Below are 144179 nucleotides of genomic sequence, written 5' to 3' on the forward strand. Positions count from 1 at the left end.
ACGAACATACGTGTGATGGGTACTTTCAAATGTATCCTCATCTGTCAATTTGTATTACAGTTTCACTCTTCTTCTTACATGACAAATTAAATTAATTCTACTGGTAATGTACAATCAACTTCTGGAGACTGTAATGTATTTTATTTATTTATTTTTTTCCTAACATTAAGGAGCTCCTGCTTTGAATACACCGGGTAAAAGGTACCTCATCCCATTAAGAAGAATCTTTAATATGGATCTGAATGCCATGTAAATCAATCTATCCCATAAACTCTGCCTCAATCTCTTTAAACATATCTCCATGTTAGCTTTGACATCATTATATCCCATTGTGATGAAAATGGACTTTCTGTATCTTGTGATAATGAAAATAGCCGCTTTATGCAGTTTCTGCCTTCAATTATCCAGTCTTTTCTCAGACTCTCGAGAAATCTAAGCTAATTGCTTTGGGACTTTTGCTACATTTCCATAAATTCTTTGTTAATTTTTCATGAGAAACTGTTATTGCGGCTGGCCTTAAAGTTCCCATTGTATTCAATAATGTAAAGAAGTCATTATGAAAACATAACCAATTCACTGGCGCTTCCATCAAAGCTACACTCTTTTTATCTGCATGTATTCTCAGGTGAGACTGAATGACTCATCCAAGCCCTTCAATAGCTCTTTTTATTATATTCTGATGCAAGCTTTTCTTCATCTGATCTTACTCAAAGAAACCCTAAAAGTGGCTCTACGCGGTGTATGACCTTGTCATTATAGGACATGAATCGAGTTTGCTTTATCTGACAGTCAGCTATGGAATTGCTTTTATACCTGCTTATGAAGACAAAGACAAAGAATTCTGTTTTAAGTGACATAGGAGTAAGAAAAATGGGCCACATTTCCAAGGGAATGTTTCACAACTTGTGATGTTGCATTTTATTTATTGATAAGTCTGAACTCAAAGCTATGATTTCTGTAGACTAGAAACACCAACAAAATATTAATCTGAATCCACCGCAGAGAACTTTGTGCAGATATCTGGTAATATAAGCACAGCCTCTATTTTGACAGGTGTTGAGCATTGCTTGTCAGAATCTTTTTTTTCCTTCTTCGACCCATTGGACTTCAGTACAGTGGTGCATATTCTCCTCTGCAACATTCTCCCCAGATGCAGTAGTTATGAATCTTGTCGTATGAGTGAGATGAAAGCCTACAACTGTGGAAAATCTAAGTTTGGATGAGGGGTTCTGGGGTAACTGTGGTTCACTCATGCAGACTTCTGAAATAGCAGTAGCTGCGTGCAGCTGGTTACAGCTAGCCAAATGTTTCATGAGAAGAACACTGCACACATTAGAAAACAAGAACCAAGAAGTGTGGTGAAAGCTGTGTTACTGACTGTGAAAATGCCACTATCTTCTTCTTGCAAGCTTCATGTGAAGGCTTTGACTACACTGGGTTTAAGCTTCTCAATAGAAAAATACGAATTGCATGAGTTTTTTCATGATTATTTTTTTTTTTGCCTCATGCCTGTTTACACTCACTGCAAACCACCACTGATGAGATCTATGCTTGAACAAAGGCACCAGAGCAGTCCACCAAGATGTCACTTTAAATGACCCTGAGCAATATGAAAACATCTTGGCTCCCATGGGGACCTGAAAAAGGCTAATAACAATGAAAGCATCTACTCCAGTTTTGGGCCTTGTTGCATTTTACAGATTTACTGTTTCATAAAATAGTGACATCTTTGTAATCAGTTACGTGCCCCTGCCAGCTCTGAAGCAGTTCATACAATTTGCATTTTGTAGCAGAAGAAAGCATGAACTTCTGAGAATCGAAAGGGAATGAAAAGAAGCAGGGTGGAAAATCACTCCACCATGGAAAAAAACAATAATAAGCTGGTACTCTTCTAGTTGGAGACTGCTGCTTAATGATCTGATAAATGGAAAGCACAGGTTTTGTTGGTATCAGTAACAACCATTGTTGGCCAGAACTGAATCATTTAATGGAGTGTATTTCTGCAAGGTACTTTATTGTCTGATTGCTGAAAAAGGCAAAGGATTGTAAGCAAACATCAAAAATCTCTACGGTTTGTCTCAAAAACATGCTCACAAATCCCATTGCTTATCCTAAGCTTTTCTAAACCTCTTTTGTGTGGTAATGAAGCAGAGGATCATTGTATGATTGAATCTCTTTTCCTCCTGTAGGTAGGTGGTCTAAAATTAAATAAAACCAATATTGCTTGGGATATTTATCTTAATCCAAAGTTAATAAAATGCAAAATCTTAAACAAGTAAAATGTTACCCTACTTTCTTGTTTTCTCAACAACAACAGCAACAACAACAACAAAAATCAATTAAAGGGTGCATTTGTCTTCAGTACACTGTACAGACTCTGTTTTTTCACATTTGTTTGTGGATTTCCTGTGCTTGGAGGCTGCTGATCCAAGAGCTGTGCCCTTCCCACACGGTTCAGGAGCTGAGGTGTTTTATTCTGTGAGGCACTGAATGACGTGAATGGGAATATTGGTAGCATATGGAACTGCTCAGGACGTCTGAAGTGGATGGTTCATTATGCCTGCAAGAGATTTATTCTGTTTCAACTCTCATTGCACATGCTTTTTGAAGCATATGCCTACTAACTCCCTGACACGGCAATTTTACTGCTCCTACTTTTCTAGGATTTGCTGCTAACAGAAGTAAAAGAGGCAACGCAGCATCTAGTAAATTGAGATTTCAATTATTATGCCTGTGTGTGTCTGTGTGATTTTTGTTGGCTTTTTTTTTTTTTTTTTTTCACTGAAGTGATACTGAAAATAATAAGTGTTACCAGGAAGTTCAGCCTACCACACATATATTACTTCAAATGTGTCTCAAGTGAGTGTATCATCTCTACTTTCTCTAGAGCATGGGATATATATTTTTCCCCAAGAGGGATAGCCATTCTCTTTGTATTGGTTGTTATCTCTATGAAATAGGATAAGCTCTGAAAGAGAGAAACAACTGGAAGGTCTGCCCAATCCAGCTGCTGGAAAAAACCTCCTGGAAGACTAACAGTCTTACCAGCTGATCTTCCTTTCCTTAATTACCTTCTCTCCAACACCTTCAAGAGGAAGAGAAAACAGTTTTGCTGGTGGGGTCTCCCAGTTCACATGGGATATGAGAACAAAGACTAATTATAATTTTACATTTGGATATGAGCAAAGTGGATTTAAGGAGAATGAGTGTTGCCTGGGATTGCACTAAGCATTAACTGAGAGGGGTGGGACAAGTATCTTTGGAAGAGATGTGGCAACTGAAATGCTGGAGACAGGAAATCCAGCTAAGAAAAGAATTCCTGCGGGGCAACTAGTGGGGCCAGCCCTGTTTCATACTGATGATCTAAACAAGGGGATTCGGTGCACCATCAGTAGTTTTGGAGACAACACCAAGTTGGGAGGGATCTGCCTAAGTGTAGAAAGGCCCTACAGAGGGATCTGGACTGGCTGTATTGCTGGGCTGAGGCCAATTGTACAGGCTTCAGCAAGACCAAATACTAAATCCTGCACTTCAGTAACAAATCTACACTCTGCTCAGGTCCTGGGGCAGAGTGGTTGGCTAGCTGCACAGAGGAAAAAGGACCTGGGGCTGTTAGTTGGACACCAGCTGCAATATGAGCCAGCAGTATGCCCAAGTGGCCAAGAGGGCCAATGACATCCTGGCTTGTATCAGAAGTTGTGTAGCCAGCAGGAGCGGGGAGATGACTGTGTTTGGCAACCGCATGGCTGCACCTCAAATACTGTGTTCAGTTCTGAGTTCCTCACTACAGGAAAGATACTGAGGCCCTGGAGAGGCAAAGAAAGGCAATGAAGCTGTAAATTTTCTGGAGAGCAAGTCTTATGAGGAACCAGGATTGTTCAGTCTGGAGAAGGTGAGGCTCAGGGCAGACCTTACTACTCTCTATGACTATGTGAGAGGAGGTTTTTTAATGAGGCCAGGGTTGACCTCTTCTCCCAGGTAACAGCGATAAGACGAGAAGTATGGCCTCAAGTTTTACCAGGGGAGGTTCAGTCTGCTTATTACTTCTCAGAAAGAGTGGTCAGGCACTGGAGCAGGCTGCCCATGGAAGTGGTCAACACATCACCCCTGGAGGTGTCCAGAAAACATGGAGATGGGGCACTGAGGGACATGGCTGTGTGGGCATGGTAGTGATGGCTAGTAGTTAGCTGGACTAGATGTTCTCGGGGATCTTTTCTGACCCTAATGATTCCATGATTCTCTTATTCTATTCAAACTCCTGCTCCTGCATGAATAGATAAGCACATCTGTGTGTTCACAGAGGACTGCAGCAGGAGCAGAAGAGAAGAAAGGAAAGTGGAGAAGTGTAAATGCAGGGGGGGTGCATCCAAACCCTCTTGCTTAGAAAAAAAAAAAAAAACAAAAAAACAAAACAAGAGTTGGTGTTTCTCGCACAAACACTGTTTTTGTCATGCAGGAAAAATGACCCTCAGCCTCTGGGAACTAGCTGAATATTTTGCTTGTGCTCCCCTGTGCAAGCTATTCTGCCTCATTTGTATGTGATACTTGACACAGGCTTATTGTTATAAGACATTTTGCTTGGACCAACTCAATCCAGCAGAGTGGGTTTATTGTGTCATGAATACGTTTGTATGTCCATGCTTGGTCTAGGTAAATTCCTTTTTGGTAGCTGAGTCAAAATGGTCTTTTCTTTTACATGCAAAGTTACTTCCTAGTTTTGAGTATGAAAACATTTTGTTTCTCTGATATTGCCTGAACCATGAAAACTAAGGAGGTCATTGCATTAGCTAGTGAATACAGCTCAGCTTAGTTGATTTTTCCTTGCTGGAGTACCTGTTGAGTGAGGGAGAGAAAGTCAGCTCCCTGGACTACTGGGAAGAAAAAAAAATACACACACACACACAAAAAAAAAACCCACAAGCAAGAGCAAGCAAGAGAAGGAAAGTAGCCTTGATTTTTAACAGACCCATTACTGTTTATTTTCAGTCCATCAGACAGTAATAAAGATTACTTAGAAAATGCATATAGAGGACAGGCCTAGATTTTTCCCAGAATCATTTGCTATGAGTAAGACTTCTTACCAAAACCAAACCAAACCAAACCAAAAAAAAAAACAACAAAACTTCTTTCAACAAACAATCTATTTTTGATCATCTGAGCATTTGAAAATTCCTCTTGACATACTCACATACTGTACTAAATTCTATATAAGTGCAGCCCAGCACTATCACATTGCCATTCCATTGCTGTGTTGCCGTGTGCCATGTTCTTTCCAACAGCTGGGAAGAAAAAGTTCACATTTTTAAGACAAAGCAAAACAAAATCAGCAAACTTTTTACTAAGTCCGCTTCATATTATGTTGTTCTTTTCTTCCATGAAGGATCTAAGAAAAGCTCTTACAACATCAAGGAAAAATGCATTGCTTTACCTGATGCCTTATTTGCAAATTTCATGTGGCAGGGCATTTATTTCTCGAACTGAAATGAATTGTCATGTATATCAGTTTGTTCTTCATTGCTCACTTTCCTCTTTGTGGTGACAAGAATTTTTCAGTACAAGAATGCAAGAATGAGACTGTATTTAAAGATACTCCATTACGTTAAGCAGACAGTGTTGTTATTGTCTAGCTGCTGTGGTAGACCGTGGATGCAGTCCTGTTGATTTTATTACAGAGATTGTCAGAATCTATAATTCACACATCATTAACCACTTCATTAAGACTACAGCAGCTGTGTGAGCCCTGAATATGTAGCAGTTTCAAGACACTGCAAGTAAATGTTCACTGGCTGAGATGTGGGTGTCTCCAGTGACTTGTTCACTGGATAACTAAAAGGCAGTGCTGTTTTTTAGAAAAGCTTTTCTTAGACTATAGGCATAAATGCATAAAATACATTCAGTTAGGATTGTTTTAAGTTAAAGGCATTGCTTTGCATGAGGTGTGTACTCTCACATTGTCAGTAACATACCACAACACACAGTAAATTAAGTTTTTTCATATGGTTAAGTTTTCTTCACTGGAATATGAAGCTGCCTGTGCACTGAAGCAATGCAAAGGAGAATTCTGATAGGCATGAGCAATGTGAATTTATTTAAGGACTCAGAATTAATGAAGCACTAATTATGTAGAGAGAATTTTTACTTCCCTGCTATTTTCCCCAAGTCCTTCTATTCTTAAGTTTTTTCTGTAGTCAGTCTTCTTCAGTCATTTTCACTTCATCTCTCCCCAGATACCAGCTTTCCTCTCTCCCTGCTTCCTTTCCTAGAGCTGATTGATGTTACCCTGAAAGTCCATTTTGTGTTTTGCTAACTTAAATCATAACGGCTTCTCTGAAATTTAAATAGCATATTTGTTGTCATAAAATAAATCTTTGTGTAAATGTACTCTCAGCAAACATATTGTACCTATCCTGGAGCCAGTGTGTGAGCCAGTGTGTCTATATCTCTATTGAAAATTTTTGTGTTGTAATAAGTCAGATATTTATTTTCAAAATACTTTTTTTTTTCTTCCCATCCCCATTTACTTAGAGAGATGTATGGATATACAGATAGATAGCTCTCTGCTCTGTCATGTCAGATTCTTTCAAGGTTAAATCCCAGGTCTCCAGGAGAATGTATTATTCTCTCTGTGAAACATCAATATTTCTAAGAATGGTCAAATCAGGAAAGAAAGAAAGAAAAAAAAAAAAAAATCTTTTCCAAACAGCTCATTGTTGGTAACCATGTTTACTGGAGAAGGATGGTTACAGAACAGTCACCAATCATAACATGCTCTCACATGCTCACAGTTTATGTCTGGGCTGTAAATCTGCATCTAGGGTTAAGATTATTCCTTCTATATTTTGGTATACTTGTGGTTGCTGACAAATAAAATCAGCTAGAGTTTTCCAGCCTTTGTCTTTAGCCCCATCCAATCATGTCAAATTAGACAAAGCTGGATTTTGTAAAAGGGCAGTGTATTAGGAGCTCCGTTCTTATCTCTTTCATTTATCACTGGTGATTACTTATGCTCTCAGAAGCTGGTTATGTTGGGAACTGGCAGATCTTGTACAAACCAGAAGGCTAGTCACTGTGTAAACATAGGCCAAGAGTTTTTTCCGTGACCTTGTACTGACCTTGGTCTTGAGGTAGGAATTTCTTTGCAAGAGATAAGACGTTAATGCCTTCCTGTCTGTCCAGGACAGATGGCCAAAGACACAGCAGTAAATTCAGTGTGCCCAAGGCCATGCTCTGTCAATGAAGTCAACTTACAGAGAATGGCACACATTCTTTCCTTAAAATTATCTTACTGCTCAAGATAGATTGGCCTAATCTGAGCCTACATGTTGTGGGAAGGTATGTCCCATGCCCAGTAGAAGCCTACTTGTTGGCACTGGCAAAATTTCACAATCATAGAAGGAGATCAGTTCCCAGTGGAATTAGCACACACTAAAATAATTACAGCCCAAGCTTAATCAATGCAAAAGTAAAAAGCACCCCAAAACAACCATTTTAATTAGGAATAATAATAATAATAATAATAATAATAATAATAATAATAATAATAATAATAATAATAATAATAATAAAAGAGTAGATACTAGATGTTGACCAGAGCTCAGCATGAAATATCAGGCTCCAGATCTTAGGTATTACTGCTGCTTTGAGAATCAATTATGCTTTACATGGCCAGTATTTTGGGTATCAGGAAATTCTGTTATGGCCTTGTATGAAAGTCCTTAATAGTCTGCCTTTCTGGTAGGTAATGTGTATCTTCCCTGGTCAGTCCTTCAGCTTCTCTGTCTGTCCATGATAAGCCGGGATCATAGATTTCTTTTCCATTTCTGCTTTTACACCATTTAAGACTTTCACTTCTGATCAGATTCTTATCTCAGCTGAAATCCCTTATTTCTGACCATTTTCAACCTCCTTCAGATTCTCTATGCTTGGATTGTATCTTGAAAAGTAGAATCATAAAAAATGGGCAGGGTAAGGAGCTACCTTCTTCCCATTCCTCAAGCATAAATGGAACATAATTTCATGTGCTACAAACTGCTACTTCCCATCTCAGCATAGTGTATTAATGCTTTCAAAATAGCATGACACTGTTGGCATCGTTCACTTTGATTCCTGATAAGACCCTATAGAGTGTTGTGCAGTTTATTTTTGTTCACTTTATGTACTTTGTACATAAAAAATGGGCAAGGGCAGTCTCAAGGACAGATGCAGTCTGGGTGAAAAGTAGACTGAAGGCAGCCCTACAGAAACAGACATCAGATATTGGTGGATGGAAAGCTGGGCATGAGTCAGCAGTGTGTGCTAGCAGCCCAGAAGGCCAATTGTATCCTGGGCTGCATCAATGGAGAGGAGCAGCAAAGCAGGGAGGGGACTGTCCCCCTCTGCCCTCGTGGGTCTTCATCTGGAATTCAGATCTAGGTAGCCAGCATAAAAGTATATGGAGCTTTGGAGTGTTTCCAGAAGAGGGTTGGAGCACTTCTCCCATGAAGGCAGGCTGAGAGTGTTGGTGTTGCTCAGCCTGGAGGACTGAAGGCTCTAGGGAGACCTTCTAGGAGTTAACAAAGCCTTGGATCCCATTTTCTCTCCTCAGAAAATATTTATGTCTGTATTGTGACATACAAAGACAACTTGTTCTACTGCTCAGGTAAAGAATCGCTATTTGCATACCTTCATATATTATAAAATCCCAAAGATTTTTTAGCCTCTTGTAACAATAAGCTTTTTCAAGCCAATGACTTCCATCATAAACAGTCTGTTCTTAGTAATCTCAGAGAAAAAAAGAAAAAGAAAAAACAAACAACAAAAGCCAAAAACTAGAACAAAAACCCACCAATTATCATTCAAGTCTGAAGCTTGATAAGAAAAAAGGAAAGTCATGATAAAAATAATGATTAAAAGCCTACCAAGCAATTAGAAAGAAGTTTACAGTTTAGTTTCATGCTTCCATGAAGCATTTCTCGCCCATGGTGATGGGCAAATATGACTCTCACAAGTCTGAACACTGTAGTGATCTTTCCTTGTAGGTTGGAGTCCTTTATCCTTCAAATCCTTGCTATCAGTTTTTGAAATAACATTAATCTTACTGAGCAAAACTGTGTCTACAGGTAAGTAGGTTTTAGAGAAATGAAAATTGATGTGGCTTTAAAAGTGCCTTTTCTGTCACAGATGTAACATAAGGATAACTAATTCAAGATGATATTGTTAATGGAATCTGATAAAGTGTTTGAGCAAAAAGTTGTATATATTTATCAACTGAAGCATGCATCCCAAATGTATCAGAAAATGATAATCTCACACTGATTGAGGATGTAACATTTATTTTCATCCAGACATGTCTTACATCTTGTGGACTACAACGTATTTTGCAGAAAGCTTCAGCATTTCATGGATGAATTATGTTTGTCACTTGTGTGTGTTCTGTCACTAAGTAAATGGAGACACTAGACCTAAAAAAAATTAAAATAAAATAAAAAAATAATAATGAAATCATTCACTGCTTTTCTGTCCCAATCATTATGAACCAGCCTTTTACCAAGGGCTCACCAAGGGCTCTAATAATTTTGAGGTGTTTCACTTGTGTTCCCTCAGCTAGCTATGACACAGCTAGACAGACATGAGGAAACTTCATCCCTGTGAACACTAGCCCATGAGAGACATGTAATCTCTGGCAAAAGTGTTTAACCACATTCCTCAGTCAGGTGTCAAACAGAGCAAAGGCGCAAGCACACAAGAAAGTTTTGTTTAGAGGACTTCAAAAAACAGCCACGAGGCAAATTTGGATGTCGGTGCTAGACTGTGGCTGACCTGTTTTTTCAGTCTAATCTGTCAAGATAACCATTTTCCCATTCTCTTAAACAAACACAGACTTCCTTGTTTAAACACTGCAAAAGTTCTAATAGAGCATGGGTTTTAATCATTCCCTGCTAAGTACACTAGCAAGAGACTACAAAAAGAAATAAAGCATCTTAAATGGAAGCTGCTGATTTTGCAGTGTGCAAGGTACACAACTCTCAGATTTCAGATGGGCTGTAAACAGTGGTTTTATAACAAAAAAATGCAGCATAAAAAGCGATGAGCTCTTTTTTCACCTTTCATTTAATGCAGCAGCTGAATTTAATTCTACTCCATTCTACTCCAAAAGACTAATTAGAATATGAAAGATGGTGTGAGGAGGAATGGAATTCTTTCTTTTTTTTCTTGCATGGGTTATCCTTTCCTACATGAATTCCTCTTCTGCTTAGACTACATAAATAGAGCATTAGTAAAGGGTTTTCCATCAGTAATACAATCATAAAATATGATAAATCATGGACTGTAGCAGTCTATAGTTAGTCCCTGCTTTTAATGCCAAAATCTAGGAAGATGTAATATATCTGTCACAGGAAGACTATTAAATACAGACACATAAATAAATCCAATTAAGATCAGTCATCTTTTTTCTCTGAGTATTGACTTATCTTTCTACCCTCTTGAGGCATTTTCCCTCTCTTTCCTTTTATATTTGTTCTGATTTATTCCATTCTCTACTCTGTTATTTATCTTAGATTTTTAATTATTTTGCAAATTGCCCCCTTGCTTTTCTATTCTGTAACTATTTGTTCTTTTTCACTCTGAAAGGAGAATTTCCATTCCATTTATTCTTCCCTGATTTTATGCCCAACACCCACGACTGACCCACATGCCTTTTCTCTCCTTTTCCTATGATTGTATGTTTATTTTAAATTCTTTTATCTGTTTCCTTTCATTGCATTATATTGACTCTTGCTCTCTCCTACAACATAATGTTATCCCGGAGATTTAATTATTCTTGTCATTGCATCCCTCCCTTTATCTCTGTGAGGATTTCCCCGCATCCTCATCTCCCACCTTTTCCTATCCAACACATGGTGCTCCTAAACTTGCATTCCTTATAGGTACTTTCTGCCTGCTCTGCTCCAGAGGATATCCTTCTACTGACAGAAATACTACTCTTCTATCCTACTCTTCTACCTCTCTCTTCATTTACATTACGTCACCAAGTGAGTCAGACAACTTGGTTGTCTTGCTTGGAAATCTGCCTCCTCTGCAGGTATGGATCTTGTGATTCAGATTGTTTTGCACCTGTGAGTCACTTCTGTGATGTCCAGGTGAATTCTCTGTTCAGATCTTCCTTCTTCCTCTTTCATAATAATCAGCCTGGAGAAGAGAAGGCTGTGGGGACACCTCATCATGGCCTTCCAATACTTGAAGGGAGCATGTAAAAAGGAGTGGGAACAGCTGTTTGTGAGGGTGGACAGTGATAGGACAAGGGAGAATGGTTTTAAACTGATACAGGGAAGGTTTAGGTGAGACATTAGGGGGAATTTTTTCCCCCAGAGGGTGGTGACTCACTGGAACAGGTTGCCCAAGGAGGTGTGGATGCCCCATCCCTGGATGCCATTCAAGGCCAGGATGGATGTGGCTCTGGGCAGCCTGGTCTGGTGGTTGGATACCCTGCACATAGCAGATGGTTGAAACTGGATGAGCACTGTGGTCCTTTTCAACCCAGGCTATTCTATGATTCTATAATTCTATGATGCTATGATACTATGACATTCTCCATCAGAAATAGTAATTTTAAAGATTTTGCAAAGATTTTTAGGAGTACATGCCTAGAAAATCTTTTGAATGCAGAAGACTGAGAATACTTAGAAAATTCTTGAATCCAGAATTTACTTAACGACATTTAAAAACTTTTGGAATTACCTTTGCATCATCTGTACAAATTATCACCTCATTATTGTGTAAAATAATTTGCAGCTTTCAAAATTATGTGGCCTGTTCCTGAAAATCCCTGGTAGATTTTGTATGTCTACTGTGTTGAGGTTTTCCACCGAAGAAACTCATCATGGCTGGGTTGAGTCTTTTGCCGAGCATTAGAAAGTTCTGTTCTTACATTTATGCAACACTATAGTGCCTTTCATCAGTTCTGCTAAGGAGACTAACAAATCCATGGCACGTTCATGAATCAGGAAACATAACATTCAGGTTTCCTTCTGAATTTTCCTTCAAATCCCAGCCAACAGTTATGCCAGAGCACACAGCTAGTTCACGATCACATTGCTGACCACTGGGAACTCCAAGACCTTTATCCAGTCATACCCCAACCCATGTTTTTACTTGAGATTACTGTGCCCCAGTGAAAGACTTACAGCTTAACTTTTTTAAACCTCTATAGCATTCTACACAATCAAATCTTCCAGTCTGTTGATGCCTCTCAATGCAGTTGCTCTTCCTCCCTGTGTAAATAAGAATCCTGTAGTTTTGATCATAGGATCACAGCTTTGTAGGAGCTGGAAGGAATCTGCAGAGATCATTGAGCCCAAACCCACAGTAAAGCGGGTTTCCCATAGCTGATCACAGCGGTAGGTGTCCAGATGGATGTCTCCAGAGACACCACAACCTCTCTGGGAAGTCTGTTCTAGTGCTTTTACTCTAACAGTAGAAGTTCTTGTGTTTGTATGGAAATTACTGCATTCCAGTTTCTGCCGGTTATCCCCTATTCTACTATTGCTAGCCACCAAAAAGAGTCTTCCCCTATCAATTTGGCACCAGCACTTTGGAAATTTATTAGCACTGATAAGATCCCCTCTCAGCCTTTTCTTTTTCAAATTGAAGAGACCAAGATCTCTCAGTCTTTCTTTGCATGGGAGATGCTCCAGGCCCATAAGCGTACTGCTTATAATCCACTCTGGTATCCACCTCTAGGATTTCTTCATGTGAATGTCTGTCATCTTGACTTTGAGCCATCGATTATTAGTCATTTCAGCCAGATTTCCACAAATATTCTGCCCAGTCCATAACAGCTTGTTAGCAGGGACTCTGTAGCAGGCTTGCCAAATACCATGCTAAGGTCAAGGGAGGTGATGTCCCCAGCTCTTTCTTCACTGCTGAGCAGGGAGTTTTACCATAGAAGATGATTTCACCAAACACTCTTTGCCCTTGGTAAATGTCTGTTGGCTTTTATCAGTTGCATTCCTGTGCTTCACGTGCTTGGAAGTAATTTAGAATAGAATCTCAGGAACTATAGAATGATTCACAGCATCCTGGATCTGTATTTACTTTGACCTGACTGTAATATCCCAGAACAGTTCTTTCCAATACACAGTAATATAGATGCCTCTGTGACTAATTTAGTCCTTAAGAAGCCACTTCATTTCAATGTTAAGAGCACCCTAGAGTGTAGCTTATGGAACAGTGGAAGGAAGGGATGTCATTCAGAGGGACCTCAGCATTCTTGAAAGGTGGGCCTGGGTGAGTCTAATGAAGTTCAACACAGGCCTGGAGAAATCCCAGGCACACATACAGACTGGAAGGAGCAGTCATTGAGAGCATCCCAGCGGAGAAGGATCTGGGGGTCCTGGCGGATGAATAACTGAACATGAGCCAGCAGTGTGCTCTTTCATCTTGGAATGCAAATGGTATTCGGGGTTCCATCAGAAGAGGGGTGGCCAGCAGGGACAGGGAGGTGATTGTCCCTCTCTACTCTGACCTTGTGAGGCCCCATCTGGAGTACTGTGTCCAGATCTAGACCTCCCAATACAAGAAAGACAGAGAGCTGCTGATGAGGGTCCAGAGGAGGGCACAAAGATGATCAGAGGGCTGCAGCACCTTTCCTACAACGACAGGCTGAGGGAGCTAGGCTTGTTCAGACTGGAGAAAAGAAGGCTGAAGGGTGACCTCACTGCAGCCTTCCAGTACCTGAAAGGAGCCTATAAACGGGAGGGGAGTCAAGTCTTTGAGAGGGTAGATAACAGCAGGACAGGGGGAAATGGTTTGAAGGTGAAGGAGGGAAGATTTAGGTTGGATGTCAGGAGGCAGTTCTGAGAGTGGAGCAGCTGCCCAGAGAGGGTGTGGATGCCCCATCCATCTCTGGAGGCGTTCAAGACCAGGTTGGATGGGGTCCTGTGCAGCCTGGTCTGTTATTAAATGTGGAGGTTGTTGGCCCTGCCAACAGGGAGGTGGAGATTCATGATCCTTGAGGTCCCTTCCAACCTGGGACATTCTGTGATCGTTTGAACAGTTTGTGATCCTGTGAACAGTTTTAGTATGCCATTTGAAGTACTGAGGGAGGAGAGAAGAATGTTTCCAGTACATGTGCCAGGTAGACCACCAGTAATGACACCTTTTCTTTTTCCCAGTGATCCACTATCTATTCAGTGCTACGCTGCCCACTCATGCATGCAACATTAACAGAGCATCCTCTGGTGAGGGCCTAAGTATCCATTCTGGCATCAGTACCTTCAATAGGCTGTCCTATAAGGAGAACAAAGCCATATATTTTGGGGGATTTGCCAATGTATATGTCAGGTTGTATGCCAGTGTTCTGACTTATGGAACACTCTGTAAAGCTGAGTGGTCAGAATGTTCTGACTTACACCATAAGATCTCTCTCCTGAGGAGCTGCATCTCTCGTGCAAACGCACCAATAACCACATATTCGAATGGACCCAAGCCTACAGGCTTGAATGAATATTTGTTTGAACTCAGTAGAATAGGTATTCGAATTCACTTCCCATTGGGCAATACAAAAGAGATATTACAAAATAATAAAGTTCTATTTTGAATATTTACAAGGAAAGGAAATAGGATTTGTAAAATAATTTAATAATAAGAGAGTTTAGGTATCACTAATATATCTCTGCCACAGCACATCTCTTTCTTTCAGGAAAGTAATTTAAGCCTTTACACCGTACTCATAACCTGTAAAGTTGCAGAAGGGTAGCATTCTTTTTTAGAAGAATGAGAATTTTATCTATTCAACAGCGAGGCAGATTCAAGAGCCATGGTGGCACAATCAGTATAGCTTTATAAATACTTACTTTATTAGCATTATAAATAATTAATTCAAGCCAGGTAGACTCTTTAAAAAGCAATTTACTAAGCTGTCAACCGGTAGAGCAACAAAATACTAGGAAAATAATTTGCTAAGAGGGATAACTTTAGAAAAGAATTAATTATTAGATTTAAAATACAATACTTTTCTCTTGAACTCTGTATTTCAATTGCAGCATTGTCTTCAGAAAAAAAAAAATGCAGTTATGAAAGATGAGAGGCAAACAAAAGATTTTATTTTAAATAAAAGAGTACTTTAAAAATGCAGCATACTACAAGAGATATCGCCCATCCAAAAGATGTAGTAGATGAACATATTTCTTGCTTCAAAATTATTTAAATATTGTTCAATAATTAATGTGCTGCTGCGCTAATGTGGCATTATAGAGAAGAACTAATTCAAAAGCAATTAGTAGTATTAGATGAAAGTTTTGCTTTGGGGACTTTTATTATTTAGAAGCTATTTTTTATCATTAATTTAAGCCTCGGTAGCTTGCATTCGAGGATGTGCAGCTGTTATGGCCTGGCTGCCTGCTGCATGTGTGACCTGGCAGGGTTGCTGCTCTCCAGCCATCAGCTCCTTGCAGCCTGCTCCAGGACAGCTTTCTGCTGCCAAGTCACCCCCATGGACATGCAAACACTTTTAACCCTGCCAGTTCCTCATTGTTGTAGCTAAGATAGAAAAGAAAAATGCAGCATCCCGGCTTTGTCTTGCTGCTCAGTCCCACGGACAGGCAAAAGTTAAGAAGGAAGAAAATTAAGCAAACAGCACAGTGTGGCCCATAGGAAGACATGCTCTGCTGCGGGGGCCAGCTCCCCTTACATAAATGGGAGAAAGCTCTATGAATGAGATCATTTTGACTTCCTCTGCTCACATGCTAATGCAGGCTTTCTTTCCTTTGGCTGAAGCAGGTCAGCCATGCAACAAGTTTCAGCAGTGCATTGTGAAGCATTTCCGAGCCCCTGGTGTCTGCAGTGTGACTCAGGCCAGAACAACGTGACATGAGGAGGCTTCCCCTTAGGGCTAGCATCCGTGGGGCACAGCCTACTGCTCCTGCTAAGGTGCTCAAAGTGAAGTCCTCAGTGGCTCAGGAGGCACCACTGGAAGTCAAATGGCAGCTGACCTACAGAGAGAGCTTATTAAAAGGGGATTTCTGTAGGCTTTGCTCTCACTGAGATGGGGGGCAGATCCATCACTGAGGAGTACCAGCTACCACAGATGAGTCACAGCACTATGATACCACACACTCTTTTTTCCTGGTGTTGGTGTGTGTCTTTTTCAGTCCTTGGTGGACTTTGTCCTCAAAATCTTTCAAGAAGTTTGCTCACCAAGTTGTTTATTCCAGAGGAGTGCATCCAACTTCTTCTGTTCCCACAGAAATCATCAATTCAAGCTAAAAGTGAGAGGGTCGAATTTGGAGGCAAGTTAATGATGGTGTAAATTTCTCACTAGCAAAACAGCCCAATTCTGTGAAATTTGGTGTCATTGCTCCAAAGATGGTCCTGCTTTAGGTGAAGACAAAGTCCGTTAATTTCTTTAGGAACTGCATGTTTTTATTCTCTACTTGATTACTTGATTCAGTGGGCCAAATTACTGTCATTGCCTTGATGTGACTGTGCATTTAGAGTAATTAAGAAAGTAGCTGCGATGTGAACACAGAACTGTAAAATTCTGAGAGGGAAACAGAGTCAAAGCAGCAAAAATAGAAGAGTAAGACCAGCAAAATGAACTTGGTCACCACAGCACTTTTACTGTCCCCTCGAACCCCCATGGCAGTGGTAGCTGATTCCTCAAAAAGCAAAAGCATGCTGCATGACAGAATCACACATCCAATGAGCCTCGTGAATGGGTGGCTGAGAGATAGGAGATGAAGTGCCCAAGAGGAGTCTGTCCTAAAGAAAATCCCATCCTTGCTTACCCTAGGCTCTTCTATGATTGGCACTGCCCCGGCTGAGTGATGCTGCAGGAGGGACTAAGGACCTGCCAAAAGGCAATATTACACATATTACAAATTTGTGAACAAATTAGAAATGGTGATGAAGAGGAGAACACAACCATCACTCAAACCCAAGTCTCTATCAACCACTATCTCTATGTCAGCCCATGCTGCTGTCTTCCCTCTTGGAACAGGAGGCAGGGTGGCTTTCCTTGCAGCTTGCTGGGGATTCTTGCTTTATATCTTCTGGCACCAGCTGCAGGCACTGGATAGTGATGGGCAGTGCTCTGGACCAGCTGCAATCAGCAGCTCCACTTCAGCATCAGCAGCCTTTGTCTATACTGAAAAGACTCCTTTATAACCCCTGGTTTATTTAAAAAATAGACTTTTGTCAGGCTTCCACGGTTACAGAAAGGTTAATGAATTATTTAATTCTGTCTGAACCCTTACTGTGAAATTACTTCCAACCATAAGTTGTTTTTTGTTTTGTTTTGTTTTGTTTTGTTTTGTTTTTAACTGAATGGCCATTCATGGAAACCTTGCATCACATAAAATTTTATGCTCTTTTTCAAAAGATGTTTTTGGAGATACATTATCATCTTACAAAACCACCGCGAGAGACCTAAATACTTGTGAAATGGATGTGCTATTCAAAGTGGGTCACTTTTAGCCAGTAATGTTGTCCAGGATGACCTCAGCTGTTTGTTTGTTTATATTATTCAATTTTCATGTTGTCCAGGTTTGCTTGATACTGTCCTGTGCTTTTAGCACATTTAACTCTAAAAACAGGGATGAAGTCTTATCCCAGAGTTGTACTATTGCTTCTGAAATATGTATGAACAAAGGAGTATTCAGAAGCTGGGAGGAAATGCTCAACATCAAAAACATTTAATGGATCAGATTCTACTCCATTGCTTAAGGCAGAATTGTTTCTTCCCCATGCATGCAGAAAATTCATTTATTTCTAAAGGAGATTTGTATGTACTTAGCTCTGTGTGCTTGCCTGCACAAGAATATTATAGAACTCCTATAATGGCTAGAATTAACCTATGACCTTGGAGAAACAGGCTACCAGCACCTACATGTGTGAAGGCTACTGCATGATGTGCCACATGTTGGAAGAGTTGCCCACATTTCCTGTACCTGAAGTCAACATGTGTTTGGGCTGACTTCATGCTCTGAACTAAGCATGGGAGACTGGATTACGGTCAAGAAAAGGCAGAGTTCAGTGCATTTTGCAACAGTACTTCTCAGCTGACACGCAATAAACACACATTTTTAAAATGGTAAAGAATTCTAATAAATTCCACAATTACAGAGGGGAGGACACATGGCCTGGCTTCAAATTCTTGGCTCTGAATGCTTTGGATTTCAGATCTGGATGATAATGTAAGCAGACAGTCAGTGTCAGATTTGCTATGGCCAGAGTCTCATGTGAGCAGTCAAGTTTATTTCCAATTGAGAGAGCAGGAACTTTATGAAAGTAGCAGTTCTGGAGAGATTTTTGCTATTCTCCAAGCTGATTACAACTTATTGGTCTTTATCTTCTTCAAACCATACTCAAAGTTTGGATAATGTACTTCAGTGTATTCCTTGGAGTGACTGAAAGAGGAATCTGTGTATAATCAGCAGACTGCAAAAACTCAGCTCACTTTCCTACTTCACTCCCTGGTGGGTTCATGTATATACAAAGAGTGGTAAGATGGCAGAGGAGATACGGGGTGTGGTACCTAGCATTCCATCAGACAGAGAAAAGTCAGACCCATGGGTGAAGAGAGCTCTGAAAGGGAAGGCTCTGCTCTTGATGTAGATTGCTGTCCCTTAGGCTGGACATCAAATCTGTGCACAGGAGGCTGTGGAGGGTGTAAGACCACAAGTATGCAAATAAACATTTAAAATCTTAGCTGGTCTTTGAAGTATGCAAATAAACATTTAAAATCTTAGCTGGTCTTTGCAGAGTTCATGTCATACACTCTGCAGTATCACAGTACTGAAATCACTTCATCCCAAGCTGGTGTAACCTGCTTTGCTTTAATTTTTAACTAGATTTTAATGGCCCCCTCAGAGGTCAGTACCCTGCTAGGAATGAACTTCTTTGCATTTACAGTGCACGCTGTACATACTACATCATTCAGTCAGTTCTTAACAAATTGTTTGCAATCTCCAGGGTGTTTTTTTTTCAGATTTAATCACCTAATCTGAAGAAATTTATTTAAAATATATATTATATATATATATATATGTTACATTAAATATTTATTCTAACTCCACGTGAATAACACTCACATCCCGGTCCTGCCCCATTCACTTGTAAAGATGGGATTTAAAACATGCTACTGCTGCTATTGAACCAATGCGTAACTTCCTTTTTATCTTGAAGGTATTTGTTTCATGCAGTGTTGGCAAAGGAAGGCTGAAGGCAGATATGACTGATGTCTGCAGCTACTTAGTGGGAGGATGTAGAGAACGTGGAGCAAGAACCTGCCCAAAACTGAAAAGGAGACAAAATGGACGTAGGTTGGTACATGGGAAACTTCAGCTAGATGAAATTAAGACACACAGCTTTCACCATAAAGGTGGTGAATCACTGGAAGAGAGATCTGGAGGGATGTGGGATTTGCATCCTTTAAATTACTTAAAACCCAAATGGACGCAGCCCTGAGCAACCTCCTCTGATCTGACCTGCCTCAGGTTGGGTGTTGTGTGATTCTAGGATGCCAGCACCAAGGAGGGTTTAAGAACATACAGCTGTGGGTGCATGATTCTCACCTTCCTACATTGTCTGTCTTCTGTAAAGTGTTCTAAGACAGTTGTGTCCCACCTGCTCTGTTCTAGCTTGTGGAATAACTGCTTAAGATATAGCATTATTCACTGGAAACCACGGTACAGATTGTCCACAGGAGCATGAGGCTGAACACAGTTTGGAGGCTATAAAATAGCAGAGCAAAGGTGGAGCAAATTGGAGACTGCAGACAGGTTCTGTGATCCATAGTAGCTCCCTAGGCAAACTCAGATGTTGTTAACATCAGGTGAACATGACACGCCAACTTTAAGAAAAACAACACCAGGATGGGGATTTAGTGGTTCCAAGGCACCAAAAAACTGTTACCTGCTACCTCTTGGCCAAGAGTCCTTCATTTCTTGACAAAGTAAGGTCCTTCAGGTAAACTTGGCTCATTATGTGCTTATTATACCATTACATTACATATGTGCTCATTACACACCAAAACATACCCCCATCTCAAAAGTTCTTGGCAATCTAAAAGAACCTTTAACTTGTTGATAACAAGCTGCCTATTCCATAAACTAGCAGTGTGAGTTCTACTTAGGTATGGGCAAAATTCTCTCATGGGTTTAGCTGTATGAATTCTGATTGAATGCAGCCACAACAGTAAAGAAGATGTCGTGTTAGCTCATTGAAGGCCACTAGATGAACTGGGCAGTGCGCTACTAGTGAGTCTGTAATCATGATAGTTTGAATACTGAACACAAAGGGACTTACAGTGCCAAATCAGATGCTACTCAAGCATTGCCTGTTAGCATGACACAGGCCTGTATAAAATCACTTAACAATTCACAGTACTAGATTAAAATGTTGAAGTGCTCATGACTTCTCTTTCATGCTGTACGCAGACACAAAATGCTCTTCTAGATTTGGCCTCTGTGTACAGTTTCTGGCAGGTGAAATTCTGCCTTAGTTTGTCTTGACAGTCTTTCAGGGGATAAAATGGAAAAACCAGCTCATACAAACAATATTGTTTAGTGGGCTTTCCAAAAGGCTTCTGTCATAGACTTTCACAGTGTTGTGACTTAACCCCAACTGGCAGCTGTTACACAGCTACTCTATGTGAAACGAGGGAGAAAAATAAGAAAGGTAAAAGTGCAAGACCTCATAGGTTGACATAAAGACAGTTTACTAGGTAAAGCAAAAGCAATGTGCACAAGCAAAGCAAAATAAGGAATTCATTCACTACTTCCCATTGGCAGGCAGATGTTCAGCCACTTCCAGGAAAGCAGGGTTCATCACACGTAATGATTTCTTGGGAATACAAACTCCATTACTCCAAACATCCCACCCTTCTTTTTATTTACTCCATATTTTATTGATGAGCATGACACTACATGGTATGGAATATCCCTTTGGTCAACTGGGGTGTCTCCTCTCAGCTTCTTGTGTACCTCCAGCTCCTCACTGCCATGGCGGAGTAAGAAGCTGAAAAGTCCTTGGCTCTGTCTAAGTACTGCTTTACAACAACTGAAATATTGTTGATTTATCCCCACTATTTTCATGAAAACGAACAAATGAACAAACAAAGCATAAAATAAGCCTTTACAAAACAAAACAAAACAAAAAACCCCTCTATTCCAGACAAAACTATGACAATATCCACCCCTTATTCCATATCATTCACGTCATGCTCACGTCCTACACTTTCCAATACATTCTCATTAATCACAACCTTTCAGTTGATACACAGATATCATTCCCTTAATCTGTGGGTCATCCCTGTGAAATGTCCATAAAATGTCCACTGAGTTCTTTTAGTCCACGACTTTGCTTCTGTCTGTTATGGTGGTTGCTCAGGACAGGAGAGGCAGTATGTTGCATGGAGATACTGGGTGCCAAAGACAATTCAGGTTGAGTCACTGCTGTACTTGCACTGATCCTTGTGAGGTTCATCTTCCATCAACTGAAGTGGTTCCTGCTACAGAATTTCCTTATAACACATGACTTAAATAAAGGGTTACAACAATTTAAAGATTTATTATTACTATTACAGTCTCCACTACGTGACCCTTTGGTCAGGCCAAAATGGTTAACATGGCAAAGAACTCCTCTCCTTGTCCCTCCCAGCTTGGAACTGTCTATTAACTACAGTCCTTTAGAAGTGTACCTGCTCTGGTATGGCCTTATCCATTGGCCACAGACCCTTCAGATACCTACTGTATCATGTCTTTATCCACTGCAACAGGTGCTTCAAAGTATTCTGGTATGGCCTTATCCACAGACACGAACACTGCAAGGTGCACCTGCTGTGCCACAGCCACAGACACACTGAGATGTACATGCTCCCAGGTGTACCCATCCACAGGTCACACTGGAATTGCAGCCTGTCCAATACAGCAGCACAGGAAAAGCAGTGATACCCCATCCATTTGACAGCCCTGGCACATACTGTTACCAAATGTTCCCAGACATAGCAAAGCAAGATGCTAAGAGAGTACAGCAAACGGCAGAAGCAAAAGCAGTCACTAACAAGCACTGAACTCTAACATACAATAAGGCAAGCAAGCCCCGTGACAAGCACAGGAGCCTGCCAATTAGCAGCTAAACAGCTATAACATCTCTACACTCCAATTAAATCTGTCATCACCTCAAACCTTTTGTGCCCCATACTGAGTTGGTTTAACCCAGCAAGAAGCTGCTACCCAGTCACTCCCTTGCTCACCCACGGTGGGATGAGGAAGAAAATCGGAAAGGTAGAAGTGCGAGAACTCGTGGACTGAGATAAAGACAGGTTACTAGGAAAAGCAAAAGCCACACAACACAGAATAAGGTATTCATTCACTACTTCCCACCAACAGGCAGATGTTCCAGGAAAGAAGGGGTCAACACACATTGTGGTTTCTTGGGAAGACGAATGCTTCACTTTGAACACCTCCCCCACGATGGTGTATGAGACATCCCTTCATCCAGTTTAGGTCAGTGGTTCTGGCTGTATCCCCTCCCCTTCTCCTTGTGCATCTCCAGCTCCTGGCTGGCAGGGCAGCATCAGAAGCAGAAAAGACCTCGGCTCTGTGCTATCACTGCTTTGCAATAACTGAAGCATTGTTGAGTTTGCAACATCGCTTTTCAGACAAATCCAAAATGCAGCATCACACGATCCCTTACAAAGAAAATTAATCCTCTCTCAACTGAAACCACAACATTATGGTTTTTAAGAAAACTTGCCAGAATAAAAGCACAAATAGAGACGCAACAGGCTAAAACCCAGGAGGTTAAAGGTGAAAATAAATGGGAAGTTCTCACAATGGAAAGATGGATATTTGCCTATTTGCCTCTACAACAGTAAATGATGTTCAGTGAAGGTTCAGAGAAGGATGATTTAAAAGCTCCATAAAAGGCTCCATACAGTGGAGAAAAGGAAAACAGAAACAAACAAACTAACAAAAGACAAACAAACAAGCAAAAAAAAAAAACAACAAACCAAACAATTTGGCTGTCTTCAGCGTGAAAAAGAAGATCGCTTATAAGAAAACACATTTAAGCCTAAAGATCACAAGAGACACAGAGGGAAGGTGATCAGAGAAATGGTATGCTGTGATTTCCAGTACAAGAATCCATGTTTGTCTAACAAAGGTAACAGGCATCACAGTCAGCAGATGTCCCTGCAATGTGCAGTACATGTGGAAAGTCCATGGCAAGGGACACTGTGAATTCAGTAAGTTCATATTGCATCCAACAGGAGAACCAGCTAGCACTCTGAATTCAAATTCTGTACGTACATTATTATGTAGAAAAAAATTAAAGAGGGTCAGAAAACACCCAGATGAAAAATGTCAGAAGTTGGGAGAGTGCTGGCATAGATGGGTTTCTTCTTCTTGCTCTTTCCCATGTATTTGCTTGTGGCCACCTCTGATGACCAAGCCAACCAGGAGATGGTTTGTCTAATGCTCTTTGGTTTTCACTTTGACTTCCTTCATCTGGCACGCAGCAAGGACTGCCAAGCAAACAGGTCCCCAGCACTCAGTGGACACGGTGCCACTCATCCTGGGACACTGGCCTCCCAGTGCCTTAGTCAGCAGGATGGCTCCCAGCTGTCCTCCCGCAGAGCATGCACCTGAAGGCTTCTGCACTTGATAGCTTTGCATCTTAGAGCTAGGGTGACATCTCAGCAGACCTGAGGCAGCGGGAGAGGGAGACAACAACATTGCCTGAACATTTCTGCTGCAAGTACAGCTGCATTTTCAAGAGTACTTTCAAGAGCATTCAAGCACAGCTGTCAGATGCCTAACTACCTCACTACCCTGGATTGCACTGTGATAGTACTCCTGGAAATCCATAAAATACCTACATCTACACCTTTTTTCATGCTCAAATGCCCCTCAGTGCACTGACAATCACATTCTCTGAATGTAAAAATAACTTTGCCCAGCTGGACTCCTACTTGATCTCGATTGGCTTGAGGTCCACTCTGCACAGTGACAGGACAAATGAAGACATATTAGTCAGAAGTGAAAAGCACTTATTGCAGATGGGAGCATGGTCCCTTGAAGAATGTTTCTGATCCCAAAGTTATGGACAGGCACAGCAATTTTAATATTAATACTACATTTTAAATAATTGAGAAGATGTGGGACTATCAATTCATAGCCTATGAATTGCACTGTTCTATGCCGGCTAAGGGACTATAGACTAGAACTTTTTATGGTTCTCTGATACAACAAAGCTAAAGTGTTAAATACCACTAAGTAGGAAACTGCTATCTATTTAGTTTTTGCCCTTAATGTACCAGAAGAGAAAGAAACAAATAAGAAAAAGTCTGGGACAGAGCTCTGTCTTTAAGTACATCTTTATAAGGTTGAGCAGAGACTGATGTAAGCTTTGGAGTGTGGGGTAAAATAACTCAAATGGCAATAGTAAATCCAGACACTAAGCAAAAAAGCTTGGAAACACAAAATACAGAGCAGGAGATATCATATCCATGGTTTGCTCACACTGAAGGTGACCAGATGATGACACGTATGTGTACATACGTGAACAGTTACACCATTATTCTGTTTTTCTCTCAGGGACCAGTTTGTTACCAGACATGGCCATGGCCATTCCCCTGCTTGGCACATCCAGGATTCACTCCAGCACCTTCAGATTTTTTTTTTATTTTATTTTATTTTTTTTTTATTTTATTTTTTTTGCATTGTTCGTATTCTCAGATGTCATGGGCTCTTGATCTGGTGGAGAGGTCTTGTTCAATGAACCTGCTCCAGTAGCTATGAGTTTCAGCTCTGGAGAAGCTTAAGGCATGGATAAAACATCCCCTTGTCCATCAGCTTTAGAGGAGGCAGTCCATAACAATTCTGGAGGGCATCTGTGGCATGCAGTGCTCAGTAGCTGTCTGCTTGGTGTATCACTGCAATTGAAAACTGTGTCTTCAGCAATATAGCAAAGGAGAGCATTTGGTTAGCCATATGGATGAGCCTGCACCAAACACTTGGATCTGTCTTCAGCCTTTGTGGCTGAAACCCTTCTCCACTCTGGATGTACTCTTCTTGGCTCTATTTAGATGAAACTCATACAACTCTCAATGCAGCAAGGTTTGGGCTTTTCCTATTTTCTCTCTTCCAAGAGAAGCACTGTTCTACAAAAAGAAACAGCTTGTGTCTAAACGTAAGTAGGCTAGCAAAATAGCTGGAGTCACCAAGCAACAGAAGCACTCTCCCTCTACAAAGCAGCTCATTTGCTTGGGTGGTTAAGTATGAAAATAGGTGTCTGCCCACATTTGGAATTTATGGCCTCTCATGTCCTTGTTCAACTCATATCAGCTTCTGTTGTAAACCAAAACAACAAAAAAAATCACTGCTGCAACTTCAATTATAGTTAGCTAAGCTCAGTAAAGTGATGCAGGTATATTCTTAGTGTTCCCTAACACAACACAGACATATGCATGAAAGGGAAAAAAGATCCCCAGAAGCCGTGCCAATCTCATTTTGAACATTAGGTTATTCACTTTCCCAGCTAATCAATAATTGTTATAATTAAAATTGATAGCTGCAAATAACATGACAGAGCACTGCTGCCAGCATACCATTGTGTATTTGGCTTGCAAAGATAGGCAGTAGCGTGGAACACTTATTTTCCAATTTGCTTTTAGCTGTGTGCAAATTGCTTTAGCTGTATCCAGCTGATTTAGACCTTGCCTAGAGGTACACTAGATTAATTGGGAGCCACACATTCATTGCTTACAGAATGGACTCTATAATTGGTGAAATTTGTTAGTGCCAGTTATAAAATAACTATATAGTTCTGCTTTTTAGTTGTCCTTTCATTACCCTTTCAGGAAAGGGGAAGAACAATTAGAACCTTTCAGAGGATCAAGATTGCTTTTAAGTCTTTATGTAAAACTGCCAGTGTGTCTACAGTCAATATTTTATGCAAGCAAACATTAGTGTGAATATGGTATTGATTTTTTTTTATTTTTCCCAGGACTGAAAAGCCCTTCAGCATACACAGGAGGGACTTTTTTTTTTTTGTCCTTGTTGTGAATGAAATTTAGATAATGAAACCATTATGTTGTTACTACTCCCAGCTTTCAAAAATAAACCTTTTTCCTTTTCTTGTGTTTTGAGCTAGCTTATTATGAAAGAGCGGAAGGATTTGTTGCTGTTTGTTGGCACCCAGAAGCATTAAAAATAATGACCATAGTTTTTCTTAAATCCAGACTCTGCTGTTCCTTGTGTCACGGTGATAAGGCAATGTTAAACCTACAGCTAAATATATAAATACTTCTAGAACAGACTAATTCAAAGTTATTCATTCTTGTGACTCCTGACAGATCTACGAGTCAAAGAGTCACTACCTAGGCTTATGTCACTTTCCCACATTATTCATGGCTTTACACTTATACGAGAAGAAATGAGAAGACAGCTGCTTCTCTGTACTTCAGCTGTGGTCCCTGGAGACATTCTGCACTGAACTTGTGCAGAGCATGGTGCAGTTTCACATACAGGGCCTGACAGAAGCCACAGTCACCCCACTGCTGTGAGTGGAAAAGATGTGGTTGCATTCACTGCTGCCTTTAGGCTGTTTTTGCCTTTTTGACTGCTTGGGACACACAAGAGGAGAGCCTGACACAACTCCATTTACAGTTCCTTTGATTAAACCACGTGTAGCCCTTCTCCTTGCACATAACATTTGAGTCTCTTGCAATTAAACTACAGACAGATGCTTCAAAGACCTATAATTTTACAAGAACTTGTAAACAGGCATAGGAGAAGCAGCCTATTAGTGGCCTTACATAGGGAAATACTAATAAGATCACTAATTAGTGAATATCTGAGAGTCCAAATAGGCAAGAAAGCCACTGAAAACTTGTCTTTACTAGCTGTACTTCTCCCAGAAATACTTGTCCTTCAAGTCTTTTTTCCTTGATGACTAGCTAGCAATTTACTCCTGATGGTGTTAGAACAGGGGAATTCAACTGTTGATTCAAGAACAGCATCCAACCTTGATGCTATCATTGGGGACTAATGGAGAGTAAACACAACAGGGGCAAACACAGTCTAGAAAGGGGTGTGGGTGTGTGAAAGGGAGATAGATGGCAAAGTGGCCCTGCACTGCTTTAAGCCGCCCTGATAAACCCCTCCCACTCTCTCCCTCCCCAGCTCCCTCCCTTAACGTGCCCCCCCCTCCCCAAACCAATGTCATGTGCTTGCTTTACACTTATCCATCATCCACTGCCACGTGGTCGCTGCCATCCAGACAGTAAAGCCTTTCATCCTGTGGCCTCTGTCCTGCCACTGGGCACCACTGGAAAGAGTCAGGTTCTGTCAGCGACTACGATAGGTAAGTAGTGTGATACTACTTTTGAAAACATGAAAAACTGCATCCTGAAGATTTCAGCTGAGATCCTCCTTATCTATGTTGCGTACTGAAGTGCTGCTTGAAAATACAACAGCCAAAATAAAAGATCTAGTGAGAGCAAAAGTATGATTTCCCATTGCAGAAATACCCTTTCCATAGAGAAAAATACTCAAGATGGATTCTTAAAATGTGTATTGGCCAATTAATGAGAAAAGATACAGGCCCTTCTTACTGATGGTTAGTAATCTAATAGTGCCATTTCGTGTGCCCCAAAAGAATATGAGAATTGATCTCCTCAACAAGAAAACAGAGAATCAAAGCTTTCAATTTACTGCCACAACTGGGAGTGCAAATGGAGAAATACACCTCTGACTTGATGGATAGTCTCCTGGCTGAAAATATTCCACTCTGCAATTATGTTCTCTTTCTCTACAGAACAGTAACTCCTGTCTTCACATGGCAGACAGAAGAGACCTGTCCTTGGTGAATAGCCATTCAAAAAATAACAGAAATCACATTCTTTTGGAGATAGGGGAATTGCATATTAGAGATGTGACAAGCATAGCTGTCTTCTATAGACTAAGTTGTCATGGCCATGCTTGGGCTTGCAGGCTACCTCATGCTTTATGCTGCTTCATCTTTTGTAAGGTGTTCGCACTCAGTAAGTTCCACCACTTGTGGGATAACAAACATTGTGTCTCTTGCTGCTGCAGACCCGTGCTACTGTAGAAATCAAACTGTTCCAAGATGGCAACTCATGACTCAGCAGCAGCATTCAAGCTTGCAGCAGCTGCCTGAGCACTCAGAACAGTCCGATTGGATATGACATACGCTCTATATTAGCTGTGGGAAGAATACTTGTATGCCAAGCAGCAGTGCTTTAATTACTAAGCAGCACTGCAATCCACAGTAAAAGTGTTTGCTAACTACACCCTTGTTTGGTTAGTGACTTTGGTAGTGCCACAGCTCTTAATTCTGCTTGGGCAATCTTGCCGGACCTGTAACTCTCCAAATCCACTTGTTTCAGTAGAGTTTAGCACTGGAGTCCTTAGGGAAGATTCTGCAGTTTTTGGTTTGGTGACTTCTATGTCAAAGTGTCCTATCCTGCATACCCACCACGACCAACCTTTTATCATTCCCTCTCTGTAAATAACTCAGATGGTCTACCTAGGTTTGCTAACAGCGATGTTGCAGGGGTTCTGTGAGCAGGGCCCAGCAATACCTGTGTCAGATCACAGCCAGCTCCAGCTGCTCTGGAAGAGACCCAGTGGTGCCAGAGCTGGGCCATGAGCATTGCTGAGTGCACTCTTGGAAAGCATGTTTAAGAAAGGAAAAACTGTCATTCAACAGCAGCTGGGAGAGAGGGGTGAGCTACATGAGAGAAGCAGCCCTGTGAGCCCTGAGGACAGAGCAGGAGGGTAGGACGTGCTCCAGACACAGAGCAGCAACTCCCTGTAGCCCATAGGCACTGTGTGGAGCACACCTCCACATCTGGACAGAGGAGCTCCTGATGCAGCAGTAGATGTGGCCTGGAGGAGGTACAGCTGTGGGTAGTAGCAGGAGTAGCCATTGGCTGGAGCTGCAGCCCGAGCAGAGCAGCCCATGGGGCAGGAGAAGGGCTGGGGGAGCAGCACCTGAAGGCTGTAACCATGCAGGAGCAGTGCTTGGAGAACTGCTGCCTGGGGAAGCTTATGTAGGATCAGATTGGGAAGGATGTCATCTATGGGAGGGACACATGTGCAGCAGGGGCAGTGGCCATGGAGAGGTGCAGGAGAGTGTCATGGGCTGACCACAGCAGCCACTGTTCCCCGTTCCTGTGTGGCATTTGTGGGGAGGTGATCAAAGAATATGGATGGGAAGATAGTAGTTCAATTTGTTTGCTTTTAGTTCTCATTGCTCTGGTCTGTTATTAGTAGGCAATAACTTACATCAGTGTATCTTATGCTTTGCCTCTTTTGCTCATGCCAGTAACTGGGGAGCGACCTCCCTGTCTTTATCCTTCAGGCTTTTTTTGCTATTTTCTCCCCCTGCCCTTCTGAGGAAAGGGAATGGGAAAATGTCATGTTGGTGCTGAGCTACCCATCAATATTAAATTTCCACAATACATAAAATGCAAAGTGGCCATCTGACATCAGTACGTCACAAGGCATCTACAGAGGCCGAGGATTTTGGCAGATTCTCTATAAAGGAAACCAGTTCATCTGAAAGTAGGAAGATCATTAAAGGGCTTAGCAGATACTTTAGGCAAAGCCTGGTATTAAATTGTTACATCCCAAAGCAGGGCATGGAAGACATATTGTGTCACTGACATTTTAATGACCTTTTCTGTCTGGAGCTCCGTTTAAAGATCACTGGCTTGATGGGGATTATCACTGCAAACACTTGAAACTGACCTGGTGACAGAGGTAGGGAAAGGTGCCGAGAAAAGGAATTACAAAAGCCTTGCTCTGGCATGCAGAAACAATAGAAAAGCACAACTGTCAGGCCATCCCTGCAGTCCATCTGGTCCTTGATCTGCTTCCTTCTGCTGTCACCCAGGAAACACAGAGACCCAAAGGAAGAAGGTAGGAAGATTTCTGAAGTGTCCAGCACAGCAGAATAAAGACTGATCAAGTAGAAACTGGTTCTGTTCAAGGAAGCTGCTCAATTTGAGCACACATGTTAAAGGTCAGCTCTTTTTAAAACTAAGTGCAAATTCTGCCCCTTTCAGTCATCCATGTTGTACGGGGGAGAGGGAAATTTTCCCTTCTTCCCTTAAGTTATTTCTAGTGTCACATGGACAAAAGTTTTATAAAAGTGAGAGAATGTAAATTGCAGCAGGTACTACTGAGGAGGTTTTCTGATCAGAAAACTCTGGGGCTATTTCTCCTGCATCTTATTTCCACTCCTCCAACTTCCATTAGGCTAATTAAGAAAATACTAACCATGGTTCGATTGAAGAACATTTCCTGCATACTCTTCTGTTAGAAACAGTCCCAAAACAAGTCTTGCAGCAGTAAACTGCACATCCTTTTTCCACCATATCTGAGGTGGGGCAGGAGCTCCTTGGGTCTGTCCTGGTCCTCTCCAGCTATGGACTGCAGTCATTTACTCTACCTGTCAAGATGTGAACTTGTGTTCAGGGTTTAAATAGGCTCTCAGAGAATCGTTGCTTCCTCAGTTCTTTTCATGAGGCGCTGCTATACTACCCAGCTTCACGAAGCAATCCTGAAGCATCATGCTGAAAACTACAAACAAGCACAGTTCCACATCAGCAAATTCAAACGATGGAAACCATGTAACTAACACACACCATTATACCACCTCGAAATACTTCACAAGGCTGCTGAAGATACTATGTAGCTATTGAAACAGAACTAGTTACCACCTCGATCTACAGCAGTTCATCTGCCTATAATAACATCTGCTTTCAAAGTCCCCAGAGCACTTCTCTACAATATTACAGTGGATAATAACAAGTTTTCTGTATGATAAATATTGTCAAGTGGCAAGTAATAATTACCTTTGCAAAATCCTTAAGTTTGCTCATTTATCAGCCTAGATAAGAGGTTTAAGAGCTGAGAACACTGTTTAGTTGGTTGCAATTACTAAGAGTCACTACAGAGATTTTAATGGCGTCCTACAGCCATCAAACTACCTTAAGATGGTTAATAAGGTGAAAACCAGTGTCCTTGAAAAGCTTTCCCCTCCCTCAGAATAAACAGACCAAACTGCTAAAAGACACTGGATAACGTCAGAAAGAATCTTCTGTGCACACTGATAGGGCAGAACAGTCTCTCAGATATCCTGGAGCTGAGCTGAAAAACACATACAGGTTATTAACACTTCTTTTGTTTTCCCATTTCTATGAAGAAGAGACTTTCTAAATCTCATGCTCTGAAGAAAGGGGTGAAGAACATAACCAAAATTACCTAGGGTTTAAATTGAAGTGGATAGCTTATGCTGCTTCCAAGAGTGAAATACAGATTCTCTTGAATGACATCCTCATACGTGTCTCAGTAAAAGTAACAAGTAGGATTTGCTCAAAAAACAAAAGAAAACAAAACAAAGCAAAACAAAAATACCTTAAGGAAAAGGCTAAAACTATGTGAACTTAGGAAATGCTGATGTAAGTAAAACCATCAAGGAAAATCATAGTTCATGGTGATTTTACAGAGCACTGATACAGAAAGCTACGTAAAAGACTAAAGCTGAAACAAATGAAGAAAACAGTTTTCTTTCCAAAGAAAAGCAAAGCTGGATCATTAAGTAATGACTGTATGCCTCCATCTCTCTCTGATTCAAAGAGTTACTCCACCAGATTGCTTCCATGGGCTTGACATTCCAGTTTTTGAGGCATGAGATAGTTTCAAAATTCCTTTTAAAACTGTGATGTGTTTTGTTAGTTATATTAAGCTCCTTGTTAATAATGATCAGCTCTGGCAACTCAGGACATCTCACGGTGTCATCTATGCTGTCTTAAAATCATTCGTTGCTATTAGAAGGAACTATAAATAAGACCTGTAGGAGGTTGGAGCAAGTCATGTTCTGTCCCCAACACTTCAGGCTGAAGAGAAACAGGATGCATTAACACAGAATAAGATGTATTTAAAAACACAGCTCAGAAAGGGAGGGTGATAAAAGGAAAGAGGCAGAGAAGCAATCAAGGGTTGAGTTCATACATCTATGTGGGTTTTTAGCCATACAAACAGCAGGAGTGAGTTTTTATGGTATTGAATGGACGAAAGCTGGAGAGCTTGTTAAGTGATCAAGTAGAGAGGAGAGTAGGAGAGGTGTGAAGGAGGGGCAAGAGAGCACGGCAAACCATTATTTAGTGTGATATTCCGAGGCAGAATGACAAGGACAGTACATTTGTTGTGATCAAACAGTGGCAAGATTGTGATGCCAGAAGGAAATTAGTACTAGATTTCTTGCATGATTCTTTCACTCTCCCTGATTACAGCCAGGCTGGGGAACTGGAAAAAGGCACTTCTGAAGCTCTTTTTTACGCTAGTTTTTGTACTATCAGCAGTACCTGGTGCATTCTAGTATGGATGCGTGTCTTCTCTCATCTCACATCTACTGAAGGCACATGCACTGCCAGCATTTGTCACAGACTTATGAGTCAATGATTACATCCAAGCAACACACCCTTCAGAAGCAAGGGATGGAGGAAACAGCACAAACTTAGCTCTGTGAGTTCTTAGGTGTCCCCTGAGGCCGCATACAAAACTGGAAATATGTTTCTCTTGTGCCCCATTTTCAACAGCCTAGGCAGGTCAACCATCCAATTGTCTTTTAGATCTCCTTCCCATTTCAGCCTTTAGAATTGCAAGACTGATCAAGAGCAATCACAGAACAAAACAACCTACCGCCTCTCGTTTCACATCTGTTTTTTCCCAGTGCATGTATCACGGGCAATAGCTCCCTGGCTGGGGCTTTTGGGTTGGTGTGGTGGGCTCCCACTGACGAGACGCTTCATTCCTCTAGCTGCATGGCATGAACAGATTAGAAACTCAGAGAAGTAAGTGTAATATCAAGGCCCTATTTCACCTCTAAGACATGTCTAGCAACATTCTGATGAAAGACAGAGTAGGTTCATTGATAGTAGCTGCTATAAGTGCAGAGTAGTAGGGCTGTTAGTTGCAAGTCACAAGGAGTGCAAGCCCTGCCTATGGACAACAAGGTACAGGTACATCTGCACCACACTGCTTCAGATGCTCCTTGCCACCTCTCAGCTCCTGCAGCCCTTAGTTCCCAGGTTTGTAAACTGCCTTTCTCATACTAGTGCTTCATTCTGCTCATTGTTTGGATATACAGGGATTAAATGATTACAGCAGTTGTATGTCAAGCTTGGACACACAGCTGATTAGCTTCTGGCTTTTAGGAGTACTGAACCAGTTGCATAGCCTTTAAGGAAGTGGCAAGTATTACATCAGAGGGAAAGTTATGAAGATAGAGGGAAAAGAATAACCATGACAACTTATGACAATGCCCAAAAGCCTCTCTTACAGATTTTAAGGATATAATAAAGCTATAACATTAAATACTATTTTAGCTGCTGCTTACTCTGTATCAATCAGAGTCATTCATTCCAGTTACCTACAACACGATATTAAACCACACTAAATCAACATCACAGACTGTGGGAATTTGTGAGATCTGTTTTGCTGCAGAAGCATTAGCAGTCTAGACGGAAAAGAAATCAATGGCATATCTCAATACAAAAGCCATCTAAGCTTTTAATATAGAAGTAATAAGGCACTTATTTTTCAGGAGTTCTGTATTCACAATATCCCCATCTCCAAAAAAAGCACCCTTTTCTGCCCATTTCTGATGAAGCTAACTTGTGGTATGTCAGCACTGTGAGCCTTATGAGCGTGTTCAGAACAAGATGCAAATAAGCCACAGACGAATAACGTGTGTTAAAAATCAACAAGCCTTACTACTAGTCACTAAGGGAACTGATTTTACACCTATAAAAATAAAACAATTATAGCAATATGAATGGCAGATTCATCACAGCAATATAAAAACTCCAAGTGTGCTTGTCTGCTGAGGACCTTCAATTCATCCTTCTGTATTAAGTATTCACAAGGCAGGAGAAAAGGAACTGACTTCACAAACAAGTTCTAACTTCCATTAATTCACCCTGCCAAAAAACAAAACAAAACAAAACCCAAAACAATATTAAACATTAAAAAAGTAGTTTCAACAGGTGAAACAACTGGGATATGTAAGAAAGGATAGAATTTAAAGCCTCAAAAACCTGACCAGTAAATCTGACTTTTTTTCAAGTTACAATTAGTGTCTTCATATTCCTGTGTACTGTGTTTAGTGCAATACAACAAAATAGGCGATACGGCCACAAAATACATTTATTTTGTGGCAATACAGGTACCAATGGTTAAGCACAGCAATGGGCTTTTTACGCTACATGTTCTCCATTTTTTTTGCGCACTTGCTTATTTTGGAGGGCAATTCAGACAGCACACAAAAATCACCGGTGTTTTACAGTAACACAGCTGTGCTAAAAAAAAAAAGGCAAACCTGTAGTGCCTTTTCAAGTACCACAAATGCCACCTGAGTCTACCATGGGCCTCTTCCAAGCCTGCTGGGATCAACAGAAAGAGGTCTGCTGCTTGGGTCCCACACTGTCCCTGGGAGAAGACAGAGCTGCAGGCACACTGGTAACTGAGTCCCAGGGAATGCTTCTGAGACACAGACTAGGAGTGGTGTGGCAACTTCGGGCTCTGCTACCTATGCCTACAACACATGTTATTTTGAAGTGGCCCATAGACACCAAGAAAGTACAAAAACAACTTTTTTTCTTTATTCTGATTGCCAAATTATTTAAGGCAGGTATAAAAATGAAAGCATTCAATATACATTTTACATAAAATAAACTAGATTACAGCATAAAACAAGTAACCAGGCAATGGCATTAAAGTCTCTCTTCTAAAACTGGATAATTGTAAACATTAAAAAAAAGACTGCAGGACTATTCAAGTAATAGAACAATCACAGATGTCTTCTGTTATGCAGGCTATTGGTTATCTGCCATTCAAGATTATCAAAAAAGACATTTCATTATTCACAGATGCTCATTATTTTCCATTTAAAAATTTTACATTATGTACAACACAGTTTTTGTGGTACTAAGATCCCCATGCCTTCCAAAGGTATATTTTTCACAATACACAATTACAATGAAACAGCGAATACAGGAACATTTTACACTGATGCATCTTAATAGAAGCCACCAAATAGACATCTACATTGTACCAAAGTGTCATCACAGTTAGCCTCTCTGAGAGCTTGTGGGAAATATCAGAAGGGTACGCAAGGTTCAGGCACACTGATACATAACATTATTTATTTACAATTTGAAAGAAAAAAAAAAAAAAAAAGAAAGAAAGAAAAAGAAAAAAAAAGAGAAAGGAAAGAAAAGAAAAAGGAAACAGAAAGAAGAAGAGAAAAGAAACAAACAACCTTTTGTGGTTAACACTTTCTAAACATGACAAATACATTTCTCCTTCTACTATGTGGTTTGCAACTTAGCAGCAGACCCTGTGTGTGAGCCTGGTTATTGATACAAAAAAAGTAAAGAATATATATATATTTTTATATATATATGTATATATATATACGCATATATATATATAAAAACAGAAGTCTAATTACAGCAACATTTGTTACTCTGTGATAAAATCTGCAATTTACAAAAATGAAATGACTGGTTTTTGCCTGCCATTAAGGCATTTCAAATTAACACCATGGAACTGATGTCTGTAATAAAGCGCTTCCTCATGTGATCCAGTCACATGACAATGTACATCTCCAAACTCATCATTCTCTGAAAAGAGAAAGAAGAACGTTTTAGTATGTGGTGTTCTTTTTTCCCTAACGTTTTCTGCACCTTGGATACACCGAGAAATGAAATCTGCACAGCACTCTCAAACCCAAGCAGGAAAGACATCCAAACCTCGTCCTCTTCCTTCCCCTGCCAGGAACATACCAGCAGGTAACAAGCATCAACATTTATCTTTTCTGTTTTGAAACCCTAGCGTGCATCAGATCTTTCTGACCTAGCAACCTTTCTTATTCAAATAATTCCAGCTGAGAGCTTTGCATGCCCATTTGTTTTCAGAGTCAGCTCTCGGAAAGACAACCTTAACCACAGAACTTTAGAATACTATGACTAATAAATTAAACTCGAAGACTTAACAGGGCAGCAAGAAGAGAGGCCCTGCTGTTTGTAGTGCTTTGTGTTTTTCAGCTGAAATGGGATCATTACTGCACAGAAAAGTCTCTTCCCTCTTGAAAAGTAAGGACAACACTTGGGAGAATAAACTCTGCTGAAAACCCAGTAAAACCCGAGAGGCAAAACTCTCTGATAGTAAAATCAGCAAACCAGGCGACTTGCAGATAAGATAAGCTCTGAATTTTTCCTCATGGGACACAGATGTAACTGAACATGAAGTTTAAATCCCCTTTTTAAAATAAATTAACAAATAAAAGTGGATTTTAACTCATGATTTCAGAACTGCTTACTTTATCTTAATAATACCAACACTCAGAATTAATGGAAAATCTCAGAAGGAAGACTACTTGTTCCGTGTTCATCAACTACCTTATAAAAACAGGACAAAATGTGATCTTAATGAGAATAAAACTATGATTGTCCCGGAGTTCCAGTCTTTCTTCCTCCTTAACAACTGTGTCATACAAGGAAGTATAGACCGTCAGGTTACAAAACCTATTATTTGCTTTCTCCTCTCTGTATTAAGATATGTAACTTAAGATTTACTGGCTATTTACCTTCTTTGTGCAGGAAACATACCAGATGCAGATGCCTGCGCAGCCACCTGCTGAGTGGCAACAAGGGCAGCAGAGGTCAATCCTGAGGGAAAGAAGAAATGAAGGAATGTTGATGTACTTCTGTTTTTAATAGGACTTTGTGAGAAAAGGTAGGAAGTATTGCTAAGGCAAACAAACAAAAAAGCACCATTAGGAAATGGTGGAGTGTCAATATTACGCAAACAGCAAATGTTTCAGGCAACGTTATTAAGGAAGCCTGCCCAGTTTTATCTATGTGCCTTCTTATAAGTATACTGAATTCTCTTTGACAGATATTTTGCAAGAAAATACAACATTCCTACTGACTGTATTCCTTTTCAAGTACTGCACTGCATGCTGCTAAATGGTTTGTATGAATTCCTAAACAGGAAGCTCAGTAGAAGTAATAGGTACCAGGAAACAACAAGAACCAAAAGTCACCGTGAATTACTGACACGACATGCCAGCTGCTCAGAATACAATGCCTTCATAATGACTTATCATTTTACAGTTTTCCTACTGAACAAGCATAATGCATCCCACAGGCGTATGGTATCATTGAATCAAACCGAGACATGTCAAGACTTTTACAAAGGAAAAATAGCTGCTGAGGCACCAAGTGAACATAATGAATTAATGTCATTTTAGCCAGCAATTGTGATAGCATGTACTTTGCTGCATGGGAGGAAACCTCCTTTTAATTCAGCTAGAATCCAGACTTAGTGAAAAACGGTCAGAGACTGGGATAAAACCTAGGGAGAATGAATCATGTCTCACTGTGCTGCTTTTCCCTGATTGCAGCTCTGTGTGCTGCATTTGACAAAACACAAAGAGTTCTCTTTCAGACACTGGAATTATAACAAGCTCAAACCCTTGTGACTACAATGCCTTGTACATAAAATATGCTCATTATAAAAAGCTTTTGTCTTTGCTATACTTCTTCCGTTGCTTACACAATCCTAATTATACAAAATGGAGGTTGTTTGTTTTTCAGTGCCTTTCATCCAGTTAGCGTCAGTTTGCAACAGGAATCAAAACATTCACATGAATGACAGCCTCACTGGTACATCTTTAATGATATTCTAAATAGCAGTTTTGGTAACAAAACCTGATTTATCTCTTGGGTAGGAGTCTATTTATTTATTTTTAGTCCTTGTGAGTTTCCATGACTTCTTCCTAAAATCATTTCTGATTTAACAAGGGGATCTCTATTCAAAATGCTTCACGTAGGCGTGACTTGCAATGTCAAAGCAACAACTTCACGAGGCAAGCTAATCCTATCACCCTAAACCTTCTGCTCACCTTGAAATGGGTCATATTGTCCAGGTATAAGTGGGTAACCCATTCCAACGTGTGTATGGTGGTGTGTGTGGAGATGCCGCTGGCTGAAAGGTGAGTGACGATCTCGTTCCCTTTCTGCTTCCCGTTCACGCTCAGCTGCCGATTTTTCCACGGGCTGGCAATAAAAGGTGGAAGAAAACTGATGTCAGATTAATTTTTTTTTTTTTTTTTTTTTTTTTTTTTTTTTTTAGAAAAGGAAATCAAGAGAACTCTCACCAATATTAAATGCCAAGGACCTTTTGCATTCAAATGCAAAAAAGCTAGTAATCTAATGGATTATTGAACTTGATTCTAATATAAAGCCGGTATAACTGCCCAATAGAAGAATTCAACAAGCAGAAATTTTGGCACAACACGCTGTAGCATGAAGCCACCATATTGACTTCCAGTTTTATGTACCCTTAAACTTGGCTGACTTGGCAATGCCTCAACAACCTATTTAAGCTGGTGAGACTTCTCAGTCCTCTCTATACATTCTAGGGATCAAACCTGTCTGAATACCTAAAAAGCCCTTTTGAAAACAGAATGAAAGTCAGTGACTTGTTCACAATTAAAACGAGCACCAACTTGTTAAGAGTTTGTGTCAACATCAGAAATCTTCAGAAATGAGGACTAGTCTGGAGGACATGGCTTCATGGTAAATACAAGCAGGGGATATTACTAAATCCCATAGCGCAACTTCCCATTTCATATTCTGTTTCTAAACAGAAGCTTCCATCATAACTGTGCACCAGGAGATATCTCTGCATCCAGTCCATCTATTTAAGTTAGGAAGGCTCTGAACACAAGAACCCTGTTATATGTGTCACTTCTAATTTACGCCAGGGAAACATCGTGACTTGAAACTGATTTTAAGCAATACTACAAAGAAGCACTATGTATTCAACGCCTGGTGCTAGGTCGTATGCTTCCCAAAATGATGCTCTTTACACATCTCCAAATGTAGCACTCTGAAGTAACAACAGATGAAGCCTTACAACGGGAGACTTGCTGCGATACTGGCTGGCATGCTGCTGGAGCAAATCCAGTGCTTTGGACTCAGTGGTTGATTTCGTATTGATGCTTGGGCTGGTATTGACTTTCTCCGCCTCTTCTCTCCCTGACATCTTCCCATAAACTGGGTAATGAAATCCTGGAGAGAGATATGCCCCTGCAGGTAAACAAGGAATACAACATTGGGTTTTTTGTTGCCCTGATGTAGCAGAAGGGGATGCCAGGACAAAGGGTAACATCAAGATCAGATTATGTGGCTACCAGACAGCAGCTCTGCTCTTTTGTTTTGTTTTGTTTTTAAATATCTACTTTATCCCAATGGCAAATTATGGAAAGGAGATTATAAAAAGGGTTGAGCAGATAGCCATTTCATACATTTATGGGTCCTCTTTAAGTGAAAGAAGTAGTGACTATAATGGTTTTGACAGTAAATGCTTAGACTATTTTTATAGGCAATAAGGCTATATATCCATCAGTCTAACAGCAAAAGCAGACAGCCAAGGGTTGAGGAAACTCTGGCTGGAAACTGTGACAGTTCAAAAAAGGAACATTTTGTGTTAGATCAGTATAATCTATTGAACTATTCACAAGTGGAAGCGCAAACAATACAAATGTCACCCACGGAGCTTCTAATTTACTCTTCCTACTAATATTAATACAAATAATACAGAAATACTAAAATTCAAGCTTTGCTACACTTCAAATGTGCAAATCTTAACTAGCGCACAAGGGAAATTTCAGAATACATACCAGGATAGCTGTGCATTAGGACAGGAGAGACTGCTCGATAGGCTGGATGGTTGGGATCATACATCTGTGGATAAGGATAAGCATGCAAGTACTGGATATATGACTGATGCTGACTCATTGGTGAGGAAACTGCTACTCTAGCACCCCGAGAGTCCTTCCAATTTACAGGAGTCTTTCGATCATCGTTTTTTATCTTGCTCTCATCCACTGATTGGGACTCAGAACGCTTGACCTCTTTAGGCTCCTCTTTAATGCTTGCTAATGAGACAGGAAGGTTAGGCAGGGAACTTTCCTTGTTAGGTGTTTTTCTAGGGCTGTCTTCTTTTAACTTTTTATCCCGATCAAGTTCTTCTGATTTTTGCTGATCAAGGTATTTAGGCTGATAGACATAATGATGCCATGTTCGTGTATCTGGATCCTAATATGGAGGAGAAGAAAATTTTTGTTCTGAACTTGTAGGTTGAAATAAAATCATTATTGATATTCCTCACATTTCATTTAATGCACTTTTAACAGCTAGTTTAATAACATATCCATATTACACAGAGATTTGCTTGCTACAGAGTGCCTTGCGCTCAGAGTCGAACCAATATTCCCATGAAAGACTAAAAGGCTATTATCAAAATTTAATTCAATTGCTTCATCTCATATCCTTCTTCATGCCTTTAACTAGTTTAATCATGAAATACATCCGCATTGTATCAAAGTTCTGAGACCACACTATTCATAAAACACTTTAATTAAAGCCCACAGAGATATTTTCCCAGTAGAGAGCAAAGAATATCTGTGAACCACAAAATTAAAGCTGTCTAACGATATGTCAGAGCATTTAGACTATGGAACAATGAATGTGAAAAACGGACCTAGCTGAAAAGGTGCTTATGCTGTCTGATATTACAAACATTCATAAATCAGTGGAGGTTGGACATTTCAGCAGGCTTCTCCAGGTTGGCAGTCTTGTTTCAGGTTTGTAAAATTACACATGGATAAGCATTCACAGTGTCAACACAACAAGATTTAGGGTACATGTACAGGGCATCACAAATGCATCTTTTGCTCAATATATTACATAAAACAGTTTATAAACACTTTATAGAATTAAAAAGGTGACTTATTACCAAACTACATTAAATCAGTACTGAACAATAATAGCAAGACTGTTTGCTAAGTGCAAACACTGCTCTAGCAGATACATACTTGCGGCACATGCAATGGAAACATAAGCACAGAATTAAACTCTCAGACTGTCTGGTTCAAAAACTCATTTGAATCAGCAGAAATCTTCTACTCAGGCCTGTGCCATCCCAGTTCCTTTAGAGCTCTCCAACTCCCATTCACCTGACCCCACTGTATCTTGAAAGACAGACTGCCAGGGTGAAGTTTGGGATGTATCGTACTCCAGAACATGAAAGTGTTAAGTACTGAGGCTCCAGTTCAGAGCACACAGCCAGTAAGATTGCCTGGAATGAAGGAAATTTGACATCTAGGAAGGTCAGCGTGAGCCACTGGATGAAATTCTGGTTCCACTGAAGTCAACAGCAAAACTATCACTGACTTCAATGGAGAAAGGATTTCATCCATTGTGTGGGTCCATAGGGGTTTGAGGTTGGTTGAGGAGAGAAGGGGAACTAAACTGTTTCAAAAAGGTCACCTTGGGTTAAGATAACTAGCTGAGCTTCAAGCCAACTCTTCAAAGAACCAGCTCACCCATCTTTTGTAAATGCCAACTGTTATTTGACAAAAAAAAAAAAAAAAAAAAAAAAAAAAAAAAAGAAACACTTCAAACCATGTTTCATATCTACTTCAAGTCCTCTCACAATGGAAGCTGCTTACATTGCTTCAAATGTCTCATGTCTGAACTAAGCAAACTGCTTGGCTTTTACATCTAAAAGAGTAACCTAATCATTTGCATTCGTGCATGTAATTTAAAATAGTCTGTTCAAGTCTTAAGTCTGCATCCTGTCACCACCTTGCTAGATCTTTCTTTCTCTTTTCAAGCAGCTCAACTGAAAGGTCTATAGGTCTATTCACAGACCACAGTACTATCCAGCATGAAAAAAGGATGGCGGAGCTTGCTTGACTGCAAAGGCAGAAGAACATAGCAAAATCAGAGATAAAATCTCACACATTTTAAGGACAAACCAAGACCTTCTTGTTCCATTTCCTGTGATCTCACCTGTTTAAATCTTGTAGTTGGATCTACCCCTGTTTGCTTCATGGAGTCCATGACAGATTTCATCTCCACAGCCTCCTTTATGAGCTGATGGTTTTCCATCTGTTTGGCTTTGAAACTGTCAGACTGAAGCTGCTGCTGGTGATTGGAAAGGATCTGTGATTTGCTCGTCTCCTCACCTTTGCTGGGGACCAAAGACCCTATTTTAGTGTTATTTTTGCTTGACTCTGGAGTTGAAGGAGCCTTTGAAATAGTTGCAGACGGAACGTTTTTCTGCTTGTCATCCTTTCCAGTCTCCTTCAAGGGAGGTTCATTCTTCCTTTCACAGTCCCTCCCAGTCTGTACCAATTTCTGTTCTGCTAGCCGCTGGTCCTCGTAATATTTTTCGTACTGCTGTCTGTAAGCAGGATTAGAGGCCATTAAGGACTTCTGGTCCATATAGAGCCCATAAGCATACTGTCCATAATAAAGTGACTGAGCAAGTGCAGGGTGTCTTTGCGTTATTACTGACTGATGTTGCGGCTGCAAATTAGAGGAACCGCTTTCATTTTTCTTGGCATCTGACGGTTCTGCCTTCTCTTTCTTTTCAGCCTCTTCATCTGCCTCTTTTTTGATCTTCATTCCCTGTGGGGTACTGCAGCTTCCAGCTGCCGGGGCACTGACCTGTCCAGACTGCATGTAACTTGGAGAATAATAAGGATCGTAGCCATGGTAATAGGGAGAATGGGACTCTTTTGCTTGTGCCGACTGTGACGTGGTTGAAGAATGTACTTTCACAACACTGTCCTTATTAGAAATAATATCCGAAGGAGAGCTGGCCTTTGACCTCATGCCCTCTGACCGGCTGTCAGAGCCACCGTCATCAGCTGCATCGGAAATATCAGAGTAAGCAGGGCTGTTGGTTTTGGCAGCAGCGCTATCCGCACCATTTTGTGTCAACACATGCAGTGGTGCCATTGAAGATTGTCCATTCACCAAAGTGCTGCATTCCATCCTGGAGGCACTCCCTATAGAAGGGCTGGGCGCATTGTCTGTGAATGTGTAAACCTTATCTGCTTCAGCCTTAATACTTGCCATCCTGCTCTCTTGAGACTCAGAAAGTCCATTAGCTAGCACTTCATTCTTGTTGAGATGGTCCTTTAAAAAATGTCCAGATAAATCTTTCCCAGACCCTTTTGAATCCTCTAGCTTTCCCAGCTTGGAATCCATCTTAGGGCTTCCACTCTCTTTGCTTTCTTTGTCCTTTAGCTTTCGCTTCTCCCTTTTCTTTTTGTCTTTGAGTGATGTGAGAGCTGGGTTTACAGTGCTTGGCTCTCCCATAATTGTGGGCTTTGGTTGAATAGGTTTTAGCGGAGGGCTCTTTGGTGTCGCCTGAACAACAGTAGTTGTTAGAGAGGGCAGTCCTGGTATTGTCCCTGTAGTGCTGGTTGTAAAGGCTGTAGAAGGTATAGCTATTAACTGGGGAGGAGCCGGTGCTGGCGTTGGGGCAATGGGCCGGGCTGTTTTCAGTTTGGAAATGTTTTTATCCACCTTGCAATTATTAGCTTTCTTGCCTTTATCACTCACACTCTTCTTGTCTATTAACCCTTCAGCTTCCAGTTTTGGCATTTCAGTTTGCAAATTGCCATCTGTTACAGAGCAATTATCCAGTGTGGCTGACATGTTAGAAATCACAGGAAGGCTGTTCAGTTCACTGTTCAGGCCTTTCTTTTTGCCCGAATTCTTGCCAGTTTTGGAACTGATAACTGAACTGGTGCCATTGCTGGTCGGTTCCCTTTTTCCCTTAGGGGTCCCTGGGGTAGTAACAGAGGAAGGAGATGTTGGTGCTTTTAGTGGATCAAAGCCTGGCAAATTTGTGCTTGGTTCACTGCATTCATGTGCCGCGTTACTCAATGGTTCCTCACAGTCTGAAATTTTGTCTTCACTGTCAGGCTCAAACTCCAGTTTGTTTTCTGGGTCTAAATGTGCATGAGCCTGATGGTATCGTAGTCCATTAATGTGCTTGTACTTTTTGTTGCAGTTGGGGTGAGGACAGTCAATCAGCACCGGAGAAGAGCAGCCTTGGTCCAAAAAAGTAGTCTCTGGCTTCCCCTGCGGGGTGGTTGGAGTGCTTCTGGAGTTCGTACGAACACGTTTGCCACACTTACTGTCCTCTGAACTGGAGTTCAAGTCTAGCTCCATAGGAGGCTTAGTTTTTCTCTTGTTTGTAGATGAGGGGCTGGCTTTGACTTCATCCATGGAGCAATTTGGGGGTGTCCTGCGCCCACTTGAGTTAAGGCTGCCCCTCCTTCCCTTTCCATTAGCACCACCCCGATTCTTATTCTGAAGCCCTCTAGACTCAGTGAAACTTGTATCATTTCCAGGTATAGCCACAGCTGCAGCGGACCTTGCCCGCTTCCCCCTGCCCCTTCCTCCTCGCATTTCCAGGTCACTCGTTGGAGATTCACAAAACCTAAACACAAACAAGAGCAGATGTCATCACAAGGAGCTGTGAACCGAAGAGATGTGCTAAAATAACACTGCTTCTCATAGCAGAACCTTCATGTGTATTAAAGGACAAAGGTCCTTCCAAATGAAGAGTGTTAAGATTCTCAAAAGGCACAAGTTTTTGTTGGTTTTTTTGTTTGTTTGTTTGTTTTTAAAAAAAGACAATAATGGTAAAAAATGGGTCTTCCTAATTAGAACGGAGAGAAAATTCTTCCAAACATACAGAAATATATATATTTTTAATTAGTCTCCCTTTGTTTGAATCCCATGCATCTCCCACTCCCTCTCAAAAACACAAAAGGAAATAAAACCTCCCACCCGCAGGCCCTCAGTTTAGAAGAGAGAATCACTCATCTCATAGCTGCATGTTTTCAATTATAACCATTTGCTTTTTATCATCTCTATGCAGTCTGTCGACAGAGACTGGGAGTGCAAATTCACTCGTCAGGGAAAAAAACATGCTCAGAACAATTGCCTACCTGGGAGGGGCCCAGTCATGCTTTGTGCAGTCCAGCAGCGTTCCCACGTAAGTCTTATTCCTCCACGTAACGTTCACCACCAGCACACCTGCCGGGGAGAGAAAAACAAAGTATTATCACAGCCAACATCACAACAAATGGGGTAGGGCTTTTTTGTTGTTGTCGTTGTTTCGTTTTGTTTTTCTTCTGATATTTTTCCTTCTCCACAAAGTCAGAGCTTTTTTCTTGTTTGCTTTCAAACACTATGGTCTATACACTTCTTCTTTCCTGGTTTCAGTGACCTCGAGGTGAAAGCCACAGGAAAGAGAGCAAACATAAAAGGAACAAGAGCATGCGTGCAAATGTGTGTGTGTACGTGTATGAGAGTGTGCATGCCTGACTTTGTGCGTAATCAAGACCGAGCTGACAGAAGGAAATGGTTTTTGCCATGTCCTGCTGCAAAATGGCAACTCGCCTCTTAATTTAGCTATTACTGCACATAATTGCTTTTGCTTGGCAGCCAGCCAGCATAAACTGAGCACCAGTCGCAGTGTTTAAATCAGTAGGTGACCAAGAAGAATCTGCTTTGCTTTGAACAATCAGATAATGACGCTTCTGTTTATTTAAAATTCCATACAGCCAAACACACACACACACACACACACACACACACACACATCTGAGTTTTCTTTAGCAGACAGAAGCATCTATTGCCCTGCGTTCTCATCTGTGAAAAGCGAGGGATTAGACATTGAATCACAAACATTTACAGAGGTTGAGAGAAATAGAAATGAAGATATGTGGAGAGAGGGCTCTTTTAAAAAAAATTATACCGTAATTTAATTGCTTCTCCATTTAAAACTGCTTTTAAATGCAAACACATCTGCCTACCTAAAGGTAATTGAATCTCAGACAATTTTCAAATTATCCCTTTAAAATGCCTGTGCGGTAAGGCTATCTTAAATGACCAAAAGATAAACGGGGGTGATGGGAAAGTCATTTAAATGTTTTCAGCCTCCCCTTCAACAGATAACACAGATAACTTATCTTGTTTATGGACTAGCCGACACAATGACCCCTTTAATTCACAACCACAAGTAAGCATGAGTCACCTCTTCTCATTAGAGCATACAGTGAAAGCACATGTATTTTACTTAGCAAAGAAAGGCATGGTGAAAAACGTTTCTGACCTGTAAGAGGCATTAAGGCACTAATTTGCAGCTGCCAGCCTTGCGACTTGTTTTCCATTTACGCTTCCCTTTTTCTAACTCTAGCTTTTACATAACGGATATAATAATGGCATTGTGCCAAACGTTTCTGCTTGCTTTGTCTTAGCAGTGTGATTTCTAATTCTGCACGCAAACTATCCCTCTGTGCTGAGCCAAGGTAAAGTAAACATGCAGCTCGCAGCTTATTTCCTCAGGGACCTTTTAACATCAAGGAAGCGTTTGAAGTGCTGTTAGCTGAGATACAAAGGAAGAAGGGATTTCCTTCAAAAAATTCACTGCAGCAGATTTAGAAATCATTCCTCATACGCTTTTCAGCCACCCCTACAACAGGATAGCTGTAAGATTTTGCATGCAAGGGCTCCTCAGGCTTGGATCACTACCCAGGCACCTGGAAAGACTGGAAAGAAAAGCAGCCCTACTGCTCCCTCTGCCCATGGCTCCCATGGCCTGGGCCAGGGCTGCAGGGGGAAGTAGCCCTTGGCCTGTGCTGCTGCCAGCTGTGGCATCCTGGGGGTCTCTCTGGTGTGTTGGAGACCCAGTCACTGAGAAAGATGCCTGCAGCCACTTGGCTATGGCACAGCCATCCACACCATTCTGTCCCCTTCCTGTGGCTTCCAGGAGTCAGTGCTGCCTGAGTGCCGAGCTGGATCACTTGGGTCTGTCATCATTCTGTAGGGCTGGCACCACTCCATGCCTTGAAACTTGTGTGCATCTTGACACACAGAGCCTCGCAGTGGAAATCAGGCTTTGCTATTGGAGCAGTGCCATGCTCAGCCCCCATCAGCCATTCACGTACCTGGAAAGGCTGCTCCACTGGCAGTTCCAGTGCTTTCCTTCCACACTAAATAAATCTCCACCTTTCTCAGTATTTGTGTTCTTGTCTCTCTTTTACTGGGTGCTACATTTAAAAATTAATTTAATAACAGAGCTAACTTTTAGTAGAAACTACACAGTCTGTTATCTGTTATTAGAAAAGAGACCAAAGGAGAAGATGTGGAGTAGGTGTAATAATAAAACCCTGAAATCAATAAACATTTCAGCAATCTTTAAAAGACATTCAAATGACCTCCAAGTGTAAGAAAGTCAATACCTCACAAGCAAACATAAGTAAGTTCCTCTTTATCCGTCAGTTACACTTACCATCTCGTTAAGTTTGCTAGTCTTAGTGAATGTCCCAGTGCATAAGTAGGAGGGAAGATTAATCCCCATGCTGTGTTGGAGTAACTGCGTTAGGGATTCAATTTCCTTTGCCTAATGAACAGCACATTACTCAACCATAGGTAAGACTCTGTGGAACAGGCAGTGGAAGTAGCTCGTTTAATCTTCTAAGGTTATCAAAGAAATGGGTAGAAAGAATAGACGTAACATGAGAGGTAGGACTGACCCCGAAAGCAACATGCAACTGGCTGGTCTGTTAGACCAAAGTACTTGGAAATGAAAAAGGATATGAGACAGGTAAATAGTCTACCCTATATGTTAGAGGCATTGCTGATGATAAAGGATTATTATTGCTGAATCCAGTCAGCGTATACTATTACAAGCTACTCTGATCCACGGTCCTTGTCCTCAAGCACAGAGCTCAAGCACAAAAGAAAAAGAACCTCAGCCAGCACTTCCTTGCAGGTCCCAGAGTCAGTACATGAATTGTACTACAGTTAGCTTCAGTTTAACTTCAAGAAATGCATTTCATAGAATCATCAAGGTTGGAAAAGACTTCCAAGATCACCTAGTCCAACTATCCACCTACCACCACCATTTCCCCTCTGTGCCTTAATACAACATCTAAACACTTCCTGAACACCTCCAAGACTACCTTCCTGGTCTGCCTGTATCCTCTCTCTGCGTCACTGGGGGCTTCAATGGGGCTGTATCAAGTCTTAGTAAGTCTCTGTGGTGTGAGAATTCTCTGTACATCAGACTATACACTGGTCTGCAACAACCTTTTAACAATCATTTTCTTAGCACTGTCTGAACAAGAGTGAAAATGTGAGGGCAGTCTGAAAATCCCAAGAGTTTCATACTATCTGAACGCAGAAATGTATTGTCACTTTTAAAACAATGCCCAAGAGGCCACAAACAACCTAAAATAACCACTACTGTATAATGGGAGAAATCAGATGTTTGTAATGCAGTATATCTATGGGTATCTGGACTCACAAATTCTAAGTCAGGAAGCCTGGCCAAAATATCTCGTCCAGTTTTTGTGAAGCAGAGTCCCACAGTATTGATAAATATAGATAACATACAAATGTTTTTTTGTTTTTTTTTTCTACCAAGTTAAGGTTGTCAGGTCAGCTTTAACAATTATCAGAGCACAATTCACATGACTTAGATTTAATAAAGAAAAACCTATCATGAAAGGAGAGCATGGATTTCATGATATTTAATTAATTCATTTTTGTTATTCCACACACAAATTACACAACCACTCGCACTATTTCTGAAGTACAGTAGAATGCAATACACTTTGCAGTTCTCAGTGTCAAGTATGCCAAAATAAAGCCACAAATAAGAAATAATCTTTTAACCGAAGCTCCCCTATTATTATTATTAAGGTGTAGGCACAATCACTGGTCAACAATTAATGCTCAGGGACTGCCAAAAGCAATCTCACAGAGGAAAACAGGGTCAAATTGCTTAGAAGCCTTACAGCTCAATTCCCCTAAGATTTTCTGTATCTTTCCTGCCAAAATTCTTTGTTAGCCGAGATAGGACCACATACAAAACTCTTAACACAAGGTGAAAGTACACACAGAATGTCACCTTATGTCCACCACTGCTAGTGGAAGTCCCCCCTTCACATCAGGGGGAATTTCAGAGGCCTGTTGGGAGCAAAAAGAGATGAGGTACATTGGTATGTTTAATCACATTGGATGCACTGAGTTGTTTTTTTTTCAGTTCACTCATCACCTTAGCAACCAGAACATGGGTAGCTAGACTGGGTGAAAAAACCAACACTATTGAGGAAAAACTAATACATGCCTGGAAAAGCACAAAACCACCTGACGCAAGCATTCCTGATAGATAATAACATAATAATAAAAGCTGTATAAAATAATGGTGGCAATTTCCACTTGGATTCTATTACGGAAAAAAAGGTCAAATATTACAAAAGTGATTTCTGATAAAATCACTTCCAGGAAGGAAACACTTCTTATGAGTTCTGTGGATGGGATATATCTGCTGCTTCCTTTCCCTACCCTTAAATTCTTTCAGTGATTGCACAGCAAAGAACATCACTAAAATGTCACTGGGTATTCATCAGTAATTATGTCATAACAACATGAAAACAAATATATCTACATTATTTCCCCTCTATTTGAAAACAGCTAAGAAAATGCAGATGTGCTATTTTGAAGTAAGTCACCATTATCATGAGGCATATTTAGCACCAAGAGAGGACAGTCAGCATGTTAACTGCCTTTATATGGCACTTTTATCAGCCATGTCAAGCTGGTAAGGATATTCTTGCCTCACAAGCATACATTCTTGTAGATGTCCTTTCATCTAAACAAAAAGAAAGCTTAAGAACCTAGTCTAAGGTAAGTCTTTATTTACTTAGTTATTGCTTTCATGGCAATAAACATCAGCTAAGGATTTTTAAGCTCTGTATTCAAAACTTTGAAAATGAGATCATGCAGTAAGGAATCAAATTCTCATGTTAGTATCCTGAATGTAGATCACAACTGTTTTAAATGCAGGCTTTAGAAAACAAACACATTCAAAGTCCAATTCAAGTAGATATTTCTCAGTTAAGCAGACTGGAAAGCCTGGCTTAATATTTTACAGCATAGGCTGCTTGTTTTGTTGTTGTTCAGATCACAGCAATTGCTACTAAATTCTGTTTTAGTTCACTCTGACCGTATTGCCAGACAACTCAAAAGTCTAATCATCTGAAAGAGACAGCGCGTGTCATCCTTTTTCAACAAGGATCTGTTCCCTCTATTCTTTGCAGAGAATCTGGCAAAAAATATCTTTCTGGTGAAAGCTCATCTGCACAAATACTTTCCAAATACTTTTGCAAGTGATTTGATGAAGATTATCTACACCGCCTTCCAAATCTGGGAGTCACTTCTTTTAATTTCAGTTACTGACAGCTACTGTTTAAACATAAGTGAAGATTAGGTCAAAATTCCCACTTGGCTAACAGTTCTCCTTTCAATACTATGCTATTATTTTAGACCATTTTTGCTGATGTCAAGGGAAGATCTGCCACAGTGCATTGTCTTTTGTAATTATTTTTGTAATATTACTTTTCTTAAAGTTCACTATGACACTCTTGCAGCAATAGTCCTGTCATATAGCACATCTCTAATGTGATGCAATTTTTAATACTGAGAAGACAGGTGGTGACTTGACATAACATTATAGCTAAACCAGTTCCTCACATCTTTCTGATCACTGAATCCACAGATCTGGTGGCAAACCATATTCCATTTGCCTCTTGTCCCAGCTTTCTTAAGTACGAATAATACAGACATGCTGGGGATAGCCAAACCAGAGCAAGTATACCGCTAATGATTAAACACATTCTATTCTGCAACTGACAGAATAGAACCTTAGGATTATGTCAAGCTTTTTATTTTATTTTATTTTATTTTATTTTATTTTATTTTATTTTATTATTTTATTTTTTATTGCTATTTGTTTAGCAAGAGCAGCCTTACTCATTTGCTTCTAAGTATTAACCATCATAAATTCCATATCTACATATACACCTGCAATTGATTCAGGCATGAAAAACAGAGAACAATGTTTACATTAGGCTTCCAATGCAAATGGCTTATTTTTTCCTGATTGCTTCTATCAAGAAAGTAACCTAAAATTAACAGTAAACATTCTGCGTATAAAATCAAGTCTCCTATATTGAGTACTGATCTTGTAGACATATAATTTATTTACTACTTTAATCACACGCTGTCTGGCATGGAAGAAGAACTTAACTGCATCTACAGCAGGTGCACATGTAACAGACATCAACATCAGCAAGTCTGAGAATGTAATGACTGTCAGGTGGCCTGGAAATGCAAGACTTTGCATTTGCTGTATTGCTGGGCTGGATGTTTGAAAAGTCACTTTAACCACATCCTGTAATTAAACCATCTGGAGTGCAGATCTGCAATTAGTCATCCTGGACATTGGACTTTATGTGAACAAATACTGTATAGCAATAAAGCTGAAAGGTAGGACAGCATTAAGGAAAAGATGCATAATGAATTACTACTGGCACAGTCATAAACCTCCGAGACACTTAACTGTGGTGTTAATTTAGTACTTTATGAAAGCATAGTAAGCTTAAAGGTTAAAAGGTCTGGAAGGCTAAAACCTGCTCTTTTGGATCAATGTGCCCTGCTGGAGGCTAAAGCAAGTTGGTGCTGCTCCAGCCACATAAATTACAGCAGCCTCTTCAGCAGCGTAACAAACTCCGTTCACATCCATTAGACTTCCAGTAAGGTCTGAGTAATGTCAACCAAAGCTGGACACATACCTTATCCAGTGGCATGCCCTTTCCTTCCCTTTTCATCATGAAGTCATCAGTACAATTTATTTAAAGCTGCAATCACCACCTTAGCTCGAAAAAGCCGTGTTATGTCTTCTTTAACGAGATACAAGCAAAACACCTTCCCTGGACTTGCATGACATACTGTCAATTGCATTCAGAAACAAGCAGCAATTACAGAGCAACAAATATCTCTTGAAACCATGGAGCTGGAGCAGTGAGACAAGTACCTCTGCATGCCATCTAATAACATTTCATTAATGTAAAGATTTATGCCAGAGCACGTAGAAGAATAAGCACTGAAATAAATGAAGAAAGCCTCTTCCCCCATGAGCCCATGTGCTCAAACACAAAAGAACATACAGCCGCTTCCATCACTGTCACGTCTTCTGCAGCCTTTATTCTGAAATCTGATGAGCTGTATTGATTTGGGAAAATCATTTTGCTTCTTGGAAAACTAGACTCCAGCTTATTCACTGTCATCTATTTCTTTCTCATGAAGACAGCTGGTCAATATTTAGTTGACTGGTCAGCTAAAAGAAGCTCTGGCTTCTTTTGTTTTTAGTGCCTCACTGGCAACATTATTCTCTTCAAGCTTTAGTATGAAATAAAATAGCACATTAGACTTATTGCTGAGGGTGACATGAAATGGTATTGCCTCTGGACAAAAAGATAACCAAAATGGTCAGACAGGGAGGCTCTGGAAGTCTGGCAGCTTCTAATCATTAAGATCCCTTATCAATTAAAATGATAATTATGGCATTGTATTACTTTCATTTTATGTTTCTTCCAAAGGTAGTCTGCCTAACAGGTAGATGACAAACACGACCTAAATGTAAGAGGACAGCTAAAAGGAAAACAAATGCTCCCAATCAAATACAAGGTTAAATTCTACACTTACTAAAAGAACAATAAGAGACTCAATGAAAAGTGTGTAATATTCCCAGAAACTAGGTCAGATTGGGTCCCAGATAGCTTGCAGGTTTATCAAACAGTTCTGCTAAGATACAAGCTACTTCAAGTGGTGACTTTGAAAACTGTAAAGCCATGGCAATTAGCATGATTTTGTCCTGAAAGATTTATATCAAAGAGATTAGATTTTGGCAGGATTAATAAAAACTTGTGGATAAGTTGCTGTCACACCGCTTCAATGTCAGACTGCATATGTATAGTGTTTACAGGAAAAAGCACATGTAATGTTATTATAAACTAACCAGAGGTTTCTGATCTCCAGATGACAACTAAGGATTTGTTTTCGTACCTCTTCTTTGGCCAGCATAATTGAAGCACTTCACTGTTCCAGTAATGCTTCAAAATAAAACTGCAGTCTTTTTCAGCTGATGCTAAAATTCTACATTGAAAATCCTTTGACATCTGTGTGTTCTAAGGAACACCTCATCTTTTTCTTTTTTTCTCTCTCTCTTACAATCATAACTGTGATTCACATACCCTGACTAAAATATGTCACAGTCAAATTTAGAAGTAGGAAATGCTATTCTGTAATCCCCTGAATTTCCCAGTCCTTTCTCAAGGAGAGTTATTTCTGCTTCTGTATTGCTGTGCCATAGAACACACAGACAGACTTCTGCCTTCCAGAAAAGGAAAAGAAATAAAAATAAAACACCATGCACAACTCACTGCCCTTGCTTGCATTGCTAGGACTACATGTCATGTGAGATAAGCAACAGAACATAGGGCTTTTGAACTCATCTGTCACACTCACTTCCTGCAGCTCATGTTAATTACAGGATCTCTTCATCTAGTTATTTCTCTCCCAAACTCTTTCACACTTAAAAGCAAGTAAATTGCAAAGTGAAACAAGACTGGAGCAGAGGGCAAAACACTGTTGTTTAATAGGAGAAGTAAGACCATAAAGGGAAAACAAAACCGTTTCTTCTCACTCTGACAAGCATTCAGAAGTTCCTTTAGCGATTATCTGCCTCCTTCCTATTCTTCATTTCTGACACCAGACCACAGAAATACTGTTTTAATCAGCAGACTGATGAGAAGCAGCTGCAGATGTAAGGAAGCTGGTGTACATTGATGTGCGTGTGCATGTGTGTGCATCTTTTAAAACCAAGCCAAACCAAACCCTAAATGTGTTTTTCTTCATAAGCAGAGTACCAAGACATCTCAATCAAGTTTGTGCCCCAGCTCTGTACTCTGCTACTGCAAGAACAATTCACTCAGATAGGAAAAACCAAACAAATCACTGATGACAAAAGGCACCCATAAACCTCCAAGCGTCTTGGTGATTAGTCCCCCAGTGCTGTGCATCATGATAAAGACCTGCCAGGTGCAAACAGTGGTACAATTATTTATCAAACAGTAGAGCAGCTAATAAATCGTTAAGATGTGGGAAAGGGAAGAGAGAAAATTTGTGGGAAAGAAACAGCATAGATAAAGAAACAATTCCAATTCCAAACCGTGAAAATACTTCCAAATCTGTAGGCTGCAGATACCAGAATTGCAGCAGAGCCAGGCAGACAATTCTGCTCAACCTCAAAGAGCTGTGGCTGATCCATATACCTCACTGGGACTGAGAAGCAGAGCCTCTTATAAATTATGATGCTTCATTTAAAGTCAAAGCATTTATTTGCTTTTGTGACAGCTTTGGATCCTTTTCATCTCCAGCTACCAGGCTCTGGAGAGAACACATTCCTGTAGCTCTGCTGGCAGCCAGCTGTGGCCTCAGTAAATTATAAAACCTCCTAACAAGCCATTCTTTACAAAGGCCAACTGCAGTTACTAGACATGATAACTTCTCTATTATTCCACTCGCTGGAATCTAAAGTAGCAATTTTAAACTGCTGGCTGAAAATACTGTAATCTACTGATCCACGCTTTATGTACGCGTGTGTCAGTGCGTTCTTCTGTCTGCATTAAGCTTCACCAAGACTTTATTGTCCTCCTGTGCCATATGTTGGAAGGTAAACACGTGACACAAGCACATCCAAGACAAAGGGGAGGAACGTTTACGATTTCCCTCAAGTTCTCCTAACAGCTAACAAGGGAAAAGTACCTCTTCTTTTGTTCATTTAGCAGGGTTTGCAAGGACGTGCTTTATGTTTGCGAAGGCAAACCCTATTAGGACTCTTAACACACCGACACTACCACGAGATTTCACAGTAAAATATATGCATCTAAAGTCGGTGTATAGACAAGCATACTGCAAATGTAAATGAGACTCCTCTCTCTTTTCTTTTCCCACCCATGTGTCTAAAAGGAATCAATTAACTGAGTTACAGTGGGGCCCACCATTCCACTTTTCTGTCTAGGAAAAGCACACAAAAACCCTTAAAGGTTTGACACTCATCTTCGTATGCAATTCTCACACAAATGTTTCGGTTTACAACTTGGAGTAACATTATTTTAAAGTCTCTTGTTTGCTATAGTTAGCAGATGAAAAACAAAATTATGCTTGAAACTCCATCTTCTAGATTTCAAAACCGCATAACAAGAATTATATATTGCCAAGCTTGAAAAAGGACCCCCAAAAAATTAAGGTGGCTAACTGCTACAATTTTTATAGCTCGTAACCCAGACTGTGATATATTTTTCCTCAAAAACAGCAGGCAATGATGCCTTTCCTATTACAAAATTATTTTACAAGGGAAAGAGAAGACCAGAATAATTACAAGTTTTTCAGTAACACACTTAAGACACCAGTCCTTTTCTGTAAACAAGCCTAATTAACTATGACTAATGGTGTTCTCCTTGAGCAGAAGAAACCTAAAAGGACTTTTGTTAGCATCTACTGAAGCAAGGTAGTCATTTTGCTGGGACGGAACAAAAGTTAGCTACTTATCAACTGACTGGCTTCAATAGGTGTCACAGCCCTGCAGAGCAATTCACTGTGATTTTGTTTTCCCTGCTTCAAATTACCTCCCGAGTGAGTGAACTAGTAAAATGCCTAGTTAACCAGTTAGCCTCTCCTAGCTATTCATCAGTACTGATGCAATGCCAAGAGAAGTTACCAGCTAACAGATTTCCCATTGGCAATCAGTACACTTTCTGCTAGGCTTCCCTTTTATTGCCAGTCACAGCATGGATAATTTTCCTTCTGGTGTCCTTCATGCAGCTGGTTCCTGTTCCTCCACTCACTAATTAGAGCTAGGTAGATTTTCCCTTGCCTGCTGCAAAGGCTACAGCTTCATTTGGCTCCGTCATGCACTAGAGCTGATCCGCCTTTGACCTTCTCACATTTAGAAACAAAAATATTCAGACACTGAGGACAAAACAACGTTGTATATAAAATGTAGGTGAAATTTTCAGAATTCTAGGAATTTTAATATTATCTGTTAAGGTCTCTGTGTTACTCTTGGCAATGTAGCATCCCTCAAAAGATCATCATAGGCACGCCTTCCTTCATTCAAGTACAACTAACATGATGACAAAAACACATATTTCAATATTATTAGAATATTTTCCCATGTCAGTAAAAGAAAGAAAGAGGCTGTAAGGTCAGACATGACTTAATTCCTTCCACGGTCAGACAAATGGTACCAAGACAAAGCTCGCTTTTCTCCAGCATCTGCACTCAAATTCCTGTATGAATTATGGACAGAACTTTGGCCTCATCTGAAACGTCAGTCCCTTAGGCTGATAAACTGTGACCCCCAGGCGGCACATCCAGCCCCTCACGAGGGGCAGGGCCATTACTGCTTTGTGCTGAGGACTGCAGCATGAGAGCCAATCCATCAAGCTCTCTAGCGGCTTTTACAGCCTCCTTGCAATGGGCCCAAGTCAAACTCTGCAGCTCCTATTGTTCACTTTGTAAGTTTTTGTGTTTTTTTTTTTCCCTCCTCTCTGATGAAGTTAGGGCAAGTCCAAGACTTCAATAAGGAAGAAAGGCTATTGTGAGCAGCTCAGTTTATTGACTCTGAGCTGCACAACAATGGCCCAGAAGCCTTTTCCCTCAGAGTAACACATTCCTAATTGCTAATAATCATCAGGAACACAGATCGGCCCCTAGACATAGGAAAGGAAGGTATAACTAGCATTCATGCGGGCAGTCTCATCACCTTTACACACTAAAAATGATCTCCAAAAACAATGTTATGCACAACATTGACTATAGCTTTCCGGACTCATGGAGCTGTCACACCAACGTCGGTATGTTCCGTAGTGTTACAGGGGTATCAGAAAACCAGTGACTGAAACAGATCTGATTTAAAATATCCTCTGTGGAAGAATGATATGCTAACAGTGGACAAACAGGACATATTTCCTTACCCATTCCGTAGAGTTTCAAGATCAGTAACGTGCTCAAAATGGAAAAAACGCTTTCAGAATTTACTCCCTGTCATTATTTCTCCCCAGCATTTTTCCTGAGGTCTAAAGATCATTTAAACTGAACTTCTGCATATCTGACAGGGAACAATCCTGACTTGCCTTTGAAAACATCCGGCCTTAATTACTGCAATTATATTTAAACAACCACGTATCACTTCTGTAGTGTGCATAAACCTTACTGCCACCAACACACCATTTATACTGTCATTATGTGCTGTTACCAAATGTGCAGAATCCCCTTCTTTGGGTAAGAACTTCAACACTGCTGGATATTATAGCTGGCTGACTTCTCTGTCCTTTTAAATATTCATCAGAATTAGAACTGGAATGGTAAAAAGGAAAGGGAGAACAAGAACAGTTTTTAAATAATTGTTTTGATAGAAGTGATACTGCAGTGACTCCTCAAATCAATTTCCCTGGGCACTGAATAAGTAGAAGAAGAGAGTGGCTCTTCTTTTAAACTGACCTGTAGCTTTATGTCATTCTGTCATCTAAAATCCAGCCCTTTGGAAAGGCTAATCTCATTTTTAATTACAGCACAGCACTTGGCAGTGAATATTTGTTTACTTCTTTAAACCTGATTATCAGTATTAAGGTAGTGAGAGGCACTCCAGGTTATACTTTCATCTACATGTTTTCTCAGGCAATGACTTCACAATTGGATGGGAGCTGGAAAGATATTCAGTGAGCTTTCTGTCAAGGTGCTGGCTGAAAGAACAGCAGCTTCCTTCTGCTAAATCCCCTGATACAGCAGCTTGTTCTTTCAGCTGTCATTCAGTCCAGCACGGCTTTTCATACAAAACCGGAGGAGATCAAGTGCAGACTAAAGGCTTGTTTCAAGTGAAGGATTTCCCCCGCTCCCCAGATTTCAGCTGAAAGCATATATACATCCTGAAGAATGGGAACTGCTAATAATTTGTAGTCTATCAAATAGAGTGTTTTTCTCATGAAGATTAAGTTTCACATTTATCTAGGTGGATACCTGAATACACAGAGCGGTAAGAAAAGCATGCTGAAACACTAGCGGTGCTAAAGTACCATAGTAAAAAATAAAATACACCCAGCCTTTTGATTTATTTACATAAATACTATAGATTAGCCATAGTATCAGTAAATCAACTTCTTACTGATATGCATATTCTCTTATTTCCGCCCTTATAAATAAGAATGCATGCAGCATCACATATCGTGTCCTTACAGGGACGTTAAGATGTTGCTGACAAAAACAAGCACAGAAGTGTGAAAAGACAAAGAACTGTATCACCCTGAACTGTACTTGCGGCGTAGGTAAAAAAATAGGAATTCATGCTGACAGTGCTGTCAATTAGCTATCATCACTCACAGGCATCGTCTTCAGCTCCCCATTTCGTTTTTAAAAAGGGAAATAGATGTAATGCTATTATTGTCAGCTCACAAAGCTGAGAAGCAATGCTGCTATATTTAACCTAAATTGTTTTTCATGGGTGCTCTGTAGGATGAATGATATCTGATTTAGAAAAATGACAGTGATTTTGTTGAGCTTCCCAAAATCAACACTCATTTTTACCCATTTTGGTAGAACAAAACAAGAGGCTGCTGAAGCAGATTTGTCTCCCTGATGATGTATATTCACCAAGAACAGCCTATAAGCCACCTACTCACAGCAGCTTCAGACTGTTAGCCTCACCCTCAGTTCCTTACAATTTAATGAACAGTCATATCCAACAAATCTCTTACCGATAGCCTGACAGTAGTTATCCTCCAGGCTCAAAAGAGAAATTTGTCATTGCTTAAATACATTTTACAGATGTAACAGATAAAGGCAATAAAGAAAACAGAGCTTTTATAAAACAAAACTGACAGAGCATAAAGCTGTTCCTCCAGAATGAGCATTTGTGTGTGCAGGCGTGCTGGGCTTCTGTGTGCTGAAGGGAAACAGACAATGAAAGTAGGAAGCACGGGATGACAGCCTTCTCTGCTTCGGGAAAGGTAAACTTTAATTTCAGAGTCAAAGCCATGGTTTTCACTCTGCTCACGCGATCATGAGAAACTGATTCCAAGCAGGTTTGGGGGTATTTAACTTCTTATTGCTCAGGACGTAAACCCCATCTTGTACACTCATTATTGCAAGGATAGAGAAAACAATCGGTGACATTTCGAGGCTCTGCTCAGAGGTTTTCATTTCTCAGACCTCCACAGCTCACTAAGCTTTCATTTCAAATTAAGACCCGTCCATATTTAAACACTGAAATATAGAGCTGTCTACGTTTTGTATGTTTCAGACTGGTTTAGAATGATACAGCTTAAATGAAATGAATTCTTGAATGTATTTGTCACCATCTAACATAACAGGCTAACATTCCTCCTTAAATGAGCAGGAAAGCACTGCTTAAGTGCTTCAGTAGGTATGGCAGCAGCCTGAATGCAGGGGCAGTGCTGAGAACTTTTTGGAAACGAACAAAACCATTTCTTGGCTTTGGCACATCTGTTTTCATTGTGGCGCTCTTAACATTTTGTACCTCTTTCTGGGCACCTTGTTACTTATCACAAAACCAATGAGGTAGAAAAACTGTTGTCGTTAAATTAAGAAATCCTAAACCATGGATTCTTGAGCCACGGTTTGCCAACACTAAAGCGTTACAAATATCTGCAAATGTAGCCTTTTCTAATGGAAAGCAAATCTACTTTTAAACACAGATGAGCTTCCCGTATGTCAATAAACACAAATTGACTCTCTTTAAAACACAGAGGAAAGCAGCTAATTTCTTTCTCAATAAAATTTATGAAGCAATAAAAACTTCCTTGTACAAGCTGTGAGGTTTGCTTCACTTCCTCGTCACATTAATTAATGAGGAAAATTCTGCCCTTCCCTTAGACTCTTCACAGACTCACACCAGGAAGGGCACCTTACAGAGGACCCGGAGAATAGCTCTGATTTCTAACCCTCACCTTTGAATTCTTTTTAGTATTTGGCACTGAACATCTTAATTTCCAGTCCCTTCGGTGACAATATTGGTTGATTTGATTGCCACTGTGCCTTGAATTATGCTTAGTAATGTAGTCTAACTAACAGAAAAATAAATGCCATGTCTGAGCGAGGGTAACCGTCGCCAGAACAAACAAGCATAATCCTTAATCCCACCTATTTACAATGCTGAAAATGTCAGCTCATTTACATTCCTGCAACCCCTGGGCAAGCTCAAAAGGCAGAAAAATTGTACCGCTTAAAAATATGTGCTTGCGAAAGCAAAAGGCTTATAAAGATTTTATGACTAATATTTAGTCAGATTAAGTATAACTCTTCACTACACATTTCATTGCCACTTGCGTTCCCCCTGACCGCATGAAGAAAGCTGCTTTTGACAGAACACAAAAGCGAGGCTTCTGGGAATGTTTTGTTCTCTCTTTTCAAATCCTCTGATGCATTAATTTCCTGACCTCTATCCTAATGCAAAACTACAGCTCACTCCTTAGGTGATCATCTTTGTCAGAACAACTTCCACTCAGACAGCCGCTAATCCACCAGAGCTAATGGTTTCTGTCAGGAAGGAAGCAGGTGAAATGATGCTATCATTACACTGTATGGAAAAACCTCAGGTGGGCTTCTCCCCCTCACCAAGCATCAGCGCAATGTATCAAACATACAGAATCTGCCTCTGTTGGTCCCTGCATGTGAATGCAGTTCCATTTTGCCAATGGACAAGGTTAAACCACTGGAAATTATGAGGGTTCACCAAGGTGAATATCCACCCTCCCATACGATGGGAGACAACCATACGGAGGAGTTCTCCCTTGCTCTTAGTCCTCTGCACTGCTTGTATGGCTACTACAGCCACCAGTCTGCCTTATAAACCCTTTGTGTTTTGCAATACCAAATCACCTACAGATGACAACCCAAAACCAGAAAGAAATTAGCAAAAAATAATACTGTCCTCCCCATGTGTCTACTGTGTCTACTTTCTGTGCAGTATTTGCTCAGAGGTTAAGGAAGCTTAGCAGGAAGGATGGAGTAGAACCACACACAATCAGGACATTTAACGAGGAGCAGAGGACAACACCACCAACAGGAAGATTGCCTCTGTGGAAAGGCCAGGCCTCCATATGCCTCCACCCCTCGGCTCTATTAATGGACTGCAGACAAGAAAATGCAGAAACAACAGATGTCACAATAAGGAGTTTATAGCACTTCAGGAAGGCGTGAAAGGAATGACAGTTGGCTGCCTTTCTCACCACTTCAGCAGAAGCCTCTCTCCTCACCTAAGAGGCAGCTGACGCATGGCATCATTTCCTCAGTTTCACAGTGCTCAAAGGTTCTACCAATGATCCTTTGGGTATTTCATTAACCCAGTTTCTTGGGTTACGGAAGCCAGGTTTCTTCCTTGTCATCCCTCTTCTGACAGTTGGATAAGAATACAAAAGATTACAGTAAATCTATTTATTTGGAGTAGCTGCTAAGGGTACACAAGAGCACAGAGGTCCTTCTGCCTCTCCTGGGAACTTAAATTTTGTCTATGGCCAAAGGGGTGTTTTCTCCTGGAAGACATTTCCTGTTCTGTCTGAAAAGCCAGAATTTTGAATAAGAAGCTTTAGAATGACCTATGGAAATGCCACAGATGAGAGACACTTGCTTTTGTTATAAAACCAAAACAAAACAAAGCAGTGGAGATGGAGGAGTTCAGATTTACTAAGAGGAAATGATATATTCTTTTCACCAAAAAAATCTGAAGCTACCTAAAGAAGACATGACACTACTCAATAAATAGGGCAGACTAGATTTTTAATGAACATCCATGAAAAACATTTGTAGAGAGTATACCGAATGTCTTTTTCCCTTCAACATATGGCAGACAGCCCAGATACAGTTAGCATCTTACTTACGAGACACTTCCTTTTTCTTTGCAGCATCAAATGTACCATGCACACAAGCAGAAACAGCCTCTTTTAGTAGGAAGCCCTTTGGGAACAGGCAGATAAAAGGCTGCTTGGTGAACTGAAACAGATTCCAAGGGCTTGAGCATACAGAACAACTGCTGCAAGGAAACCCAAAAGCTCAGCTTTTTGTGGTCTCTTCCCAGCTGACTGGATTGGTAGGCTGCCACTTCTGTCCTTTCATTTCTGAGGACAAGGGTCAGAAAATCGAAGGGACACTGATAAAAGCTTTTGAGCAATGACTCCCTGATGCCTGGTAGACCCATTCTAACTAACCTTCAGTTTTGCAAACTCATTTTATGTTTTGCTTCTCTGCTTTAAAAAACTCCCTTTCCTGCCCCATTCCCTACCCCTCCCCCTTACCCTTCCTCCTTTTTAATAAAGCTACTTGGTGACTGTGAAACATTTCTGAGAACATTAAGATCTCATTTTGGTCCATCAAAACATCAAAGCTTACCACTAAACTTACAAAGACTATTAATACAGGCCTTTTTTTTATTCTAATAAGGCATATCGGAATCACACATCGAAGCAATCTCAAAGAGTAACACTCTGAATTTCTTTATCATTATTATTATTATTTCTTTAGAGAAACTTCTGTTTCGGTTATTCTGAAAATATTTTATTCTCTTTAATCATGCACAGACTAGCCCAAAGTCACACTGGAAATCATAATAATTGAGTGAACGATGAACAGAAGGGAACATTGTTTGGTAAAGCCTGCTATTACACTGCCACAAAAATACATTTATGGGTAAAACACCACAGAATCAGGAACATTTTAAATGCTGATAAGTCCTAGTAAATAATGGAAAGAATGAGGAAAGTGGGAAGATTAAGAGTGGAAAGTCTATCTTTTTATGGTTGGCTGTCAACTCTTTTACAGACACTGTAAATAGAATATACTGGGCCATGTTTTCAGAATCAGAATATAATTTTATCTATCTCCAGGTACAACCCAAAGAGGTACAACCAGTACCCCTCAAAGGAAAAAGAAAATGCTAATGCACATTTAGTGCTAGAAAAATATGTGATTAAAAATAGCTTGAAAAACCAAAGGAGACGAGTAGTGCAGCTTTATGACTTTCTGAAGTGAAACCAACAGCTGCTGTCACAGCAGGAAAATTAGTGTTAATTATGCACTTCACTCAGAATCGATGGTATTCTTGGATCTCAATATTCTGTTTTGCGTTGGGAACACCTCTTTCCCTCATTCTTCCTAAGATAACTTTAGAAGGCTGTTACAAAAAAAGCAAAGATCGCTGGAGAACTGCCCTTCAAAATCATGAGATACAAGCTTGGCACAGGTATTGATACTGGTACTAAAGATGCAAGATTAAGCCAAGCCAGGGGTAAATTCTCAGTCAAGAACACTCCTGCTGTATAGATTCAACAGTTGGTCTCTTCACCACTAGGCTGTCAAAAACAAAGTTGTTCTCTGTTTCATATTTGGTTCTCATGAGACCTTGATTTCGGGAGCTGAGGGGATCTCAAGAAGTCATCCAGTTCACTTGCCTTGCTGGTTCTTGATCAGAATCCTTTATTCTGAGAGGCGTCTGCAGAGACTTTCTTTTAATGGAAGCCTTCTTAAGTCTCCACCAATGCCTCATTACCCTTCCTGTTAGAAATGCTTCTCTAATATCTGACCTCAGTCATTGTCACTAAGGACAGAGCAGCCTGTGATAAACACCATGTGCCTCCAATCTTACCTGGCTTAATATGAGCCCCTCCCAGTTTAAACAAAAACAAAAAAAACCTCAGTTTAGTGAATTTATTCATCACACTGAACATTTCACTGTTGTGATGTATAATCTAACCAAAGCCGCCTTGGGGTTCCTTGGTCAAGATTCGTACCTCGAAAGAGCTAAGGGTCAAAACGGAAGCAAATAAGTGATTAGGAACATCATGGTATTAACTAATCTAGTTCCACCGAACCTGTGTTTCATACATAAATGCACAGCAGCTGACCTGAAATTTCTGTCATAAACATCTTGTACTACAGAAGCAATTAATTGTGACATAGTTTTCAGAAAGTTTTCCAAGGAACCAGCCTAGAGGTGAGGGTTACCTTAAAGACCAATGAAGGAAAACTGTTTGCATTGCCCTTTCTTTGTTTATTTTTTTTATTTCCTTTTTTTTTATTTTATTTTTTTTTCTCCTCCACTATTTAGAACAGAACCCCCTTGTGAGGTCTTCTAAAATAACAATTCAAGGAAAAAAAAAAAAAACCCACTAACAAAACGAATGCTTAAACCACTGAGTCAATTCCGACAGGCCTTTCATCCAAAAAAAGCAGCTGTCAATGAATCCATTTTAAATGCTTCTACCACCACCCCAAGTTATTCTTATTTAAGAACTTTCCATTCCAACCCTTTCTGTTTGGATATATGGTAACAATAGCTTCTGTGTCCTGATGAGACTTGTTATGTAGAGCTGTTTTCTACCTGTTATTAAGCCTCCAACGGTGGTGTTTCTGTTGCAATTTATAAGAAATGCCAGTTGAAGGCAGAGCATTGTACACACTATGTTTTCACAGCTGGATACCTCCGTGAACAGAAAGCAAAAACGTGAATGCACATGCACCATATGTCTGGCGAAGGGGAGGGGAAAGACTGCAGGGAATAAAGGCTGCAAGTCAGATGATGTTGGGTGGTCTGATGCTGGTGGAAGATGAACATGTGAATGGGAAGACATCCCTAACAATATTGGGAAACACACAGGACCTTGATGCAGTTGATGGTGCCGCATCACCAACACAAAGGCCTCCGAGCGGATTGCTCAGGGGCCTCTCCTCCCTTACACAAACTGAACAGTTGCATTTTACACCATTCATCTGTTTGTTTCTCTCATCCAGGCCTGTAGGTTCTTGTTTAATATTTAGCATGAAGACCTCTTAACCCTGAGTACAGCCCAGCCATTTTAGAGGTAACTATATCTAAAGGTCTTTTGTTTTCTTTGTTTCTCAGCTGAATGAGAACCAACTCACCAAACACTAGACGTACACTTGTGTCTTCAGTTTCTCTTTAGAAATTAGCAGGTCCTGTTTGCTAAGTACAGTAGCTGTGGGATTGCAATGCACTTGTTGGACAAATTATCTGAGCCTTTTCTAAGTAACAAGGATAGCAGTTTTCATGATTCTTCATCACACAGACAGCTATATGTAATGCACTTAACCAGGGAGAGGACCAAAATCCCTATCAGCAAGAAATGAATAGAAATTACAGCAAAATGACCCTGTCTTCTAAACACACCACAAGGCCGTAACATTTTCTATCTAGAAAATCATGAAGAGCTCAGATTCACCACAGTTTACTGCTCTTCAAACACTGCTTGCCTGGAAATCAGAGCTTTGTGTCCAAGACTTCCTTTCCAAAGACTATAGTATTGAAACAAAAGTATTCAGGCAAGTAACAAACGCTGTAGTTCACGCCTCCGCAGTCTACACTATGCAGAAACATTCACTTGTCAGAGAGGAACTACTCCGGATTTAAGTAACCAGTAAAGAAGACGACAGCAGCAAAATAACTTGTTACAGGACACGTGTTGCTCCAATAGCATATGTGTCTTCCCAAAAGCTATCAGCTCTTTCTGCTGATAACTAGCTTCCAAATTTGCAGTTAATCTTTGTCATTCTCCAAATCACCCCCTCCATTAGAAGCAGGGAACTGAAAGTAATGAAAACCCGCTAAAGTTAAAATGCTCACAGTCACACTATGGGCAGAACCAATTACCATTTAAATAACAACGTGAAGCTCTTTGAAGGAAAGACCTTTTGATCTCCAAGATTCAAACGCTGAATAGGGAGAATCCCAGTCCTTTAGATTTCCAAGGGAAAAGGATACTAAAATAAAAATAATAATAATAATAATAAAATAATAATAAAAAAAAATAGAACTACGACCCAGGCTGCCATTCACAAACTTAAATCCCTAACATTTTTACTGTTAAATGTAGCTCTCTTGGTGTGCAATTAAGGCAATTTCATCAACAATACGCTGGTTATTAAATGCTCAAGTGACTCTTTTCTTTCAGATCGTTCTAGTGTGAAGAAGCATGAAGTAGGAAAAGTGGAGAGACCAAAAGTGAAATGTAGGTTCTATTTTTCATCCTTCCCCCCGTGAATGTTAAATTTCCAATTTCCAACCTTTCATTAAATCACACGTTGCTGTTAATGCAGACTTTGCAAATTTGAATGCCTTGTTAATTTCAAATTCAAAACAGGGTGAGGTCAAATGGCATCCAAAATTCCACTCGGGCATAATTATGAATCATGTTCCTGAAGAAAAGTCAAACTGTACCGAATTGCACCTCGAATTTCTGTCATTTGCTCATGTTTTCTCTGAAGAGCTCCGAAGGAATCATAGTTTGAAGAGTGCTTTAGCCTTTCACAGCCAATGGAGTTTGCTGATGCCACACTTCCTAATTGACACAACACAGGGTCTGCGTGGCACATTGCTACAACATTTGCTTTACAAGTGCACATTTAAAAGGAAACCAGTGACTAATTTCCCAAAGACTTACAGGCATACATTTTCAAAACGAGAAAAACAAAACTGTTACATATCCACACAAATCAGAATTAACAGAACCGTGGCAGCCAGCCAAAGAAACTACTCCAGGTCTGCTCTCCCATCTGCTTGGTCTGTTAACTATCAGAAAATAAAATAAAATTGCTTCTTCTGCAACTAATTCTGAAAAGAAATCCTGAAAACACGATCTTTATTATACAACTTCAGTAATGCACAGTATCTTATGATGACCAACATAAGTCCTAGCACAGCGCATGGTCGACAAAATCCTCAGAAATAAAAGACTGGTCTCTCCCCCAGCACTGAAAAGGTGCTGCACCAAGCCACTGCTGGTGAACACAAAACAGACATCTCTTAATCCTAGAAGCAAGCTTAGCCCCACAGAAGATAAACTCAACACAATCTCGATGTAGTCAGTGGGTGATGCTAGCCCCTCTTGTATATCTACCCTAAACCATTGAACAATGAGAGTAAGAACAAATGCATGCCAGATCCTTGGTCACTTCCAATAACAGCACTAACATAAAATGAAACCGGCACTTAGGCAGGTTTGTAAACTTGCTGGCACTGGGAAGAACACACAATCCTTGCACATCTCCTAAATGGGAGGTAAGCTACACAGATCAACAGGCTGAGCAGTTGCTGGCAGTAACACCTACAGATACTTGTCTGTGGGAGCCTTGACAAGTGATTTTCAGTTTATGGCAGTGAATCTTGTCAAATTTACTACTTTTTTGTTTGTTTGTTTGTTTCAGCCTATAAATTATAAGCTCACAGTAAAGACTTGCATAATTTTACTATGTCCACCACAGCAATGGTTTACAGTAATTAATAACTAGAGGTTCCTATTTCACAGATTAAAAAATAATTTGACTAGATGCACTTTCAACAGCTGCTCATAAATCAGTCCATTCTGCTTGTAAAGTTCAACTCAAGAGTTATTGTGTCTATTGTGCATCTTAAGGTTCAAAGAAAGATTATTCATGCATTCATTCATAGCCAAGAATGTTTCCCAGCAGTGAAATTTAGCCTTCAAAGCTGACCGAAGATTAACCATTAGGTTGACTGAATAAATTAATTGCACAATGATATGCCATATCTCTTTTCAGAAGAGTTTTTGGTGAATCAGGCTAGCTTTACACCAGTGGTATGTTAATGGCCCAAATTCCAAAGGGTAAATAGCTGCTGTCCACAAACATTGCCCAACTGAATAACAGGAATGCAAACAAATCTCTTTGTATACACAGTTCATTTTTAAAAAGTACTTTAAAATCACAGATTTACAAAACTGCTTTTGTGGAAGAAAGAGGCAGAAAACAGACAAAAGTAAATCTGCTACAGAGAGCTCCCAATAACCACATAACATCACCAGCTGAAGAACATTAATTCTGTCATCTACTTTTCGCACTCACCTATTTACTTTTCTCCCTGCGTGGGGTTTCCAAGTGACTTGATTAATCACAAAAGAAAACCTGTGAGTGTTCTTGTAAAATACCAAAAAGTCGGAGGAGTCCCAGAGAAACTTTCAGGAGAAGCTGTCTGGTTCAGCTAATTCAGTAAACATTCCAGCCCTTCCCAGCTACCAGCCAGGGAAGCTAGACTGAAGATTAGTCAGGATAACAATGACATTGTTTGCTACTGCCAACAGTGCAAAGACTTTAAATCTCCTTGAAGCTGGAAACAAATTAGTAGCTTTGCATGCATCAAGCTGCCTGTCCAAATGGAGGCTGGTTTTCACGACAGCACTGTTAGCTGTGTTCCTCGAAGTTAACATTTTGAGGATACAAAAACGTTTTCTGTTACTTGCTGTCACTTCCTTGTCTAGACTGCAGGAACCATTCCTAACCTGATCACCACCTACAGTCTCGAAGCAAAGTCTCTTCTAAGTCCCTCTCCTTCAGTAAGTCACTTGATTGGATAGAATCAAGATAGGAGTACAGAAATGAACTTCAGCTTTGTGGTTCATAAAAATGGACAGAGCAGCTGATAAATTCAAGCCTTCGTGCCACCTGTAATCATTATCTGAAGGAGAACCTGCCTGTCAGTTCATTTGGAAAAAAAAAAAAAAAAAAAAAAAAAAAAAAAAAAAAAAAACAGACTGGTTTTCCTGGAATAAATACCTAGAAATGCTAAGCAGCTTCATTCTCATTACTATGAAGGTATCTGCATGGAAAGTATAGAGTCACTGAAAACCTCTTTTAAACCTGAGATGGTACAAGTGGAGGTTGAAGCCTTCAAGACTTCATATTCTGGATAAAGGAAAATTCAAAGAAATAATCTGAACAGCTTATGGGACATGCGCACATACAAAGTCTAGGAGACAACTTGTGAGCCGTCATGAAGGTTTGACATGAAGGTTTGTTTTGGGAAGTTTGCAAAAGAATTCCCCTGGAAGAAAATGTATGTTGTTAAACACATGCCAGAGGCTTTCCACACACTGGATCAGCTGCAGCTGGCAGTGCTCTAGATGTACCTCTACCTTGCATCAGCATCTGTGAAGCAAACTTTGCTGCCTTTGTTTCTCTCCTCATCAGATCTGCTGAACATTCTCTCAGACAGCAATTTTTCAAAAAATTCTGACTTGCCAACTTAAATAGAAATGAAATAATACTATGTTTCAAAACCCAAGATGTTTCACTCCCTTCTTAAACAGCCCTCTAAACAAAGAGGAAATGGGGCCTAGCTGTGTCCATGCTTTGGTAACAGAACTGGCCAAGTGGAGTGACCATACCATCATAGAAGCCATCTACAGCCACTTAAGAGTCATGCTGGTCTAATGCACTTATAAATACTGAATACATATTTTTTATAAGATTAACTAATAAGACTTTTTATTTCCTTTATACCATAATAAAAAACGTGAAAGACTTTTTCAAGTGCATGCTGACCATGCAGAAAGGTCACTCCTTATAAAAGAACTCATAACAGAATTACGTGCTTTTCATAAAGCAGCAAATATTAGTAGCCTCCACTGACCACACTTCAGATTTGATCATGTCTAAATGTAGGGTTCAAGCCCAGGATTTGTCACCATTATCTCATATTTTTTTAAAAATTATTATTTGAGCTTGCAACCAGATATACTTCTTACTCTCAAATTAAATCAACTTTACTGGTAGTTTATGGTTCTTCAGAAGAAAGAGGTTTGAAGGCACACAGACTGAACCAGTTTCACAGCCACTAATGCTGGCTTGAACAAAATTTCTGGAGAAACAAGAAGAAAAAAACTAATTTATTGTGAAACTCCTTGAGAAAGCAGGTTTTCTGAGGAGTCACCTCATGCTTCTCAGGAATAAAATTGTAGGGAGCAAGATAAAGCCTTTTTAAAATCCAGAACACGTATTAGAGCTCATACTCTTCTACAAATTGACATCAGTTTATCTCCTCCCTGACAGAAAACAGATCCTCCAGTGAAACCTGAAACTGCTCCTTCTACTTACAAATCTCCCAACTAGAGGGGGTCACAGCCTCCCTCAGGCTTTAAAAGATCCACAAAAGCCAGTTCTGAATGAAAGCAAGGTTAAGCAGTATAGGCTCAGTCACTGTAGGGGAAAGTAAACAGGCAGTAAAACATAATTACTTGTTTCAACCTACTCGAATGCAGAAGTTTTAAACTGGCTGGGGAACTGCACTCCTCTGTGTTAACCAAAGACTGACCTGGAAGTGTTCCTCCACAACACTCGTTCTCAGTGTTAACAGTTGACATATTCCCAACAAGTTAACTTAACTCCATGTTTTTTTTTGTTTGTTTGTTTGTTTGCTTTTTTACTATCTTCATGCCATTTGTTAAATTACTGGAGCAATGCCAGAAAATACTGCTTTACTTTGTGTGTGTGTGTGATTGCATCTTCATCAAAGGTATTAAATGGTGGCCTTAAAATTAATTCTTTGAGCTTTTATTTCCATAGGCACATCCATTCAGAAGTTCCTTGAGATATGTATTTTAAGCTAGTGAATACCAAATAGTGCTAATCTTTATGTAAATATACTTCTCATTTAGTTGATACTTCCTTAAATATATATATATATATACACACAGAGAGAAGTAAAGGGCTCAAATTCTATCCTTGTTTGTTTGGGTTTTTTTATCCAAGGTGTTATGTTTTTCCTATAAATCTCATGGAATTTAGGGATGTAAAACTGATGAACTTCAATTGTGGTTTCCATTGCTACACTATCTTTAATAAACCTAGACTAAATTTTGCAGTTTAAATCAAGAAAGCTATTCACCTTGGGCTTTTTTTACATTCTTCATCTTCACCCTCAACCTCTTCTTTTCCACTTTACCCATCTCAGAACAAAAATATAAACTGTAATCTTTTAGTAAAATTGTGGGCCAAAAGAACTTCTGCTTATTTGACTGTCTTATGTCACCAACAGTTCTGGACTAGTAGCTAGTTCGTATCACATTGGTAATAACTGGAAAGGATGTTGAATATGCGCTCAGGCCAACAAAATGTAAGCTTCCCATTGATTCTGAAGAATGGAAATCTGGCTATCATGCTACACATTGGTCTTGCAGAAGAGTGTCTCAGCGCTAAAAGCAGCTTTCTGCTACAGATCTTGAAAAAGAAACAAAAAACAAACAAACAAATAAAAAAGACTAATATTTTTATTTAAAAACATATATGTTCTTTCATCAAACTGGTAGTTTTCTGTCTTAGTGAAAACATACAGTCATACAACAGGGAGAAACTCTCATTCACCTTACTGCAGAGTATGAGCGATATTTTGCAGGGTAGCAAAGCTAGACAATCATAGCTTATACAAACTAGTTCAACTATGTACAGAATTTGAGTGACCCTAAGAACATTTTAAAATATGTGGACTAATTTCCAGCTCACGCCAGTTAAAGACATCACTTCCATTGTGATTTCATTCCTGACTACACAGGTATTTATTCAATAAGAAAACACTTGAATGCAGACACACTTTCTTCATCAGCAGCCAACCTCTCCCTTGCTACTCTCAAACCCAAGCATTACATGTCACAAGTACTCTGCAGGGGATTGGTCTCACTTCTAAACAATCAGCTGATACTGAGAATTTGGTTTTAGCACTCACTGCTCAGAGCACTCGCTCCCCTTAAAGCAACTCCTTCAGTCTTTCTATGCTCACTGCTTTAGCAGGCTCAATTTCACAGATAGCTCCACATAAACAATTCTAACCTCAGTTATCCTCCTTCCTTTTTCTGTGCACCTCCCCCTCCCCCCACATGCATGTTTGTAGAAGAGATATATTTCTATGTACAAACACAGCAGGGAGACTTCCTCTATAGTAGTCAGACAAAACACAAAAATATGAGCACTGTCCAAAATTTGTTTGGTTTATTTTTTCCATTAATGCCTTGGGTTATATCAAGATGGTCTGAGCCATAGAATGTGCCATTTGCCAGTTCTCTGTAGACAGACTGAGAACGGTTCTGGCAAAACAAGACAAGTTTGATATTCTCACTCAGTTACTCCAAATGAACCATGGCCATGCTCTGCTAAGCATCACATCTGTATCTGCAGAGGTGAAGCAGTAAGACAGGCAGGCATAAGGCAGTAAACAAACTATGCATCCCTTTATGCAGCAGGGGAGCACAGTCCTCTCTGTAGGACTAACGATAGCTAGAAACCTAAAGTGCATACATGTTCAAGGACTAAAGCTGACATTTAAACCCAAATTTAACTTAACATCATCTTTACACACATTTCCTGATCTGAAGCAGTTGTGTAAGGAAGGAATGCAAGAGGTGATGTACAGATCTTTGCTTACCTGTGATGCTTTATATAACCAAAATAAACAGACTTAATGTTCAAATTAATGACTCATTGAGCATCTGTGAACAAAGGGAGTGCTATGAGAAAGAATCAGAACTAAATTCAACAAGGTAATATTTTTCTCTAACCTATAGCTCTGACAGCAGGGAACACCTATAATCCATTCTACATTTCCCCTTCACTGGGAAGGTTTACACTGACACGATTTATCTACTGTTTGTTGTGAACCAGGAGCCTGCAAAGGTTTGGTTATTGTAGGCTGGCTGATTCATGGCAACTCATTAAAACTGCATCAGTTCAGCCTTGTATACCTGGCTTGTAAGAGCAAGTCTAACACCTTAAAACCACATTTCTATGGATAGCATAGGGCCTTGCCCCTAAAATTAATATCTGCTTCAACAATCAGATATTGCTTGCAGCCTATAAAGCCAGCAGTATCCTGGGCTGCAATAAAAGAAGCATGGTCACCAGGGAGAGGGAGGTGATGCTGCCTCTCCACTCTGTGCTGGTGAGGTCTTGCCTGGAGTACTGCATCCAGATGGGCAGTCCTGTTCCTGTTAATTGCAGGAGTGTTGGAGGAGATGGCATTTAAGGGTCCCTTTCAGCTCAAATGATTCTATGATGATTCAGTGAAATAGATAAACAAGCAGAAGACTAATTGGGAAACTGAAAGGTGTGCTTAACAGTCTGTTCACAGTTCATTTAGTGGTTATCACAGAACATGCATTTTGGCTACAAACATACAATAGTCATAACTATCAAATGTCAAAATGAAATTCATGCCCTACTGGCTTAGAACAAGGACTCTTTCCCTCCCATGCTAGCCAGTGCTGTGTGTTTCATACAAATGTTTAAGAAACACTGCAGAAGACAACATCAGAATCTGCATTCATAAACACCTGCATACCCAAGAACAATGGTGAGATGATCAAGAAGGCCCCTCTGGTCCCATAAATTCAATCTACCTGCTGCTAAAGTCCCTCTCGTGGCTCAAGTCTTGTAATATTTAAGCCTTAAAAAACTTCTCAGATAGCCTATGTACATCCCAAAATAAAACCTCCCAAATGTATCTTGTAAAATAGGAATAGTTTTCTATAAAACACACTACCAGTTTTTCTGCAAGTTTATGGCTTCCCATTACATAAACAGCATTACCTCTCTATAATCCTTGCCTAAACTCAAGACAACAGTGTTGGCACTTGGATTAGAGATCTTAGAGGTCTTTTCCAACCTTAATGATTCTATGCTTGTGTGAATTTCTGTGTAGTATTGTAAGTTTCTTTGACAAAATATATTATGAAAAACAAAAACAAAAACAAACAAATCAACCAATTTTCTCTAATTTCTGCATTTGTTTACCTGAACTTTTGACACACTTTTCAACATAGGCTTCATGTCTTTGTATACGTGAAAGTAGGAAAGTGTGGTTGTTAAACCACAAGAAACTGTAAAGCGGTATCATAGGCAGCCAGAATACTTCTCATTCCTTTAATTCTATACACACATACACACCCTTACTTATACACACATGCATGAACACATAAATAACCAGAGACATTTAAAGCAGATCGTGTTTTGCAGAACTAATACCACATAAGATAAGGAAGAACCAACCTCATTTCTGTGTAGCAGCTGTGCTTTCAAAACGTCTATGCGTATTAGATGCAAATGTGGCAGGCTGAAAAACCCATCCACAAGTATCAGCCTGTCTCTGTCTCACCTAGATGTTCTACTGCAAAACAGAACCAGAACTGACACTAACATAAATCTGGAACACTCTGATGGTGATTCCACCACATTTCTGATATCCAGTATAATTAATCAGAGCAAGCTTCAGACTCCTGCTTATTGCCCTCAACAACTAGTCTCAAGTTATAAAAACAACAAGGGAGCCATGATCAGGGAACATGTTCAAAAATACAACTCATTTTTCCATCATCTATTATTGAAAAACAAAAGGAAGTTGTGCCCAAACCACTCAAGAGGAAGAATGTCAATGCAGCAATGCAAGAACTCCAACACAGCATGCTGGCAGCTTGCTCCCTGCACAAAGGCAGCAAGGTGATGTATGGCTGTCTCCTACACCGTTTGCAATCAAACAAAACATCATCACAAGAAGTGCTTCTCACACCTATGGGCAGATTCTACTGATAGATGTTGAAACAAAAACAGAACGTGACCCAGGGCAGCAGTGTGTTAGAAGCTTGTTGGTGGTTTTCCTTTTTTCTGGGTCATTTTTCTTTCCTCCAGATAGTTAGAAACAATTGCTACTCTCTTCAAGAGCGCTCTCCCAGAAAATAATTACCCCATTTAGCAAGTACCCGAGTCTAGATAAACCTTACTTCTCAGTACAGAAAAACAGACATTTGCTTCCTAGAATATCAGAGAGAAAAAAAAAAATAATAATAAAGAAAAAAGAAAAAAAAAAAAAGATAAAAAAAATACACTCCAATAATACTACCAAGTTGCTTCTCTTGACAGATCTCTGCTATTACTGGATGGCTGTTTCTGGTATCAGATGTCCACATCAAGCTGCCAGCTTTCAGGTTGGTCCTGCCTGTGACCATTTCTCACTACTACAGGGTAACATCAACTAGTTTCTTTAAAACATTTTTTAGTTCAGGCACTCACACCAGTATAGATACATTCCCAAGACATATCTAAACAAGAGTATTAGGCAGAGAAAAAGGCAGACAGAACACTTATGTAGAAATTAAACACTGTGCAAACTGAGTAATGCAACTGAGAAAGGCTCAAATGATAACAAGCATTCTCAGTACATTCTACTAGTAAACCACAGCTATGATTAGTTACGATGCCTTGTTATAAATAAAATGTGACAGATTTCAGACGCCAGCTTTCCTACACATATCTTAGGATTTAAACACTGCAGGAAAAAGTCTGATTCATTAAATCTGCTCATCAAATCAACTGAATTGATTGCTGTGGAATAAATGGAAAAAAAAAAAAAACAAAAAACAAACAAACAAACTGTAGTTAACAACACTCTCTTTGTTCAGTCATGATTTTGTGTGCAATCCACTGCAGCTTTTTTCCCCCCTTTGGAGTGATTATCTTAAAAACATGAGTAATAAATGCAAACATCACCATTCCTGTTGCCGTGAAGTAGATATGCAATAGAACTTCTTTAGCATCTCTAATAGAAAACTGGTTACTGCAGACACTGAAAACCTTCAAAACATGCGTTCTTGAGTTCTTCCTCTCTAGAAAGCATGTACTGGAATTAACAGAGTTCAACATGAACCACTGGATTTGACCTTTCTCACTTCACTCTAATTTAATAACTCTAATCACCACATCCTTTCTGCACTTGCATTCTGATTGCTAGCTCCTCCTGCAGCACGTGGAGACTGCTTAGCAGCACATTTGGGCCACAGTTCTGATATGCCAAAGGATATGCAGACATCCTACAAACATGTTCTAATCAGCTTACAACTCACCTTACAGAGTGGCTGAATCAGATACAAAATAATTCAGATACCTCAAAATACAAGGCAAGGTCAGTAATCTTCACACCATAGCTTCTCAGATTCTTCTACCTTAAAAAAGCCATCCATTTCATGGATAGAAAGGTGTCAGTTTGGATGTGTGCTTTTAGCAGGCTTTGGAAAGCAGTGAGTGAAGTGAATACAAAAGGTGCATGCAGATATCACAAAATATATATTTCAATTGGGCACTATGAACATCAAGAGGGTTTTAGATCTCACCAGTTACAATGAGTTCAGCATATGCTGGATTTACACCAGTTTTAGCAGAGGTCATGTTCTGGACTAATTAAAATCAGAATTGTAACTGGAGAAAATGAGTATCTGATAATCATCCTTCTGCTAAAGATAAACAGAAGACCCATCTGCACTCTGTTTTCTAAAATTTGGCAGAAATTGCTTCAGGCAAGCTGCTACATGGCTGCCTTCATAAACGTGTCGGAAAATCTGAAAACAGCTAAATATATACATATGTGTGCTCCAAACAGCAAAACTCAATTAAAATGCAAAATTGATCATTAGGAACTCATTTTTTTCATAATAGAGGCTTGATTGTGAACACCGGCTTGGGGAAAAACAGAATACAAGTTACGATGTTTTCTTCATTTAGGCAGAGTCTGAAACAGTATGACATAAAAGACAGCAGTACAAAGCGTACAACACAATACTTTATCCATTGTTATCCATTGCCTCTAGATCTGCATTCTAGCAGCTACATCTCCAGGACAGCTTTAAATCCCACTGCACGTGCTACTGTACTCACTTGGAGCAGCAGAGTCGCAAAACAGTATTTGTAAAGCCATGAGAACTGGAACATTCAAATCCATTAAGTTCAAACACGCCATCATCTAGCTCTCAGTTGTTTCAGAAAATTGTTTTAGACAAACTGGGAAAAGGTTAAGGGACTTAATTTCTACTAAATACCAAGAGCTTTTAAACCGTTGGAGTGCTGAGAAACTGGTAAATGGAATGTCATCCTGACAAGAATGCAGGTTTTTTTTTTAATGCTTCTGGTGCCAAACCTCTAACGAGACAGGCTTCTTAAATTCAGTGGGGGTCAGAAGTTTAGTTTATTCAGCAAGAATAACACTATTAACAGCTACTGCTCTTTCATGCTGCCACAGTTAACACCCACACATTTCAAGTCCAGCTGATGCAGGAAAGTCAAGGAAAATTGGAGTGGCTACAGGCAGTCATCTCTGCGGGGATATTTTAAAACTGAATTTATATTGTGCTTTAAAAACAATCTAAAAGGATCAATGCACCTTATGAATCTGCTGTAGACATACACAGAGAGAAAGATGGATGGGCGAAAGCATATAAAAGCGAGTAAATCTGACGCTCTCTATTGATTTTCGAGAGGACAGCGTAGAGCACTTAGGTGAGGTCTTATATATCACCGCAAAGGACCAAATGCCATTATGCATATGTCTGCAGGATGTCAGGATTTATCATGAAGCAATGCACTGCAGAACTCTTTCATTTTATCCTTTTGTAAATAACCTTGTTCTCACAGTTGAGGGTGGCAGACCACTATTAAATAACCCTCAAAGAGCGAACAGAAGAATAGTCATAAGTAGGCTATCAAACAGCTACAACTGGAGAAATCCACTACTATGAAAACAAAAATTGCAGTAGGTTAGGGTATACACACAGTACTTTTAGCATTAGCAAGAGAAAGCTGCTTTTTAAATAATGAGCTTTTAAAACCAAGATGGAAACATCTGCATATCACAGTATAATCCTCTTTCTACTTCGTTCCAAACCACAGACAATCACATATACCATTTGCCAGAGCTCTTCAGCTCTCCTGCTTGGCCAAACACTGTCAGAGGGTATTACAGAAATCAGTCTGGTTTAGAGAGCACTTCTACACCAGATGGAACATCTCTGTTAGAACGTTTTCCTCGTGTAGCATGTTTCAAACAACCAAACTGGAAAGTTATCACAGCAACAATCAGAATTTCTGAGGGGGTCTCTGGGGCTTCCATCATTATATAATGGTGCCATTTTTTATTCAAGTACCCGAGTTCCAAAATTCTCAGCTGTTTAAGTGTTAATCTGAGTCATTTATAAATCCATGCCTCTCACGTACATTCCTCTCGCACATTTAAACAGCATGTTTATGCTACTCTGTTAGCTTTTTCTCCATTTACTTTTCTCAACAAAGCAATAGGAGACAACTCTGTTGTTAGTTGGGGTTACATGGTGGCTCATCTGGAAAATATGATTGCTTAAGTAATAAAAAAAATCTGCCATTTGTTTTTATAAGAAAAAAAAACACACTGGCTTAGCTAACAACTACGATTGCCACTGTACATTATAGTGTTACCACAGACTAGTAAGTCAGGCAGAGTCTCCTCGTTAAGATATCCAATAGACAAGCCTAATGGAAAAAACAATTTACCTTCTTCAGTTTCATGCCACACAATTCCTTCCAAGTTCACGCTGGTCCCAGGCTCACAGGGTCCAAGGCATTCGGGTTCTGTTACTACTCCAACTTCGTAAGTATTTACACCCACTGAACGAGTCCGTACCAAAAGCTGCTCAACTGGTGCTGCAATATTGGATGAAGATGGAGAAAAGTAGGAAGGCAGAATCTGAGGTGTGATACTGCTGGAAATTGGAGGTGGAGGTGCAGGCACTGTAAACAGGGGATCAACCTGAAAACAACAGACAAACTTACTATAACGGTGCTGTGATATTTAAAAAAGAAAAAAAAAGAAAAAAGAAAAAAAAAAAAAAAAAAGAAAGAAAAAAAAAAAGCTAAAAACAAACAAAAGAAAACCAAGTTTGCTTACACTACATTTGTGTGTGCAGGGGTTTGGTGTACTATGGGCAATTTCAGTTTTCTCAGTTCGATTTTGTTGCTATCAGACCAAATGCTGCACACAAAGAGTTATGTACAAAAATATCTATCATGCTAAACAAGGCAAATTGCTAAATTTCTGCAAGACTATTCCCTGCTGTCATAGGATGCTGGCATGAAATAACTGTGGATGCTGGTTTTTTTTTGCTGCTGTTGTTTTTGTTCATTTATTTCCTTCTTCTTTCTTTTTTTATTTAAGGAAAAAGGGATTAAGGCCAATCTTTTCTCTTAGTGCTGACAGAGACATTTGTGGATGGAAATTTACTTGGTAAATGGGCAACTTCATTTTCAATTTAAATAAAGACATTAATAAAGACAGTACAAAGACAAATGACATCTTTTTTCATGTACATCATAGAGAAATTCATTCTTGGAACAATTCTAATAGCCACATGCCATTAAATATAATCTCTTGCCACCCAGTCTTGAATCTATTAAGACTCTTAAATGCATTGAGGTCACCCACCTAACAGCTCACAGGTAACATTTACGTCTTTCCACTTAAAACAACAGAAGAATCTGTCCAAACCACGTCATTTTTAAGGTCTTCCAAAACGCATACGTGTAACAATATAGTTTGCCAAACAAATGGTCTGCACACAGACAACACAGATGCAGCCTGTGTACACACATAGTGTACTTAAAGCACTTCAAAGTTATCTTTCCCATGCGACTTCAAATACAAACAACAGCAGATCTTCTGCATAAAGATTTGGCTTTGAGAGTTCTTGGCACTTTACTGTGATAAGGTCTTTTGACACATAAAAGACAGTCAAACAAAGTTACTACTGTGCCCGCTCAAATAGCTAAAGCAGTCATCTGAACCATCTAAAATTCATGTTTATTTGGCCTCCTGGATCACAGACATCAGACCAAGAACTCCTTCCTCAGTCCAGCCGTTCAGAAGATGGATGCTGTTTAGCTACTTTCAAAATGACTTTCAAGTATCTTTAAGTTGTTTTTAATTTTGGTCATCTCTAGGAAGGTTTGAGAGGAAAGACACAGTGACTCCCTGCACACTGTCATTTACGTTTCATTCAAGTGTACCTTAACATAGACCATAGTTAAACCTTCTTTTAAAGCCAAGCAAGTAAATGGAAGACAAAGAGAAGACAGGAGAGGGTTATTCCTCCATTATATATTCTCTGCATCCTGGGTCTGATCGCTACATCGCTATATCACTGTCTCACATGGCCATTTTTCATAATGAGCAAGTGAAATGGAAATCAAATGGCCGTTGCCAGTTAATTATCGTGCTTCAGTTTACACATACAGACAACCAACATCACATGCACAGGTCCTGAGTGTGTTAAATATGAAACAAAAGCATTTTGTGTGATCTTTGTGTAATAAGCTTGGATTCTATGTCTGACTATGCTAACACCAGGGAGAAGACAGAAGAGAGACAGAAGAACTTTGTACTTTGGTTTTCTTTATTTTTTTAACTTTTTGTTTTGTTTTGTTTTGTTTTGTTTTGTTTTGTTTTGTTTTGTTTTGTTTTGTTTTGTTTTCCCCAGAGGTGGAGGAGGAGGGCGGGGGAAGGGACCATTTAAAAATGCCTATTTAGTAGGCACTTTTATTTAGAAGTAATCCTCAGGTTAGAGATAAAGTATAGCAAAGAAAAAGAAATCAAAGCAAAATATGGATACTACAAGCATGCGCTAGCAGCAAAACCTAATAATAGGAGCAAAAAACTGCTGAGTACTAGCTGTAGCACAAAACCAATGCAGTCGCACAATGATATCTTTACTCTTCTCTGTACACCACTGTGCTTGCAAAGACAGGGCATAGACACCACTGCTTTGCAGAGCAGAGTTGGATGCCCACAGGCAACACAGCCATCAGCTAATCACCACAAGCAGCTCCCCTGCACAAAACCTAGCTGTAAGCTTACACACAGCCACAACCTGCCAGTCTGTCCAGGTGATGTCTGGCTGTCATGTGCTCTGCAGAGGCACATGTGAGGTGGCAGATTCCTGCTGTGGGCCATGGCTGTCAGCCTCGGGCTCTCAGCATCACCCCAAGCAGCACTCAGAGGACTTCTCAGCATACCTTATTGCAGGGGCAACCAATCTGTTGGCTTGCCTCGGCCACAATGAGTGTAAAGGAAGTATCTTGGGCCGCGCATAGGAAGGTCACTCCAAAAGCATTTCTTTCCAGGGAAACTACAGCTGATACAAAGAGCACAATAACGCTGTTTGACCAAGCAAATTCTCTGCTACAAAACACTGGTTCTTCACACAGTCCCCACTACTAGCTATGCATTTTCACCAGTGATGAACAGGAGCCTGCATGCTGTGTTCATACTAATCTGTACCAGCAGAGAGGACACACCGTTGCTGCTGTCACTGCTGAAACATACCACACCTCATTGGGCTGCATCCATTGTTTGGTCTCTACAAACATTCAGAGTTGATGAATGTCGATGGGTACAAGATTTTCTGCACGCAGGAATTCAGTTCTGTACCTTTGCTTCACATGCACTTCCATGTCAGAATGCCCCTCTGCTGCCAGCTGTCACACAGCAACAACAACTGTTGGGAAGGTTCAATCTCTACTGCCATCCCACCAACACCTGCCTCTGGCATTGCAAGCTAACATCATAAAATAGGCATTCCTTTCAGAGAAGCCCTCACAAAATATATAATACAGTCAATGCATATAAAGTAACAAAACAATTTGTAATGTTTTTCATTAAAATATAAAAAATAGAGGAACCCAAGCTGTAACACTGTTGGGATACGAGACCTGGTTCCTGTGAAACTAATACATCAGTCTGGTTCACTGGCAGTGGTTTCAGCTCTCAGTGTTTTCCCAAAGTGTCTGTCAGAGGGTTTTGATGAAATATTACTCTTTCTGTACTTCATCCTTCAAAACAGTTATTCACAAATGTACCCACTGCCAAAATGCAATGACATGAATAAGATGTGACTATGAAGCAAGGGCTTTTCCCTCTGATAAGCGAGGTCTTTTAGAAGTCCAGTAAAGAGGCATGATCACCTTTTGACTGCAACTCAATTTATTCCATTTGAAAATTCATGAGTAATGTATTTATGCTGGCTGAAAATGGAATCAGAAGTAAACTGCCAAACAGATCCTTTTTTCAGCAGTCTCGAAACCTGTTCTCAAACTCCTTTATCACACAGGAAAGCACAGCTGCATATCTTTTGCCACTGGCTGGGCTGTGTTTAGCCTATGTATCAAAATCATAAACTGATTTGCCATCACTTGAGCTGGCCCTGCACTGTGTTCTCCTGAGTCCCGCTTTCAGCCTAGATGGGGTTCATCATGCACCGATGCTCAGTTGGTGCCGAGGGGCCAGGCCAGGCTGAAAGCTGTGCTGGGCCATGGGTTGGACATGTCTGTCATGTGCAAACTGGAGGAGAACCCAATCAACAGCTGTCAGGTCAATGCAGCCTGTTGCTGTAGTAGAATGAAGCCTTGGACAGCCTTTATAAAATCAGAGCTTGCAATCAAATGGCCTACTTGATAGTTAACATGGTGTTTCATAAAGCTGTGCAAAACCTCCATGTATATGTGCAACATCGCTCCTCCATAAAACACGCCCATCACAAAGCCAGAGGAAAAAACGTTTGTTATTATCATTACTAGACTAGCAAAAGTCTCAAATGAATGCAGACTAAAACAACGGATGTTTCTTCCACTCTGCAATGTACTACAAACAGTGAGGTAGAACTAAGAAAGCATGGACCTGACAGTGTACCCCACTGAGAGACCCGTCACAAATATTTGTGCTCTGCTATTGTTAATACCGACCTGGTCAGAGATGCTCATGTTTTCCAGGAAACAGACGAGGCCAAAACATGGTATCTGTAGCAGAAGGGGCTGCTGCCCCACCATGCCCAGCACCAAGACTTTGACTGAATCATAGGATCACAGAATGGCCTGGGTTGAAAAGGCCTACAGTGCTCATCCAGTTCCAACCCCTTGCTATGTGCAGAGTTGCCAACCAGCAGACCAGGCTGCCCAGAGCCACATCCAGCCTGGCCTTGAATGCCTGCAGGGATGGGGCATCCACAGCCTCCTTGATCAACCTGACTCCCTCGGGCTCCAGAGAGCTGCACAGTACCATGACCTTCCTCACAAGCAGAAATACACAGCTCACATGCTGCTTCTGCCAGTCATGTTTTAAAATCATCCCATCATGTTTCTCAGTCCAGCACGGCAAGTGATGATTCTCGGCGATCACTGTGATAACACAACAGTCTCCATGAGTTCTCCAAAAGGGCACTGATGTAACCTATTACAGGCAGAGGGAGGCAGGAAGGCCACAGTCTCCACTGGAAAACAGGCACTTAAGACTAACATCTGGCAGAGGCAGACTATCAACTGAAAAAAAGTTAATGTCAAAAACAGACGCTGTGCAGTTTCTCCCTGTTATTTCTGCATGATTATTCCCAGGTGTTGGTGCACACGGAGCAGTAGGCTCTCTGTTTGCCACATGAGTCAATGTAAGAAATAAAATAATAATTAAAAAAAAAAAAAAAAGAAGAACTCAAGAAGAGTTACTTACAAAGATGCTCTCTTTATACATATATATAATATATATACTACATATATATATATATATACACAAAAGGCTCCAGAAAAAAAAAAAAAAAAAAAAACACTGAAATATTCAAGAAATATTTTCTTCATTCATCCAATTCCAAGATCTTTTGAGAGCTGATTAGTAACAAAGGCTACATAGCTGGAGTGTTATTCATGGCAGCTTTCCACTGCCAAGTGTTTGACTGTATCAGAGAGCCATGGCTCTCGGAAGTAGAGAGCTCACAGAGAATGAAGCATGTCTGCCAGGAGCTGTAGTCAGTGCTCCATAGAGTGCTCCCCTATCTGAACATGACAAAAAAAAAATCTTTTGGTGGTTGCATGACATTAGCCTGTGTGTGGGAGAGGATATGGATAAGAGAGGGAATGTAATTCTAACCAGAAACAGGCAGACTTTATAACAAATTGGGCTCGTCTTCAGTTATTCTGTCACTTCACATGATGAAATTAAGTTCTGCTCGTCAAAACTGAGATTTCAGATGCAGTGCGAGTTTCTAAAACCTTGCTTACAAATGGATAATTTATGTCCTTTGTGCATAATTTCCTGACAACCAGGAAGGATTTCGGTGGGCAATGATGAGCTCAGCACACTGGGAGGAAGAGCATGCAGTATCATACAACTGCCATCACCCACATTCTGATTCCAGCAAGGATGGAAAAATTTAAGACCTTTTGGTACTGCATTCTCTCACATATTCCCATAGTAAACCCACCTAAATGAAAGAAGAGCAAAATCCAAGAACATCCATGGTTCCAACTGCCACACTACTGATCTGACCAGAAAGAAATTCACAGTATTACTCAAACTAATGCATTCTGTATCTACATATTTCATTCATTTCTACTCTGAAAACTTTCAGAGGGTGAGTATCCAATGTGTGAAAATTTTCTGTCATCAGGCCTGAAATACCAAGCAGAAAATACACGCCACGCAGTCAGGGCCACATCATGTGAAATTCTAAGTGGAATAACATTAATAGACACTGAAGTACGTGTCGATCCACCTTATTAATGAACATGTAGCTTTGAAAATGTACCCCAGTGAAGACACAGTCTACCAGTCAAAGACCAAGGGGAGTCATACACTACATACATGTAGTGTCACCCACCACATGATTCTGAAATACACATAACAAAAGCCATTTAATCCATCTACCAATAGAAAGGCTGGAGAAAGGCAGAGTGGCAGGTATAAGGCTTAGCATGATGCCTTGCCTTTTAAATCAGGCAAATTTTACTGTCAGCATTGCCAGTAGCTACACTAGTAGAAATCATGCGGGAAGAAGATCTCAGACCTATTATTGGATGTACCTAGAAAAACAAAACTTCACCCTCAGCAAAACTAAATAATTCCCTAACAAGGACTAAAAGGAAGGAGGGACCTCCAACTTTGAAGCTGCCACTGACAAGCTCTTCAGTGTTAATAATTACTACTTCACATGGCGAAAGTGAAAAGAAAGAAATAGAGGAAATTAGCCTTATTTTTCTCCTTTATCTTAGGTTAAAAGAGAGACTCCCTTGTTTTTATACAAGGTGTGTCTGCCCTACCTTGCTGTTCTAAAGCAACAGTGACTCCAGAAAATCTCACTTTCATCTCATTCACACCATCACACATCAGCAGCAATTCCAACAAAATCACTGAAACTACTCTGGAAGAAAATCAACACGGGAGAATATGAAATCTCTCAGCAGAGTCTAATGAAGAGACAATGGTGCTGAACGCCAAGGCAAGGGAACTTGCTTGTCCTTCTTCTATTTCCTATTCTTTCCCAGATACTTGAGATTTCCCAGAACCATTCACCCGTTTTACTGTGGGAAAGATCAGCATTTGAGAACTGCCAGCGATATCCTTCTGCCAAAAGCTCCATCTGTGAAAAACTGTATGTCAGCTCAAATGTTTGGCAGAGGCCTGGTAGGATGCCCAGATCACCACCTGCAAAGCTCTACTACAGACATTTCTTTCAGCCCATATTCGGTGAGATTCTTGAGCACCTTTCTGCAGTGAAACTTCATTTCTCCTGTTCGATGGTGCAGTTTGTGTTCCCACCCTTTTCTCCAGTTATGGCACGACTGCTTTGATGAGCTTTAACATGGAGCAAGCAAGCACTGAAACTCTCTGAAGATCCCTGCCCCATCAGCAAAGGTACACACTGTTGCTGCATCAAGAAAGGAATTCCTCTGAACTGATTTAGGCAGAATGTGCATGCAATGATCTCCAGTATCAGATGGCGTCATGAGATCAAGTACAATAAAAATCAAGGCACAGAAATTTCCTGGTAGAAGATTAGGTGTCATCTAATCTAGACTTGTGAAACCATGGAAGTGGTAACTACGACAGTGATGGTTTTCATTTCAAAGGCTGCTTCTTCTCTGTATGATTCTGTTTTACCTTTCGGGGTTCTGATCCTGACAAGTGTTTTTTTTTACAGAAATACATTTAAGTGTTGCATTTCTTTTCAAGTTTTCATTTTCTAAGTTCAAAAATATCTTGCCATAACTCTACTACTCTGCAGTAGTAATCCTCCATTACCAAAAGACAGATCAAGTTAGTCAGTAATATGACTACAGTCTGGTGGAACAGCTGACTTTGCAGCCACTCTGGAGTGCAGGCAGGAATATAAAGAATATGGATTTGTGATTTTTTTAATTTTCTTTTCAGGAATCTGTATTGATTTGCCAGCCTATATCAAGTAATAATTCACAGTAAACCATGGCTCTGAGGAAAGCCAGGTTATCTTTTAGTCAGGCTTCTTTGCACCTCTTTGGCTTTATGAATGTCAGTGTGCCATCACTAGAGATTTATCTCACCCATCCATTTGTTGACTACCCTGAGAGTCTGAAGTCTGTACACTATGATTCAGGCTGTTGACCCCTCAGTACAATTTCTTGTTAATTTTTTCTTTTGGAGGGGGGGAGGCGGTGGTAAGAAAATACACACAATCTGAAAATTCACCATTTTACTTCATGGACTGTCACTTAACAATGCCTACTGACCTGAAAACTTCCAATTTAGCTGGCCCTTGGGCTTCCTAGGCATAACGGGTGGATCTTCCTACAATATTGCCTTAGGTCTCCCACTTGGGCTTTTCCACAGAATGTTGGATCCCATTTTGGTAAGTTTTGCTCTCTTGTTCATACAATGTTGTTGTGTTGTTTTGTGGTTGTTTTTTAAGAGATAGGCTACTGGTTAGGCTGCAGTTGGACTTGATGATCTTCAAGGTCTTTTCCAACCTGAGTAATTCTATGATTCTATGATTCTAGCAATCAACACCAGAGCCTGATACCATTCCCTAACTCTATTTAAACCACAAGACTAATATCTTCCTGTTATTAAAACTGAGGCATACACATTCATGATTATTCAGCATCTCACTAAAGAAACTAAGTAGAAAATGATCTTCCTGACTCTGTTTTCACACTGGTATTTCCACTGAACAGGGAGCTGAATCAGTCAGTTTTTTTCCCCCTACTGGTGCATACCTTTACTCGGGTGTAAATCCAGAATAGTTTCACTGAAGTGGAACTAATAGCAGAATTTGCTGTATTTGTTTTACCAGCAAGAGAGGTAATCAGCATTTCAAATAGTTCTAATGTGAAGACTCTTAAGAGGAAATAAATCTCGTAAGGAGGAAACTGCTAATACCTATTTCGCTCAGAATGTTTCCTTTTCTATTTCTATGGTACTGACAAAATGTGCCTAAAAATTCTTATGAATGAAGCTAAAGGATTAAATTTACAGCATGAAGACTGTCTTTGTTTCAGCTGAGACAAAACTGTTTTTCTTCAGAGTGTCGGCTACGATGCTACGCTTTGGTTCACACCAGTGTTTCTAGCTGTTGCTAAGTAGTTCTGCACAGCCAAGGCCATTACAGTTTTCTCAGACAGCAAGTGGCTGAGGGGGCCCAAGGAGCTGGGAAAGAACAGAATCAGGACAGCTGACTTCAACCAGCCCAAGGGATATTTTATACCAAAAGACACCATGCATAAGGAGAGTTATGAAGGGGGTGGGAGTTCATCTCACTGTCTTCCAGTTGCTCTGGGGCTAGCTGAGCATTGGTCAATGGGTGGTGAACAACTGTTTGTGCATCACTGGTTAAATATATTTTCAAATATATATAAAATCATAACTATTCTCATGAAAGGGAGCCTACAAACAGAAGGGGAGTCATCTCTTTGAAAGGGTAGATAGTAGCAGGACAAGGGGAAATGTTTTTAAGTTGAAGGAAGGAGGATTTAGGTTGGATGTCAGGGGGAAGTTCTTTACTGTGAGAGTGATGAGGTGCTGGAACAGCCATCCAGACAGGCTGTGGATGCCCTGTCTGTCCCTGGAGGTGTTCAAGGCCTGGTTGGATGGGGTCTTGGGCAGCCTGGGCTAGTATGAAAGGGGGAGGTTGGTGGTCCTGCCTGCAGTAGGAGGCTTGGAACCTGATGATCCTTGAGGTCCCTTTTAACCCAAGCCAATCTATGATTCTATGATTATCTTTCTCATTTGCTCTTAGTAAATGGTTTTATCTCAACTCACAAGTTCCACTTTGGGTTGGTTTTTTTTGTTTGTTTGTTTGTTTGTTTTGTTTTATTTCCAGACTCTCCCATCCCACCAGGGGAGAGGTGGTGAGCAAATAACTGCGTGGTGCTCAGTCACCTGCCAGGTTAAACAACAGCAGTCACTTTTGGCAGACAGAGTGGAGCCTGGAGGGTTGAGATAACAGCAGATCCGACCTGAGCATGTTAACACAGGGTGTTGTGGTAGTTTGATAATTGCTAGTCACTATGCTTTTCTTTTTTTTTTTTTTTTTTTTTTTAGTTCACTATTTATGAAGCTCTTTGAGAGTCTTCTTATTGAACTCCATTGTATAGCATCTTGCTTGCTGTCTATTTTTTCCCTGCTGTGCTGTTTGTTATCCCTGGGGACTGGAGTGCAGTTTTCATTTTGCTATACCGAGTGGCCTTGGATTATATTATGATAAAATTGGCAGTGGAGAAACTAAAGTGGTGTGTGAATTTGGCACTGCAATCATCTCTCAGCTTCAGAAACCATGCTGAGGATGTTATTAGTCTTTATATTCTTTGTTTTGCCTCCTTGGGGAGCCCAGCTATGGAGGAGATACAGGAGAACATTTTCCAGCCTCCCTTTCTCTTTCACTTTTCCTTCTTTCCCTAGACAAGACACAATAGCTCTTGAGAATTTTGAATACCCATTGTGCTCCTATTTCCATGAATATGTTTCAAGTTACATTTAAGATTCAATGATTATTTAAAAATACTACCCAGAGATCTTTCCCAAGGTGGGACAGTTACGGGTGGCAGGGACTGTGGGAAGGTACAAAGAAATAGAGCTCTGTGGTTGTACTGACACCTGCAACAAAGCCTGTGGCTGCTCCACTGTCTGTGATAGGTCCTGCGGTTACCCCAGCTCCTGCAATGAGCCCCATGCTTGTTCCAACCCATGCTATGCATCCTGTAGCTGCTCCAAGCACTGCTCCAAGCCCTGCAGCTACTCCACTATTCCTACTATTCCTACTATGGGCCCTACAGTTTCTCCAGCTCCTGTGATGAACTGTGAGGCTGCTCCAGCTCCTGTGACAAAGCCCTGTGGCTTCTCTGACCTTTTTGACAGACACTGTAGTGACTATATACCTCCTAATAGGCCCTGCAGTTGCCACAACCCTTGCAACCACACCTGTGGTCACTCCAACCCCTGTGACAAGCCCCATAGTTTAGCCAGAGAACCAACCAACCCCACTGGCAGTTGCCTCTATGAGCAAGATGAAAATATGCATAGAAAAGCCAGAACTGTTAGCAAGGAGAGAAGCTTACAAATTCAGAGAAGATGACAAAGATGGAGCAGGGCCATCACAAAAGCAGGAGGAAGAGTAACAGATAGAAAGCACGTGACTTCTAACAGCAAGTGAAAAGGAAAAGATTACAGTCGTTGTCTACATGAGCTGCTCTGGTGCTGGGATGATGAGGCCAGCTGTCCAGGCTTTGTAGGCAGAGAAGCCAAACAGCTGGGATCTCCTTCTAGGAAAAGTGGCATCAACAAAAGCAACTGGAAAAGATATACACTCTTCCATCCTGTCTTCCACCCTATGGTAGTGACTCTTGTCATCCATGCAGGGGAAATATCCCTCCAAGGAAGACACTGCATTTAACTCAGGGAAATGGACAACCAGAGAATGGTATCCAGAACTTGAGCAAACAAGCTGCAGTAGAAATGATGTATAGGATTTACTTGGATAATAATATCAACTCCCAAAATCCAGATGACATGATATGTATGTGACAGATGTGGCAGAGCATTGTTTGGAATGCACTATTATCATATGCCAGCAGCAGTGGCAGGAATAAATTAGAAAGACAACAAAAGACCCGTGGTGGATGAAATGGCCGACTTACTTCAACAACATGAAGATGGTCTCTTTTCCTCCCTATAGGCCTGTTTCTCAGCTGTGGAGAAACCACCCCAGAAGTTCAAGCAATTCAAAGATGATATATCTTCCTCCCCATCTGTACAAATGAATCTTAGCTATTATAAGTAAGTGTACCTCTGCTCAAGAGAGAGAATATAATGAGAAAACACCACACGCCATCCTGTCATTTTACCTATGTGACCTCAGAGAAGATATGAGGAAATGGGGTGGAAAACCCACCTCAGTCCTACAGACATTTGTATGTGAGTTGCCAAGGAAAACAATCACAAAAGAGGGTCATTCAGGAAAATGGCAGTTCCAGTTTCCAGTGGACAGCTCTCCAGACAGATAAGCTGGTACAATCTTACCTCTGAGGTTGACAGCGACCCTTCTGGTTCTTATACATGAGAAAAAGAAACAAATACAATAACTAGAAATAGAGGGGCTCTGTCCTCAGCCAGATATTCTGGATTATTGTCTGTAAGCTATCAAATGACTCAGAAGAAGAATGACTTCACATGGGGCCCTGAGCAACAACAATCCTTTGAACAAGCTGAACAGGAGACAGTTCATGCAGTAGGCCTTGGGCCAGACTGGGCAGGACCAGATGTAAAAAACTTGTTCAAAGGGTCCCCTTCACACATCATGCAACTGATGCTATGTGGAGCAAGGGGGTCGCACAAATCACACAATGGAGTCGAACAGGGAATCTCAGTCATCCAGGAATCTTATAACTGATTATGTGATGGCTTGAAGGGAGAGATTTCAGAATATAATCAAAAGAGGAGACAACACATGCTGAAGAGACTCCAGACTGCCAGAAAATGAGAAGATATATGCCCTGTTCACTGATGGGCCCTGTCACAATGTGGGACAGCACTGGAGGTGGAAGGCTGCAGTGTGGAGTCCCACATGACGAGTTCCAGAAGCTGCTGAAGGAAAGGGTGAATTGAGCCAATTTGCAGAAGTGAGAGCCATCCAGCTGGCTTTAGGCATTTCTGAACAAGAAGCAGCTGGCGTTCTATCTCTACACTGACTCCTGGATGGTGGAAAATGCCCTGTGGGGATGGTTACAGCAGTGGATGCAGAACTAGCAATGCAGAAGCAAACCCATGTGGACCGTTGCATTGTGGAAATATACTACTGCCTGGGCAGAGAACACAGCTGTAAAGATCTGCCATGTAGCTGCTCACGTACACAAGAGTTGTGCCATGGGAGAACATCAACACAACCAGCAGACGTATCAGGCTGCTAGGAGTGAAGCATCTCAGGTAGATATAGACTGGCAACATAAGGGTGAGCTGTTTCTAGCTTGGTGGGCCTGTGACTTTCAGACAAAAGGGAACACATGCAACCTATAGATGGGCTTGGGATCAAGGGGTAGATTTGACCATGAATGCTATTGCACAGGTTATCCATGAATTTGAAATGCGCTGTAATTAAGCAAGATGAGCAGATAAAATCTCTTTGGTATGGAGGACGATGGCTAAAACAGAAATATGGAGAAGCTGGCAGGTGGATTATATCACACTCCCACATGGCAAACACCATGTGTTTGCAATGGTGAAAGCGATAACCTGTAAACATACCCTGTGCCCCATGCCAACACCCGAAATACCATCCCAGGTCTTGAAAATCTGCTGTGTGGTGACATGGCACTCCAGAAGGAGCAGAGTCAGACAACATGACTCATTTCCAGAACAAACTCATAACCACCTGGGCCAAAGAGCATGGCATTTATTGGGTATATTACATTCTCTACCTTTCTCCAGCCTCTGCAATGACGGAAAGATACAATGGACTGTTAAAGACTATACTGAGAGTAATGGGTGCTGGGACATTAAAACATTGGGACACATGCTTAGCACAAGGCACCTGGTTAGTCAATGCTCAGGGATCTGCCAATCGAGCTGGTCCTGCCTATTCAAACCACTTCTTACCACAGAAGTGGATGCAGTCCTGGTGCTGCACATAAAGGACATGCTGGGAAAGATTGCCTCCGTTATTCCTGCCTCAGGCAAAGGCAAGCCTATTTGTGGGATTGCTTTTGCTCAAATACCTGGGTGCACATGGTGGGTAAGGCAGAAGGATGGGGATGTCTGTTGTGCACCTCAAAGTGATCTGATGCTAAGAGAGAACAGCCAATAATTTGAATTGTATTATGTTATATTGCTACATGACACTTCATGTCATCATTCTTATGGCTGTTATATGTCTTGTTAGCGGTATTACAGTAAGAACAATCCAGGTTAAGGAAGAATGACTAGCTTCAGCATGTAGCAACCCAACACTGTAAATCACCCCCCTTGCACTGAAGGACTGCTATGACAGATGGAACTTAAAGTTATGAACTAAATGAACACTGTGGGCAATTTACGTGGAAGTCTCAGAGACTGTGGGAATAACATGTGTGTACATATATCAAAAAAGCAAGATAGCTGAGCACAATTAGTTAGGATGTGTAGTAACTGTGGGATCTGAGCATAATGTAAAAGGTACGGAATAAAGGTTGCATATCATCTTAGTTTCAGCCGAGACAGAACTGTTTTTTCTTCTGAATGTCTGGTATGATGCAACGCTTGGGTTTTTGAAGAAAAACAATGTTCATAACACACCAATGTTTCCAGCTGTTGCTAAGCAGTGTTCTACAGAGCCAAGGTCATCACAGTTTTCTCAGACAGCAAGGGGCTGGGAGCAGGGGGGTGGCAAGGAGCTAGGAAAGGACAGAATCAGGACAGCTGACTTAAATTAGCCAAAGGGATAGTCCATGCCATGTAACGTTATGTGCAAAGAGTTTTGAAGGGGGATGGGAGTTCACCTCACTATCTGCCAGTCACTCAGGGGCCAGCTGTGCACTGGACAGTGTGTGGTGAACAACTGCTTGTGCATCACTGGTTATATACATATACACACACATATACATATACATATACACACAAAGGCATATATAGTCACAACTATTATCCTTTTCATTTTCTCTTAGTAAATAGTTATATCACAACCCACGAATCCTACTTTGTTGATTTTGTTTTTTCTGATTCTTTCCCCTATCCCACTGGGAAGGGGGGAGTGAGTGAACAGCTAAGAAGTCATGCTAGGCCACCTGCTGGGTTAAACCACAGTTAAGCTACAACAAAGAAAAACATAATAATGGGAGTTAGCGCATCTATATATCTTATCTATTTGCTTCAGTTTTGAGGCAATTCAGTCTGAGCAGAGACAAGAAACCTAGAAATAGTGTTCTTTTAATTTTCTTTCATGAAAGTCTATGCTATCAGCATCAAATCATATGGTTACAGGCCCCCAAACAGTCAAATCTTGCTCTTTCTGTGGCTTAGAAGCAGGCAACCTTGAGATCTCTCTCCTTATGTCCCTGCCTCAAGGACATTTTTTCCTACTGGTTTTACCTCAGCACCTAAGAATCCTCATTAGGCATGAAAAAAGCACAAAAAAAGAGTTTACATTTGCAGAATTTCAGTAAGGCTTTACCATTCTCTGGCTGAGAAAGAAGGGAGCCATAGAAAGGACATGATTTCCGCCAGAAAATCCCAGACACCATTGTTGGAACACCTTGTGTTTCAGTGCATCTGTCTAACCTTTCACTTTCTCCTTTCACACACTGTCTCATAGACTGTTTTAAAGTCTAACGAAGTGATCAACACCTGCCACAAATGAAGCTCCTTTTCTGTTCAGACAAAGCAAAAGAAAGCACTAGCCCAAGTATCCCACATTTCAAATGTCATGTTCTAGTCACCTGCACCTTCTGTTCACCGATCAGCCCAAACTGTACACATCCCCTGCGTTACACTCACGGCATGATGAGCTTGTAAAGAAAAAGAAACATTTCTGTGCACTTTATACAAACATTTTGTCCAACTGAAATAAAAAATAAACCTAATGTGAGCTGTCATGGAACCATGAAATGCCTCTGGCAATCCTGTCAGACTACACAGAAATGTACCAATTGTATGAAGAAATGAAACTGCGTTTTATCGAGCGTGATTTATACGCCACACAGATTTAGCTGGGAGATAACACTGCTGTCTAATCATTAGTAGTCAGACAACAGCCATGTGAACACATCAATTATGGGCCACTGCCAAAAGCCCTTGAGATCCCGGAGATTAACAGCCAATCCTCTGTTTTACAAGCTCAGATCAAAAAGAATATTAATAAGAGGAGGGGCAATGTGAAAGCTTGTCAGAGTAATTCACGCACTAAAACAAGGCATTTTTCCCTTCACTTTGCCTTGAACTGGTCCATGAAAAAAAAAAAAAAAAAAAAAAAAAAAGCTGGCATCAGCTACAAAGTGTGAAGCAGCCAATTTCTGAGAAAATGTTTTTCATTAACATATGGGAGGTTGTAAAAGGGTGAAAAAACTCTATTTGATGGATAAAGGCGACAACGTCTATGCATTCCTCTCCCAAATGTATCAATTATACAAACCCCAATCATTATTCAGGTATTTGGAAAGGTCCATGCACAGAAGAGTTTGATGTTTTTTCTCCCCACCAGAAACCAGACTTGTTTAATGTTATGAACACATTTGCCAGTCCTCCAGGCATCCATTTACTCTGCCTCACTAATGACTAACAAAATCTTATACAAGCACGAGAAGTACAAATACTATAAACTCATCTTGAAGTTCATTCCCTGTCTTCCAAGATGTAGGAAAAGATCCCACAATTGTGCCTTTCCCTGTGACTTCCTTGTGAGGTGGCTAACTAGAGGCTGACTCTTCTTCCATGCAAATGAAGGGAAGTGGTATGAAAACAGGCCAAACAGGAGCAGCTCTGCTCTGCACAAATGCAAACATCAAGACAGACCTACACAAGTCCGTGTCTGGCACTTTCAGTACTGCAAAATCAACTGCTTAGTCTCTGAGCTCAGTCCAGCTCCCTGTCAAGTCATCAACTGGCTCTGCCTGGATGTGACTCAGGGGTCTAATGACTTGCCTTACAGCATGTCTGCAAATATTATGCATTCAATTCCACCAATGATGTGTTTTAAGTTATGGTAGGGATGAGGGAATTTGCTTTATGAGACTTTCCAGAGTTACCTCAACATAAGCTATCTATCTCAGGAATAACCAGCAATTAACTTCTGAACAAATGGATAAGAAGCTGGAACTTTCCAGGATGGATCTACTGCCACAGAGCTTGCCATGTGAGAATTACATCAGGATTACACATATTTTCTGACAGATGAGACACTTTCTAAGTTCCCTCTTTGCTCTGTTCTTCCAGATGTTTGTCCCCATCAGCTGCTCATGCCTGGGCAGTTTCATATCCTGCTGGAGAATGGCAACCTGGCAGTCACTGGTTCATAACCACATAGGCAAGAAGTTTGTCCAGTACTGTATTCATACTGCAGAGCAGCCCCTCAGCAAAGAACAAGAACACAGAGACGTCAACCCCAGTCTACTTGCTCAGGTGAGCACAGCTTGGATGTGGCCAAAAAACTACTTGATTTGTCTCTGTTTTGGTGGATCTCATCCTGGCACGCCATCGAGCTACCCAGGAACCCACGGGCATGTGGGATGTGACAGCTCAGTGTGAGGCTGATTTCTGAAGCAGCGGAACCATGCTCTGTGTGTTATAGTTTGCACTGAAGGGGACAGTCGTCCCACACAACTATTCTGGTGACACAGCCATGGAGATGGCAGCTGCTTGTAGAGATGCACTGGTGTGAGCTCACACCAGTGCTTCACAACTCCACATTGTACATCAGTGCTGCTGTGTTAACTTGTGTCTGCTTTCCTTTTCCTGCAGTGAAAGCAATGCCTGGAAGCACAGCCTGCTGTATACACAACAGATCCTTAAAAATCTACTGTTCATAGCATAACAGCTGTCAGGATTTTAGAAACATATCTAGCTAGAAATATATACATATATTTATCATTCTGGACATGGTTTGAGAGTATATTTTCAAAGAGAATATCTTATCTGATACATGTTCAAAATGGATGTATGTCTCTCGTGTGTCCAAAAAGGACCCTGTGCTGTGAGGAGCTACCTTCAAAAACCTCAGGTTAATAATTCCAGCATGTTCTCCTGCACTTGATCTCTGTCATTTCATGGGGATTACTAATATGGAGATGATTTTGTGATTTTAAGCTTGCTGGTTAACAGCAAACCTGGGAAAACATTTATCAGAGAGGAATCTTCTGAACATAATTGCTAGCCTTTATAATCACATCAATAAGTATATATGTGATTCAACCACAGTGCAGCTGATAAAGGGAAAAAAAAGAACAACACATGTATCTTCTGGGTGAAAATAAGTTAGATTTATTAAGAGGCCATGATTTTTTTTTGTTGTTGTTCAGCTGGCTGAAAAATGAAATGTGTCTTCCCAGCGTTCTCTAATACTGTTTTTAAACTTAAATGAATACAAACTAATGCCAAATATGGAGGTGAGTATAGTTGCACAGAAGTAGCCTTCCAGTATCCAAAGGGCTGGAACACCACCCCTGACAGGCTGTGAGAGCTGAGGCTTCTCAGCTTGGAAAAGAGAAGGCTCCGAGAAGTCCTTATGGCAGCCTTCCAGGACCCAAAGGGGGACTATAGGAAAGCTGGGGAGGGATTGTTTATAAAGGCAGGTAGCAGCAGGAATTTCAGAAAAAATTAACAAATGAAACTAACTATCGAGTATTATGGCAAGCATTTTAAGAAACCAAAAATGGAGGAAGTAAGATTTGCTGGTCACTGTTTTTATTTGCTTCTGGAATTTCACTCTTTTCAAGACACTTAAAATGACCTAATTAGCCCTTGTTTTTGTGTTTGAAGTAGGTGAAATACAACGTCTGTGTTTTTGTAGGACTTCCGGGTTTTGCAAAGTCTGTTTCATTCCCACAGAACACACGTGTGACAGGTCCTGCTACTGTGACGTTAAAAATGCATTTACAATAGTTTTCTTTAGCAGTGGAGAATCAATATGACTAACAGCCAAGCAGAAATAAAACAAATGCAAGATACCTCAAGACATCCATGTCTGTAGATAGAGAAAGACCACAGACACCAAAAATAAACCTGGAGGAAGTGTAAGCAGACATTTGAGATAGATATGGAGCAGGAGGATCTTTGACTATAAGTAAAGAGCTTCAGACACGTAAAGAAAAAGAAATCTCACATCAACACAAACTTCTTCGATTGTGACATGCACGATAAAGAAAACCTTCACTCTTGCACAGCAAGGTAATAGGAATTTAAGCTCACCAAAACTCAGTTAGGTTCTGTGTCTACTGCAAACTGACCGCTTGCTGTCATCACTGTTTATAATTGAAAAGGAACCACCATGCATAGCATACTATTGAAAATTAGCATTAGGACAATTAAATTCTGCACAGTATTTGGTTGCTGCTGCCCACACAAACATAATATAAGCTGTTCTGGGTCCAAAAATCTGAATATTAACTCGCATTTCAAACCATGTCGAAGAGTCTATGATGACGTAAGAATGAATGCAGTCAGTGTTTATGGAATAAAGTCACTAATTTCCATGCCATAGGGCAGTTCATTTATGTGGCTCCCTCTGAAAGTATTGCCTTCTATTTATTTCTTTGGAAACTGCAACAGATACAAAGAGTACAATGACACCATTTTTAGGACAAATTCTCAGCTACAAAGCGCTATTTTTCAACATAGTAATCTCCATCATCTGTGCATTTTCACCAGCTATGAACAAGAGCCTGCATGCCTTGTCCATGCAAATCTGAGATCGCCAGTAGAGGTGGCCACAGTCACTGTTGCCACTGCTGAAGTGCACCATCTCACGGTGCTCATTTGATATCTCCATGAACGTTCAGCAGGCATCCATGGACATCGACCAAAACCAAGTTTTCCACACACAGAATTCAATTACACACCTTTTTAGTTCAGCCACATTTCCGTGTCTAACCCCATTCTGTCAGAGTGGCCCTCTGCTACCATCAATCACTGCAACAACGTGGAATGGAATACTGGTGGGAAGGGTCGGTCTCTACTGTCCTATCACCAAGATCTGTCTCTTACTAATGTTGTGAGCCAACGTAATAAAACAGGAGGCCTTACTTCTGGAGCAGCCCTCATACTTCATGGCTCTAAAACCTAGAAATAACAGTAGTATTTCTTTCTATGTGAATTTAGGCTCTAGAAACTATTTCTAATTGAGCTATTCCATAAGAAAATGCATTAGCCATTTTCAGTAACACCTCCAGTTTCAATTTCACTGTCAATAAAATGGAGAAGCCTTTGGTATCATGAAGTTTATCAAACTATATTTAATTATGTCTTGAAATGCAGACCTGATGCCAGATTTTCAGAATAGCTCACAAATCGAAACAACAGGCCAGATATTCAAAAGAGCAAAGCACACCCGGTGGGTGCATGGCTTCCCCTCAGACTCCCTCCTAACACGAGCAGTAGGCTTAAGAGTGCTGAAAAATCTTACCACAGTTCTTAGAATCACAGAATCAGCTATCGTAACTGTAGCTGTCAACCATATAAAACCCCGTGTTTCAGAGATGAACTCCTAACGACTACTTTGAGATCCTTGCAAGTAGAGCACAAGAACCAAGCACTGAAAAATGGCGACTTAATTCCTCCAGTAAGAGAATCCTGGAATCTGGTTTTCTGTCTGTTTGGAAGGAAGGAAGGGAGGCTGGCTCACTTTCTCCTCAATATCACAGTATCACACAGAAAGTTTTCTGTGTTTTTTGCTTGGTGGGTTTTATGGGCATTTTTTGTTGTGCAGTTTGTTTGTTTGTTGGTTTTGGTTTTATTTTCCAGTCATTTGCTCATATGGGGGTTGGACTCCACGATCCCCAAAGGTCTTTTCCAGCCCCTACAATTCTGTGGTTCTGTGCTCTAAGTAAGATGGAGAATGAAGAACAGAACTGAAGCACAAACAGGACAAACTAAGCTGTTTCCTTCTTCTGCTCATAAGCCTTCAGCTTAGCCCAGCACATCGCAACAGCACAACAGAAGAGAATGTAGGGGCTTCCTCTGCTACGCTCCCATTGGCATGAAAAGGAACAGTCAAATGAAAATTAAGCACTTAAACAGCTTAAAAAGCACTGGTTCAGAATACTGTACCTCAATAAAGCATTCATTGTTATTCAATGCCTGGCAAATGGCATTGCCATCAAATACTAGTAGAAGAACCGTGAAGATTAAATGCTATCTGAAAAAGTGGCTTGTACTTATGCAGCGCTAATGACCATCTAAAAGAGCGATTCTGCATGGTTACATCCTCTTTTAGATTCGCAGCTGCAGTTTCACAAGAGCAGCCATACATCACAATCTGGAGCCATTTTAGGCTATCCTCGTGCTTGAAAAAGCAATACCGGCAGCAAAGGAATGCTAATCTGCAGAGCAAAATTCCAATCAGCAACACGTTTATTTAACAGCGACGACTGAGGATTTTGCTACACCACCACTCCTTGTAACAGCAGCAACAAACAGGGACGAGATCTGCGCATTTCGCTTCATCAGAGAGCAAACATTCTCATTATTAGATTTTGGTTTCTAATTAATGATAACAGTGGCACAGAGTAGCACACAAGCTCTATATCTTTAGAAAGGTCAGATAGCTGTATTTTGAGATCGCAATGCTCACGTTACAATTACTGTTTAACTTGTTTATTTAACAACATGCTGACTCTACAAACACCGCCAACTGATATACAGTGGCTTTTCAGAAGGTTAACACCTTGGGAACAAACACCACTTCACTGAACTTTGATTTGACAATCAAAGGCAATGTTAAGTTTAGTCACAGACTTTGTGGGAATGCCAAATATAGCCTTCACTTTCCAAACACACATGATTTACAGCCGCAGCCATCACAGCCAAGTATTTCCTCCACTTGCACACACTTAGTCAAGCTCAAGTTACAGGGAAGAAACAACGCGCAGGTCTCTGCACCGTACATACCAGTGGCTTATTAACACATCTCTTCAGATCTTTAATTAGGTTAGACAAAAAGCAAAACAGTCTTGATGTTCATTTGGCATCGGGGTGCTGATGTGCCTCATATATTTTCTCTCTCTAGAAATACCCAGGGCATGTTTTTGAGGTCAGGTCATTCAAGCTATAGCCCTGAAAATGGCACGTGTCATAATTGTGGTAACTGCCAAGATACCTGCATGCAAACATTTGGAAGAGGAAGTTCCAGAGCAGAGAAGGAGTTAGTGTTGGTTTAAAACATTAAGAATTCTACCAGAGGTCAACAACAATTAGCCAGGGAACATGGAGGTTTGCTTTCACCTCTCTGTACTGATGTGTAAGTGGCTGCCAATACACATCCCTTGAGCTTGTTAGCCTCTCCTCTCTGGAATGAAATTGAAATCCAAGTTAGAACAAGCATAAGCATCTACAGGAGAACACAGTGATACTAAAATTAAAACCAACCCTCTGGTATATGTTATTATCATCTGTTTATCTGCAGTGTGAAAAGGTATCAAAAAGGAACTACATGTTCATTGAGGGACACTAGATACTAAGAATCTACCATACATTGTGACATATGGTATGTGCAACACTGTAGTGTGGGTATGGCCAGAGAAAGGGAAAACAAAACAAAACAAGAAGATTCCTCAGTTTTGCTCACCTCCATGACTATCAGATGGCTTATACTCCCTTGCATTGCCTTTCCCTCTGAAGACGTGTTACTTTTTATATGCTCATCACGGGATAGCTCTTAGAAGTCAGCTAATGCTCCACATGAAGAGCAGAACAATATCCCATTTCCACTACCACCTCACCTGGCCACCACACAGATTTGCCACAAAAGCAGAGAGTCTAGCAAATTAAACCACCCAAACAACGATTCATACGATCACCTCTCAGCACAGCTTACCCTAGCTATCTATTATACCTGGTATACTGGACAACCAGCAGGCTGATAATAGATCCCCAAAAGACTATTCAGCACTAAAGAGTGCTGTACAGACAAGACTGTTTCTGCATTATGCCAGCTCAAAAACAATCTACAAGACTGGAAGATGAGCTTCTGAAAGCCTGGTGGCAAGCATGCAGGCATGTAAGGCAAGAAAAATCCCCCCAGATGTGATTTTAACATCTTCCCCAAAAAAGAGCTATCTCAAAAGAACAGTAGGTGAGTTCTCATCCCACATGAGCACAGTTCTCTCCCATGAAGCGATTCCTTTCCACTCCTACTACTGTGCCCCAAAGCTCCATCTTCCCCACTGCTTGTTATTACAAGCAGTAATAAGATAAGGAGATCTTATATGGAGATCTGATAAGGAGAAAGTCTGTATGGACACTTCCAAGACAGGGTGATAAAAGATTTCACACTCATGTTTCCAAAGTCACTGTCACTTCAGGCTAACAAAAGATACTTAATTCCCTCAATAGAACAAAAGCCATAAAAGAAGTGTTCCAGACACACAGCCTCCCCTGGAAACATTGCTACGATTTTGTAGTTTCATAACACATCTTCCTATCAGTTTGGAAATATTTTCCTCAGTAACTGGCTGATAAATCCACAGAAAGCAGAGAGAAAAGTGACAAGACTACAGCAGGGAACAAGAGATCTGGTTACATATGCAATCTGTCAAACCAACATGAGAGCCTTAAGGGAAAAGTTTCTGCTCATTTTCCACCTCTTCTGGTAATGCTGAATATGGCACAAGATGGGAAAACAAGAAAGAAAGAAAGAAGTGAAAAAGGCACTTCCATGAGAGATTATACCACGAGGAATTACTGTCACCCAGATGCAAGCCAAGGTAAGAGTGATCATTGATCTGGCGGATGGAGAAAGAGTTAAACACAAAGTCATGGTGGCCTTCTAAAAGAAAGATGCTAAGTGCTCGTTTTTATTTATTTTTGTTGTCTCTGTTTAATGAATTCCTCTGGTTAATCAGGAGATTGGAGGCGTCAATATCAGTGCTCAAATATACTTGGGACCTTCTCAGGGTTGAGCCAGACCCAACAGGGGGTGTCAAAGGCAGCTCTTCACAACGTGCCCCACCTCACTAATCACCAGCAAACTGCCCACATAACTACACACACAGTCGCTTTTCATTTCAAACAAGGAGGATGCTATGTTTGAATAAGCATGCTATCGGAACCACCCAGACTTCTTGGGCTCCCTCACACACAGAAGAAAGCCTCCAAAACAGGAGTAAATGTGAGAAAGCATCCATCAGCGATCCATGGGCGCTGACGATATCCTGGGCAAATGCAATAAGAACCCCATCAGAGTTGAGATCACAGTTCCAGTTCAGTTTTCAGAAAGCTAACAGAACTGTTCCACTGATACTAGCAGGCTGAGGCATGCTCTGGCAGTCAGCTCTCAGTTCTGTCCTGGCACTGCTCCATTCACGCCTGGCTCACAGATTCGCTCACTATACATCCAGATGCAAAGGCTCTGTAAGGCCAAGACAAATTTGCAGGCATTCTTTTCTAATAGAGCTGCGCAAAATCTCTTGCAAAAGGACTCAGAAAAAATGTGACTTTCTGTGGCTTTAAGTCAAGAAAACAAGATTTACCGCATCCCACTTCCACAGTGGCAAACTGATAAAGCTAGCAAAGAATTTCTACAGCGCTGTAATAGGATTTGATCTTGGAAGTACCAGCTCTTCTCAGTGCTGCCTGTCTTGAACCAAAGCAAAGAAATTATGTTTCCCTACTCAATGAACCAGTAAGGATGCTCTGCTCTTACACACCCTACACAACTAATGCAGTAATTCAGCCCTCAAGTGAGAAGTGCACTTAATTTTAAGAGAAAATGTAATTTAAAAGGAGAATCAATTAATTTCAAAATAACTAACGATTCCTTCCAGCTCACAACTTTGTTTTTTCAGGTAATGCTTTACAAATTTAGCAATGGATAAAACCAGTTAGCCAAGAAATCTGAAAAACGTGGCATACTGACCCCCAGTATCCAGATTGGATGACCTCCTCTAAGATAAAGCACTGAAACTTCTGAACCTATGGCAATGAACAGCACAGGAATCATAGTCCTCATCCAAGAATTGGTTTCAAGAGCAAGTAAGGACAGTGGCTTCTTTATGCAACAGAGGCAAGATCTGAACAAAAGCACCCAAGGGCCAGACAGTGGAAGGGCAAACAGGACAGAGAAAAGATGTACTCTTGACTTCTGTATTTAAACTCATGAAAGGTTAAGTTCCTGGAAGATCCTGAAAAAATTCAAGTGGTTTAAGCTGGCTTCCTCCTCTCATCCCTCATTCAATTCTGGAAGCAGTATTAAATTTGTCAGTCTTTTCTTGGAAGAATTATAAGTTGTTAAATCTAATCACACAGCAGAGGAGCTCTTATGCCACTATAAATATTATTCCCCAGCTATTTTTACCTCAGTGAGTTCAAATCCCATTAGCGACTTTGTGTTTCTCATAATTTTACCAGACCTTTGTCTTCCAGTATAAAAAATGAAAATGAGCTGATACGAAATCTTCCAAAATTCTGAGATGAAGTAATATTCCTCGGCTCAAACTGCTGATTTAGAAGGCAGTTTTACTTTTGAATTCACTGAGGCACACATCTGGGGCAATGCTGCTTAATGACTGGGTTTGACTTCACTATGGAGAGAGAAAAGCTCAGTAAGCCTGACTTCACGTTGGTCAAAACAACAGGTCATAGCCTGGGGTGAAGCAGTCCATGGACAGCTGAGCCTCATCCACCCACAGAACAAATGAGTAACTTGGTCATGAGGATTTATGAGACTTCACCCATAACCTCGCAGAGACATTGATGCTCACTCCCAAGCAAGCAGATTTCACCCCTAAATGCAATGGGTGCAATGGACTGTTACCCTCAAACAAGCTGCGTGCACTCTCATTTTTTTGGGGGTAAGGAAATCCAGCAGAAATTAATGCAGTGAAAAATAATGTTTTGTTGAGAAGAGTAGTACTCCTACGGTTACTACACGGTAGACTACAGTTTGTCAGGATCAAGTTTAATAGCACAAGCTATTGGCACTGCTCTTTTCAGAGGGAAGTTCTTTACTCAGAGAGTGGTGAGATGCTGGAACAGCTGCCCACAGAGGCTGTGGATGCCCCATCTGTCCCTGGAGGTGTTCAAGGCCAGGCTGGATGGGGCCCTGGGCAGCCTGGGCTGGTATGAACTGTGGAGGTTGGTGGCCCTGCCTGTGGCAGGGGGGTTAAAGCCTCCTGATCTTTGAAGTCCCTTCCAACCCAAGCCACTTTCTATGATTTATACTTGCTTATATGTAAGCAAAAAGAATAACACTATAAGAAACAATCAACTGCTGTGCCAAGCACTAAAAAAAAGGCCACACCTAAAGCTCATTTAACTTTTTTCCTTTCCTCTTGCAATTATTCAGCATAACAGACACTGAAAATTTTCCTGTTTCTTTCCAGTGAAATCCTTTGCTGCATTTCAGACATGAACAACTGGCAAGCGAGTCTTTGCCCAGATCCCTTGTTTTTCCTTTACATGAACTTGCTGTGAGTCAGAAAGACTAACACCTCACCGCCTACATTATCATACTTAGGGAATCAAACTAAAATGGCATTTTATAATGGCTTTAAATCACCAAACACAACTTGCCAAGCTCCTCTAAGCCCACTCCTTCTCTCACACTAAGTTACTGCAGGAGCTGAGGATGGAAAATAACATACTTGTAGCCAAGCATATATAGGCCCCTTCAGACTGTTCATGAGGTCATCAAATCGAAACCGATTTTCACATGAACAATCATGGCAAATCTTCTCACAAGACTTTGTCTCCTTTGGTAGCAGTGATGTTCCATACAAAAGCAGAATGTTTTCTTTGACTCGAGGGTTTGCTTTCTAACATACATTTTCCACGTTCAAACTTTCCAAATTAATTTTCATGGCTGTGATGGTGGGGAAATTACAGTAAAGAAGTCAGAGAAAATTCAGCTCAAAAGGTAAAAGCATTGAAAGTCTGCAATTCACTGGAAAAAAAAGCAACAACTAGGAAGTCCCAATAGAAAACCTTAACCAGCCTTTAACAGCAGAAGTTGCTTCACTTGTGCTTTAGCACTTTCTTGACTTTTTGATCTTTAAAGCAATGACCCATGAAACTGGCATCTTGAAATATGCAGGGTACCAGCTCCTGGGTACTCTGAAAAAATGCCATACAACAGCACATTGGGAAACGCGAGCACTTTTGAACCATCTGAACCACCTGCTAATTAATGACAATACTGAAACTAAGGCCTATTAAAAAAAAAAAAAATTAAATAAATGTTTTAAAAAAAAACAACTCTCTCAGAAGGAAAAAGAAAAAAAAAAAAAAAAAAAGATAATAATTGTGAGGATGCTCAGGTGCATTTCAAGGAAAGGGCTTCAGGTAAATGCATGACATGTTCTGAGATTAACAGGGCATTCCAACCCCCCTGTTCAGGCAGAAAACAAATTAGGGCAGGCCCTGTTGCCACCAACAGGTGCCCCCTTAGCTGGAAGGAGCTCAAGCCGTCGGGTTGCTGTCAGAGTGCAAAGCACACCAACGCTCCCTTCTCCCACCCTTCTCTCCCTACTAAATATGTGCACCATGCTCAGCAGCCGCTGCTGTTAACTTCTTCCTCCTTGCCTCTTCTTCTTTGGGAGGAAGTGAAAAATAGCAGGACTTAGACACAAAACATAGAGCTCATTTCCTGTACCTTAGTTACTCGCTCTTTCAACTCCTTGTCCGTAGGATTTGGCTGCCAAATAGGTCTTAATCTGTAAACAAATGATTTGCTCTACAATTAAACCATTCATTTCCTCCTTCCCTCTTCTCCCCTTCCCCCCCCCCCCAGCCTTTGGCTATTTGGCTGCTATCCAATGTTGAGGCTCATAGGTTCTTCCATTATTTAGTGCTGGTTAAAAGGCAATAAGCTCATTTGGAGTTTATAAAACTATAAGCTATCAACAAAAGCATTTAATGCTTCTCAAAAGCACTGTGGATTTTGCCCGAAAAATTAATAAGGTGAGAGTGTATGCACGCATGCATATGTACATACCTTTGGGCACAGGGGGTGTTTTCTATGTGGTATACTGGGTACAGTAGTGGACTTCAATGCCTTTAAGTCCACTAGTGTAAGCTACAAATGCAGGCAACACACTTTGGCTTCAATTATCTGTGCACCCTTTCCTCAACAGCTGATAATCACAGGAATTGCAGTTCATCTTGAATGCAGAGATGAACCTCAAAGAATATGATGTGAGGGGAAAAAAAAAAAGTCACACTGCTGCAGCATTTCACAGTGTTTGCAAATGCTGTTTCCTCATGAAATGATGTTGTGAATCACAGGAGTCCACCAGAGGAAGTGAAACCTTTAGAGAAATAAATAACATGCTGGGCTTCTCATCTATGCAGTTAAGAGTCATTTCTGACCCAAGAAAGCACAGAATAACATCAAGGTCATTATCCCCTATCTTTTGCTTTTACATTTCTGTCCTTGACTGAAAACACTCAGAAACCGTGAACGCAAACACTATGCACACATGTTCAACTCCATTCAGATGTTCATGCAGCCAGCAGGCTGCAGCCCCAGTGTGGGATGGTAAAGACAGTGAAACGTTAAAAGAAATCTGTATATGGGTAAGTGAATTACTACAAATGAACAGCTAAATTTACAGGTGCAAATCTCATTTAGAAATGACAGGCACTTAGCAATATCAACTTCAGCAATATACCCCCAATGAAATTCCAAAAGCCTATTTAAAGTCTATTACGGCTGCTGACATCAATCTGCCAAGCTGCAGAGTGCTAAGCTCTACTAAAGATTTGCACCTATAAATTTAGCTACCGGTGTGTTTGAATTGAATACATTGTGTTTCTCCACGCAGGCAACCAAAGACATAAGGCAGCCAGGCAGGAGGGTAATCAAGCAGAATTGTTGTGGAGCTTCTCACGTTGGCTTTGCCCAAAGAAGGACTGAGGTTTACCCTTCCAGCAGGGTTTAGATTCCAGTCCATCCCACAGCGATCTTAAGACTTTCCACTCAATAATTTACTTCCCCAGTGAACAGAACTGCAAAAGCCACGTTCCTGCTAATGGGAGCACAAACATTACCCAAGAATCCTGAAAACTCCATTTATGCAAGAGTTTTAAAGCCGTACCATGTAACGCACTTGGGCTCCAGTGAAGACACCTACTGAATGAAGCATGCTCACAGATCATAATTAGCTGTATCTATGAAGAGCCACTACCGACCAAATGGAGCTCAGACTCTCACCCTTTCAACAAATGACAATCACTAATGGAGTTGTGAATAATAGGTGGTTTTCAATATGTGGCAAATGAATACGTTTAGCCCGCAAAACTAAGAAAAGACAAAAATAAAATCTGTTGTGCTAGCTCTGCAAAAAATAGAAAAAACAACAACAAACAAACACAACCCAAACCCTCACATCCTGATTTGGCATAGCAATCACAAGGTATTTTTAGCATTACTTGTAAGCTTTGTCCATATTTAGAACTTATCCATATGTGATGCATCTTCAAATAATTACAAATCAGCTGAAAAGGTTTTGTAAATATTAAGCAGAAAGAGGCATTTTAAGTCTAAAATATATATTACAATTTAAGTTAAAAAGGTGAATCTTGGAGGTACTTCAAGCATACTTGGCAAGTTCTCCTCCCAGAGTAAATCTTAAGGATCAAAAATAAATATTCAAGAGCATTAATTTGTTTCTAGATGTGTGCATGCAAGTAAAACAGCAGCCATAATGTGGAAATTTGAGTCACATTTTGCAACTAATTGGAAGCAGATTAAAATTCTGCCTCAGGGGAACATTGTCAAACTAGAAGCTGGAGCAAATGAAGAAAGAGGTGAAAGCATCGTGAAGAGCTGACAGATTTACAATGCTCAAGGCAATAAACGGGTACTAGCTGAAAATGAATGTGCTTCACTGTACTGCGTGCAATTCTCAGTCATATCTCAGCAATAACAGCCCACAGACATGAAGCTCTTATTTTCAGAGAGATGAGGAAGGAAAGAGTAAGAATGAAAAAATACCAATGCAGGTGGTGGGCAAAAAATAAAATACAAATCACGCAGTGACTCGGGTTGCTACAGGAAGAATCAAATTGGTCATAGTGGGCTCTGTTTTGTAACCTGGACTCATCTCAGGCAGGGCTCACCCAGGCATAATGTAATGACTTCTCAGCTGAGTTGAGCAAGAGTCAAAGCAATAAGCTCTTAACAGAAGAAAGAAAATAAATAAATGAACTAAGTTTTCGTATTTTTAAAGTGGGCAATAGCACAGAAACCTGTAGACAGATACATCAGAGGCAAAAGGAAAAACTCCTTTTAAGAGGTGACTAGGAAAGGTTAGAGGAGTGTATAAAAATTAAAGCGTAAAGGAAAATGTACCGATGCCATAAAGGAAATAGCTGTTAGCTTTCTCCTTCAATGTACGGCATCTGGTGCAATGTCACAGGAAAGCCTATTATGGGATCTGGACAAGAAATGTAAATAAAGAATACCAGCCAAAACTCAGCTGCTGTTTTTATTAAAAAAGTAGATTTTCTTCATGGATGTGTGCATGCACACACCCTATACTCACACACATATGTACACACATACAAGCACAAATATGTTTGTATTTATTTATAAACATATGCATACATTTATACAATCCTATCCTTATAAAAGGATCGTGTAACACTACACCTTGTCTTACAACAAAATGTTTCCTTCAAATTCCAGGAACCAATTCAACGTACGCTGCCTATCATTAAACCCTGGGCAAAAAGTAACTGGTAAGATTTCACGTCAAACACGCTCGATACAGCCAGCATACCTCTGGAGTATTAGATCTGTATCTTCAGTATAAGCCAACCGAACAACTCCCTCGGTATTTACTAAATCACATTTGAAATTTCTTTCTTGCAGCAAAACAGGGTTGACTTGAGAAATGAGGCCTACTTCTAATTGCATTTCCTTCTAACCATTACCTTTTACTGCGGAGATACAGATCTAGTTCCATTCTCCTTCTTCAAAAAAGAATTGGCAAGAACATGAAACTCTGAGACATTCAACTACTGCCATTACTCTGCTGCTGCAAGCCTATAATAAAGGACAGATTTGATAGCGCTATCCATGTAGTGTGGCAAACCACACACAAATAAACAGTTCTCCATGAAGAATGAAGACCAAACTCTTCCAATTCAAACATTATTGTTGCTTTTAACATGAGCCATCTGCATAAATCAGGCCAAGGAGGTAACAGGAAATCCAAAAATAATTTGGTCTGGCCCCGCGAGCTGTGAGAACAGAGATTACAACTGGCTTTCAACTCTTCTTAATGGTTGAAAGAAGCAATGAAAATCATAAAACCAGTGTTTGTCTAATGATCGCCTATGGGAATACAGAGAATGATTTCTGCCACAGTTCAAAACAGGATCACTAAAACCCACCAGGGAAGGCGATGGCATTCGAGTGTGCAAATTCATGATAGGCAGTGGATATAACAGAGCCCTAAATTAACTCCAAAGATAACACGAAACAAAACAAAACAAAACAAGAACCCAAAACTGTGAGAAGCCAGCTGTTGTCAAAATCAGAATGACAGAGGGTGAGTTTGAGGAGTTTAGGAAAGTGCGACCAATTGGAGCTCGGTCTTCCATTGCTAATTGAAGCATAAGAAACAGCCAGTTACTGAGGACAAACTGCAAATATGCTATTTATACGACACTGCCACATGACAAAAAAGCTGACTAGTAGAAACTTGACTGGCAACCAAAGACCAAGCTATTATTTCAAACTGTTATGGGAAAGCAATAAAATTGCTACCAGGTCTTCTCGTGTTACTCTTCAATAAAAAGAAGCCACAGGGGAAATAAGAGGGGGGAGAAAAAAAGCAAAAAAAAAAAAAACCAAAAAACAACACATCAAAACCTCCATAGTTCCTTGAAGTAAAATATGCGTCTGTGGCATAATGCCATCTGCTTGCTGGTTAACATGACAAGACAATTCAGCAACCAGAATATCAGTGCTCTGCAAACAACAAGTAACCACAATCAATAGATTTTAGTTCTCTCTTCTGACTGCAATAAATTACATTCGTGCACAACTATTGGCATATGCTTCAAATATCCCCATGGGCACATTTTTCCTACGTTATTACTTGACAGCAGAGATTCTCAGGAGACTGAATCACCTCAGCAAAGCTGGGTTTGTGCCTGGGAATAAGACTTAGGCTAGGACAAATCAAAAACTGGAGAAGGAAGACAGGGGTGAGAGGGGAACCAGGTTTTCAGCACTCATTATTTCTAAAGACTGTTAAGTCATAATGGTTGAGGAAGGCTTGTGGGCAAGGACGCAATTCAACACTGAGCTTCTTGACTTCAAAATTTACTAGGAAAAAGTAAAAAGAACATCAAATTTAAATTCTCTATGAGTTTTCTCTGAACAGCCTCAATGGACACTACAGGGAGATGGCAGAGAAGCCAAGATTTATCAGTATGTGCTAGCCTACCAGAAAAATTGACATATCAAACCTTTCTCGGTAATCAAACACTTCAAGCAGAAGAACAACATGCTATGCAGTCCTCAATCCTATCTCATTCCCTGCAGCTTACCCTACTCCTTCAGATCTCATTATCCAAAGAGTCCTGTTTATAAGCACAGAGAATGCGTCTGTGTACACGTGCACAGGGTCACAAGAAGAAACCATTTCTACTCCCTTGAATTTTCTTTCTGCTTTCTCAAAAAGATGAAAAACACTACAAAGAACTTGCTTGCCAGTCAAGTCACTCTGAATAGCTTCACAGACTTTCATCCACATGTTTCTGTTTCAATTGCCAAGACCACTTTGTCAGAATTAAGACGAAATGCAACAGGGAGTGCTTATTGAAACCCTGGCTACAACACAGCTCCAAGTCACAGTTTAAACTTCACATTTGCCCAAATGGCTACTTAGAGCCCACAGTAAGCTCTGGTTTTAATTTATGAACACAATTTAAAAAAAAAAAAAATAATAATAATTTTAAAAAAAATAATCTGCAAATTTAAAATCTCACATTAAGAAAGCTCCTCAAGTTCTGCTGCAAAAGCTGTAATTTTTATTTGAATTATCTCATTTCAAGCATATTTTTAAACAAATTAAAAAGTGAAAGCTTGTACTGCTACACTGTTCAGTTAAGCGCTGCAACACAGAAGTGCTGGAGCAGAAACATGCTAGTGTGGCAAGGGAAAAAGTTTGCCAGACTGAAGAAAAAAAGAAACATATACAAGCTCTGTAAATTGTAAAGAGCTATTTATATTTTGCCATTACATCATACTCAGAAATTTTCACATACCAGCATTACACTGTCTTTCACCAAATGGGGAATGTTATGTGCAGACTAGATTTATTTATATATATATATATATATATATTATTTTTAATGGGTATTTTCCCTGTGATTGTTATTAAGAAATAAAAATAGCACCTTGATGTGCAAGTTTAACTACAGAAACATAAGGGTTTAGCAAAACCATGGCCATCCCTGCAAACAAAGTCACTGCATCCATGGATATGACCACCACCCGAGGGCCCATGAGAGGATGTATTTCTATTGCAGGCAATAAAGAACAACTGAGAAGTCAGATAACCTTTCAGTCCTTTCAGGAAATGCAGTGACATGCATAATGTACATTCAAACGCTACGTAAGAACTATGTGAAGTCAGCACAGTGTGAACCGCACCAAGTAAAGTATAACCTGGTTGCTGATGCCCTGTATGAAGTTCAGAGCAAGACAGACAAAGACATAGTTTAGTCTGCAGTCTTACTCGTGAACAACAGGATAAATCTACCACTCACAGCTGACAGACAATCCAAAAACAGAGTGTTCTGAGAAACACAGAACATCCAGCAACTACAACACCAAGCAAAGTGAGACAATCTGTCTCCAGCAGTGGGTGATGGGAACACACAATAGGGAATTTATCAAAAATGCAGGCAAAAGTAGTAGTTCTGATAGCAGAAGAACACTGGTGTTCCCACAAACACCCTCCTGACAAAGCTTTTGCTCAGATATCGTGCACCTTCTGCTCAGAAAGGTCATTCTGACCTACTGCTGCACAGACCCTGTTTTGTGGCCTTTAACCTCATGTGTTGTTTTGGAACTCATGCAATCCTACTAGTTTGGGAGGGAGAAAAGGGTATTAGCATTGCACCTGGCACCATCTCAGCAGCATTTCCATCCATTGCTCCCCAGTCCGTCCCATGGGTGCTAACCTACCTAGCAGGCAACCCACGTCTCAACTCTGGAGCAGCCTGGGCAGCCAACAAAGCCCCAAGGTGTCCCAAGGTCTGGTGACTTAGCATTCAGAGCATGGCAAGGTCAGAAAGCAAAGGCAGCATGCTGGGACCAGCCAGCACTGGGTATGCCAGAGCCAAGCATGATGATGGATCTTCTGGGCATCTTCAGCAGTCCGTAAGGACAGTGCATAAGAGCCCTGTGGATGGCAAGTTTTCAACATGCAGGGGGTACCAGTATATTCCACACTGCCACCTACTATCAACAGTGCCCTCCCTAATTTTCATTATCCTTTACTTTCTTTATTTTTTCAAAACAGTTATGTTTAATACAACTGCTTCACAAAGCAACCACAGGAGGAGTACTGCTGTCACTGATGTAACCACATTCAGGCTGCCCATACAAATGCGGACTGCAGGGATGGCACAGCAAACCAGGGACACGGTGTTTATTCGACATGCATAGTACATGTCCAGTTAACAGAGAGCAGCCCAGGCTCTCCCACAGGCATCAATGACAGCAAGCCTGAGAAACACCGCCACTGCTTCTTATACACCCGCCACATGAGTTTGAGCATGCAAGAAGACCTTGACTCGTGCCATCATCAACAAGCAAATATCCCAGAGACCAAGCCCTTGTGGGAAGGCACAACATGCCGCAGAGTAAAGCCAGGGGTCTGGCCAGCACCGCACAGGGGTGCCCACAGCCCGCTACCAAACTGCCTGCCTCCTGTCAGAGCAGGAACAGATAACCTTCTTTATCATGGGTGGCACAAGACCGGTTATTAGCTTCAGTGGAAGGGCCAAACAAAAGCCGGATGGTGCTTTATCCAGCGCTTAGGCTGCAGACAGGAATCCTATCACCAAACAGCACAGGACTCCAGATATCTATAAAAGAGTAGCTTTCCTGCCATCAACAGCTCGTGCATGGAAAACTTTTGTCAGTGGTTTTACCACACATAATTAGTTAGCTGATAAGAGCTTGCTAAAGTTGCCTTTTGAGAGTCATCTTTTTATTACCATTATTTATTGCCCCTCCTCCTTCCTCAGGAAAAACAGAATCGTTCAGGTTCTATCTAAACAGCGAGGCCTTTCAGGATCTGACCCTTATTGTGTTTGCCTGTGGGAGGTGATTCCCTATTAGGAATCTTTCAGTGACTGAGCTTCTGGAAATCTCTTTACATGAAAGCAGAACCGGTTAACTGTCTGTATGAACACGTGTTTTCACAGCCTCTCCTGTATTACTGCATCTTACAGGGCTTCCATAAAGAGCCAGATGAACATTTTTTTAAAATAATAATAACAATAATAATAATAATAATAAAGAAAAGAGCCTCAAAAATATGAGCAAATGTCAACCACTTGGTTCCTGTCTTTAGGCTGGAAACTAGGAACAGATGGTACTTTCCATGTTACTTGAATCCAGTTATTGAACACCTCTGTGGTTACAGAAGATTTTGCTTAGCACTTTTAACATACATTTCATTTATTGGACTATAAAACGCTACTTTGGAAAAACAAGTCTTTATATAGCTATAATTAGAACAGTCTTGCAGCAAGCTCCTTTAACGCTGAGAACACGGTTAACCTCGTGACATCTGGATAATCAATCCCTTCCCTTTTACTGGGTATTTATGAAGTTATTAAAATTGTAAAATTACCGATGCTGAAGAGAGGTGCTTTCCCAGCAGCTCCCCGCCAGGCTGCAGGCTCACAGTGCTGCCTCCAGCCCCATGCCCGGCCCGCCAGGCCCAGCAGGACCCAGCCACACCACTGCGGGCGCCGGCCTTATTGCTCCGCAACAGCCAGATCCCCGGTGCAGCTTTCAAAACAGTTTGCTGTCAAACAACAATAGACTTTGTTCTTTAATTGAAGCGGGTGACCCGCTTGCCCTTTTATTTCACAGTGAATAAGCTACATCCAAGGCCAGCCAGGACAGTACATGAAAAGCATATCTCTGTCACATCGTTAATCAAAGCGTGCACTTAAATGATTTACATCAGCGGGCACAAATCACAAGGCCTCCTGATGAAGCATGGCTCAACCCCAGTCCTGCCACAAAACGCCAAGGCAAAACAGACAACGCCAGCCAGAGCGTTCATCTCCTTTACACAACCAAACTAGAAGCAATATGCCATACAAGAGGGACATTCACTCCTGAGTGTCACCAAGCATCCAGTTACAAGCTGCAGCTCAGCACCTCGGGCCACAGCTCCAGATTCTCTGCATAACCTTCACCTAAGCACACGGATCTCTACGTGCCAAATACAACTCGTATCTCAGTTAAACTGTGACTGCTGCAGTCCTCCCGAAACGCAGACAAAGTAAATGCCTGTAGATAAACAATGTAGCAGCTGTTAGAAATACGGAAAGGCAGCTAAAAAGAGGAAGATTTGTTCTCGCTGACAGACAGTAACTGTGCTAAAAATGGCAGCGCGTGGAGGATAAGGGATGGAAAATGGAGACAGGTTTTAACACCAGGAACCTGAGGAGTGGTTAGCCTACCTGTCAAAGCTACTTATTCAGACATGTCACCGGTGGCTTAACCACAGAATGGGCTGCACGAATATAGCTCAAACATCTGAGAATTACAGCATGCTTTGACTTTATCCACATAGCAGGGGAGTGGCAACTTTTACAACATACTTGCGGTTTGGTTTCTGCATTAAAAGAAGAAAAAGAAAAAAAGAAAAAAAAAAGAAAAAAAAAAAAGAAAAAAAAAGAAAAAAAAAAAAAAGAAAAAGCCAGCAGAACACAGTCACTGATTTAATTAGGCTTCGTAAGATCAATTTATGATGTTTTACACGACTTTCCGCAGCAAGGAAACAGAATAAATAGACCAAAAATAGACACTGAAGCACGCTGTGAAAACTAAACAGTGACTACAAGTCCTGGGAATCCGCTCCAAGCTTTTCACAAATAGTAAACAAATGCAGCATTGTCTTTCACACCACATACAAAAACCTTTGGATTTTGACCCAGCGGGCATTAACTCCTTTCTGTCTAGCAGGACACATCCAAATTCATGAGACATGCCTTTCACAACGTGACGATAAATGGAAATTGATTTTTAACATGCAGGCTTGAAAACTATATATCTCCGGATACAAGGTGCTTTGTGCAAGTGATGCATACCCAACTCCAGCCAAAGCGAGAACAAAAACAAACAAACAAAAAAACCCCATAATGATAAGCAGTGCACTGCGCGGCGTCCCACACGTTTGTGTATCCTTCGTGCGGTCTCCCGTGTGACCCGAGAGGGAAAAAGAACACAAAAACGGGAGAAACCACACCGCTCTCTAATCTCTGTTGCCATGACAGCAGCCTTTGAGATACTGCAATGTTCAGATTGCCAGCTAAACAAAATTGTTGAATGTGAACATTTGGCTGGAAGATTAAAAGGCTAAGGGGGTTGCAAAAGGGCAGTACCTCCCACATTCCAGGCAGCCACTGAATCCAATCAAACGGCTCTGACTCCTTAACCACGGCCATTGTGAGGACTGGATTAGGGCAATTTATCTAGATAGTTAAAACAGATTAGAGAGCTGCAATTTGAAGACCATTGGCAACAAAAGCAAATGCCTACTGTACTAAGTTAATAGAGGGAGCGGGAGACTTTCTGACACCTTTTCACGGTGAAAAGAACCTGCCATAAATAAAAGTGGAAACGTACACGTATGAATTACATCCATTTGTCTCTTTTTCTCGTCCGCGTTTAGACAAGGTCAAAAAGGCTCATTCAAATTCATCCGCAGATACGCTACGTTAAAAGCAATAACACGCACACAATGAGAAAGTCATGTTATTTCCTGTCTTGAATGCAAGCCCTTGAAATATATATATATATATATACATATATATATATTCGGATTTTTACTGATAGCTCATGTCACAAACACGCAAATCCAATCCTAGAAAGTCGACTTGGACCCTACAAAACCTTCGACACCTCCGAAACGAGAAAGCAGCACAGACGGGCCCTAAGGAAAGGTGACTTCTTCCCCGACACCTCGGCCCTGCCGACACTCGCAGGACGCTCCGTCAGCGCGTTTTCCCAGCGGCGCTGCTCGGGGAGCGGCACGCACAGACGACGCGATACCAGCAGAGAGCTCCGGGCCACCCGGCACCGCTCACCTTGCCGGTGCCTCGGGCACCCCGCCGGCAGCCGCGGGCCCGAGCCCTCAATGCGCGGGCAGGGCAGGATGCCGGCACAGCGCCCGCCCTCCCCCAAAGCGCGACGGTGGGCATTCGTCGGGGAAGCACCCTCCGCTACGCCGACGCGGGGAAGGAAAGCGCACAGCTCCGCTCGGCGCCCCTCCTGCATGTCACCGCTCGGCACACCGGCGGCCCGACCCGCAGGAATAGCACAGCTCCGAGCCCCCCACCCCCACCAACCCCCCGCCCTCGGGAGGCCCGGAGGCCCCGCCCGCCGCCGCACGCCCCGCACGTCGGGGCCCGTCGCGCAGCGCACGCCGAGCCGTCGGCGCCCCTCGTCCCCCACGGAAGGAGCCCGCGTCCCCGCCGACGCCTCCCGGCGGCGCTGCGGGACGGCCCGCGCACACCCGCAGCCTGGCGCTGGCACCGCGTGCCGGGAGCTGCGCGGGGTGCGGGAGGGCGGGTGCGTGCCAGTCGGGCTGCGGGGCACCTCGCCGTCGGTGGGGGGAGGACAGAGGTGTGCCACGAAGCAGTCCGTCACAGACAGGGGGATGCAGAGGAGAGGGGTTTTGTCCTACCTTTTCAGTCTTCAATTTCTTGACTCGCCTGTGGCTCTCCTCCTCCTCCTCTTCCTTTTTTACCAAAATAGAGTTCCCCATTAACCCTGAATCCGGGGCGCCTTTGCTAACTTCCCCGGCGGCTGCAGCGGCGGTACAGTGGAAGGGGCTGCCGCTCCCCCCGCCGCCCTTGGACCCGTAGCCATAGAGGTGCCCGGGGGGGCCCTGGCCACCGCCGCCACCCCCGGGACCGCTGGGGGGTCCCAGCTGCAGGTCGTGCTGCTTGTCCTTCCGGGACTTCCCCGCATCCTTATCCCGCTTGGCGCCTCGGCTGCCCTGGTTTTTACATGGTTTCTCCTCCTTGTTTTTCCCACAAGAGGCAATGGCGGTGGTGCTGCTGGTGCTGTTATTATTGCCGTTTGGGTTACCGCTCGCGCTTTGACCCAGTGCTGAATTCATGCCAGTTGCCTCTCCAGGGCGCCCTTGGACTTCCTGCCTCTTGCCAGCACTGCTGATCTCAGGAATCCCATACAAGGCAGCAGAAGGCAGAGATTTATTAGCATCCTTAGAAGTTTTACTCCTTTTCACTTTTGATTTACTAGTCTCTTTGTGAGAGGCATTCCCCTGGGGAGCGGAGGGCTGAACAGAAGCAAATTTTAGGCCATCAGCTAAGGCTGAGGTAGTATTAGCCCCACTGGAAGCCAGAGCCCCACAATCCTTGGAGCTGGCGCTGCTGCTGCTGGTGGTATTGGTAGAATTATTCATCTCAAATTTCTGTCTGTCCTTCTCCAAATCGGCGTCCAGATCGATTATTAAATTCCCAACACCGATTTCCCAATCATCGCCACTGTCGTAAGTGTCAACCGCGTTTGGATCCACACCTTTTCCTGTACTGGAAGTGTTCAATGACATCCTGAAGATGAGATCTCTAGAGTAAAAATTGGATGAACTTTCCTTTGGAGGTGTGGGGACATTCGTTTATCTCCGCTGGGCTTTTCTAGGTTTAATTCTTCTCGTTCTCCTTTTCCAGGTGTGTCTGGGTTCGTAACCTGTGGTCCACATCCACCTTTTCCTGTGAGGAGAGGAAAAGTCAAACATGTCTTGTCTGGGTCTTACTAGAATATAACACAACCAGTAGAAAAAGGCCAAGGCAGGGGGGACCGAAATATTTTGCTACTCGCGTTTTTGTTTTTGTTTACCCCCCTCCCCCTCTTAAGTTTGTTAAACCAGAGGCAATAGCTGTCATGCTTTCACAGTGAGCATCCTTAACCTACTTGTCTCCCAGCATCCTCCAAAGCCACGTCCAGGAAAAGAAAAGAAAAAAAGGGGGGGGGGGGGGGGGGGGGGGGAAATAAATAAGAAAAGAAATTAAAAATAACAATAAAAATCCATTAACTAGGTGATTTAAATCCACAAAGCTCAGGAAACAGCAGCCTCAGAGCTGGTGCCTAGCTGTGGGAGCACATGTTGTAATTTAACCCCAGGACCACCACCTAGGCACCAGAGGCAGAAAAGGAAGTACACAGGCTCACTCTTCACCGCATTCCATGGATTTTGTGGCTTTAAACCAGACCCTTGAAGTTTTGTGTTATTTCTGTATTATCTTTTTTTGTACTTAAGCCCCCCTCCCCTCCCCCTTTTCTTTTTTATGGAGGGGGGTAGAGGAGGTCGAGGGAAGGGAGGAACCTGATTTTCCTTCACACAATAAGGTTTCTATTAAAAACAAACAACCCGTAAGCACGAATGAAAAAAACATCAAAACCCACGGTTTAAAAAGAAGAAGAAGAAGGAGAAGAAGAAAGGAAAGAAATAAAGATCTATCTTAAAAAACATCAGCTCAAGATCACAGTCCTACAAGCAGTTCTAGCGGTCACACGATTGTTAGGTCTGTTAAATACAGTATTACTGACTGTACAGGAAACTGATTAAGACATACACTTTAAGTGATCTGCACCAAGGTGGCCTCAGTGACCGCAAATGAGTGTGTGTTTGACAAAGCTCAGTTAAAACGATTTTTAAAGGGATCTCTCCCTTTTACAGCCGCTTATCGAAACATTTATACAGAGAGATGCAGAATGCTTACCTTCAGTCCTTTATCATTTTTTTAATTAAACCAGCAAATCAAAAGTGCTGCTCCCACTCGTCTCAGCAACAGCTCTGTGCCTCATTTTACTTAGAGAGCAAGCGATCACGCAGTAGGCAGCAAGAACCATCGCAGCCCCGGTCAGTGACACATCTCCCTTACTTTGGCACTCGGATCAGAGGTCCTTTTTTTTTTGTTTTGTTTGGTTGGTTGTTTTTTTTGTTTTGTTTTGTTATTTGTTGTTTTTTTTTTCCCCTCCTCGCTTACAAAAATAATTAAAAAGAAAAAGAAAAAAAAAAAAGAAGAAAAAAGAAGAAAAAAAGAAGCTGTTCCTCACTCACAGCTCTGCATGCCGGTAGGCAGCGATCACGGTTAGAACCGGAGCATCAGGTTTTGGTTGGTTTGGTTTGCTGTTTGTTTTTTTTTTTGCTTTTTTTTTTTTTGCTTTTTTTTTGTTGTTTTGTTTTGTTTTGTTGTTTTTTTTTTGTTGTTGTTTTGCTTTTCTTTTTTTTTTTTTTCCCTTTTCCTGAGTAAAGCACGGAACCGTAATTAATAATAATAATAATAATAATAATAACAAATCACAGTAAATTGTTTTTTTTTCTAAAAAAATAAAAGAAAAATGTTATCCCCAACTTCCCACTCCATCTTCAGCCCCGCGCCCGGAGCCCGCCTGAGCAGTGAGTAACGATCCCGTGCGACAGCCCACAGGCGGCCGGGTGTTACCGGCAGAATGTGCTAACATCGGGTAAATTAGTGAAAGGGAGGAAGGGAGAAAAGGAGAAGAAAGGACTGAAAATCCGGGCTGGATTCCGCCCGCTCGCTGGGAAGTGGCATTTTTTTCGCCCGTCCTGACAGATCTGATTTCTTCGAGTAACTTGAGGGGGCGCGGGGGCGGGGCGGGGAGCGCTAAGCTGATACCGCGAGTGATGGGGGGTGGGGGGGGGAGTAAAGAAGGGGGGGGTAAAGCCGGTCCGCGCACCCCCCGGCAGCGCCGTACCGACAGCGGCGCTCAGCAGCGCGCTGCGGTAATTGGAGCCCGGCGAGACGCAGCCGGCGACCTTTTTTCAGGACAGGCCGCTCCCCCCTCGTTGTAACCCGGCAAACGGCCCCTCCCCCGCCCGCCGGACGGCGCGGAGCGGAGCCACAGCGCGGCGTTGTTAATTAGTGGCGGGGGGAAGCCGAGCGCCTAATGAGCCGGCGGCGGCGGCGGGGGGGAGGGGTGGGGGCGGGGCGGGCTGCGAGGCAGCGCCGCCAACCCCCGCGGCGTTGCGGTTCCGTTACCGCACGCTTCACGTCACCCCGCCGGGCGCCATTGGCTGCGCCGCGGTAAAGATGGGTGGCGGGGTCCTGCGGGCCGCCCGTCCCAACGAGCCCCGCAGCGGCCCCGCTGCACCCAACACCCCGCATCCATCCCATTATTCCCTGCCCGCCCCGCAACCCGCCCGGCCGCGTGTTCGCGAGGCATCGCTGTGCCGAGCAGTGCGGGCTTTGCCCCGCAGTACCCCCGGGCAGCGCGCCGTCGTCGGGATACGTGCGGGGCTCGCTGCTCGCACCGACCGCCCTGCACACTGCGTGGCACCCAACGCTCAGCGCTACCCTTGTTGGAAAAAAAAAGAAAAAAAAGAAAAAAAAATAATAATAATAATGATAAAAAAATCACCCCCTCTTCGTGCTACAGACACACCACGCAACCGTACTTACGGTCTGTATTGGATGGAGGTGGCCTGTTCCTTCTAACTGCACTGGGTGTGTGTTTGTTGCAGCCGCTTTTTTTTTTTATTATTATTTTTTGGAAAAAAAAAAAATAATAAAAATCTAATGTCTTCAACAGATTTAATGTATTGGGAAGAAGGAGAGCACCAGATACCATGGACCTTCCTTTTCTTTCTAAAGAGGAAAATTAAAAAAAAAAAGCAAGAAAAAAAAATAAAGAAACCACAAAAAAGCACGGGGGAGGCCCGGCCGCCCCCCGCTCGCACGCACGCGCGCACACACACGCACGGGCCCGGCGTGCCCCCGCGGCGGCCGCGGAGGGGGAGTGGGACCGGAGCGGTACCTGAAAGGGACTTTTCTTTGTTCAGAATGCCCCTTCCCTCCCGGCCAATGAAAACCCAGCTTTTATGAAATCGGGCCTTCCTATTGGTCGTCTTTCCTCCTGCATGCTTGCCGGCGGGCTGTGAGCAAGCGAGGCGCACACAGACACGCGGGACGCGCGGACACGCGGGGCACACGCGGGTCTGTGCTCGCACCCCCGCAGCCCGTGTGACGGCCGGCTGCAGCCAGCCGGATACAAACCTCACCTCTTTCAATTACCTCCATTAACACTGAAAGCTTAAAAGAATAAAAAGGAAAAAAACAAAGGGGGGGGGGCAAAACAGAAAACCAAGGTGGAGCAGCGCTGCTCCGGGATTCGTTGGTTGAGAGGAAAGCTCTCATTTCATTTTAATTTAATTCCAAGGCGGCTTTCGAGACGGGTGATGAATGGTGTTCCCGTGCCGCTTTAGGAGGAGGTGCGGGCATCTCTCGGCTCCCGGCTTCCCCTCATTCGGAGCCCGGCGGGCTGGGGCTGCTACACGTGCTGTGTCGGGAGAAGCAGCCCGAACCCACGGCCTCCCTCCCCCCCCAACAACCCACCGCCGGGCTGTGTCTGACAATATGGCTTAAGTTAGGCAGGTCGGCCTTTATTAGTGGTATGGGGGTTCTGTTTTTTTCTTTTTCTTTTTTTTTTTTTCTTTTTTTTTTAGGAAGGAGAGAGAGCAGAAAATAACCCTTTTGTTTCCAGGCCCCTGATTTACTGCCGCACGCACTGAACTGTGAACGCCGGCGACCATATAACTACCACGTGAACATCCTTTCACAGGAATTAGTAACACAAATCTTCCCTATCGGGCTTTGTGTCGCTCGAAAATATCCCCCTTAATCATCCTCTTTGTTTAGCTGGGGAGCCATTACGCCGCACCTCCGCCTCAAATTGCGCTTAACCCTTTGTGGCCCTACGGGCGGGCCGTGCGGCTCGGCACGCCTCGCACCTCGGGGCCGAACTCGCTGCCCCTTCCCGGGTTATCTCTCCGGGAACACCCGCATGTCTCCGGGCCTGACGCCGGTGCGGGACGCCAGCTGTCATCGGCTGCGGGACCTGCCGAGTCCGGCGGGGTGGCTGGGCTTCGTCAGCTCGCGGATCGCTGCTCCTGTTTCCTTATGATATGTATTTTTCAGATTTAGGTAATAGCCCTGATTTTTCAATATCGACCTCTGTTTAGACACGTTTCACTTTGGGCTGCTGCTCGTCTGCGAAATTACAGTCATTTTCGCATTATTATCCAGCTAGTAGGAGACGATTTGCATTGAGCGCCGGGTGGGGGAAGGGACTTGAATGGGAAGCTATCTGCCACGGTTAAAACATCATTCCAGCCCGAGGAAAACGCTGCCAACAGATGGCCTTGAGAACGAGCCGAGGCGGAGCCGCTGGACGAGGGGGGCAGGGATGCCGCTGCCCCACGGCGTTACCGCCGGGTCGGATCACATAGCGGGGACCGGCTCACGCCTTTAACTGATGGGGGTCGGGCTTTTTCCGCACCTGGCTTCGGTCGGACGAAGGGCAACGAGTTTCCGACGTTTGTCTAAAATAGGAAATCCGGTTCTGATTAACGCGGCTGCGGATCGCTAACGATCCCAGCGAGAGACACCCCCCCACCCCTCCCCACCGCATCACTCCGGACTCACGCATCACGTAGGCTAGGAAAAAAACAAAAAAACAAACAAAAAACAAACAAAAAACACGGGCAAACATCTGTTTTCAGCGAAAGGCACGCGAGGACCCAGGGGCCGCAACGGGAACGCGCTTCCCCCCGCCGCGGCGGCGCGCCTCTCCTGCCGCCGCCGCCCGAGCCCGTGGGGCAGGCATCCAATCAGCGCCGCAGAAATCGCTTTCGCGGCCTCTGATTGGCTGAGGCTGCGAACCGGCGTGCGGCCGGCCGCGAAGCGCGGGGAACGCGGGTGCGGACCCGAGGCGCGCCCCCGGCTGCCGCCCTGCCCTGCCTTGCTGCTGGGCGCGCGGCCGAGCCGGCAGCACCGGGTCTATCGGCGACTGGAAGTGCCGTGTTGCTCGAGCAGCACAGCCGTCATCTCCTTTTACGCAGGCGATTTCCTCCAAGGGCACCCTTTGTGGTTGAATGTCGGGTACACGTTGGTGCCGATCGCACCGCATGGCCGCGGTGATGGAAACAGCGTTTTTATTTCTCTCCCCCGTACTAAAGGAGGGGGCAAAGTCCTGTTTCTCTTGGGGATTTACTTACCGGGTTAACTGGGTGAACGGTATTGCCGCTGCACATAGCGTTTTGCAGACATGAGCATATTTAACAGCAGTGCGTTGCAAACGATCGTATCGATCCGACCATTTTGGATTAGCAGACCCTTACAACCCCCCGAATTCATCACAGCCTGTCCCGCGGTCCTCTGCTCGCTATTATAATTGGCGTGTGCAAACCACTGGTGCTGCAGATTCGTTGTGGGTAATTTATTACAGCCTCGCAGCCTGCCAGTGATCCATAAACTGGAGTGTGGGAACTGGCGATACAGACATTCATGCACTTGGCAGATACTTATGTTAGATACTTCTTTTTTTCTTTCTGAAGGAGGCATTGCTAACCGTCTTTTCCTCCTTAGAACAGTCTGCAGGCTTTTGTAGGTCTGCTTGCATATTCACAGCATCTCTCAGTTTGATCTGGAGGTCGGTATCTCTGATGGTTCCGCATAAAATGTAGTTGTGTCTGGGAACAAAGTAACTCTTTGGTGTTTATAGATTGCAACAAAGTATGACCTGGGAACTTGAAACTGGAAGAAGGGGTTTGGGAAAACCCTACGTGTTTAGGTGGGGATAGGGACAGACCGAAGGTACACGTGGTAGAAGCTATTTAAATGCCAAAATAATAATAATAATAATAATAATAATTTAAAAAAAAAAAAAAGGGATAAAAATAAGAGAAAACCATCAACCGAAGATAAATGAGAGGGGGAAAAAATGCTAACAAAGAAGTCTTCTAATCACTGAAATAAATGGTGTCTCAAAGGAGGTTCTTCCTTCCCATCACAGGGGACTTTAACGCTGGGCAAGAAGAAGGAATAGAAAGTGAATACTGTGGGGAATAATTCCATTCTGGCATCAGAATGGACTGAGTGATGTAGTGGCTCCTTCCCATTTCTCAACTGGCAGTTCTGCTAGATTCCACTGTAGAATTTGTACTACAGACCATTGGCCCAGACATTACTGTAACACTCAGTTCTCTATATACTCAGTTTCTCCTCAAGTAATTCAAACAAGAGGTTATTTATTTACGTACCACAGTGTAAACATTCAAATAATATTTTAAAACATGTATTTCTCGTTAAATACTTTGTGTGCGATAAGAAGCAGGCAATGCATGTTAAAATCCATGTTACAGCCTTTTGCCGTAGCCTTAGTACCCTGTAACACAGTGCATTTTTTACAGCTGCTTTCATACAAAATAATGTAATGTTTCACAGTTTATTATAATTTGTAATAGATGGATGGAGGAACAGTATTTTAGTCAGGCAGCATCCACATTATAGCAGTGCTAGGGTGAGAAATGTACAGAAGGCCAGTGGCTGGGTGCCATACTTCAGGATTTCAGAGAGAACAAATGAGCATGGGGAAATGAAACTGAGGCTTAGGGAATAGTATTAGATTGTTTTATTAGAGAGAATGCTAGGAGTCATAGGCCACGGAGAGGGAAGATGAGTCTTGAAATGGAATTTGCAGAGTAGTAGTCAGTCAGACTTAAAGAGCCTTTAGCAGAAGCTGTGGTGAGTGCAATTTGTTGTCCAATGGGAAAGGAGGGGCAGTAGGTCAGAGCTTGGCCCTGGGTATGCAAAAGGGATAGGCACAGAAAAAATCAGACTGTGCATATTAGGAGTGTGGGAGGTGAGGAATGAGTCTCTGAAAGTTTTCAAAGCCAAGGTCGGGTATGCATCGGCCTTGGGACAGGAAGGTGGGCACATGCCACAACTGTGGGAGAAATGAGCTAGAAGGTGATGGACCTGAAGACTCAACAAAACAGAAATCAGAATATATACAGGAGTTGACATCTGCTAGATTTAAAAACTGCAGAAAGTGTGGAAGCAGCAATCAAGCTGAGAGGCATGTTGATAAATGGTGTGTGCTTCAGCTACACATGAAGAAAGCATTCATTAATACTTCCAAGGAACAAGAAGTAGAAGTTCTTCTTTTGCTTGCTCTCAATTGCAAGGAAGGGACCTGCTGGAAGAGGAAAGTGCAGAAGCAGTGAGTGAGACAGCAGGGAGAAAAAAAAAAGGGGGGGGGGGGGGGAGGGGGGGGATTTAAGATCAAGACAAGGAGATAGGGGACAGCATGAATAAAAAGAGGAAGAATGCACAGAGGATGTGGGATTGGAGGTTCTTTTCTTAGCAGTCTCATAGTTAGTGCATGGCCTTGGGAAGGTACTTCTCTCTGTGACTCAGTGATCTTGCCTTGGATTGGCAACACAAGCACTGTATGGACATAAATACTTCCTTAGTTCCTCAGCCAAAAATAATGCAGCTATGGGTATTCAGTGGTAAGGAAAGGCAGATTGATCAGATGGGACTCTACTCAGCACTGAAGGCTTACTTGCATTCTCCACAAAGCTACCCTTAAACATTGTAGAACTGCATTGTTGATGTTTATGAAGATACTTCCAACATTTAAATACTAACCATGAAAGTTAATTCAAAAAGAGAAGCTTGGTAAACAACAGCAACAGATTTAGCCTGTCAATATAGAGTGCACATGCAACACCCAAACCCTCTTCTGATGCTCCTCGCTTCCATGTATAGAATTTGAAGCACAGCAGAGGAACTTGGCTGGTGTTTCACACTACAACTGTGACACAAATAACAAAGATCATCATCTCTGGTTGATCCTTTTTCTTGTTGGGAAAGGAAGTTATGAATGGTCTCTGTTCATGTCCAACACAAGGAGAAAGTGATCTGCTTAGCCTGTGGATCTTCTCCTCACGCTGCTTCTGCTTCCTCGCTTGAAATTTCTTGTAATTGTGGCTGCTTACCTTACAGGGTGCCTTGAGGACATGTTTTTGAATCTCATTAAGATTGACTCTAATGTGATTAAGAACATCTGCGTTACATTTGGATGTGTGTGTTGTAAATAAGTACTATTAACGCAGTCCTTCCATTGCCTGAAACTGCTCTGTGCTGTCAGGCTGTAGGAAAGTAATACAGTCCAGAGAATCACACACAGATCTGAGGTGTATTTGCATTACATAAAGAGTCTCTATGTTTTTTAAAGCCCTTAAGTAGGGATGACTGCAGACTTTTTTTGTCTTATTCCCTGAATAAGGGATTAATGAAATGTATTACAAGAGCATGAAGTGATCAGTCAAGGGAAATAGCTCTAAAATATAAAAGAAGTAAGGTTTAGATTAGACATTAGAGAGAAATCCTAGAATGGCTGAGGTTGGAAGGGATCTTAAGGATCACACAGTTCCAGCCCCCCTGCCATGGGCAGGGTTTCCACCCACCAGCTCAGGCTGCCCAGAACCCCATCCAAATTGGTCTTGAATGCCTCCAAGGATGGAGCATCCACAACTTCTCTGGGCAATACATGCCAGTGTTTCACCACTCTCCAAGTAAAGAATTTAGAGATTCCCTCAAGAGAATCTCAGTTCTAGAGAATATAGAATTATCTCAGATTTGGAGGTAAGGGTGTGATGCAGGACCATATCAAAGACCTTGAACAAGTCCAGGTAAGCTACATCAGTTGCCCTTCTATCATTTACTGAAACTGTCACTCCATCAGATCAGTCAGGCACGATCTGTCCTTGTTTAAACCGTGCTGGCTGTCTCAGATCACCTCCAAATGCTAATAAATGACATGCCCAAGGCTAGGCTTGATGGGACCCTGGGCAACCTGATCTGGTGGGTAGCAATGAGCCCGTGGCATGGCATTTGGAACTGAATGTGCTTTAATGTCCTTTCCAAAAGATTCTATGGATAGCCACGGAGATGTGAAAAAAGCCAGGTATCCTCAATGTTCTCTGGCCCAGAGGGCCTCTGAAAACATTTTGTAATTCTAAATAAAGAAGTTTTGACCCCTAAAGAGACGCTCGGATGTAATTCTGAAGCCCAAGGTGTACTGTGGGGGTCTTGGAACCAGAAGTGCTATTTTTTCAACCATCTTACCACAGAAGTGATATAAAAGAACCTAAAAGAAATGTTATGAGGATCATTACACCATTGCGTCTACAGAGCGCATTCTAGCTTGTATTCATCAGGGATGCTTAGCAAAAGGACAGAGATACTTACGAATTATGTCATACTCTGGACTGTGGAAAGGTATTGTCCTGAATTTATACTCTTCCTTCCCTTTCTCCCAGAAAATGGAAGACTAAGTTGTACAATTTTTATTATAAGATTTCCTTTCTATTTTAACAGTTCTGTAATTTTAAGTGCTCAAATATAACACCCTCGGAGTTAAAACACCGGTGTTTAAATTTTGCCTGGAGCAAAGTTTATAGCTTTTGAATAACGTTGTTGATTTTTATTTTTAATGACGATTTTAAAGTCTAGTTACTAATTGATATTAGTAAGGAGTATTAAAATGCATTTATTTTTTTTTTCTTTTGCTGTGGATAAATGAGTTTGCTTGAGCTGTTTTCTAGCTGTAAATCTTTTTATCTAGCACTCCGTATTTTGCTGCTTAAAAGCATTCCTCTGAGGTCAAATAAAAACTTGTAATCAAATGCAGGCCAACTTTCTCTTGTACCGCTGTTCAAAAAGGGGGGATTAGTTCTGAAATATAATCCTTGAGTGTATTATTAATAAAAACATTTAAACACCGAGGTCAAGTCTTTTTTTTTTTTTTTTTTTTTTTTTTTTTTTTTTTTTTTTTTTTTTTTTTTTTCAGGAGAATATTTGTTGCCTTCTCTTCTTACTTGCTCTTTGTAATAAAACTGGGTTGTGATTTGTCTGTGCTGGAGAAAACGTTGTTGACAAGGCTGTGTTGCATGTGCATAAAGTAAGGACAATGTTTTCTGCATGGTTTCTTTACAGGGACGAGGTGTGAGAAATGTGCCTGTGTTGGGTAATACTGTTATCACGTCTGCAGTTCTTCAGGCTTCAGTAAGAAGAAGAATGCCTGAGTGTGACCCTGGGCAGAAAATATGAAGCCCTGAGCATTATCTGCCCAGCATTTTAGCATGTTCACATACTTCAGAATGCTCAGAAAATTCCAAGGATACGCTGCTGTATTCATACACGTTGTGTCACAAGAACTCAGACTGCAGATAATTGTTTCTAAATTCAGTTCTCCAGAAGGCATTTATAGAAAGAGCTTTGAGGAAAATGTGATTGTGTTCCTTTTATTTCTCTCTATTTTAGCCTTATTAAAAGGAGAAACTATGCATCTGAAAAGAAAAACGTGAAGAGGAGACCCCGATGCCATTACTTTGGAGCGCTGAGAGGTGGAGAATGAAAAAGCCATTGGTCTCAGTTTTACAGCCACAGTGGCCTTTTATGAGAGGGATTAGATACGCCTAGAGCTGGTGCAGCATTCAGTGCTGCCCTGGACAACAATCAGGAAAGAAAGACGATAGAAATCAGTTTGTCATAAGGTTAAATCACCGCAGACTAGCTAGATTGGCTTTTCAGATTGTTTTTCATTTGGGGAAATGAGGGAAAAATGGAAAGAAGGAAAGAAATATGGTTTAAAAGCTGTTTTTTGTTTTGTTTTGGTTTTTTTTCCATCCTCTCTTTCTCTTTTCTTTCCCCCCCCCTCCCCTCCCCCTCCCCTCCTTTTTCCTGCAAGATGTAGCATTCAGAAAACACATTGAGAGAGTTGAGGCATTAAAAAGATCAGTCTTTGGTTGCTGAATGAAAGACTCTTGTGCGTGTGACTCACATACTAAACATAAATCTGCCTTCAAAGCCTATTTTACTGCCTAATTATATATACACAAAATGTAGCTGTCTGTTTCAATCAAATCGCAGGAAAAAGAATAAAACTCCTCTTAAGATGCAATTTTCATGGTTTGTCATAACCTTAGAACACACACTGCTAATGCAAAAGGGAGAAGTACAGCTGCAAAGTCCAGATAAGGCACAAGGCACTAGTAATTGTTTTTCTTTTAATTATTACTTTATAAAGACATTATACCTCCTACTCAGAATAAGGAAAATTAGTGTCCTCTCTATTTTCTTTTTCTTCATAAGTGTTTTCTTTTTTTAATCTTCCCTCCCCCTTCCCCTCTCTCCCCCCACCCCTTCCCATAACTGCTTACTATTATGCATTGCAGGAGCAGCCAGCAGACACTTTTCAGCAGCCTCCCTAATAACAAGCCTTCAGGAAGGCTCTAGGAATTCCAGCCCTCTATAAAACTTTGCGTTGCACTGAGCATGCCATCTGAAGAGAAACAAATACAGACTGAAAGAATACACTTTAAAATATATTAAAAAATAATAATAAATTGCTATCAGTCTGCTCTCTTGACAGCTCTCAAGCTGGACAACATGTGTGTGCCATTGGTTTTATGAGAGACAAAAAGAAACTGATTTTAGCTCTTCCTCCAGTAATGTGACTATGTGCACGTGCAAATATACATTTATGTATTTTTTTTTAAGTATAGTCCTTCTATTCATGGGTCTTTTTTAATAACTTCAACAGTAAAGTTTAACAAGCCAGTGCTAATTTACGCCCTTCTGCAGATACAAATCATTATAATAAAATGTTTTAATGGCTTATCCAATATATAATTAATTGGTCCTTAAAAATTTCTTACTCCAACAACATCTTTGGCTATCTCCCTAAGAGACTGAGCAGTGGAGATGGACATCACTCTGCAGATGGCTGTTCCAGTCAGAGTCACTGCCCATGCTTTGCCTGGGGGTACTGCATTGCCTTCCCCTGATCTGATAGCTCCCTCGACCGTGTGCAGCAAAATGAGACAAATCATTCCCTTTGTGTAGGTAGTTGAGCTTACTTAGTGAGCTAGAGGGGTCTATTGCTAGCTGAGATGGCAAGTAAGAAATTCTGTAATTTCTAGGAAGAGAGGAAGGAGTACACTGATGAACCAGATATAATAAGTGCATTGAACACCTCTGGTCAGCATCAGAGGTTGACAGCCAAAAGTTGAGTCCCAAACCTTCTTCCATTGCTTGTAAGGCATTGATTCTAGTAGGAGGTTCTTGGTAATTACTAGAGGGCAAAAGGTCAAAATTCATAGAATCAGACAATCAGAGAATGGCCTGGGTTGAAAAGGCCCACAATGCTCATCTTGTTTCCAGCCCCTGCTATGTGCAGGGTTGCCAACCACCAGACCAAGCTGCCCAGAGGCACATCCAGCCTGGCCTCGAACGCTTCCAGTAAGGAGGAAATTGATTGCTAAAAATTTAAATCAAAATTACATCTGCTGTCCCAGCCATGGATATTATTTGGGGGAAAAAAAAAAGAAAAAAAAAGACATGATGATCAGTGTAGTTATCATAACTACATACTCATCATAAGTACTGGTAACAGTGTGATGAGACTGGGCTGGCAGGGCCATGATGGGATGGCACAGTGATGTGATCATGCAGGGCCACCCAAACTGCCCTCCTGTACCTTGAGCTGTGTGGTTCCATCCTCCCTGTTGCACAGTGCTTTGATCTCTCAGTAAGTCAACAGATTTGTTCAGCCAGCAGAGTCCCACCAGCTTTGTGCTGGGCTGCTCTGGTGGGGACATGCACTGAGCCCAGGCAATGGCAGCATGGGGCCAGGTGGGAGCCTGAGGGACAGAACACAAGCTGAGGAGACAGAGACATAGCTCCTGTCCTCCTTGCCATCACCTGACAGCTGAACAGCCAAATGTATGTTTGACACATAAGCTAGTCCATCTCATCTTGCTTGGTGCAGGCTGAGTCATACTCATGTAAGCAGCTTTTCTGATTGACAGGTAAAAACTTTTGGTATCTGGGGATAGAAACCATTTCCACTCACACAGGTGCGCTAAAAAGAAAAGGTCCACCTGTTCCTTCACAGCATCGGCACCATGAGGGATCAAGTGCAGAAGATTGGCTATGTTGTACATTCATAACACTTTATTTTGCAACAGCCTTCCCTTCCCTTCCCTTCCCTTCCCTTCCCTTCCCTTCCCTTCCCTTCCCTTCCCTTCCCTTCCCTTCCCTTCCCTTCCCTTCCCTTCCCTTCCCTTCCCTTCCCTTCCCTTCCCTTCCCTTCCCTTCCCTTCCCTTCCCTTCCCTTCCCTTCCCTTCCCTTCCTTCCCTTCCCTTCCCTTCCTCTTCCCTTCCCCTTCCCTTCCCCTTCCCTTCCCCCCCCCTCCCCCTCCCCCTCCCCCCCCCTCCCCCTCCCCCTCCCCCTCCCCCTCCCCCTCCCCCTCCCCCTTCCCCTTTCTTTAATCCCAAAAGCCTAATTTGAGTTAAATAAAAATACACTAATGCATTTTTAAAACATATAAATAAATAATGGGAGGTGGGGGAGGGGAGGTGGGGGAGTGGGGACAGGGAGGGTGTGTGGAATCACTCCTGCAATCCAGAGAGGATTTTAGTGGCTTTATACAAAACTTCTAAGAAATGAGTTAAATAAAGGAGACAGCAACAAAGCCTTAAATATAGATGAGCTGACAGCAGTACAGGAGGAAAAACCCCACATCGTTATGAAAGCTTGCAGCAGCACTGCTAACATATTTTGTTACAGCGCTCCCCCAGTCCTTCACCAAATGTCTAATTTCAGATCCGCTTCACGTGCTTTCCTTGCAGGGTTTAATGTACGTGATTAATCTTGACTTGGCTTAATACTGCTAGGAATGTGGCAATGACCTCAGCTGAACACTGGCAAAGTGATTAATGTTACATGAACTGGGATTTCTTTTTTTTTTTTTTTTTACCCAGGATCCTGAGTAAACACAGACATGCTGTATTCTGTTACAGACCTTTGCTCAACTGAAAATGTACCGTGGTTTCAAAGAGTAATGTTTCAGATGCAATAAACAACATTAGAGGAAACATGGCTGTTGTTAAAGAAAATGCTGTTTCAGGCTAAAGTCCCGGTGATCATAAAAGATATATGATGCAATAAACAAAATGAACCACAGGCAAGACAGGTCCATTCGATGACTAACCACTGATTGAATTTTCCAACACTCCTAGACATTCTGTGAGATAAACTATTCACAAAAGGTGCCTATTAAATATAAGGTTGTCATTTCTTTTTTTTTTTTTCATTATTATTATATATATTTTTTTCCTTATTTTTATAGCGAGGTCCATGAACTGTATGAATTTCCCCTATTGGTTGTTTGTGTTTTTGAATTTTTTATGACATGGGAAGACAGGCAAGCAGTTGCTATGATTGTCAAATGTCTTAAATCAAGTAGAGAAAATGCAATAAAACACAGTTTCCATGGCAACACATTGTAACCTACTACCTCTGGATTATGAACCAGCTCACATCTATGATCATTATTTGTTGACAAGCCTAAATTGAGCCTAAGTGCATTAATTTCAGTGATAAAACTGGAACATTGAGCTAAGCAATAATAATGTTTAAATGTTTCCAAGTTAGTGGCAGCAAATCAAGACTAGTTACATTGCCACTTACATAATGTTAATAATATAAATGAAAACACTTTTATTTTCAAGCTTTTCAGGAATGATGTAACAAACATATACATCTCCAAATCTGGAAACAGTAACTGACAAGTACTGTGTGCTGCAGGAGTACAATGGGAGCAATTATATGGGATGATGTACAAGACATTATGATCAAGCAACATTAGTAAGTTTGATTTGCAGGCGTTCGATAAAAACATGGGGAAAAAAATACACCTATATTTAAAAACTCCCTCTTCTGAGCACAGTTTTCTCTCTTGCCAACTGGATAGTCATTCACGACTATTTTGGAGCAGGGCTTTGTGGATCTGCAGGTCTCCTTTTGCAGAGCTTCCCATCACCACACCAGGCTATGGCCTGTTGCACATTCCCTACATAGGTGCTCAGTAAACCTGCAGGTGCCCCAAGTTCCCGAGGGTGAGCTGCCTTCAGAAGCAGCAGTCAGTGTCTGCACGCATTTTCCTTCCATCCTACCACGTTCACGTGGAAGACAAAGTCTGTGCTTTTTGGTTATTTAGGATTTAGGATGCTGTTTCTTGAGAGGATATGAATTGACACTGTTTGTTGTTTTTTCCTACAAAAACTGAAGTATGGAAACTTTTAAAGAACTCTTCTGTTTGGGCACCAGTGGATATTCATACGTATTGACACTGAAGCAAAAATCTCTGCCATTCATATGTTTTGACATAACTTTCTTAAGGCTGTATGTCTTGAATAATAGTTTCAAGATTTTAGCTCCTAAGCATAAACTTCTGCTCCTTGGAACTCTGGACCACAGATCAGGGAGCTCTTTGGAGAGAATTAGTAGTTCTCCTTTTCGTTGCTAAAAGTCAGAGGCAACCAGCTAAAACCACTGCAAAAGGACAATTCAATAAACATCTGTACAGAGTCTGGAAGCAGTGGCATACCCTAATGCCAATAAATAATGCAACAGGAGCTCTAATTCTGCCCACCGTTATGCCTTATACATTTTGGCATTTACTATGGTTTGAAGAAGAACATAGAAATGACTTTCACACAAATGCTGCGAGGCTGGAATTTTATTTTAAAGATCATAGAAATTCCTCCTTGTTCTGTGTGTACCTGAAGGTCAATCCTGATTCCTTAAAGTGGGAAAGCCAGTTACATCTGTTTTGGAAAATGATGTACAGGCTAAAGACTCTTACAAACAGTTCGGTGATTTACTATTGTGCTTGAAGAGAGCCTTCAGCACTGGGGGAACAAAATGATATTTGAACATGAGAGGCATACAGTTCTTTTTACTTTTGCCTACCATAAATACACTTAGGAGGTGAAGAATTTCCAATTAATCATAGTCATTCTAGCGTGGGTTCTGTCAGACCATGCCTTATTTTCAGTAAGGTACAAGAAGATGATGTTCAAGTGGAATCTCTGTGAAGCTGCTTACAACTGAAGGAAAACCTTTTCCTCCTGACCCCTTGTGATTTGAACACAGCGTACATGCCCTGAATCTCACTGTTTCAGACAGGGTAAGCACAGCACTTTGATTGTACCTGCCCTATGAGTACCCTCCTTGGGTGTTATGTGAACTTTACCTAACTCTCTGCAGCAAATAATTGCTGAGATATGCTCTGCTTTTCACAGAAGGAGTCCTGTTCCTGCTGCTACGGTGGATCTCAATACCACCACTTTTCCCATGTGTTACATCTTCTCTGTAGTTTGCTAATTATGAAGTGCTTCTGGAGATAAGCAAAGATGATTGAAATCTTTTTAAAGAATCTGAATTCAGTTTGAAGTTAAATTCTGAAGTATGATCTCACCTATGCTGTAACTCCCATTACCCAAAATGAACCACAGAATCACAGAATGGCTTGGATCAGGAGGAATCTTAAAGCCTATCCATTTATTCATTTCCAACCCCATCCAGCCTGGCCTTGAACATCTCCAGGGATGGGGCACCCATACCTTCTGCAGGCAGCCAGCACCAGGGCCTCACCACTCTCACAGCAAATAATTTATTTCTAAAATTTAATCAAAACTCACCCTATTTTTGCTTTTTTAAGCAATTTGCAATTTACCCCCTATCCTATCACTAGATAAAGAGCCTGTCCCCTAAAATGAAGATAGATACATGAAAATAGAAAGACTGATGAAGATAGACTGCTGAAGACAGATGCTGTTACAGTTCTCAGGAAGTACTATGTTCAAGCCCTACTGTGATAGCCAAACTACAAAGCCTATTCAAATTAGATAACTATATATATTTTCTTCAATTACACTGCCTAGAAAAGAGAGTTTAGAAGAAATAGTTGAGCTTGGTAAGATTAAGAAAAGGCTTTATTCGTGACAGACTAGGCTACCGTAAACTTTAGGGTGATTCTTGGACTTGCTTAAAGGAGGTACTTAGGATTTCCCATGCTATTCAACAGTATTAGCAGTCACAAAGTTTAGTTTCACCGACAGTGGCTGAAACCCTTGATCCACAAGGATCTAGTGCTTCTTTTCAGGAGTCTACTTCGGTGGATGTCATTTGTTACTTGCCCAGTTTTTGCAGCTTCATCCGTTTGTTCCATGGTTCCTCTGGATGTGAAGTTGGTATAGGTCGATTGCACTGAGACTATTATTTTATTTTATTTTATTTTATTTTATTTTATTTTATTTTATTTTATTTTATTTTATTTTATTTTATTTTATTTTATTTTATTTTATTTTATTTTATTTTATTTTTCTGAAACATGCTCTTCTCAAAGTCAGGAACAGCTTAAAAAGAAAATGCAGGACATGATGGTGGATTGGAAAAGCAAAATAACACCTCCTTTGCCCATTAAATTCCTAATTAAGCATAACGTTGGCTCAAATCATTTGCAAAAGCCAGTGCAAGTCTGTGTGGGTTACATTACTTAGAATGGTTTATTGTTGATATATACCTGTCCTTCTGAACAGATGATTTGCAAAAGGGAAATGCACACATGTTTTTAAAGGAACAAAGCAAAATACACAAGAAAGCTTTAGGCTGCTGATTTCCAAGCCCTGAAGTGCCAGTACCATCCACTGAAGCCTTTCTTCTTTCTTCAGAGTGCAGGCCTGCTTCAAGAGAGACACACTGCAGTCTGAAAGGCTTATGACATTTGTAGTTGCTCTAATGCAGTTGTGGCCATTGACTTACACACTCTAAGATCATCCTGCATTGGGAGCAAAGTTTTTTTTTTCAGCTTTGTTTTTTCTTCTTTTTTTCTCTGTGTTTCACAGGGAACATTTTTACTCTTCTGCAATTAATGGGCAGTTAGGTTGGACTTGGTAAATGATGGTATTCACCTGGCATTTAGGTTTCCGAGCATGCTTTTGAGGAAAAACAAAGAGGAAAAAAAGATACAGCAGGAACAAATAACAACAACAAAACCAACTCTCTGTTCCTAATGTGAAGAAACATAAACTACTTGGGGTAGCCAAACTGTGGTCTATTTGACCTATTTGTGATCAGGTGGGGAAAGAAAGGCTGTTCTCCTGCCATGTCCTTGTTCTAAGTCCTCTTATAATTAGTAATTCCTTTCCACTTTTATTTGATTATGCAAGGACACATTAACTCAGTGGCAAATGAATGTGCTGTGGAAAATACTCCCTCAAATGCAAATGAAACAGGAGTTGCTGATACTGAACACCAGGAAGCTTCTTGTACACCTACCCATTTACTGGTGAGGAACTACTAGCCTCCCTGACAAAATCTAGCCTTCCAATGACAACAACAAAAAAGCCCTAATCTGGCAAATGCTGTGGAAATTATGACTTCCTCATCTCCTTGAATGAAATCCAGAGTTCAGCAAACCCTTTTTGTGCAGACCAGATAATCTTGTAGGTCCATTCCAACCTTGTGCTTCTATGATTCTATGATTCTGTGATTAATAACAGCAGTAAATAAAACTCCAGCACCCTCCAGGGTTGGGCAGGTAGCAAAAGAAGGAACTTTTTGACAGATACTTTTAGAATTTCTGTCCTGCTTGTCATTTTCAGGAGTAGAAATTGTCATCTGTGTGAGAGCAAGGGGAATCAGAGCAAACAAAATTTAAAAAAATAAATAAAGAAAAAAAAAATAAAGGTGACCACAGATTACCCATACACCAAAACACATACACTGGAAAAATCACTCGTGTATTATTTTCAATTTTGCTATTTTTGAAGTTTCAGCTTTCATTTTTGGACCAAGCTGAAGTCTTTAAAATGTTCCTTATTTTATTTTATTTTATTTTATTTTATTTTATTTTATTTTATTTTATTTTATTTTATTTATTTTATTTTATTTTATTTTTTATTTTATTTTATTTTATTTTAATTTTATTTTAATTTAATTTAATTTAATTTAATTTTATTTTATTTTATTTTATTTTAATTTTATTTTATTTTATTTTATTTTTATGGCTATGCTGGCTCATTTCTAAATACATTGCTTTATCTACTGCTGATGTCACAGTAAAATACACTGTAGTTTATAGAAATGACTTCAGTTAATACCTTTTAATAGAGTGAAGGTCTGGGTGGATGAGAGGACCTGTTATGAAGTACGTTTCAATGCTGTTTGAATACCTACCAGGCCTGATTCACAGGCAAAACAAGGATCAAGCCTAAGCATGCAAAGTGCATTCAGCATTCAGGAGTATTGGGTTTGGAAAGCGCACACAGCTGTGTATGTTTCACATACTTTTACACTTTTAGCAAGTGTGGAAGGAGACAAGGACAAAGAGAGGAGTAAAGCATAGCACAAATGGAACCTTGTGTTCTTTGAACTGCTTGCAGGGAAAACACTCCAGCTTGCTGAATTCCTGTGCAAGCAGACCATGAATACAGCAGTTACCTTATTTATAAATGCTTTGGTACATTACTCATACTTTTTATTTTTACCTCACTTCATCCTGCAGGTTAAGTCACTGAAAACTTAAGACCTTGTACAGTATGAACTTACAATTTGTTTAATACTTTGACTTTCCAAAGCTCAAATACCTCTGATCCATTTGTTTCATGGTGTGAGTTGGCTTGACCTTTTTAGATTTCTCCAAACAAAATAACCTGAGCTGCAGATAGCTGTTTGCCAGTGATCTGAACTATGAAAAGAATGGTGAACAAAGTTACTCACCTCCTGCAGTATGTAGGTATGTAGGAAAAAATATATTGTCTCTCTTGTCTGTACATTAAACTCTGGCTTTATTCTTACTGCCATGCCCATTCTGCCTGTACATTATGCACACTTCCCTAGCACTAATCTTGGCAGCTCCTACTTGAAATGTTGGAAATGTGAGTATAAATAATATTAAAAGCAGTATTCAACACAGATCTCTGTTTGCTATAAGCTGCACTGTAGATATGACAGTTCCTGCCTACAAGCTGTATTTTCCTCTGTGGAAAAGCTGTTGATGTTATGGTAACTACACGATAGGATCCCCTGCATTAGCACACTCAGGTTCTTTCTACATATTATTTTAAAATACAACTTATTTCATTTTGATACGGCACTGTGGCTTTTTATTTTCTTTTTTTCTCAACAAAAGGAAACAGAAAGGAAGCAGCCATACTGTACAGCAACCCAGCTTGGAGCAAATAATAGAAGACATAGTAGAGAGCATCAGTTCTGGAAATGAGTTGAGGCTTATGGGAAACAGGTGAATGGCAAAGCATGGTGACTTTTAAATGCAATTCATCAAGAGATTAAATTTTACCTTATGGTTGTGGGTTTTTTGCTTGTTTGTTTGCTTGTTTCCTGCAGGTTTGTGAAAGAGCATCACGTTCAAGTAAGATGTTGGTATTCTGAAGAAAATGCAGAAAAAGAATCCAGAGGAGAAATGATGGTAAATAAACCACCTCATGAAAGGTTTGGAGTGTGCAGATAATTCCGTTTATCACAGAGAAGTTAAATGGGAATCACACTTGTAAATTCCTGCAAGGAATCAGAAACTTAATGACATGGAGCTTTATTGGGATGCAGTGCAGCATGACAGTAGGGCTGCATTTCTCTTTCTGAGTGGCAGTCACCAGTTGAGGCCATGAAGCTCCTATGGTAGCACACTGCAGACATGAGGAAGAGGAAGGCAAGGAGTCACACTGGATAGTCTTGCAAACAGGCTGCACAGCCCAGCAGGATCTGCAGGGTCCTGGCAGGGTGTGTGGCAACTGCCAGCTGTGCGGTATATGACAAACTTGTGTTTGCTTCTCTAGGTGAAGGTGTGACCATCCTTTAGATTCCTCACATCTGGGGAAACTGCGTGAGAAATTTGTCCATGTTCTAGCAGTGCTTTGTTTTTTGCTCATTTATTTTGCTTTGTTGTTTGTTGTTGTTTCCAGTGACGGGGACTTGTGACCAATAGAGAAGGCAAAGAGCCCCGATTTCTTCTATGTGAATCACTAAACGGCCTCCAGCTCATGACAACATAGAAACTTTGTGACCCAGCTGGGATAGGTTCAATTTCCATATGATATGCCTGTGTTATTTGAATAACATTTTGGATGGCTTAATTTAAAGTGGAGAGGCTTTGCATTAATGGTGCCCTCCAATATCTTCACTCAGGTCTCCCAATTATCCTCAGGTCAAAGTAGAAACCTTGTGCAGTCAGTCACCACGGCTCTCTCAGAGCAAAGAAAGTTCCAGTCAGAGCCAGAAGAAATTGCTTCAAATAACATCTTCTTACAGCTGTGAGTTCTAAGGGCTTGGTTCTCTGAAGTATATACAAACCCATGTACAGACATGAAAAGAGAGAGTATGTTTACCAGGTGGTATGCTTCCCAGCCTCTTAACAACTCCAAAAATACTGTGAGGAAGATTTTATGGCAAACGTTTTTTTTTTCCGTTTAGCACTATTCTAAGAGCCGAATATTTGACCCCTTTTCCTGGGAGGAATATTTTGAATGGATCCTTATATAGCAACAATCCCTCTATTCTTGTGAAAACTGGGGTTGGGGCAGTGGTTTTCTTTTTCTTTTTTTTTTTTTTTTTTCTTCTTTTTTTTTTTCTTTTTTTCTTTTTTTTTTCTTTTTTCTTTTTTTTTTCTTTTTTTCTTTTTTTCTTTTTTTCTTTGTTTTTTTTCCTTTTTTTTTTTTTTCTTTTTTTAAAAATTAATTTAATGAGTGCTGCATTCCATTAGAAAAAAAATAATAAATGACTGTGATGATCTCCTTTCTCCTCCACTTGCCCATTATTTTTCCTTTCGGGTGGGCAGAGCAAAGCCTTGCTAAAGAGGGGGTACCCAGCACCCGGCTCCCCGCAGCCCCACTCCTCATCTAGGCTCACCATTGCCTGCTGCTAAGATTGCCTGAGCCCTTATTCTGGCAGGCTGCCCGTCCAGCAGCTCTCCCGGAGAGTTCAGCCCCTCTCCAGGAGCTGCCTGCCTCCAGCATAATGGACAACATTGAAAGCAGCAAGGCATTCGGTCGACAAGGTCAGAGTGCCTTTCATTCCTGCAATAATCAAGCAGTGTAGCTCTTCCTCAGACCTGGGGAAGAGAAGATAGAGGTCAAAAGAGCAATTACATTTCACATTCACTCCAGGAAAGGCTTGGAACACAGCGCTGAAAAGAAAACAGCGTCGAGTCTCTCTCTCTGGCATTCCTTTTCTGGCCATTATTATTAAAACAGTGCGGCGGCGATGTCCATTATAAGCATTTTAACACAAAGAGCCATTTTCCTCCTGTGGATGAGACCCTTCTCCTCAGACACGCAGTGCTGTCAGCATACTGCAAAGGAATGCAAGTGAGAAACACCATGTATACCCAGATACAGCAAATAAAGGCTATTAAGGACACCGGAAACGTTAACCCTAACCAACTGCAGAACAAGTAGCTGAGCTAATTTAATCCGTAATCAGTCTCTGAATTATCATAACTTTATTTATTTAGTTTTAAGAGGATAATTAGGGGAATATAATTTAGATGGAAATGTCAGTAATTTTCTTCTGGCATATTCTCATTATAAAGCTGTCTTTATTTGACCCTACAGCTGCTGGTCCTAATTACTTTAATGGCATTAATTGTAGTGAGCATTGTGGTATTGTAGCTTTTAATTGTTATTACTGCGTGGCTGCGATCGTTGCAAAATGTGTCATGTTTGTTTTACAGACATCTGCTGCTGCTTCATTTTCTTAGAGCATAGCCTGCCAAAGATACATATATATATAAAAACTCTCCTCAAAGCATAAATCACAGGCAGCCCTGCAAGTGGAGCAAACTGCTAATGCAGTGCGATAGAAGAAGAATGTAACCGATCCATTTACTCGTTGCCCTACCCCGTCCTCATGAAAGCTGAATTAGCTCAGTGTTGACAAAGGATTAAAAAAACTTAGTAGTGACATTCCTCACAGTAAGCAAAACCTCCCTCATTCCACATTTCACACTGAAGGCATAGTCTTCAAAAATATTCACTTCTTTGTTTCCAGCTATACAGAATGCAAACATGGCTTTCTTCCATGGTTTCCTATGAAGCGAAATGTGAGCACAATGTCTCTATCCCACGGAACAACTGGTACTGTTCTCTCCTCTGTTGAAAGCACTGTATCACTAACGGGCAGAAAAAAAACCATATTTATTTTATCAACCATGACAAGCAACAGGATTTTTTTTCTTTGCTACATTATGGGTGTATGACAAGAAGGAAATTCAGCTCAAGATCTTTAGAGAGAGCTCAGATTTCTGCGAGTACAACACAATTATTAGCCAACATTTACAAATCACACATAAACAGAACACTGCTCTAGGCCAGATCCTAAAACTTGAGACCTCACCAAGACAAAACAAATTGAGGACTCAGAGACAGCTGAATCAACACCAGATGGGTATTTAATTAGATGGCTGAAGCTGTTCACAGCCCAGTGGGCTGCGGTGCTGCAGCCTTGCCTGTCCTGACCTCCCTCTGGTCGCCTCAATAAGTGACCCTATGGGGAGAGTCTGATAGTCAATGCTATTTTCCCTCCCCTTCCAGTGATACCTGCTGGAGAGAAATGCCACTCACATATTTGGCAAGCTTTTCTGGCTGTATGAGTTCTTCTATGGCTACTAGTTACTACAAGAGTGGGAAGTCTTGTGGCACGTATCACCAGGCACAGGTATGGACTTAAAAGGATGGTTTGAGACAGTACTACAGTGGAAAATTCTGTTTATTTCCCCTTTCCTTAAGTGGATGTGAACATTACTGGTATGTGAACAGGCCACAAGAAAGCAAGCATTTGTAAAAAAAAATTACCAAACAACGAAAGAATCAAACAAAAAGCCAGCTCTTCTTATAAAAGTCAGGGAAGAAATTCTCATCAACATAGCGCAGAACAGGGAAAAGGCCAATAGTCTACAAAATGTGTGCGTGTGCTCTGTTTATGGAAATCTATGCAATATGAAACATATGGCTATGCCACATGGAAGGAAGTATTTCAAAAAAATATTTGCTAAAGGAATAAGCCTGTCAAGCGAAGAGTTAGTGACGGAGCTCTTTAAATAACATTAAACATTTCAATCCGGATTTGCCTTCCTTCCGTACCTTTAGCACTTATTGGCAAAAATGTTCTTTTTCTTTTTCTCTTTTTCTTTTTCTTTTTCTTTTTCTTTTTCTTTTTCTTTTTCTTTTTCTTTTTCTTTTTCTTTTTCTTTTTCTTTTTCTTTTTCTTTTTCTTTTTCTTTTTCTTTTTCTTTTTCTTTTTCTTTTTCTTTTTCTTCTTCTTTTTCTTCTTCTTTTTCTTCTTCTTTTTCTTCTTCCTTTTCTTTTTCCTTTTCTTTTTCTTTTTCTTTTTCTTTTTCTTTTTCTTTTTCTTTTTCTTTTTCTTTTTCTTTTTCTTTTTCTTTTTCTTTTTCTTTTTCTTTTTCTTTTTCTTTTTCTTTTTCTTCTTCTTTTTCTTCTTCCTTTTCTTCTTCCTTTTCTTCTTCCTTTTCTTCTTCCTTTTCTTCTTCCTTTTCTTCTTCCTTTTCTTCTTTTTCTTCTTCTTTTTCTTCTTCTTTTTCTTCTTCTTTTTCTTTTTCTTTTTCTTTTTCTTTTTCTTTTTCTTTTTCTTTTTCTTTTTCTTTTTCTTTTTTCTTTTTCTTTTTCTTTTTCTTTTTCTTTTTCTTTTTCTTTTTTTTTCTTTTTCCTTTTCTTTTTCTTTTTCTTTTTCTTTTTTTTTTTTTTTTCTTTTTTTTTTTCTGTTATCTATTCATACTTCTTGGAACACTCTGAAATTTAATGCCGAATAAAAAAAAAAAAAAAAAAAAAGTAGCATTTCCCAGTAGAAGTTCCTTATTCATTTTATTTTTATTTATGCTTTTTCCTGTTAGTAGATTCTCCACAAAAAATCAGCTAAGTCACCCACAATGTTCAGCTCCTTCTCTTGCAAGCTTGTCGACTCACTTCATACCTAGGAAAACAGGAGAACTTCGCAGCATACCCCAAAGATTAACACATGTATGTCATGGGAGAAATTAGAAAAGAGTTGACCAAACTACTCCAAAGTCAAGTCTTTCATCATCAGAAACTGCTCTTGAAGCCAAACTGAATTCCTTTGAGGTTGATCATAATCTGACCATGACAACCTGTAGAACAACTGCCATGCAAAATCGCTCTTGAGTATGACTCCACAAGCACGCCTAAAATCTCCACTTTAGCAATCCATAAATCTCCCACGATGTCTTTCCAACAGCCTCTCAATCTCCATAAACTGGCAACAAGATCAGCTTTAACAGAGCTCTAGTTCTCGTTGTTGTTATTCAAAGAGATTCACTACATCTGAAACCTCAGAATAAACTGCAGCTTCTAACAGCACGCCTCGGGAAGCACTCTAATAAACACTACACACTCACACTGATCTGCCTCCACCATCTCTCATGTGCGATGTCAGTGGCCAAAGTGCCATCAACACCATGCAGACCGAAATAGAAATGAGCTGCCTGGTGCTTGCATCTGTGCAAAACACTCCGACCTTTCTTGTCAGAAAGTGTGTCAGAACATTTCTTTCATGGCTTGGCATCATCTCATCTAATCTTTAGTGAAACAAAAAGACAGATTAAACCGTCTGTACTACAGCTTGTAATTACTTTGCATGTTTTCTTTGTGAAACAAGCTTCAGAAGTTCTTTCCTTCACCTGTTTGTGTCTGCATTCTTCTATATGCATGCCAAAGGTGACTGGCCCTCCAGCAAAGGTGGTTCTTCAGTCTGCAAGGCCAAGCTCTTCTCTCCAGTATAAGATGATATATAGAAGAAAAGAATCATAGAGTAATAGAATCACAGAATCACCAAGGAAGGAAAAGACCTCTAAGATGACCCAGTCCGACAGTCCACCTGTTACCAGTATTTCCTACTAATCCATGTCCCTCAGTATGACATCTGAACATTTCTTTAGTACCTCTGGGTGCCTGACCACTCCCTCAAAGAAGTATTTAAACTAGGAGAAGCTGGACTTTAATGTGTAGAGGATACCTCACACACTTACCTTGAAAATTTGTTTTCACCTTCCCTGTTGTAGAAGAGGAGGCACTGCATTTCAGGACAGAGAACCTCAAGAAGAAGGAAAAGTGCCATATGAGCCTGGAAGAAACTGTAGAGGGAAAAACTTCACATTGCGTCCTGGCACCTCCTGTCAGATTGGTGGTAATGAGTCAGTCTTCCATAAGGAGTGATGTAAAATTTAAATAATGCTGTATTAACACATCAAGGAATGTTACAATTAATTTTCTCTGGTGTTATCCAAAATGACAGGCAGTTACAACTTCTTTTAAAGTGAATTTCCATTTTTTTTTTTTATTATTATTATTATTATTTTTTTCCAGATAATAGAAAGAAATTTAATAAAGACTGTGGCAGCTTTCACAAATACCAGAAAGTCTACTGGAATGAGATGGCCCCAGTTCTTGCACAATGTAGTGCAATTAACTCAAATATTCTTGAGAACAGAGGATGGTAAGTTATTAAATAGAACAGGAAATCTCAGAAAGCTGTCAGAGGGTAACCCTCCTGAGTAGCAGGTATACAAGAAAACAGCCATTTGTTGTATTTTTCATATTTTTTGGAGTTTGTTGTGTTGTTTTGTTTAGTTTCCTTACAACCAAGTATCCAAAACTGAATTTCTCTTCCCTACTGCTATTTACAAGACTGTCTGAGTTGGACAGGGGTTAACAACTGAATGTATCTGCCATCTCTGAATCTCC

At 41.1% G+C, this 144179-nt stretch overlaps 1 protein-coding gene across 6 annotated transcripts; it reads right to left on the reverse strand.

Moving 5' to 3' along the window:
• Positions 1–31652: 31652 nt before the first annotated feature.
• Positions 31653–120300, reverse strand: ZNF608 (zinc finger protein 608). 6 transcript variants are annotated; one of them, XM_072360033.1, is made up of 10 exons: positions 120150–120300; positions 116384–117434; positions 78026–78281; positions 44908–44995; positions 41945–44393; positions 39769–40186; positions 39003–39175; positions 37987–38140; positions 36667–36748; positions 31653–35701 (listed from the first exon to the last, which is right to left on the reverse strand). In XM_072360033.1, exons 2-10 carry the CDS (start codon positions 117272–117274, stop codon positions 35695–35697), a joined length of 4518 nt encoding a protein of 1505 aa, XP_072216134.1. In that variant the 5' UTR covers positions 117275–117434; positions 120150–120300; the 3' UTR covers positions 31653–35694. The 6 variants fall into 6 exon arrangements, with proteins under 6 accessions (XP_072216134.1, XP_072216135.1, XP_072216137.1 ...); XM_072360034.1 differs by lacking the exon at positions 120150–120300 and adding an exon at positions 119446–119561; XM_072360036.1 differs by lacking the exon at positions 120150–120300 and adding an exon at positions 118446–119320 and having other exon boundaries at positions 39003–39157.
• Positions 120301–144179: the final 23879 nt, after the last annotated feature.

This window comes from Excalfactoria chinensis, chromosome Z (genome assembly GCF_039878825.1).
Source record: "Excalfactoria chinensis isolate bCotChi1 chromosome Z, bCotChi1.hap2, whole genome shotgun sequence".
NCBI classification, from domain to species: Eukaryota; Metazoa; Chordata; class Aves; order Galliformes; family Phasianidae; genus Excalfactoria; species Excalfactoria chinensis.

Coding starts and splice junctions, on each gene's coding strand:
- ZNF608 (XM_072360033.1), bottom strand. CDS start 117,274: ATGTCATTGAACACTTCCAGTACAGGAAAAGGTGTGGATCCAAACGCG. Junction 78,282..116,383: donor AGAAATTGAAGACTGAAAAG/GTAGGACAAAAC, acceptor TGTTGTTTTCAG/GTTGATCCCCTGTTTACAGT. Junction 44,394..44,907: donor CATGACTGGGCCCCTCCCAG/GTAGGCAATTGT, acceptor GTTTGTGTTTAG/GTTTTGTGAATCTCCAACGA.